The sequence below is a fragment of the Gossypium hirsutum genome, chromosome A08 (assembly GCF_007990345.1).
Source record: "Gossypium hirsutum isolate 1008001.06 chromosome A08, Gossypium_hirsutum_v2.1, whole genome shotgun sequence".
NCBI classification, from domain to species: Eukaryota; Viridiplantae; Streptophyta; class Magnoliopsida; order Malvales; family Malvaceae; genus Gossypium; species Gossypium hirsutum.
Window position 1 is genome coordinate 5,819,381 of NC_053431.1, and position 144,179 is coordinate 5,963,559.

The window sequence follows — 144,179 nt, forward strand, 5'->3', positions numbered from 1 at the left end:
CTCACCTTGTCGTATTCGTTATTGTTTTGTCAAGCATTGACACTAAACACCAAAAGGAAAATTTTTCTAAATAAGGCAATATTTCGCGTTTGGAAACTCGAGAAAACGTGCCCTAACGTGCTGGGTTTCGATTTCTCGTTTGACTAAATAGCCAAATATCCTCTTAAAGCTTCAAAGTATGGTTTCATTAAACTATAAGGTGATCTTGGTTTCGATGGTTTAGAGTATCATGTCCTAACGTGCTGGATGTGATATTCCTTCGGAACAAGAGAATCTTATGTTTCAATTCACGATATCAGATTTTCTTTTAAGGATCGTATTCTTTAAAAAAACTCTTCAAATTTTCAATTTTCGACACTAAGACACTAATTAATCAACTAGGTACCAATTTTGGGCGTATCGAGGGTGCTAATCCTTCCTCGTGCGTAACCGGCTCCCGAACTCATTTTTCTGAATTTCGTAGACCAAAATCGTTGTTTTAATAAAATTAAATCATTTATTAAAAACAACCACTTTTTGAGGTGACCCGATCACACCTCGTCAAAAAAGGATTGGTGGCGACTCCCGTTTTCATTCTTTTTTTAAATCCAAGTCGACCCCGTTTTCATCAAAAAAATGGTGTCAACAGTTTGATTAATGGAAGATGTGAGAATTTTGTGGTAAAAGGCTTTACTGATGCAGATTCAACAGGAGATGCAAATGATAAACATTCAACTTCAAGTTATTGTTTCAATACTGGTTCAATTGTGATATCTTGGTGTAGCAAGAAGCAGAATGTGGTTTCTCTATCTAGCAATAAAGCTGAATATGTGGCAACAACCATGGTTGTTCAAGAATACATGTAGTTAAGGATTTTGATGGGCGATATGTTGTGCAAAGTTGAGTATGTTGTACAAATCCAGTGTGATAATGAAAGTGTTGTTAAACTTGCTTCTAATCCTATCTTTCATGCTCGAACAAAGCATATAGAAGTTTGTCATCACTACATTTGAGAAAAAGTGTTGAATTAAGAAATTGAGCTGCAAGGGATCTCTACAAATAAGCAAGTGACAAACATTTTCACAAAAGCACTGAGAAAGCCTAAGTTTGAAGAGTTTAGAGCTGCACTTGGAGTTGTTGATTGTAAGCATGCACCAAGGGGGAGTTGTTGATTTTTTTACTAAGTCAAATAATTTAGTTTCATATTTTATGGAATTTGTTTTGAGTAGTTTCATTTTGTAGGGACAATATTTGAGTAGTTGGACTTTTTAGGGGCAGGTAGTTAGTATTTTTAACTTATAAATTTACTGTGTTTTGCTATATTTTTTACAAAGTTCAGGAACAATTCATCAGTCTTTCTCTAGTTTATTCCATTTTGTAGCAGTATTTTTTTTTCTTTTTATTTCAAAGCTATAAGATAATTTTCCTAAGTTTAATATGACTTGTTAAAATACAATCTAACTGTCGATTGAGCCTTCCTTAATAATTGGCTTGATGAATTGTTAAAAATTTTCAAATAACATAATTAAAATTTTAAACAATTTCGATCAAAATATATTAAGTAAATAAAGCAAGTTATAATGACCTGCAAAATGTTACTCAATTTATAACTAACGTTGCATCTAGTAATTGTAATCCGCAAAAGTAATATATATGAATAATCTATGATTTTTTTTTTAAAACCAAACAATAAATTTGTTACCTCCATAACCAAAATCAAATCAATAAAAGCAAAATTGAACATACGTTATGATTAGATATGCTCATGAGTTAGGTTAGGCTGAATTTTGGTCGAGTCTAAGTATAATATTAATATATTTTATTTTTTCCTAAGCTTGGCTCGACTCGAAATATGGATTTAAAATTTTGCCCAAACCCACCTATTTTTGCAAAAGACTAATCCAAGCTCATTTTAGGCCCATCCATATTATTTTATTTTAATATTTAATTATTTTATATATTTTTTATTTATTGAATTTTTTTATATAGTCATCTTAATATTATTTTAATGTTTACATTAGAGTAGTATTATAAATTTAGTATAAGTTTACTTTTTTAATGTGTTCTAAATCACATAATATAAACTATTTTAAACTTAAAAATGGGTTGGTCCGGATCAGGCTCGGGTTTTAAGCCTTGAATGTTCAAGTTCGAGACAGACTTAATTTATTTTTACTCAATCTCATTCTTCATGCCTAATATTTTTGTCCAAATCCTCTCAAATTTTGAACAAACCTTCAGATCTGAACAAGTCTAATTGTGACTCAAATATATTTTCCTAGCTTTTTTTTCTTAATCATAATAACTTATCTATAAATTCATATAAGAATATGGATATGGAATATTTTTTTGAAAACATACATTTTATTTAATTTATATGAAAAATCTTTTCTTGATTTGGAAGTTAATGGGTGAAGTAAAGAAATAGAAAATAAAATACTGTTCTGATTTTTTATTTTTTTTATTTTTTTATTTTGCATTCCAACCAAACTTTAAAATTTATAATTTTTAAACTTAATATTAGTGTTTATTGTTTAACCTTTCAATCTCATTCTTTCTTGTAGTTAATTGATATTTTTATGATTTTAATTATTGCAAAATAAATAAAATCTTCAATATTTAAAAATTAATTCAATTAATATGTAATGCAAACCATCCCTAGGGACTCTCCATGTAAGAATTAGAAGTTAGAACCTACTCCTTCTATTTCTGGAATTCAACAAAACCAACTAACAATCAAGATCCAACTTCTTATCAACCAACAGTCTTCATTCACTTTCTTTTATACATGTATATATACAAATATTTTAACATTAATAGTTTAAAATAACTTTATATATATAATAACATTAATATTTTAATATCCTAACCAAAAAATTCATGATGTTTATAAGTTTTCGATTCAATTTAATATATTTATCGTATTGATCCAGAATTTTTTTTTATTATAATATATTTATTTAATATCACTTTAAATGTGAAATTGTCATGTATCTCCATATTGTTGGTCGTCGGTGTTACATTACATTTTTTAAATTTAAGTATTTGTTACGTCAAAAAATTTCAGATATCAATTAAATACAAATAACCGTTTTTATTTCAAATATAAAAAAATTTAAATTCCAAAATTACATCTCACTTATAATGTTTTAGTGTTCCAAGCTCTATTAATTCTTTGTATTGTTTTGGTAATTTATCGTTGTATGGTTACAAACTATTTATAGAAATGCTTAAAAAATAAGAAAAGTAATGTTGTACAGCCAATTTTGGGACCCAACAGAAACCCCCACAACCCAATTAAACTCATTAACCCAAAACCTAGCCCAAAACCTACCAAATAAAATCGACAAGCCCAATGCAAACCCAAACTACCCACTACACACGAAACCTACACAAACCCCAATCTAACCCTAAAATTTAGGGTTTCAAAATTTGAAACCCTAAATCGCTTATCCCACTGCCCCAGTCACATCTCCTGCAAATGGCCTTTGCTCCACCGCCTCTTCACCTGCAAGCATTAAACGAGAGTGGACAGAAAGCAAATGGCAAAAATGGCTATTTAAAGCCAAATCTAAAACCTTTGTACATTCGGCACAAAAGAGAAATGAAAAAGGAAGCATTTTGATTGTAAAACAAAAAATCAGTGATTCAAAAAACACAAAGCAGCCAATCGAAGAAAAAACTAAATCGGGAAACAAATACCAAGAACCAGATACCTAAAGAACTAAGGTGATTACATCCTGTGCGTTTTTTGATTCGTTTCTTTTTCTTTTCCATTTTTCAAATGTTCTATTTGCATATATATATACCTATATTATAAACACTTAAAACAAAGAAAAAATAACATAAAAAGGGAGAAAATTTTACCATTTTCGAAACTCCGGCCACCGTGCACGGTGGCCGGCGATGGTGGCGCACGGCATTCCGGCGACCGGCCGGTGACCGGCCCCCTGGCCGAAAATCGCCCCTCTCCCCTCTCTCTCCCCTTTTTTTCTCTCCTCAGCAGCTAAAATGAAGTTTTTTTAGTTCAGGCTTTTATAGCCTACCAAAACGGCACCGTTTTGGTGCCCAGTTTAAAACGCAGAAACGACGCCGTTTCAGGCAATGACCCGAGGACCCGACCCACCTATGCCCAGGGTCCGCGTGTTTTTGGACTGAGGGGTTATTTGCGCTCTCAGTCCTTCCGCTTTTCCAAGGCTTCACAATTGAGTCTTATTTAATTTTAATTTGGCTCTAAAATTTACTTCGTTTTCAATTTGGTACCTTTGCGAACTGTGCCGTTTTGGTAGATCGGGATATTTACTCCTTTGGTCCCTCCTGGTTGCTCGCGTGTTCAAATTAATCCCCTTTTTCCTTCATTTATTTGAAATTCGCCTCAAAATTCCACGGTTAATTCAATCTCATCCTTTTTTTGCTTTTCCTCATTTTTCTAATTTAATTTTAATATTATTTATAATATCATATTTCATTATTGTTGTATTTTTATTATCATCATTAGCATATTTTATTATTATTTAGACATTTTTAGTTTTAATTAATACTTACATATATTTTATATATATTCATATAGTTGTTTTATTATTATTCCTAATATGTGTTTTATGTATGCATATTCAAATATTCTATTATGTACATTTTGTTATATCTATTTTTACCTCTATATTATTAATATTTATTATATATCTTCAATATATATACGTATACATTTATATATTATTGTTATTATTAGTTTTGATATTATTGTTTTGTTAATACATTCGTGTCATATGTACATACTTTTAATATATATTTTTATATATTATACTTCATATTATGCCCATGTAAATTAATATTATATCGTGTATATCATTTTATTATAGTTTTATATATTGTAAATATCATATTATGTTTTACCATGCAGATACATTTTAATATCTCATATATATATTTATATATATACATGTATATTATGTATATATTCCTTTTAATACTACGCATATATTTTATTTCTATTATTACGTATATATCTCAATGCATCTATGTATATATCCGCACATTGTTTCATATTATTATTATTTATGTTATCGCTATTATTATCGTCTACGTTGCCTTCGCCATTTTTATTTTGCCATGTTTTATTCATTTTTATTTATTTACTCATGTATTCGATCGTTTTATTTTCCTCATGCATTTGTTTATATTTACATATTACTAACATTTCTATTTATTCATCACTTATAACTGCTCATGTTATTGTTTTTTTACTATCACACCTATCATTATGTTATTATACATATTAATACCCTAATTTGCTTTATATTTTACTATAAATCACGTTTTTACTCAATATATTCAAACAATTCTTTCATTAAAGCAATATCCTGTATTAGGTAATTCGAGATAATCGTGCCCTAACTTACTGGGTTTCGACTTTTCTCATTTAACCTAAATAACGGAATATATTCTTTTTAAATCATTATACGAGTTTTGAAAATGCTTATTCTCGAAGATGCGAAGTGTTGTGCCCTAACTTACTGGGTATGACATTTTGTCATCTCGAAATAAGAATTTGTTTTGGAATAAAGGTAATATTCGGTGTTTGAAAATTCGAGAAAACGTGCCCTAACTTACTGGGTTTCGATTTCTCTCGTTCACTCTAAATAATCGAATACCCTTTAAAATACACAGATTTTACAAAAGGCAAGCTCGCTCTCGAAAATTCAAGATGTTGTGTCCTAACTCACTGGATATGACATTTCATATTTGAGACGAGAAGATCTTTAATATTTAAGCATTTTCTTTATAAAGAGGGATCGTATTTCAAAAATCTTCCAAGTTTTCAATCTTCGACACTAAGACACTAATTAATCAACGAGGTACCAATTTTGGGCGTATCGAGGGTGCTAATCCTTCCTCGTGCGTAACCGACTCTCGAACCTGTTTTCTTGATTTGCGTAGACCAAAGTTGTTTTTTTAAAATCAAGTTATTTATTAAAAAACAACCACTGTAATGAGGTGACCCGATCACACCTAGTCAAAAGGATCGGTGGCGACTCCCGTTTTTTATATCTTCATTTTCAAAATCCAAGTCGATTCCCGTTTTACAAAAAAATGGTTATGACAAATGTATTAGAGTTCTTTTCTTGTATTGCCTAATTACTTATTAGCTCACTAAGTAACTTTTAAAGGTGTGATTATATAGTCTAAGAAAGAGGCAGATAATATTCTAATAATGGGAAATAAGTAGCTACCTATTAAACAAATCTGAATTATCATTAGAGGCGTTCATAAGTCGAGTCGGGTTAGGCCTAATTAAAATTTTAATTCCGTTTGTTGGGCTCGAGTTCAGCCCTAAAAATGGGCCTAAAATTTTTTCCAAATCTAACCCAGATAAAAATGTTAAAATTTAGGCCCGACACGTATTACGTTTTTATATCATTTTTATTTAAATTTTAATATATATAATACATCAAAAATACTAAAAACATTAAAATAAATATTTCTCAACAAATTGAAAATAAATTTTAAAGATAAGTGCAACTTAACAAGTAAATGCCTCTAAAATAGTAACAAAATTAACAATAAAATAAGAGTTATACAATAACAACATAATAGTAGCAACATAATAGTAAAATTGTAGCAAAATAGTGAAAAAAAAAACAAGAAAATAGAAAAAAGCAAAAAAACTGAATTTTTTCATATTCGGGCCGGGTCGAGCTCGGGCCAAAAAATCCTTACTCAAGGCCTGACCCGTTTTCTAAACGGGTCATTTTTTTGTCCAAGCCTATTTTTCAGGCTTATATTTTTACCCAAACTCTCTTACTTTTCAAGTAGGCAGGCAAACTCATCTCATGAGCAGGTCTAATTATTATTGGTGTTTGATAGTTTTTTTTCCAAGTTATAATAGTTTTAGTAAAATCAATTAAGTATTGAATTAGATAATTAATTAATTCTGATTAACTAATTTTTTTAATTAAAATAAATCTAAAAAAAACTTATATATATGTTTTTTAGAGTAGAATTCAAAAATAAAATTTTGGGAATTCTCAAAACTTTCAATCTTATCCTTGAGCTAAAGAAATGCATGGTTAATGGTTTAACACCCAAACCCTCTAAATAGTTTGCCTCTTTGTTATAAATATATACATGGGCTTAATTCCTTCTATTCTTTGATAACAACATTTAAAAATAATTTATATTTATATATTCTTATAATTACATTTTTGTTATAAATAAATATTTTGGGTACAATATGGGTTTCTACAAGGACCTCTCTATATATTTTTCTTCGTATCAAGACAAAATGAGATTTTTGGAGTTTTTTTTCTCTTTTACTTCTCGATCACCAGAGGCATCTCTTGACTTTTTTTTTCACTCTGAGAGTCCTACATATTTTTTCTTCCACAACTCCATTTACGATTCCACCCTATGAAGATGAACCGTTCAAATTTAAATATAATTTTATTATCAAAATAAAAATATAAACTAATTCATATTGAAAATAATTTTATCAAAATCTTGTTTCAAACAAATTAAACAAATAATCCGACCCTCAAATAAATCTTATGATGTAAGAATTAGGGTTTAGAGTGAGCACTTAATTATAATGGGTAATGATTAATGGCTTAACACCCAAGCCTTGGATAGCTTGGGCCATTGTTATAATTTTAGGCTCAACTCCTCTTCATGTTGGTTATAATCATTATCATTTTTTTTATTCTTTTTTCTTTTTGGTGTCAATATTTAGCCTTAATTTTTTTAAGTTGTAATTGCAATCATAATTATAATCAATATATTTATATAATTATAATAAGTCTAGATTAAAATAAATATAAATAGGGTTCACCCACTTAAATTAAAATAAAGATATATATTGAGAATTTACATATGATGATATTTAAATTTGCGTGCTAAAATTTCAACTTTAATTAATAATTTATGTGAATAAAAATGTTCTAGAAAAGAAAAGAAAAAGTTAGATATGATTGTTCATTTACGTAGGTTTTAAGTATATATAAATCTTAAAATTATGATCAATTTTAATTTAATGTAAAACATAATACTTTGATTCGGTACAATTGTATACGTAATATTTTTAATATTTTTTCATGAGAAATAATTATATCTAATCCAAAGGTAAATAATTGTATTAATTTGAATTTTAAATGACTAATATTTAATTAAAATAATTTTTTAAAAATAATTGAGTTTTATATCGATTGACACCATTTTACTTGAAGAAAACTAAATTCAACTATCTTCCACATTAAATTAAAATTTTATTACATATTATTGAATAAAAATTAAAATTTTAAACATATAATTAAATTAAACCAAAATTTATGAGTCATATTAAACATTAGATAACACATGTAATGTTGAAATTTATTTTTATACGATGTTGACCTGAACTACTATCTTAATAATAAAAATAAATTTAATTATAAAATATATAAATATTAATATAAAATAATATTAATATTTTGTTATTGTTGAAAAAATCAAATAAAATAAATCATTTTTTTTTAAATCAGAAGAATTCTTAGTTACCGAGGGATTCAATCTATAAACATTTAACATTTGTACCAAAACAATCTCCTAAAATTATTAAAGGGTTAATATAACTTTCAGTCCTTAAATTTATTAATTAGATTCATTTTGATACTTGTATTTTCTTTTGGTACACTTTAAACCTGAATTTGACAACTGAACCCCATATTGGTAAAAAAAATGTAAAAGGCTGAAGAAATCAAAATTTGATGAAATCTAAGTTAAGGAACTAAATGGACCTAACTGAAAAGTTTAAGGACTAAAATGAAAAATAACCCATTATAAAATAAGAGGGTCGAAAGCCAACGTAAAATGGAACATAGATTAACAATGTTCATTATCGGTCAATCGAAACCCGCCTTTGGTCTCTCAACTCTCTTAAATCAAACCCAACAAAACCCAAGCTTTAATCTCCTTTTTTCCCCCTTTTTTAACAGCAAAATTAAATAGAAAATTTCCTTCCTTTTTTTTCCCTATTGCTGCCAAGTCTTCAACAATTCAGCTTTCTCGTATTCATGAAAACCAAGTTCTCTCTTGTACAAGGTAACTAAAATCTTCTCTTAATCTTCACCCATTTCCATGTCTTTTTTTTAGTGGTTTTTAGCTTTGCTTTTTATTTACGGTAACTGGAAAACAGTGAAGTGAGAAAAAAAAGTAGTGCTTTTTTTTTGTAAATTAGGAAAAAAAAAAGGTTGACAATCGAGGTTTATAGATGTTAACAATAAAAACCCATTTTTCCAGGTTGATTTTGGGACGTGGGTTTTAACGTTCAAGTTCATCCAAAAAGGTTAGCCATATGTTTTCTCTTTAACCAAAATAAAAATCGCTCTTTTGCTTGCTTATTTACTTTAATGTACTATTCGCCTTTTTTTGGGGGGGGGGGGGCTGATTATATGTTTGGTCAAATTGAGTTACATGTTAAATTTCACTGTACAATGGTGGTTGATTCCATTTTTCTGTATCTATTTGTTTCATTGAAATTGTTTGACATGTTTTTGTATTGACAAACTATGTTTCATTGTGGTAGTTTAGATTCTGGTTTTATGTGCTTTTTTCACTGTTCAATTGGCACGTTAACATATGCCTTATCATCATGTCGTTAACCACAAGGTTTTTTTTAGGTTCTTGTTGTTGGTATTTATCTGTTTTAATTATAGTAAATGAAAAAAATATGCTGGAATTTGATTTTCTTATGATAGATTTAACCATTGTATAGATTTTGATTATATTTACATTGTTGATGACCTTAGTTTGCACATGCGCGCTTGTGCATCTTTGTTTCCTTTTGATGAGTGCTTGTCTTTGTCGATTGAATTCATGAAGTTTTTCGACCAGTTTCGTGTTAGGCTGGACAACAAAATCATCTTAGACCCTTTTGCGAAATGCATATCGAATCAAACATATTACCTTCTGTGTTTAGGCACTCTTTTTGCGAGACTGGCTAAAAAACCTGCCTGGGTGAAACTTCTTTTTTCATTACTTCTACATTTAGTTGAAAAATGGGACTATATCGAACTCCATTTCTCAATTTTTTAGTATTCAGTAACCAACACGGGACCCTAAGGATGCCATGCTGAACAATCACAAGCACATTAGGCTATATAATGGTTCTAGTGCCTGGTGTGCAGTTGAATTCTAGGGGGTCACAGATAGATCTCGAGTATAAGAAAAATGGTAGAATTTTCCGCACATTGAATGCTGGTAATTACAAATTTTCATGTGCAAAAGGATTCCTCCGTTTTCTTCTGTTCATTCTTTATCTTGAATTGCAGTGGATACTTTTGAGAAATTGTACTTAAGCCTTTAAGTTCGAGGAAATTGTATTTAGCAGTTGCATGTAGGACTAGCAGTAGAAATTGATGCTTTCTATAATTCTATTTCAAAATATTGAACAGTTCTCATACACAATGATAGTATTTTTTTTTATTCGATTTATATAAGGGTGGTGTACCTATGTTTTATATTTAGGACCATCTTGAAGCTTATTATGGCTAAGAAGACGGTTTTATGCAGTCTTAACTCCATTTTAGTTTTTTTTCTTTCCAGTTTCATTGTTTTTACTCGCTTATTGTGCAGATGGATACTACTGTTTCTGATAACGACATAGAGGGCATTAAAGATGAATCTGCTGAACAATTACATGCTTCATGTTCCTTTTTGGATGAAATTTTTGGAGATCCACAGGTGATTCCTCGTGTTGGAGATCAATACCAAGCAGAAATTCCACCTCTAGTTGGCGAATGTAGCAGTTTACAGGTTGTAAAGGAACCAATTGGCACAAAAGTCGTTACGAGTGTGCCAAACCCTTTCCCAATGGGGTTGCCTATCCCTCTTATATGGACAAAGACTAAAGTTGAAAGCATAAATGGTGCGGTTGACTTTGAAAACAGTGGAGAGAGCCACATTACATTAAGCCATTGGTGTGCAGAACATAAAGTCGAAAGTTTAGGTTCCGTGTCGGGTAATGGGAACGACACGAGAGAGTATTTAAAGCATAAACCTACAACCAAAACTAAGATGGTTGTTGATTTATTCTCTCCAATGGAGCCAAAATCTAAGCTGAATCAGGTGGATGGTGATCTCTATCCGCTTCCAGGCTCTTCTAGTGAAGTGTGGAAGGATATCGAACTCAACAGTTTTCTTCTCGGGTTATACATCTTCGGGAAAAATCTTATCCTTGTGAAAAACTTTGTTGAGAGTAAAGGGATGGGAGAGATATTGTCTTTCTATTATGGAAAATTCTACAAGTCGGATGGATATTGTAGATGGTCAGACTGCCGAAAATTAAGAGGCAGACGGTGTGTTCATGGACAAAAGCTGTTCACTGGATGGAGGCAACAGGAATTGTTGTCACGATTGTCTTCTCACATTTCAGAAGGATGTCGAGATATGTTGCTTGAGGTGCATTTCTGACTTTTTTTACACACTCATTTGATCTTTCTAAATAATTAGACATTTATTTATGCTGTTATTCTTGTCTACCTTTCAAGAACCTCTATCGGTTTTCGTTTGAGCTCCCGGTTTTTGTTATCGAGTCTACTTATAGTTGAATCTCTCAGTTCATTGCGGAACTATTGCACCTAATTTTGCAGTTATATTTGGTCTATATTTGTGAGAGAAATGTTTGTGCATGATGTTTTATGAACTATGATTATTGTAGGTTTCTAAGACATTTGGCGAGGGAAAAGTATCCTTCAAAGAATACGTATTCACTATAAAGAATACAGTTGGCATTACTATGCTCGTAGAAGCTGTAGGTATTGGTAAAGGAAAGCAAGATCTCACTGGCAATGCCATGGAACCCATAAAAGCCAATCACGTTGTTTCTTTTCGTCCAGAAATACCAGTGGGCAAAGCATGTTCTACTCTTACATCTGTGGACATTATCAACTTTCTAACCGGAGATTTTAGGTTGAGCAAAGCTAGATGTAGCGATCTTTTCTGGGAAGCTGTTTGGCCTCGCCTTTTAGCTCGAGGTTGGCATTCTGAACAGCCTAAGGATCAGGTTTTTTCTGGTTCAAAGAATTCTCTGGTGTTTCTTATGCCTGGTGTTAAGAAGTTCTCAAGGAGACTAGTGAAAGGCCACCACTATTTTGATTCCGTCAGTGATGTTCTTAATAAAGTTGCATCAGAACCAGGGCTTCTTGAGCTTGAAATTGAGCTGCCTAAAGACGGCAGAGAGGAAAACGAAAATAAGTGGGAGCCTGCAATAAAACAAGATCCTGGTTTTATATCGAACAAACATGGTCGTTACCTCAAGCCACGAAATACTGGTTGCAATCGAGATCTAATGAAGTTTATGATTGTAGATACTAGTTTGGTCCGAGGGACTGAACGGTCCAAGGTTAGAGAGCTGAGAAGCTTACTTCCCGAAGTTGCTGCCAACTTATCCACCACCTCTAGTCTTTACAGTGATTCTGAGGAGGATACATCTGATGACTCGGAATATGAATACGAAGAAAATAGCATTTCTCATGCTGCAGAGGCCATGGCTGATGAGGGAGAATGTGCAGAAATATCAGATTGTGTAAATAGTAATTCGAATATTGCAATTCCCCATACCTCTGATATGAGCATTGTGTCAGTGAAAAACCATGAAAGCCACCATGCAAGTCTGCTTGATGACGACTGGAAAATGGTTACGAAAGAGCAAGGTTTAACCGATTACGCCAATGGAGAATCAAGTTGTAGTGTTGAAAATGTTTCTGCTAACAGGATGTTAAATGAAGACAATTTGCACTATCGGTCTAACTCACCCAATGATTCCGAAAATATGGTTTTTCAAACAGGATCAGTAAACTTGTCTCCTGCTGGTTCTTTGTCCAAAGGCAGTCCTGATGATCGAAAGGAAGGCATTGTCGCTGAAAACCGCTTGCATAGAGAAGAATCTCCAACGAAATCTCAGTTGCATACATTGATAGACTTGAATGTTGGTCAAGTTTCAATGGATTTCGAAACGGAGGGCCCCTTCGTCACGGAGACCACGCAAAATAGTGAGAATTTGTTTGCACATACGTCATTCAATCAGTCCGAAGTTACCATGCAACCTGATAAAGTTGCAGAGGTGAATCAGCAGCCAGTAGTGCACAATCGAAGGCAAAGTACCAGGAACCGGCCATTAACCACTAAAGCATTAGAGGCTCTTGAATGTGGGTTCTTAAGTCCCAAGAGGAAGCGAACGGCAGCGGAGACTCCACAGATTAACTCACAAAGAATTCGCAGTAGGCCGGTTGTGAATGCCACTTTTAGGAAGGAAAAGGCGGTGGAGACTCCACAGAATAGCTCGGAAAGTGTTCGCAGTAGGCCTGTTGTGAGTGCCATTTTCAGAAATGGTGCAGTGGGAAAAGAATAGCCAGTTGGTCTTTCAATTTGGTAACAACTCTTCTTTTCTGTTCATGCTTTGTTGATTAATCCTTAGAAAATTAAGGTTGTGGCTTTTCTTATGATAGATTAATTTTTTTTTTAATTTATTGAATGATTTTGGGATTATTGATTTTGTGGGAGATTTCTAACATCGCAAGTAATAATTTTAAGAGGATAATTAATACAAATCCTTGAAAAAAATTAGGATTGATTATAAATTTAGCATTTTATTTAAAAATGGTTGTTGATGTGTGATTATTGTAAATTTTGTGTTTGAGAAATAGTTGTTGGCTTTATTCGAGCGGATTAGATGTATTTGTTCTAAATATTTAACATTGGTTCATATGACTTTTTATAATTTTTTTTTTAAAAAAATGAACTCACAATCCAAAATTCTTATTTCCACCCCGCGCCGGTCCAATCTCGAATCCAAGCACAATACATGGAGAGAAATCAGCTGCCTTTTACATAAACAGCAATAGAGGAAGTAACATGAAGACTGTTGATAGTATAAAGAAAAAAATAATTTTATATTTATATAATTAAATTTAAATATAATAATTATTATAATTTTTTAAAATGTAAATTATTAAAATAATTTTTTTGTTTATCTTAAGTTACTTTAGTCACTAAATTGTTAATCGTCGTTAACATTATAATGGTAAGTTGATGTGGTATGTTAAATCATCATTTCAAATAAAAAGTTTATGTAAATGTATACAATATTCTTTTTTTTTAAATTTAATTTTGTTCTTTTATATTCTTTTAACTGTTATTTATTTATTTTTTATTCTCTTCTGCTTCTCCTTTTATTTTCTTCCTTTTTTCAATTTTTAAAGTAGTTTTCTATATTTTTCATTTGTTAAAGTTAGCCTCTATACTTTTTTTTTAAACAATTTAATTTTTTTAGAGTGAGGCGAGTTTGTGTACTAATTTTAACAAATAGAAAATATAAAAAAAACAATGTTAAAATAAAAGAAGAAAACAGAGGAGAAACAAATGATAATAAAAAATACAAAAAAAAGGAAATTTAAAATAACATAAAAGAAAATAATAAATTACTTAAAATGAAAAAAAATATAAAGACCAATTATAAAATTTCACCTAAAATTTTTGTTTGAAATGATGATTTAAAGTATCACGTCAGCTTATCGTTACACTGTTAATGACAATTAACAGCTCAGTGACTAAAATATTACAACGCGATAACGTAAGTAATTAAAATATAACCTGAAACAAACAAAAATGACTACTTTAATAATTTACCTTTTTTTTAAAAGAATTAATTTTGATATATCAAGTTTGGACTTAAATGAAAGTTTTAAAATCAAAGCTTTCATCCAGTCCAACCAGACCAACATTTTGGGATTTTACAAAATTTTTAATTTTATAATAAATTATATTAATACATTTTTATATTTAATTATAAAAATTTATAAAATAATTATCAAATTATATATATTAACAATTTAACTATACAAAATTACAAAATAGTTACATAATTATTAATTTTTTTCTGATTTCCTAATTATTATGAATTTGAGTATTTTCATTTTTATTTTAGTGATAAAAAAATAAAATAAAATAATTGATTATGATTTTTATAAATTTTTATAATTAGATGAGGATAATAGTAATGAAAGAGAATTCCTTGAAAGCCCAAATCCGATGAGCAGGGGTAAAATCGTGATAAAGCTTGCCCCTTCTTATCCGTCTAAAAACCCTAACCCTAATTTAAAGAATTGTCTATTTATACACGCCTCCGCTAAGTCCAACCCCGCAGCCAAAAGCCGATGCCATGAATTCGCTTTTATCTTGGTTCGAATCTTTACATTCACCAATTTCATAGTTTTGATATATATTTTTTTCTTTTGAGCTTTGATTTCTTCCTCTCTTTTTTGAAGGCGATGATGTTGAAAACTACCTATTTTATGAATGGTTATTTAGCCATTTTTTTGTGATTAAAAATCACCAATGGATCCTTCTGAGCCTTCTCTCATATTTGTTAATTAAGAAATATTATTGATTGGTTAAAGTGGAGGAACTCCGTTCAGAGCCGCCATTGAGATGATGATATTTTGGTTCTGAAAAAAACATAAATGTTGACTAGAAAATCAGACTACAATTATCTGATCATTTTTGGCTCTCTTTTCTCTTTATTTTCCCATCAATTTTTCTTTAGTTCATAAGAAATCATATTTTTATTAAGTAATACTAGAAATTGAGTTTTGTTTTATTCCTAAATTTCAGAATCGGGGATACCAAATTTTTGGAATTCTTTCGACTGTAATTACTCTTTTTCTTTAATAATTGAAATTAGAATAATTATTTAATTTATTTTGAACAAGTCATTGCTTAAAATCCAATGGATAAATGATTTATAATTTTTTTTTTTTAAAAATTAACATAATTTACTCTAGTGAAATCTAAAGTTTGGCACTCTAATTTACAAAAAAAAAATTAATATTTTATATTTTTTAATAATTTTGTTGTCGGTGACATACATGTATATTATTTTAACAATCAATTAATTTTTTAAATGGCAATTCATTATATTAATTTTGAGTAAATTTGAGGGTTAAAAAATTTAAGTTGAAAGTATAATTGATTCATTTTTCAAATAGAAGGCGAATAAAATTATTACGATTATTCTAAAACGTTATATAATCTTAAAAATATTCCATTTATTTGAATTGAAGAATCAAATAGTTAATTTACACACCTCATATCTAAAAATCTCAAAACCTCTAGTTTGCCATTAAAGCAAAACCACATTAGCAATATTTGACCTTTTTTTATTTTTGTTGATTGTGATTAGTATGAGTACGGTTGTGACATTATCTATTTATTTATGAGTTGAAAAAAAATTATAAATAATTTTAAATATTATGATAAAAAAATAAGTAAAATCTATAATCAAATTAATAAAAAAAATTCTACTTAGCATGTAACTTTGAACTGTGATGTTCGATCCATTTTGAAAATATAAATGATCTAACTTAAATTAGTAAAATAACTTAAAATATCTTAAAAATTAGCTATTTTCAAAAATAAAATTATTGAAGAATAATTGATTGTTTTTATTTATTTAAAATTACTTTTTGAAAATACTTATAAAAAATTTACTTGGAAAATTTCGCAAAAAATGGAGAAATTATTCGTAAAAAAAACTAATATGGAATTTTTTGTTTAAAAATTAAAATTTAGTAGAATAATAAATCTAATTCTACCAATTCTTTTAGCTTTTGACTGATTACACCGCCGAACCAACCCGATCCGGTCTCGATTATCATCCATGGATCCTTAAAAGAAATGATGAATCCTTAAAAAGGAGATAAAAAAACTGGAAAACACAATTGAACAAGGACATGATATATAACAGGAATCAATCAAATTCAGATTTGGCTCCAATTTTATAGAAAGACTTGATTAAAATAAGAGTCATAGCCTAGTAATGAGATTTTTTTTTTTTTTAAAAAGTCAGTCCAAAATTTGTCCTCTAAATGTCACATGGAGCCTAGCAACCGAGATATTTTTAGGTGAAAAAGTAGGAAAACATGGACGCCAACACGAGTACGTTCGGTTTTATTTGGAAGAACATATCTCCATGCTCATTTGAATTTGCATCACATAAAAGGTGTCGTGCCAGACATGGATACTCTAATAAAAATGAAAAATCAGAGCACCATAGCCATCGATCCATAGGCAGCTTCCCAATTAATGCGACTGCCCATATTATTCAACCTGAAACGAAAGCAACGGATACCATGTAATTTAACAGAGGCTAACAAATAGATCCAGAGCAGTAAAGCTACAAACATGAACATTCCAACAGAAGTGACATGCCTCATACTCAGGATTACTAGCTTTTCCCACTTGAGAGTGTAAACGAGACGTGTGTATGTAAACTATTAGAACTCGGTCTGAAAGAAAACTCAGAATTAGGCTTGGTCATTGAGGTTACCAAATTCTATTACACACATACCAGCACCTGACACACGTACCCAAGTCCAAGCAACATAGGACCAAACTAATTGAATAAACTGATTTTCAATTCGAAACCAGCTAAACCAAACCGAATTATAATGGTTTCGGTCGGTTAAATTAGTTTAAACTGATTAATGTTCACCCTAAGAATTACTGAAACTATAAGCCCTCCCAAGTCAAACACCTACACACATACCAGCACCTGACACCTGTACCCAAGTCCAAGCAACATAGGACCAAACTAACCCAATAAACTGATTTTCAATTCCAAACCACCTAAATCAAACCGAATTATAATTGTTTCGGTCGGCTAAATTAGTTACCCTAAGAATTATTGAAACTACAATGCCTCCCAAGTCCAACTACATCTCTTGGACACAATTTGCCGAGACATTTATGGCTACTTCCTCATTGCTTTTGGAAAGCATTTTTGAAAAGTTCTGTGAAAAAGTGAATATGAAAAGTGTGGTTTAAAATTTAAGTATTTAATATTATAGTCAAAAAAATACTTTTGAAAAATAAAATATCCATTTTAGACATGATACCGTGAAGTAAAACTATGCATTCAAATAATGTTCAAATTTGTTAATATTATGATATTTTAGTAAGAATATAAAAATAATTTATTGTAACTCATTAATATTTTAATATATGAAGTATAAATTTTAAATATTTGTAAGCAATGAATATTAATTATTTGTAATGTTTAATTTGAATATATAACCTATATTTTAAAAACAATTAAAATATAGCGATTATAAAATTAAATATATAATGTTATGTATTTGAAATAAATTTCAATAGGAAAATAATTATATACCCAATATAAATATTAAATAAAATATATTAGATTATAAATAAGGGATAAAAATGTCATTTTGGCTCCAAAACTGCTTTTCCAAAAGCAACAGCTAAAAAAAATTGCACTTTTGACTTCAAAAGTTGTCTGTTGAGCATTGCTTATGGCTCCAAAAACACTTTCAAAAAGCAATGAGAAACAAAGCCTTAGAATAAAACAATCCATTCAATAGAACAACAATGGCCAGTGGAAGTGATTTTACCTATCAGCAGCAAGATGGCCAACTTGAAGATAATAGAATGATCTCTCCCACAAACAACAACACTTACCACATTCTGAATTTTCGAACCATTAGAAAGACATGTTTACGGTACATAAATATCTGACTGCAACAAAAAAATAAGAATGGTTAGAAGCAAATGTGGTATACCAGAGCAGAAAATGAAGGTAATCAAATAAACAACAAAGAGTGCCCCTACCTCTAGAGGGAAAAACGAAAAAGAAATTTTATTCCGGTAACCTCATTTGGACCTCTACCATAGAATTTGGCACCAAACATCTTTTTCATATATTCTTTCAACTCATCTTGATTAATCATATGTGTATACCATGACATGTACTATGGTGGTTTACCTGCACCAATAGAAATAAAAGATGTAAAACTGAAAGATAACAAAATCAGAATGGATAAGGGCAAGCTATGTTCCTCCGACTCTTAATCTTTCTTGAAGTACCCATATCCAATGCCATGTTTAACAAATATTCAGACATTGGTATGCAAATATGACACCATTGTCTAATGGGTATGCAAATATAACAGAAGCATACCCATATCCAACATGTAACAGAGTTCGACTAACATAAAGGGCAAGGGAAAGAAGGGGAAAGAATATTGCCTCAATGTTGCAATTTTGTTTTTAAAGCAGACAAGAGAGGCAAACTTGAGATTGTGAACTACAGTGTTCTGCTTTATGATGCTTGAACTGATAAAATAGAAGTCCTTGTGGCAAAAGGGTAAGCAATTGCTGCTGCATATCCTAGTATTTTTCTCTAAGTAAAATTGTATTAACAAAGTAATTAGTGAGGTGACCCAAAACTCCCTCCGAGGAACATTAATGCCAAAACAATGGCGAACTCTACTATTAGAATTCTACCGATCTATGCTTCAACCTATAGTGGGATTTCTCTATAAAAAAATTTATTCAACCATAATTCTTTTGGAGTGTGGTCACCTATTTTTACAAATTGGAAGAATATCAAATATAAGCCCTACAAATCACATCTTCAATACCATCTTGAGAAGATAATTAATAGAGCATGTTCCATGTCAAAATGCAATTGAAGCTTGTGAAAGAATATACAAAAAATCCCAGATTTATCTTGCATCACGTACGTGTAAAATGGGTGTTAGAAAGCAGGCACTGGTCAGCTTCTAAATATAATTGTTATGCATTGCAGCAGGCAAAACTGAACATTCCATTTCTTTTCTCCTCAAGGACTTCGTCACCAAGGATAAACCATAAAAAGGAAAATTCCTTCCTAGTATAAATCATGCTCATTAACCACTTTCTCTTTCTTAGTGGATAACGGCTTCCATTGCAAGGCGTATCAAACGTAGCAGCCCCTCTATGTCTTGGAAGCTAAAATCAAGAGCCTTTTTCACAGAATATATAACCTCTCCCTTCTCATCCCCTGACAAAATTGATTTAGAATGTGCAAAAGCAATTCGTGATTTCCTCGAAGCTTCCATGGCATAATTTACATCCTGTGCCTGCAACTCATATCACATTTGATTTTGGTCATGATGGAACCCTCATATAAGATATACAAGCCAGAAAAGCATAGAATGACAATCTACGATCATTAGAGAGAGACAAAAGACAATTCATTAAAGAATCTTTTGTGCACAAAGTTTTAAAACACATGTCCAATTTCAACATACATAAACCGGTAGTCTTTGGTTCAAGGTATAGGGGAAGAAAGGGTTTGTAAGAATGTGACAAAAGCTTTTGGGCATTAGACCAAAAAGAAGAACTATTATGAGGAAAAGGTTTGCATTTGTTGGGGAGGGGATGTTCAGTAATGCTTTCAAGTGCATACCATTATAAACACATGAGTTGCACTTTCAAAATCACATACAAGCAAAACTACACTTACAAAATTGAGGAACCGCACAAAGTTAGGATGGTTTCGAGCAGAAATAACATGATTTGCAGCAGCCTGGGGAGGGCTAACACCTTTTGAAAAAGCAACCTTGTCTGCTGTTGTTGGGTGGTTTAAATTATCAACATCAGAGGCAGAAGAAGAAGGAGACTCGCCTGATATCAAAACATCCATCAATATCAAGAAAAGAAGTTATATTAGCTGTCAATTTGTCTCATTCAGTGAAACTTTAACATTTACAAATAAATTTAATGTCCATAAATTAACATACAGAAGGGAAAAAAAAAGATGAAAAGGGTCTAGGGAGATAGAAGTACGATGAGCAGAATTGAAAATATCTTTTGATATGTATATATTCCGACAGGGCCAGCCTAAAATAATAACATCTTAAATGTCAAATAGCAACTAGACATTCTCTCTTCGGGAACTCCCACCCCACCACCCCCCAAAAAAAAAAAAACGAAATTCATGGGAAGTAAGCTGAATATTTATGCAGTGCAATCAATTTCTGCTTTGCTACTAAAAACTTAACCTTCTCAGTTTGAGGTATTTTCATAAATTAAACAACAAGATTCCAGAATAAATATGCAAGGCTGCTGCTCCTTGATCACTAAGTACAGAAGAGCCAGAAACAACAATTACAAGTTTATGGGCTAGACAGAGAAGCATCAAGGAATGCAGCCAGTACAATCACTGGGTTCTTTGAATTACCAGGAGGAACCATTTGTAAAGCTGTCTGCAACTCATGTCGATCTCTACTTGCATTGGCATGAGAAGTATAGATGACTCTCATATATGCCACCTCTGTACACTTGTAGGCCAAAGAAGCAGCAGCCATTTTGTTTAATCTCTCATATTCATGGGCACAAAACCTGAAATATCAATTAGTAACCACACAAAAGTAAAAGAAGGTGCCACAAAAAATAAATCATCCCAAAACCAAATGCAATAACAGAAGATTCCACGTTGCAAGAAACTTTTTTAGCTAAAAGAAGATCAAGTTCAAACGAAGTGTTAAAAGAAAGAGAAAATGGACTATAACACCTAAATTTTAACTTACTCGAAGAGTTTTGCAGTGCTACTATATATTTGCATAGACTGAACCATCTCTCCACGCTTAGTACCCTCATTATTGCAAGATTCTAGTAGAGAAGCACAATAAAGAAACTTCAATGCTGCCTGGAAGTAAAGTCCGATGCTCTCCACATTTGATACAGAGTTCTAAGAGAATTTTCAAAAATCAGAAAGGATAAAATCAAGCTTAATAGATGCTAGGCCAAAATAAAAATGCAACAAATAATTTACAAGGAAACAACAAGGTAAAACCTTGACACGGTCAGCCATATGCTTTAAATCTTTAGCCTCCTTCAAAGCATTGGTAGCTGCCTGGTTTGAGGAGTCCTTTCTCATTGGACTAGGGGCATTAATGCCCCTGATCCTATGTCCAGTATGCCTTGAACTACAGTGCTGAGCCCCATTTTGACGATCAGCCTCCTTTATTTGTTTTTGTACCTTCAAAGCATCATCACTTTGAGATCCATCAGCTCTATTTCCCTTTTGGGACCCATTAGGGTGGGGGCAATGAGTCAGTATCTCATTTTGAGTTCCTCCGGAGGGTGGTAATGATGGTGAGTTCCCTCTCCCAGAAGCAATTTCTGCACGATCAGATTTGTCAGAATGGAATCTTTTCATATGCTTTTTAACATTGCCATCCTGCATGATACTCTTCTTCAGAGTGCACATTACATCTTGACCTCCAGTTTCATCAGGTTTAGCATCTGACTGACCAACATTTCTTTGATTTTCTCTTTTACTACTCTCACTGTATAGTTTTCCCATAGATTCTTTGTTATCATCAACAGATCTATTCTCACTTCCATTAGACTTAACTCCAAGCCTCTCCTGAAAATTATTTCTGCCATTCTTAGGTTTTACCTTACATAAAGGTGTACGACCTTGCATTTCATCCACATAATCAGATTTAAATTTCTGACTCCTATCCTTTGACCATAAGGACCCCTTGCCAGACTTTCTTGGCTGAGAGACATTGTCGTCACCATGTTTGTCATTCTGATTTTCTTCATCAAGGTGTTCATCTGCAGTTGTTAGTTCAATGTCATATTTAACCTCTTGGCCTAAATAATCAACGCTACCATTCATAAATTGCACTTTTCTGATATTAGAAGATTCAATCGAAGCCTTAGCTCTACTGCCACATAACTGACCACCATTCTTATCTTCTGTACCACATAAGCCACGTTGGGACAGAGTGCTATCTAGTTCTTGCCCACTATGGTGATTCTTTGAATGTATTTTTTTTTTCTCCAGCTTACCATTGTTTTTACTTGCAGAGGTATCCTTCTCCCCAGTCGTAGATAACCTGACCTTCTTTTCCTGCCTGTACTCATTTTTGCTGAACTCTTCTTTGGCACACACCATTCCATCCTGGAGGTGGTTCCCCATAATTTGATGGGAACCTGAATATAATTGATTATTAATACATTCATCAGCTTTTCTCTTCCTTGAAACTTCCCCACCTTCAAAATTTACCAGATCCACTGGTCCACCAGCCGAGGAAACCTGAACTTTGTGCTTTGGTCTTTTACCAGAGACCTGTTGTCTGTCCTCCGTATCCAACTTTGGAGCATTATAAGAAGAAAGTTGACTGGGTTTAGGTTGATCCTTTTCTGTAGATGCAGTTGGCAGATCATTACTCGTGCTAAGATCCCCCTTACCAGCATGCTCATACATTGAATTTTCATCAACAAGATGCAAACTTTTAGACTTAATTTTCTTGGACGCCCTCAAAGAATCTTGATCAGAGATCCTTTTTCCTTTCATCTTTGAAGTTCTGGCATCACCTAATCGCATGCATTTTATAAAAACATGTTATATAATTTAGAAAAGCAACTCTAACTTTACAATAAATATCTATTTAAAAAGAATACCTCCACCAGATCCATGTTCTGACACTTTATGCTTCTTTTTCTGCTTACTTTTGTGTTTCTTGACAGGCATGTCGCATTTTCTAGGATCACATAAACTAGATTCACTTATCACGAGAGGTTTAGTTATATCAGTTGAACTCCCGGATAGAACTGATGCCTGGATGTTCTTCTTCATAGGAGTTGGCCCATCCTTGTCCATTGCATTTGATATTTCTTTTAAACCATGTTTCTTCCTTCCAGAAGGAGGCATGGCATGTGAACCAGAACATTGTTGGTTTTGTTCAGGCTGTAAGGTATCAGCTGATTTTAGTCTGGACATAGTACTGTCAAGATTATTTTGCAAATTAGTTTGACTCGCTACAGCATGAACTTGATGCGATGTCAAAACAGATTTTGTAGTTTCCTCCTCATCAACACTGCAGTGGTTCATTGCAGGCCTAAACAATTACAACACAAACAATATTAGAGAGAGAATCCATCACAAAGTTAACCACCAAAACCATTTCATGTTCACTCCAACACCATATTAACAATACATTTTTTTTTGAACAACATATTAACAATACATATGTATGAAAAAACTAGGAGTCTAAACTCTGAACCATTATATTTATAAAAATTTAGAGGGGTGATAAAGAACCTACAGCCAGTTAAGCATGCTGCATACCCACTTCTCAGGTAAATCAGAAGGATTTAAGCCTATTGGAAGAAGGCGCCACTTCAGGCACTTGTCACAAGAAACCCAATTTTCATTTATCAATACAGGAGCTGCAGTTCCAAGGGAAGCCCCAACAGTGTTCACACTGCCAGAGTTAGAAGCACCATCCAATGTTGCTCCAGGGAATGATTTGCTTGCCAGTAAATCCTCTCTTTTCTTACCACTTCGTCTGCCATTATGTGAACTATTAATGGCTAATGTGTTTTTTCCAATCATATCATCTTCCTTCAGTTGATCTTTAGAACGAATTTCTAAAGAACTTGTTAGGTTCTCTTCATGTTCTGATCCTCCAACATCTCCAAAAAAATCTCTATCCCTATCTTCAGCCTTTTGAAAAGGTCTTTCTAATTTTTGGTCTCCCGAGTCCTTTTTGTTTGTATTATTGTTCACATGAGCAGTCTGCTTATTTTTCAGCATCAAAGAAGAACCAACCCTCAAGCTGTCTTTTGGTACCTCGGCAGCTAGACTGCCTTGACCAAGACTGCTTTTTGATTTATTTTTTCCACCAGAGAAGGTTTGCTCCTTGGCAGAAGGCAACTTCAGATTGTGTTGCTCCTGCAATGTAGCTTTCAGGTTGCTCTTCTTCCTAAAAGGATCTACCGCTTCACTATTTAGAGCTTTGCTACCTTTTGGAACATTAGACTCAGCTTTAACAAAATTATAAGTGTTTTCTGCTTTAATATACTCATATTTTCTCGTGCAACCTGAATTATCATCTAGAACACTTGTCTTTTGTTCCTCCAGAACCTTTTGAGCTGAACTAACCCTTGGATTCTCCCAACCAATATCTTGGGTAAGTATAGGCTCCACCGACTCCTCCACAGCTACATGATGTACACCTTTATTTCTTGCTATGCTATTATCTTTTACCTTGCCAACAGCAGAATATGGATTAGATAAAAGAGGAAGCTCTAATGTTCTTGAAACAAGCTCCTCACAAGCCAATGCATCAGTATCTACTTCCTTCTTTGACATGATACCATTGCCATTCTTTATTTCCCTTTTACTGCCAACCTTCCTTTCCACCAGAAAATCCTTTTTCTCCACTGAGTCTGAATTAGCTTTCTCATCTCCCAATAATATTTCATCACCCTTTCCAGAATTAGATATATTCTCTTTTAAGATTTTTTCCTCCACAATCAAGTTAAGTAGATGATCAGAGAGAGGAGACAATAGTGCTTCCCCAGGTACTGGGAAGGAAGTCATCAACTGCTCACATTCAGAATAAAAGAAAATATTTCAATCACTTTAGGTATATCAAATGTAAGAAAATACAATATCAAAGATGAAGAAAAACATTCCTTTAATGAGAAGAATAATAAATATTAAATGGAGGATTTACCTGAAGAATATTGGTTGGAGATTCAAATATGGGCTCTTGAGTTCCCCCATACATCCCTTCACTTTCAGAAGGGCTCTCATCTAAGGAGGAAGATGGTGAGACATCAAGGCCAAGACCACTGTAGATTGCAGCATTTTTTTGTGTCAACAAGTTGTCTGAACCCATTTTGATTCGTAGCTTCAATGTTTTCTGGTCTGGCAGATTGGAAACTTTCTTGTCCGCATATTCACACCTAGCAGCAACCTCATGAGCATGAGTAGATGTTAAGCTGACCTCTTGCTTAATTGAATCATTCGCATATGATGCCTTTAAAGCAGGGAGGGTTCCAAAATTTGTAGGATGACGACCATCCTATATAACAAAACAAACAAAGTGCTCACTTTAACTTGGACTTCTCAAATCAACCAACATCCTGCAAAAGATTCCTCCCTTATACAAATTGAACCATACTTTCAAGTGAGGAAAAGAGATTAAAGAAACTTTTACCTCCAACTGTATCGTGTTAGGAAATCTAGGTGCATTGCAATTCTGAACGTTCGGTGAACTTGTCGGATGATACCGGCCAGGAGAACGTTGATAAGTAGGTAAGAATGATCCATATCCACCAAATTTTGCCCCTGCACAAATGCCAAGAATCCAAAATCCGGAATTCATCAATTACAAACCATGAATTCCAACGTATTGACTCTTGACATAAAGAACAATGGTTCTCTTTTTCTTCCAGCTTACCCAGGTTTTCTGCAGATACTCCACCTTCAAAATCCTTTTGAAAATGTCCAAGAATATGTTGAATTTTCTCATCCTTAAAAAACATTACAGGAGCCACACATCACTAAAAAGATCATAAACACATGGAGAGAAACTAAGAACAAACATCAAAAAAGTTATAAGAGAGAGGTCTATATACATATAATCCTACACCAGTACACTAGCTCTTAGAAGCTAATCCTCTAAAAGCATTTATACTACAATGAGATCTATAAGCTAACTAAGGAGCTTGAATCTTACTCTCCTAACTTCCAATTAAGAAATTCCCATAATTTACCATAATAAAACATCACCAACCTTACATTGAAGCGAACATTCAAGAAATGCCACTTGAATTTTACTCTGCTAACCTATGTTGCTCAGACTCATCAATTGCCTTAAAGCTTAAGATACATGATTCACCATAAAAGGGTACAAGAGAAAGATACAGATGTGAGGAGTCGTTTTACATTTACTTTAATATAATATATACATTTACACAAATATAATTTGCATGAATTATTTGTTTGATTTTGATAGTTAATTTCAATTTAGGTGAATATTATAATGGATGAAGACCATATTGATATGTTGTCTATTTTTTTAGGTATGATTGTTGAAAGGGAAAACTGGTTAGACTAATATTCTCGTTTGAGCCATTTATTTTTAACTGAGCCTTAGCCTTAACCTTAATGATTAAAGAATCGGACACATACCCCGCACCCTTGTCCATGTTGTAGGTGAAGATGGTCATAGGAGCCAAGGGGGGCCAAAATTTTTTGAAAATTTTAATTAGGCCCCAAAAATATTTAAAAGTTCTCATTAAGCCTTCCAAAAGTTCTAAAAATTTTAACTAGACCCCTTCAGTTTTTTTTTTTTTGTAAATTCTCATTAAGCCTCTAAAATTTTGAAAGTTTTAATTATGCTCATCAAAATTTTTGAAAATTCTCAATTAATCCCCCAAAACTTAGTGGCAAGATCTGAGAGTGCCATGTGGTGTCATGCCAACACATGTGTGACTCCCATTTTGGTGAGTCTGAGCTATAGAGCTGCTAACTTCCAATAACGAATGTTAATTTCAAAATTACCATAATTAAGCATCACCAACCTTACATGGAAAAAAGTTACAAGCAATTCTTTCCCCATTAAACATGTGTCCAACTCACATCCAACAATTCAAAAACCCTAAAACCATTCATACACTACTACCAAAAACAAAAAGAATTATTTATGATCATGCAAGACACATTGCATAAAAAAATTATCTTCCCTTAATTAGATGCTTTATTATGATTATCATCTAAAAGAATTAATAAGACAAGGAGACTATATAAGGTAACTAATGCACATGAACCTTACTCTCTAACTTCCAATTACAAAATCCCCAAGGTTATATTCAACATTACCACAATAAAACATCACCAACCTTACATCAAAACAAAAGTGAAAAGAATGTCACTTGAATCTCACTTAGCTAACTTCCAATTATGAATACTACATTCAAGATTACCATAATTATACAAGGAAGCAAAGTTATGAGCATTGAACCCAGTGTTTGCTCCTGCAAAAGGTGTGTGAGTTGTAACAAAAAAAAATCATGTGCATTGCCTTCTCCAGTAAACATGTGTCTAACTCGCATCTAACAACTCGAAAACCATAAAATTATGAATACACCACTACATACACAATAAAAAAAACCCTTCATTTATGACCACGTTACACATGTAGTAGAAAACAATTCTATTCACCTAATTAAACCTCTCAAAAGCTAAATTCTTTAGATACGTACATCATAAACCACACAAAACTAGCAATATCGGAATAAAAAATTAAAAGCCAATCATAACTTATACAGAAAGTAACACAAACGGTAAAAACATTTAAACTGAAATTATAATATAAATGAAGAAATAAAAACGAGTCAAAACAATATAAATGAACATTGAATTTTTTTAAAAAAATATAAGCCAGCTTTTTGCAGATCAGAGGAAATAAGAACCAAGTTTTCTTACAATGTAAGAGAGAGAAGATAGATCATTCTTGGGGCCGAATGTGCCATCATAAGCATCGTCATTGTCATTATTTGACAAAGCCTCTCCTTCTTCAAGCTCAGTCTCTTCCATTTCTCTTGCACCAAAACCTAATCCTAGCCCCTTCCTCGTATCGTTACACCATAACGAAATCATTCAAAAAAAAGAGAAACATTTTTCTTAAGAAAAAAAGGAGAGTAAATCTGACCTGAATTATCAAATTCTCAAACGTAGTTTTCTATTATTCGAATCCCACGAGTCTTTTTCCCTACCATTTTGAACAACTCCCTAAAAACCACCATGAGGAAAGGGGCTCTTCTACCCTAATTTCCATAAAAAAATATAAACAAAAAACTCGATCACAAATTCAAACGCCTAATCAAAATTTTAGAATGGTTCAATTTCCGAAAAGAATATTAAAGCGATTTAAACTCAAGGATCTCCTCGAATTTTATTGTTTTGTAGTGAAATTTTTTGGTTCTTTTTTTTCGATTCGATCTCTTTTAGCTGGAATCAATAAGCACATAAGAAAATGAGAGAGAGAAAGAGAAACTCTCTCTGGTTTTGGTGCCAAAGCAGCCGCCTTTTATTTACTTGTTTATTTATTTTTATTTCTCCTCTCTCCTTCTTCGTCGTTTTTTGTTTTGATCATTTCTAAGTCTTTTTACTTTTCGAGGTGTATATTTTAGGTTTTTTATTTGAATATTAAAAAAATTTTATTGTGGTGGTTGATCTTGAAATCCGATTAAATTTGGTTAATTGGATTAAGAAGTGATAGATATAATTATTTAAATAATAAAATTCAACCAATTAATTAAAAGTTGTAAAAAAAATCGAAATCATCTCTTCAAATTTTAAAAAAATTGGTTGTCACAGCTTAATAATTAAGGGTGTTCAAATTTCAGTTAAAATTAAATTAATTAATTAAATTGACTTAATTTAATTAATTAATTTAATTTAGTCGGAGGTCGATTAATGATTATTTGAAAGTTGTTCAAAATCAAATAATTAACTAAATTAATCGAACTTAATAATTAATAATACAAATTATATGTAGTATTAATTCGGTTAATACGAATTCTCCCACTCAACAAAAAAAATCTTAAACTTGTTTAAATTTCTTTTCTCATAAAATGAGTGTTTTAAGGTTTCACCCATGGATATGTTAACTTATTCAAAATTTTATTTTTATTATTTTGGAATTTTTTTAAGATTTATGAAATTAATATTAATATTTTTTATAGTCTTAACAACAAAGAGATTGAGTTATTTATCTCGAATAATTTAAACTTTCTAAAGTTAGATAGATATATCCCGAATAATTTAAGGCATAATGATATTGAAATTACTTGTCATTTTGCTTGAAAAGATGGAACACATACATTTTTGGAAGTTGTCATTTTAATAACTAGTCTTCCAATCAACGGGCAAGTGATAATTAGAGATAATAAAATGGATGCAAAGTCAAGTGTTACTGATTTGTTGTATGTTGCATCATCTTAGAATGAGAAAAATTAGACGAGAATTGGGTGAAATGTACATTATTAGAAAGACTTGTCAAATTGGTCCTGCACTACATGCAAATATAGAGTAGATTGATCGATATGCTAGAGTTTGAATGCATTAGATCAAGATAATCAATTCCATTCTAGTAGTAAATCAGAGCAATTAACTCTAGGTTCCACTCTGGTGCAAACTTCCGTCGGTACTGACCATATCACTACGTACCTATCGAAATATGGTGTACCGATTGGTACAAAAAATATAAAATTAAATTTTTTATTATTTATTTTGAATTAAATGAATTGTGAATTTTGCAATATGCGTGGTATAGGATGATCTTATTGTTTAATTTATGCAATAATTTTTTTTAGCTTATTTATTTTAGTTTGCTTAATGGTGGATTGTATTTGTAGAGCTTATTAAAGAATATTTTCATGTAATTCATGAGTATTTTATATTTAATATTTAATCTCATTATTTATTTGTACATATGTTTTATACACATATATAAAATATTTTTTTAAAAATAGTTAAAAATCTAAAACAATACATTGAAATATATTAACACTTGTATGTATTAATACCAGTAGAAAAATGGTACATCCACTAGTACAGTACTAGCTACCTTGCTTTAGAAGATAAGAGGAATGCTACTTCCATATAAGTCTAGCAACAAGGTCCATGCCATGCATCTTCCTCTACTAGAATCTTTCAATATAGCCAATACATTCAACTATGGGTCAATAACTCTAGTGTGTAGGGCACTTTGTAGGGTGACTCAACATAAGATAGATAAAAGTAAGCAATTGTTGTATAATTCTACAAACTAGGGCTAGATACAAACATCGTGGTTTGCTTTCATTATTTCTTAGTCATAGGAGTTCCTTATTATTCAAAGGTAAAATTATAACCGTATTGAATATCTTAAAATGTATCAAATGATCAATATTTTTAATTTTTCATTGTATTTAACATTTAAACAGATTTTGGGGTCACTTAAATCATATCAATTATAGAAAGGACCTTACTTGAATGTGATAGGAAATTGATCAACTACTTGATCAAGATGTATGTGATGTTATTTTCATATTCAATATAAGAGATTATTTCTATGAATGGATATAGTTATATTTATTGGAAATGTTTGTAATTTCTTTAGATATTGTACCTGGACAAGGCACTTATTATCATTCTACGAAGGACAACATATGCATACTCTACATTGTGAAAGTTGCAAGTGCCCATCACTTGTTCCAACAATAAGGAGTGGTAGCAACTTGATAAGGAGAAATGATAGTTTGAGTTAGTGCAAGAAATTTGAATGATCAAGAAAACCTCGATCAGCTTTATAAAATAGATTTGAAGGGTAAGAAGCATCGATGCACAAAGCGTTCACAGTGTGTTGTGCTCTAGGGCCAGTGAACTCGGTATTTCATTTATAGGAACATTATCCAGGATATTAATTTCCATCCCAATAAGGTATGAATGCAATGGTTTGTGCAAATGGGTCTATTGCGGTTATATGAGGTTTTGGTCGACTAGCGCAACTTCTTCAGCCAAAGCTAGAGCCACCATACAACAATTCGAGCTGGAGCCATATGTCAAATCTACCTTCCAGGGCCTTGCGGCCCCTTCTGCCCTTTTGACATTTTATCTAATTGGGTATTTATTTCATGTTGGTGATGGATCCAATCATACTAACACTCTTCCTTCATCACTTATGACACTAGTGATGGAAAATATACTTATAAGTTTAGAATTTACGTAGCTTTTCGATCTGACGAGTCCCTACACACTTCAACTCCTTTGTATATTGCATCATTATTCTCTAACAAGTCAATCAGGCGTGCAATTTAGTATCTTCTTATTGATGCATGAAATGAATCATGGTGATGACAATGATCCTCCAATCTAGGCACCAATGCAGTGGAATCCTGGAACCAAAAACTACTGGTATACAGATCTCTTTCACCACAACAACTTCACTATGTTATTTTGAATCCATTGATGTAATGTTAATTTTGTCGCATTTAGTTTTGGGTCTACTTATTTAGTTATCAAATTAGTGAGCTATAATTTTGTGAGACAAGGTCAGAATGATTTCGGGTTCCCCTATTTTGAATTTGGAAAATCATAAAAAATTGGATAAAAATAATTAGAGGCTTAAATTTATATGTTTAGAATCCTGAATAAGTCTATTTTCAAGATAAACAAACGAGGACATCATTCGAATCTTGTACGAGAAGATAATTAATTTTTAGTGAAGAAGGGTCAGAACTGTCAGACAGCAGAACAAGGGAGACTTCAATGAATAAACTTTATTTATTGGCCCAACCAAAAATTATGAAATTTTTATGGTAAGAAGACATATGAGTCTAGTTTTGGGAAAATTTATGGATCTTAATTTCGAGTTCTGTAACTCAAGATAAAAATAATTTAGTGACTATGACACAGATGGACAGCTTGAATCACTACAGCAAAACTGACTTTTAGCGGCGTTTTTTTAGACCTTTAGCGGCGTTTTTCTAAGCGCCACTAAAAACGTCTCTATTTCCGACGCCTCTAAAGTTTGCGGCGTTTATTTGAAAAAAACGCCGCTAAAAGCCATGACCTTTAGCGGCGCTTTTCCCACAAACGCCGCTAAAGGCCATGACCTTTAGAGGCACTTTTTCTAAAAACGCCGCTAAAGGCCATGACCTTTAGCGGCACTTTTCTCAAAAACGCCGCTAAAAGTCATGAAATTCAAAAAAAATTATAAAATATTATAAAAGTCATGAAAAATATAAAAAATTTAAAATTCATTATCAAAATATTGAATGATATAAATATAAAAATTTTCTATTAAAATTTTAACTGTAAAACTAAATACAAAAATTAATGAATTTAAATTTAGAATTTAAAATAATAAATTAATAACACAATTAAAATCCAAAAGTTAGAACTCAAGTTATCTTAAATATTAAAATAAAAATAAAAATTTAGAATCAAAACTAAAATAAATAATAAAAACTAGATTAATTATAAAAATATCAATAAAATAAGACATTATAATGAAGTTACTTAAATGAAATAAGGAAATGCATTAGATTTGGCGACCTTTTCTCTCCACCCTTTCTGACGAGCTCTTATTTCCCACATTGCTGTTAATTTCATTTGAGCCGACAGTGCTTCTTCAGCTTTCTCCCTTACTTCTTCGCACGTGTCCATACCCGAATTGCATTTGTCCGCTTCCTTTTGATATTGTGATGCTAACTTCTTAGCCTCGAGTAAAAAAAACATTTATGTAAAAAATTATAACAATTAAGCATTAGTGACATACAATTAACGATTAAAATAAAATAAAACATATATGTAACAAATAAATTGTTGGTCAGAAAAAGTTGTAAAAAATGAAAAAAGGCATTTGCAATCAATCTTAAAATTAGAGGTGATCTAAAAGGCATAGAAAATCAAATGTAAAATTTCTTTGTATTAAGTTACTTTGTCCCATTTTCCAATAAATACATCCATCCATGACAAAGAAACAGGAAACTGACCTGTAAAGGAAGCATTGCTCAGTCATGCATTAATTAAAGATAGAACCATAAAATTAGCTTAATTCTGCTGGGCAAAATTGCCAAAGATCAGATAATTAACATTTCCAAATACCCGATTGCCATCTTTAATAAAAATGGAAACTTGAAACTTTGCAGGGCAAGTAGCATAGAGAATGCTAATACAAAGCAACAAACATAATAGAAAGAAAGGCTAACAACAGCTTGCCATGCATGTAAGCATTCATAAAACAGGCATGAGTTTCAACTTTCAATAAATAGCTGCATAACTACCAAGCAAAACCCCATAGCCAAGGAAATGTATAAAAAAACATGACAACTGGGACAAGTGGCTTTGGCAAAAAAAGAAAAAAAGAAAATGCAAAACAAAGGAACTAATAGCATAACAAGGGACAAAGAATTGATTGACGCTACTATCATCTAAAAATTCAAAATGAAAGACATAAATGTAGGAGTTCGACATTAAAGGACATAAATGCCAATGTTAAAGAAGCTGGACCACAGGTTAAACCAGTTGGTTTGATTGTTTCTTATTTTATTTTTTATGTTTAAACATTAATTTAATGTAAAATAAATAGTTAATATAATTAATAGTCAACAATAATATGCATTTACCTTAATGGCATGGTCTTTAATTTAAGCAAAAAGGGAAAAAAAATAATTAGTTTTTTACCTGTTCAATAAATAATGGCATGGTCTGTTTCATATTTTGTATATACTATATGGTATTACAGTGTTCTAGCCTCTAAAACCCTCCACTATATAAACATAATAAGGACAAAAAAAAAAACGCAAGAAAAAGATAAAAACCTTTTGTAATGTAATTCCAGCAGCTTCTCGTCTCTTTCCCGTTGCTTTTTCAGCTCAACCTCTGCCTTCATTTTTGCTGCTGCTTCAGCAGCTAAGATTTGAGCTTCAATCTTTGCCTTTTCTGTGAAGGTTCAATCATCATCTATAAGATCTCAGGGCACACTATTGCCTCACAAATACTTAACCAACTTAAAACTACTACTACTAATAGAAACTGGTCCCTGTATGCACCAGAAGGAATAATATTCCTAATCACTCAAAACATATCTCCAATTACCATTAAATATAGATATATATCAAGCCAACCAAACAAATCATTTCATTTCTCTCATTCAAAGATAACCTAAAGATACTAGCACATCAAACATGAAAGAAAGCGAAACTGTGGAAAGCGATTCGGCCAGGTTTTTCAGCATCTAGAGTTTCTGTCAATGTTGGAGAAGAGATAAATATTCGAGTAATTCATGCTTATAGTAATTCATGCTAATATGAAGTTTGATTGATAAAAAATGTTTATGCAGTTTTTAGCATTTGCACTCTATCAATCCATTACTGCTGAGATCTGATTACTAAGTCAGCCATACTTATCTCTCTTGTTTGTAAAATATGCTTATAAATATATATATCTTTCTTTTCTGAATGATGAACTCAAAAGAGATTAAAACTATTGCAGCTTCTAACATTGTATACTTTTCTTAAGATCCAAGTGATTCATGATTCTAGCTATTAGGATATAATTGAAACCATGGTTTTTTGCAGGCAATAGTAATATATAAATTATCAAAAACTTTACAGTAGCGTGATCTATCTTTAGCTCATTGCAAATCTAATTATCTTTATTATATTTTGAAAGCCAGGTCGACTGAAGGCAAACAAAAAGCTTTTCTTTATATATATTTGATGTATAACGGAGATCCTATAATGTCTTAAAAAATGAAACTATGTCATCCCATATTGTCACTCGGTCTCACCACCACCATTGATCTTGATGAGCTTAAACCTCCTCATTAGTCTCCATATATTAAGTTCATTGGACATATAAAATCAGTACCTCTGGGAGTCTCTCAGCTGCTGCAGCTTCCTGATCCACATGCAAGATGAGAAAGGCCAAAAATCAATAAGTAATACAGAGCAAATAAGGAAAATATTGTATATTTTCTCAGTTTCTTGCCACTTGCCAAGAAGAAACATGAGGTCTCTCACCAGGGAAAGTAATTTCTTTAAAAGTGCATTCTCATTTCTCAATTGCTCCACTTTTTCTTCCAGAAATCTTGTATGCTCCTTCAAAACAAGATCGCAGCCTTAGTATAGGAAAACAGTTACATCTGTGGAAATTAAAATCGTAAGAACTAAGTTCCCGTTTCAGCTCTACTAATAAAACAGGAAAAAGAAAGGAAGAATTGTAATTTTCGACTAGTATGCTTGCATATATATACATGCTGCCTTCTAGATATGACTGTATGGAACAACTTGGCTAAGTTTGGGGTTGTATTCTAGATTCTACTACTACTGCGCACACATACGCACCTGAGACCTGGCTCGAGATTTTGCAGCTGAAATTCTGTTTTTGATCTTATTCTTCCTCTTCTTTTGCTCAGCCTCTTCAATGGCTTCTTGTATTTTGTTCCTCCCTCTCTTGTAAACAGGTAAATCATTCATTATGAGCAACTCTCCACTTCCTGATGGTGCATCTGCAGCCAAAACCTGCATTCGAGACCTATATGGGAACCCTAATGGATTAATTAAACACCCTCCATTTCTGATAATCTTATTCTGATCATTTAGACGACAAGAAGAAGATCCAGTTTCTTTCACGACATTATGAATCCCTATTTCCTGCTGCTGTGGTACACTATTGCAGGTTGCATTAGGAATTTGCTGCTTTCTTGCGGCTGTTCATCGTCTGGTTTCTCAACTTTGACATCACTCATTTCTCTCATTCAACTATAAGCATGAATTACTCGAATATTTACCTCTTCTCCAACATTGACAGAAACTCTAGATGCTGAAAAACCTGGCCGAATCGATTTCCCTAATACCTGAAAAAATTTGAATTTTTTTTAAATATAAGGGCTTTACTTAAACGAAGAACTATTAAAAAAAACTTAGGGATTTTGGGGGAAATTTAGGGATTAGGGGAAATGTAGAGAATTGGGGAAATCTTTTTTGGGGTTTTGCTGGAAATGGCTAAACATTTGAGATATCTGTTTTGGGATTTTGGGGAAAATGGCTAAGTGTCGGGCATGACACAAGAAGATGAAATTTAAGAAAAAAAGACGACGTCGTTTTCATAGTATTTTTTGTGGCGTTTTTTTAATCTCTTAATTTTCATATTTATTTTTATTTGTTATAATAGTGTTTTTTGTGGCGTTTTTTAAAAAAATGCCACTAATCTTTTAATTTTCATATTTATTTTTATTTGTTATAATAGTATTTTTTGTGGCGTTTTTTTAAAAATGCACTAATCTCTTAATTTTCATATTTATTTTTATTTGTTATAATTTGGAAGCCATAATAATTAATTAATGATAGTCAATATTTAATAATATATATATAAAGTTTATCTATTATCTCTTAAATAATTTAAACTATAATTATAATTTTAATATATTAAGATTAATATTATTTCTTTTACAATTATATAAGAAATCATTTAATATATAAATTAAATAATACTAATTAATCTAAATCCTAAACCTCTAACCTTTACCCCTAAATCTTAAATCATAAATCCTAAACCCCAAACCCATAACCCATATCTCTTAACACTTAAAACTTAAACCCTTAACACATAACCCCTAAACTTTAAACCCTAACACATAATCCATAAACCTTAAAATATTAACTCATAAACCATAAACCCCTAACCCCTAACCCCAATCCCATTAACGCCTAACCCTTATTCCCTTAACGCCTAACCCCTATCCCCTTAAAACCTATTTTGGTGTAATGTATCTCTTTTACAATTATATAAGAAATCATTTAATATATAAATTAAAAAATACTAATTAATCTAAACCCTAAACCTCTTAACCCCTATCCCATAAACACTAAACTCTAAACCCTTAACCCCAAGCCCTTACACCTTAAACTCTAACCCTAACCATTAAGCCCTAATTAATCATAATCTCTAAACCCATAATTCATCATAAACCTTCAAATACTAGTTAACTCTTAAACCTTAAACCCTAAACCATATATCTTAAATCATAGTTAACTCATAAACCTTAAACCCTAAACCATATATCTTAAACCATAAACTATAAACTATAATGATAATTAATTCGATATTTTAAATTCAATACTATCTCTTTTACGATTATATAAGAAAATATTTAATATATTGTATAACCATAAATTTTAATAATTATTGTTTTAGGGGTTATAGATTAGTGTTTATGATTTTTTTGGGTTTAGGGGTTATATGACTTTTAGCGGCATTTTTCCAAAAGCGCCGATAATGCTCTGGTTTTTAGCGGCGTTTTGCCAAAAGCGCCGCTAATGCTCTGTTTTTCGCGGCGTTTTTGACTAAAACGCCGCTATTGCTCTGGTTTTTGTGGCGTTTTTGGTAAAACGCCGCTATTGCTATGTGTTTTACAATTTTTGCGGCGTTTTTTGATAAAATGCCTTTAAAAACGCCGCTAAAGCCCTATTTTCCTGTAGTGAATATTCACATAAGTAGATAGTGAAAATTATGGATAATGTTACCTATAAGTGTGTTGTTTATACTAAATATGTGGATGGAGAGGAGGAGGAGGAAAATATACAAAAATATATGAATGAGTCGTGTATAAATTGATCACATGCCTGATTATAATCGATAAGTGTTGGATTAGAAATGATATAATGTTTTATTTGGTATATTTATTATGAAATTATGATTACCATTATCATACAAAAATTGAACTTGTGAGTTTATATGGATAAATTTTAGTGATTATTTGTTAATTTTATGAATTTCATGATGTGTTATTTCATATGTGTTGATGATAAAATCGTGAATAATGTAAAAGCATGAAAATTGAATAAATGATCAAATTGAGCATTTCAGTTCAGTGACAAGATGAATTGAAGGAAAAGACCATGGTTGGACCATGGCAACAAGTGATAAGTGATAGCTTCGGCTACACTTATCTGATCAAGGAAAAGTGAAAGTGATAAGTGATAGCTTCGGCTACACTTATCAAATCAATGACAAATGACAAGTGAAAAGTGGTAGCTTCAGCTACCTGATCAGTGAAAAGTGGTAGCTTCTGCTACCTGATCAGTGAAAAGTGGTAGTTCCGGCTACCTGATCAGTGAAAAGTGGTAGTTCCGGCTACCTGATCAGTGAAAAGTGGTAGCTCCGGCAACCTGATCTGTGAAAATGGTAGCTCCGGCTACCTGATTAGTGAATAGTGGTAGCTTCGGCTATAAGTGACAAGTGACAAGTGATTTCCGTATAAGACCATATCTGGGATATGGCATCGGTGTAATATATGCTACTGTATAAGACCATATCTGGGATATGTCATCAGTGAGATATGTGATTCGTGTAAGACCATAGCTGGGCTATGACATCGATATATGAAGATGTGTAAGACCATAGTTGAACTATGACATCGAGTAAACGAAGTACTCAATTTTGTAAGACGTTCACTAATTTGACAAAGTTTGGTAAGTGTTACATGGAATTATGTGATATTGGAAGTACGAGTTGATAAGATATGAGTATCGAACTTGGTTGATAAATGAATTTATTTTGTGATTATATAATTGTTCATCTTGAATGTACTGTCCATATGTATTGATAATTCAAACGTATTAATGAATAAAGTTCCAACATGGAATAAATTGAACACGAGACAAATAATTATGAAATTGAACTCGGAATTCATGAAAATGATGGTTATTGATATATGGAGACATGAGACATTGGTATATGAATATGGAAAATATTTGATAAATGTGTTTATTCATAATTATGGAATTATATACCTCATGTGTACTATTTGCATAAAGATGATATTTCAAATACTCTGGTTATTTAAGCTTAAATATGAAACAGTATGAAATCAAGATAAGTTGTTATAAAAATATATTTAGATTACAGAGATATGGCGATATATGTTGTATGATTACATAACGTGAAATTGTGTATATATATGAGAAACTTAATGAGAAATGAGCCCATACACGTTTCTTGTTATTTATATGAAGTGTACGACTGACAAGGGTGATGAAGTTATAAACAGAGAGTTACACGGGTTGAAAACACGGGCGTGTGACTCTCCAAAGTGTGAAAATTTTCTAAGTGTTGCAAAAGTTTCATATGTTTACGGTTTGGTCCCGAACCACCCTGAATGTATGTTTTGGGCCCCATAGGCCCATATAAAGGACGTTAAACATATGTATGAAAGTTTTTAATTTAGAAGAAATTTTATGGCTGATTTTTACATGATTGATCATATTAAGTTCGGTAATGCCTCGTACCCTATTCTAGGCTCGGAATACTGGTAGGGGGTGTTACACATTCACTTTGACATTAAGAACACTCATAATGTCAATTTCATGTCAAAACTGAAGTGGTACATGACAATTGGGCACCCTTCCATCTAACGAATCTCCAATTTAAATATATTACTAACTTTGAAGTTACTAAAACCTTAAAATGGACTTCAAGTTAAACCAAAACAAATGGTGCACGTGGCAAACATTGTAATAACCCGAATTTTACGGTTATCAGAAAAGTGTATTTTCAAGTCTCCGTTACTAAAAAATGGATCCGTAAATATTTATCAAAAATATTTAAAAATTTAATTGAGTGGTTAATTAGAGTTTAATTAAGTGAATTTAGCTTAATTAAGGATAATTGGATAAAAGGATTAAATTGAATAATGTGTGAAAGTTTAATTGTAGATTAAAAGAAAATAAAAAGGACCAAAATGAAAATTATGCCATTTAGCATAAGTGAGACGACATATAAAGTAAAAATCTAAGATTTTTACTTAGATTTTAATTATAATATATATATTTATTAGTAATAAATGATATTAAATTAATTTATTATAATTATATTATAAGATATTTATATGATAAATAAATTAGTATAAAGACAAATGTATAGTAAATAAAATAAACAAGTGTGTGGATAAAAATACATACATTTGTAATACATGTATTAGATATTAAAAAAATATTTATTATTTTATAAAAGATATTTATTAATTAAATAATTATATTATAAGATTTTATATCATAAATATATTAAATAATGACAAATGTATAGTTATAAATAAATACAAATATGCTAATAATATACACATGAATAAATAAATAATACTTATTATTTAAGTATAAATACATATGTGTGTGTATATATATAAAAGGGAAATAAAGAAAAAAAAGAGGATAAAAATGAAGAAACAAAGCAAACGAAACAGAGAGAAGGGGAAGGAAAGAAAAAAAAAGAGAAAAGAAAGAAGAAAAGAGAAAATTTAAGGTGTGAAGCTTGAAAATTTAATAGGTAAGTCAATTTAGCCCTTTTTACTTAATTTTGATGTTTTAGAAGCTTTGGAATAAGATTTTGATGAAATTAAGTTGATATTTTGAAAGTTATTAGATTTCTAGATAATGTTCATGTTGAGTAAAATGATGAAATAAGGGTTAAATTGATAGAAATTCAAGTTAGAAATGAAATAAGGATTGAATTGTAAAGTAATTCATAAGTTTTATGTTGAAGGGCTAATTTGAGGAAATTTCGAAACTAGTTAAATAGGCTGAAAATTTAGTAGTTAAATTTGAGTTGGGATGGAACTTGAATAGAAATAGAGTATGAATTAAGTTAGTAAAGTGAATGAATTAGTTAGGACCTAATTGTGAAAATGTTTGGAATTAAAATCTAGTGCTGAAATTATGATTTCCAAAAGTTGTAAAGTAGTTTAAAGTGATAGAATAAAGTGTTAATTGAGAAAAATCAGCTCAATTGAGAGGCTAATTGAGTAGGGACGAAATTGTTATTTATTAAAGCTTAAGGGAAAAATGGCAATAAACAGCTTGCACTAAAACAATATTGGACAGCAGCAGTAGACTAACTTTGAAAAATCACCATAAATTGTAGAAATCGAATTAGAATATGATCAAAGTATGAAATTAAAGCTTATTGAGTCTAGTTTCTCATGGTAGAAATAGTGTAAGTAATGGATTTCTAAATAATGAGATATAATGAATTTTATGAGATAATGTCAGAATGAATTCGGGTTCCCTTGTTCTGACTTTGGAAATTCATCAAAATTTGGATAAAAATAATCATGGGCTTAAATTTATATATTTAGAATTCTTAATGAGTCTATTTTCAATATAAATAAACAGGAATATCATTCTAATTCCGTACGAGAAGATAATTAATTTTTAGTGAAGAAGGGTCAGAACTATCAAACAGCAGAATAGGGGTAACTTTAAAGAATAAACTGTACTTATTGGCTAAACCAAAAATTCTGAAAATTTTATGATAAGAATATATATGAGTCTAGTTTTAGGGAAAATTATTGGATCTTAATTTTGAGTTCTATAGCTCAGATATAAATAATTTAGTGACTATGACACAAATGGACAACTTGAATATTCATAAAAGTAAATAATAAAAATTATAGATGATGTTACTTACAAGTGTGTTATATACATTAAGGATGTAGAATGGAGAGGAGGAGGAGGAAAATATATATGAATTTGAATATCCAGCTAGCATGGCTAATTTGCATGTTTTAGGCTTAAGGACTAAATTGGATAAAAGTAAAACTTCAGGGGGTAATTTTGTAAAAATGTCAAAAATGACCAAATTGAAGGGAATGAATTGTTTTATTATCTAAATTAATAAATTGAATGAAATTGTCAATTTAAGATCGAGTGAAAATCGGGAAAATGGTAAATTACCAAAATGCCCCTAAATCTTGATATTTCTGCAATTTCGCTAGGTAAGTTCATGTAACTTGAATTATATTCTTAAATGCTTGAGATTGTATGTTATTGATGTGAATATGATTTGAATGTTCGTTGTATGAAAATTAATGAAACATTGATATATTTGATAAAATAGGAAGAAATCCCGGTTGAATGAAAGAAAAATTCGATAGATCTCTAAAAAGGAATTGACGGTAAAAAAGGATCTAGCCCGGACGGGTGATCCTATCCTGATATAGCCCTCCCGAAGAATATGTGGAAAATGGATTTAGCCCGGACGGGTAATCCGAATTAGGTTCTGAATTTAGCCTGGACTGGTAATTCAGATCCAAGCTCGTTAGAGTAATTGCCGTTGCAGGAGATTTAGCCTGGACTGGTAATCCCACTGTAAGGATGAGGTTCGCGGGAGTGTGCTCTCTGAAATGAAATGTGTAAGACCATGGTTGAAAGATACCATGGCAACCTGATATAAAATGTGTAAGACCATGGTTGAAAGATACCATGGCAACGTGACATGAAATGAATAAGACCATGGTTGAAAGATACCATGGCAACATGATGGGAAAATGAATAAAACCATGGTTGAAAGATGCCATGGCAACATGACAGAAAACGAGCAAAACCATAGTTGAAAGATATTATGGCATCATGACGAAGATAAATAAGATCGTGGAAGAGAGACTCCAAGATATCTATTGAACAACTAATATTCAGGTAATATGTACCAGATGACAAATGGTTATATGAATTGGTTATACAAAATGGTTGTGTGAAATGTTTACAGGAATTGGTCATATGGAAATATATGTACAAAATAGTTGTATGAAATAATTAAGAAGATAGATAAATGAAATAAGTATAGGTACAAGGAATTTAATTTATGTTAAGTTTAATACGAACTATTACCGAAATAAATATACATAAGATATAAGGAAATGATGGTGCATGAAATATTGATATAACGAAATGAATGATATATGCTTATGAAGAAACTGTAAGAGAATAATTATTTTGTGACATGTACATATATAATTATCTTTGATATGTTGATACTAGAAAATTATGTAAGTTGAGACTATTATTAAACTCAAGTGTGATATGTTGAGAAAATAGGTATATCAATGTTGAATTTATATGAAATATGTGCAACTATACTAACAATGTTGTTGTTTGACGCTTAGACAAGTGCCAAGCTATTGATTGAATGGTAACATGTTTAATTATAAGGAGCATTGAAATGGTAAGTACTGAGATGAAAATATAATTTAAGATTTTGCGAATTTTTTTTTTATGATCCTAATTTTATTCCGGTTGGTTTCTAATGTATGTTTTGGGCTTCGAAGGCCCAATAAAAAGACGTTATGATTATTTTCAAAATATGAATAATAAATGACTCAGAATTATCTGAAAATGTTCAGTAAACCCTGGTAATGCCTCGTACCCTATTCCGGCAATGGATACGGGTAGGGGTGTTACAAACATCATCCCTTGCTAAATGCTTTCTAGGTGTTGGTAGCATCTGTGTCTTTCAGCTAATTAAGATACTAAATTGACATTACCAAATGAAGGGATTTATCAAGCTAACAGAGGTCAAGTTAATAACACTAGATGAGAATTGCGTTATAAGAAATAACCCATTTTTCCTAAATCATAAAAAAATGAACCCATCTTTCTAAACCCCAAATTTTGAGTGGAGGAATTGTAACGGCACAAAAATTTCAGTGATATCAGAATAGTGATTTGAGATCACTAAATCCGACATGTGAGTTTAGATATTAGTAAGTAAAAGTTAAGTGTGGTTTTAGAAATAATTTTGAATTAGTGAAATTATGAATTAAAAGAAATTTGTAGATTAAAAGAGATAAAAACGAAGATCGAGACCTCAAATTCATGAACTGAGCCATAAATATTTTTAGAAATATTTATGGAGTGTTAGTAAGTTAGTATTAAAGTTTCGTTAAGAAATTTTAAGGTTTTGGTAGTCAATTGGGTAAAAAGGACTAAATTGAATTAAGTGTAAAATTTTGAAATGTGACTAAATAGCTCTAGTAATAATTAAAGGAGAACTAAATAGGCAATTAAACACCTATTTTTGGGCTGGACGTATGAGTGTGCAGGAAAAATAAAAACCAAATGTGAACAAGGGGCAAAATTGGAAATAGAGTAAAAATTAAATTGTAAAATATGATATATTAGGTAAAATCTAGAGTTTTCTTCATTTTTCTTTATCCTCTCCAGAAAAAACACCATTGAAGGGTTCTTTTAAGCTGGTCTCTCATTTTTTTACTACATGTAAGCTCAATTCTTGATTATTTCTTGTAAATTTTGTGTTTTCGAGACTTTTACAACTAGGTCCACTTGTTTAATTCATTAGTTTTTGAATTCATGGGTAATTTTGAAAGTTTCCATGAATAAGCTCTGAAATTTTATAATGATTTATCATGGAATTAAGGTTTTAATTTCATTATATGATGATTTTATGAAGAGATTTGCATAAAAATTTATTTTAGGACCTAATTGTGAAAATTGTTGGAATTAGGGTTTTGTGTTGAATCTTGGAATGTCAAAGATTGTGAAGTAGTTTTTAGAGTTTAGATAAAATGATATTTGAAAGGAGTTAGTTTAATTTATGAATGAATTGAGCAGGGACCAAATTGTAAAAATTGAACAATTTGGGGTAATTGTGTAATTTTAAAAATTAAGGGCATAAATTGTGAAATAGAATGGAATTTAAATAGATGCTAATGAAGGAATGATTTTACAATTATAGATCAAGAAAACGAAGTGAATCGTGGAAAGGAGAAAATTTAAGAATAGTCCCTGAATTTCTATGACTTTTGCAAATTAGCCCAGGTAAGTTCATATGGCAAAAATTTCAATGTTTGATATGAAAATCTTATGATTGTTAAAGTATTTTATTGTAGATGTAAACTATCAAATAATAGTAATTAATAAATCATGTATGACTAAAAAAAACAAATTAATTGGAACAATGGTTTTGAGTGCTTTCATTTTATAACCATAATGAATTGAAGGAAAAGATGTGATATGTACTTCCGTATAAGACCATAGCTAGGCTATGGCATCGGTACAATGTGATAATGTGATTTCGTATAAGACCATATCTGGGATATGGCATCGGTATGATATGTGATCCGTATAAGACCATGACAGGGCTATGGCTTCGGTGTGTGATGTGTGACAATGAGAAAGTCCATAGTTTACTATGGCAATGTGATAATAAAGCACTCAATTCCATTAATGTTCCCTAATTTGACAATGGAAATAAATAAGAAATTGTAGCGACGTAAATTTTTTTTGCTTTCGGTCGCTAGTTGAGTCAATTTATTGAAAATTTGAAAATCGACTTTACATTTAAAAAAAAAAGGGAGTCACCACCAATCTTTTTTCCTAGGTGTGATCGGACACCTAATAAATCCTTTTCTTTTAAAAGAAAATTCATTTTTTAAATAAAAAGAAGGCCGAATTTAAGTTTACGTCAAAAACCAAAGTAAAGTTGGGTTCGGGAGTCGATTACGTGCGAGGAAGGTATTATCACCCTCGCAACACCCAAAATTGGTATCTTTATTAAACAGGTGTTGTCTTGATTTTCAAAAATACGAATTCAATTTGACATTTAATCGTGATCCGATTGAAAAATGAGAATTTTTAGTTTTCGATTTTTTTAGAAGGGTGTCCACTTTTAACACGAGCTGACGAATTTCACCCAACATAGCGATGAAATCGATGACTTAATGTTAAATCGGTTCGTTGCCTTATTTATTGAAATTAGTAAAAAACATGAATAAAAATCTTTAAAGTAGTGAACAGCAAAATGATATAAAATGGGCGGGAAACAAAAAATAAAAGAGTTAGAAATACATCGAAGCAAATAATAAATATGACAATAATATTAAAAATAATGTCAATATATACGATATTAAACATGATAATAATAGTATTAAACACGAAATAGAGACGAACATATATATAAACATATAATAATAATAAGTGAAGTGACGTAAACATAATATTAAAAATACTAATAGTGCTATATATATTAAAGTATATACGTAATACTAGGAATGAGCAGTGTATACATAATAATACTAAATATATATATACATAATATATATAAAGTGAACATATACAATATATATTAGAAATACTAATAACATAAAAATATATATATTAATAATACTACATAAATATGTACATATATATTAAAATAAATACATAATAATATTAAAATAAAATAATAAGTGACAATAGTGGAAATAGTAAGTATAATAATAAATATAACGATATATGAAAATAATACTATATATGAAAAGTATATATATACCCATATAATAAAATATATGTACTAATATTAATAATAAATATAATAGGGATAAAATAGATATAATAATATATACATAATATGGTATTAAATATATATATATATAACATAGTATTCAAGAATATGTACATGAGATGATATAAAAATATATACATGGAATAGTAAAAGAAATATATAACAAATAACATTAAAAATATATATAAAATATATACAATATATACATATATTTAGAAATGATAATAATATATAAAAAAAACTATTCATACGCTACATAAATACGTACATATATATATAAATAATAATGGTGTTAGAAATATATAATATAATATTAGAAATATACATACAATAGTATAAAAGATATATAACTAATAATATTAAAATATATACATAATAATATATAAAAATATATATATAATATAATATTAAAATATTTACATAATATATACATATTAAAAATAAAAAACGACTAATAATAATGCTACATAAATATATACATACATAATAAAACATATAGTAATAATAATAATGATGATGATGATATAAATAATGGTAAATAAAATAATATTAAATAATATTAAAAGTAATCAATTCAATAATAAGATAATGAAAATAAACAAAAAGGACTAAAATCGAACTAAAAATAGAGTTTGAGGGAAAATCTGAAATAAAAAAGAAGAGAAAATGACCTATTTCAACACGTACAAATAGTGGAGGGACTAAAAACGAAATAAACCCCTCCAACACAAAACACGCAGTAGCATTGAAGACCAGATTGGAAAGTATAACAAACTATAGGGCCAAATTAAAATACAAAGAAAATTTGATTGTAAAAGCTTGAAAAAGAGGAAGGGCTAAATGCGCAAATAGCCCTTCTGTAATAAAAACACGCGGATCCTAGCGGGTCAAAGTCGGATTGGGTCGGGCAGAGTGAAATGAAGTCGTTTTGGGGCTTATGGGTGCCGACCAAAACAACATCGTTTTGTAACATCTATATAAGTTAAAGTTTTTGTTTTTGAAATCATTTGTTATCTGTTTCTAAAAAAAAACTAAAACTTTTTCTTTGTTTTCTCTGCAGGTCTAGGTTCCGACGAGGTCCCTGGTCGATCGCCACCGCCGATTGCTGCCGCCAGCCACTACGGTGGCTGGAAAGTCGAAAAGGTGTATTTTTTTTGTTTTTTGTTTTTTTTATATTTTTAATATATGTATATGTGGGAAAATGGACCCAAAAAAAAGAATAAATTAAAAAAATCACCTTAAGTTTTGGTTGTCCAATTTGGTGTTGTTCTGGTGTTTTTTTGATTTTCTTCGGATCACTGCTTGTATGTGTGTTAAAATTATTTTTGCATTGATGAAAAAATGGCCAAACAGATCCAGCCGAACCAGCCAAATGATCTCGGTCTTTGGCTTTTTAAAAGGTCGTTTACATTATTCTTTATTACTTTCTGTCCTTTCTCTATTTAATATTTGCAGGTAGATGGGCGGTGCTGACACAAGCTGTGGAGCAGGTGGTGGCAGACGTCGGCGGTGGATGGGACAAGGGCAGAACTAGGTGCGACGCACCTAGGGTTTCTTTTGTTATTTTTTTTATTTGTTAGTTGGGCTAAATAGGCTAGGGTTAGGCATTGTGTAACACCCCTAACCCGTATCCGCTGCCAGAATAGGGTTTCGGAGCATTACTACCATTTGCAGATCACTTAAAAAAATTAAAATACTTACCGATTCAATGCATCATATAAAATAAATATATTACCATTCAATCAACAGTTTGGCACTTGTATAAGCATCAAACAACAATATTGTTAGTATACTTGCACATATCTCATATAAATTCAACATTGATATATCTATTTTCTCGACATGTCGCACTTGAGTTTAATAATAGTCTCAATTACATAATTTCCTTGTATCAACATATCAAAGATAATCATATATGTACATGTCATGAAACATATCATGCTCTTACCGTTTCTTCACAAGCATATATCATTCATTTCATTATATCAATATTTTATGCTTCATCATTTCCATATATTTTATGTATATTTATTCTGGTAATAGCTTATATCGAACTTAACATAAATTATATTCCATGTACTTATACTTATTTCGTTTATCCATTTTCATAATTATTTCATACAACACTTTTGTGCATATATTTCCATATGACCAGTTCTTGTAAACATTTCACACAACCATTTCATATAACCATTCGTCATCTGATACATTTTACCTGAATATCAATTGTTCAACAGATGTTATAGCATCTCCTATCCACGGTCTTATTTATCTTTGACGTAATGCCATAGTGTCTTTCAACTATGGTCTTACTCATTTTCTGTCATGTTGCCATGGTATCTTTCAACCAAGGTCTTATTCTTTTCATGTCACGTTGCCATGGTATCTCTCAACCATGGTCTTACACATCTCATATCAGGTTGCCATGGTATCTTTCAACCATGGTCTTACACATTTCATATCAGGTTGCCATGGTATCTTTCAACCATGGTCTTACACACAGGTTGCCATGGTATCTTTCAACCATGGTCTTACACATTTCATATCAGGTTGCCATGGTATCTTTCAACCATGGTCTTACACACAGGTTGCCATGGTATCTTTCAACCATGGTCTTACACATTTCATATCAGAGAGCACACTCCCGCGAACCTCATCCTTACAGTGGGATTACCAGTCCAGGATAAATCCCCTGTAATATAAACTCATAGAGTATTGTCGGGATTACCAGTCTAGCCTAAATCCCCTGCAACGACAATTACTCTAATGAGCTTGGATCTGAATTACCAGTCCAGGCTAAATTCAGACCTTAATTCGGATTACCCGTCCGGGCTAAATCCGTTTTACACATATTCTTCGGGAGGGCTATATCAGGATAGGATCACCCGTCCGGGCTAGATCCTTTTTACCGTCAATTCCTTTTCAGAGATCCATCAAATTTTTCTTTCATTCAATCGGGATTTCTTCTCCTTTTATCAAATTTATCAATGTTTCATAAATTGTCATACAATGAATATTCAAATCATATTCACATAAATAACATACAATCTCAAGCATTTAAGAATATAATTCAAGTTACACGAACTTACCTCATTGCTTGTTTGTGTTTATAATTTCATTAATCTGATATCTTTTCTTTTCCACGATCAAGTCTCATATTTGAGTCGTCCGGATCTTTATAAATAAATTTGATCATCATTTTCATTCATTTCATATTCTAATGCATTTAATTAACGCTCTAGGCAAAATTACTATTTTGCCCCTAAACTTTTAATTAATGACGATTTCATCCTTAGGGTCAGGAAAATAAAATTCTTTCAATTTAATCCTTATTTCCAGCTATTATTCTCATATATATTGATAACAATCCATGAATTCTATAAAATATCAGAATTTTTCATAATTTCAACACTTTTCAATTTAATCCCTAAAACATGTTTTCCCTCGATCTTGAACTAAATTAATAATTTCATTAAATTTTGTAATTTAAATAATAAAATAATCCATTTCATGCAATTTGGTCATTTCTGACATGTTTACAAAATTGCCCATAAAGTTTTACTTTTATTCAATTTAGTCCCTGAGCCTAAAATATGCAAATTAGCCATGCTAGATGACTATTCATACATATTTTTTCTCCTCCTCCTCTCCATTCCACATCCTTAATGTAGATAACACACTTGTAAGTAACATTATCCATAATTTTTATTATTTACTTTTATGAATATTCAAGCTGTCTATCTGCATCACAGTCACTAAATTATTTATATCTGGATCTATAGAACTCAAAATTAATATCCGATAATTTTTTCTGAATCTAGACTCATATATATTCTTACCATAAAAATTTCAGAATTTTTGGTTTAGCCAATAATTACAGTTTATTCTTTAAAGTTACCCCTGTTCTACTGTCTGACAGTTCTGACCCCTCTTCACCAAAAATTAATTATCTCCTCATACAGGATTCAAATGATGTTCTTGTTTGTTTATATTAAAAATAGACTCATTCAGGATTTTAGAAATATAAATTTAAGCCCCTAATTATTTTTATTCAATTTTTTATGATTTTTCAAAGTCAGAACAGGGGAACCCGAATTCATTCTGACCTTATCTCACAAAATTCATTATATCTCAGAATTTAAAAATCCATTGCTTACACTATTTCTTCTATGAGAAACTATACTCAATAAGATTTAATTCCATATTTTTTTCATCTTCTAATTCGATTTCTACAATTTATGGTGATATTTCAAAGTTAGTCTACTGCTGCTATCCAAACTGTTTTTGTGCAAGCTATTAATTACCATGTTATAACACCCTTATTTTCTTTTTCTACACCATTTCTCATCACTTTCTCTTATTTTCTCTTCACTAACATATCAAAAACATAGGACCTTATGTAAGAAAACTCTACTATAACATTATTTCCATGCTTTGTCAATAATAACAAACTTAAAAACATATTGAAATCTTGATATACTTACCTTGTTCTATTGATACTAATCTTTAACTTAATTTTCTCTCTCCTCCAGTTTTTATTTCTTGAATCCAACTTGATATTCTAACTCCCCATGCTCTCCTTAACATTTTTGTCTCTTGGTAGCTATGGAAATTCATTTGATTTTTGAGTGAAAATGGTGAATTTTTGGTAAAAGGACCAAATTGTAAAGAAAGCAAAACTTTCTTTCTTCCTCTCTTTCTCTCACGTTAGTGCATGGGAAAATATGGATGAGAATTTCTCATCTTTCTTTCTTTATATACTAATAAAATAATAATAAAATATCTTATTAAAGTATTAATAAAATAATATTTATCTAATTAAATAATTATAAAATATTAAAATATCTCTAGCATCATTATTACTTTCTAGATTTCTCTCTCTTCCAATTGACTATTTTGCCCTTCATTATCTTTTAAATTCCATCCTTGAGTCATCATTTAATTTGGTAAAATTGCAATTTAGTCCCTCATAGTTCTTCATCTATTCAATTTGGTCCTAATTCATCCATTTTCCTTAGTTTCTAGATCATTCCACTCTTAAATTATTTACACTATTGGTCCTTCAACTTTTTCATATTTACACTTTAACCCCTCAAATTATGAATATTTACTCTTGTGCAACAAAACTTTTCTCACTTTTACAATTTAGTCCTTTCTTGAATTAATATATCATAATATACTTCTCAATATTGACATAACTCAAAATTTCCCTTTTTGTCACTTTATTTCCTTATTTTACTATATCAAGGATAATATCTTACTGTAAAAATTTTCAGGGTATTACACATTGGGTTTTTTTGGGTTGTTAGGTTTAAATTGGGCTGATTAGTTTTGGGTTTGGGGTTTGTTTAGTTGGTTGGGTTTTATTGGGTTGATGTAATTGGCTATTAATGGGATTTTGATGTAAACGGGCCAAAATTGGCCTACAACAGAAATGGGCCCAAAAGAATTAAGTTCGTGAATTGCATCATGAAAATTATTCAAATGAGTTTATTAATGAAGTTGTGATTTGCAGGATGAAATAGTTTAACTAATTCATATATAATTGTGTACAGTGTTCAATAAGATTTGTGTTATTATGCCTATGAGCTTACTAAGCTTCTATAAGCTTACTTGTGTATGTGATTTGTTTTGTAGATTGACTTATATACATATGGAGGATCGAATCTACATCAAGGGTCACACTATCCAGATTTACTCCAGTAGATTTTGTTAAACAACTTTTTGGTCTATATGGCATGTATAGGAGTTGATTTGATAATGAAATTGTGTGAATGATTAAGTATGCAAAGCATGTTGAATGTGATGTTTTATGTTTGAAAATGAAATATACATGTTTTGGTTTAAAATAAATGATTAGATGGATTCTATTAGTGTATAGTTGTGTTTAAGTATAGGAAATGGATAAATGAATGTTATTTGATCAACATTTTATAAGTCAATGTTTTGGGCATGATTTGATATGTGAAAACAGCTTAAAAATGGTGAAAAATGAGGTTTTCACACGGCCAAGTCACATGGGCGTGTGCCCAGGCCGTATGGAAAAGTCAGAATCTGCCCATGAGTAGGCCACACGGGTGTGTCCCAGGCCACACGGGCATGTGCCCCTATCTTCAAGGAAAAAATTTCTAAATTTGTCATTTTAGTTCCGAATCACTTCTAAAACATAGTGGGCCCCGTAGACCCATATTAAGGACTTTAAGATGAAATTTGATAAGAATTGATCTGGAATGTAAAGCTTATGACTCGGTTTTGTATAAATGTTAGTATATAAGTCCGGTAATGCTTCGTAGCCCTATTCCAGTGACGGCTTGGGGTTAGGAGGTGTTATAGGAATGGTGTGTATTTTTTATTTGGTTATTTTCATGGGATAAATATGTAAATTTAACCTTAAATCTTATATATTAGTGTTTAAATTTATATTTAAGGATTAAGAAAATTTGTTAGGATTTTGAGTTTAAATATTTTTGTTGCGTAAGAGAGGAAGAAGTGGCAAGTCACATATTTATGGTATTCCTGATTAAACGAATCCTAACAAAATATTCAAGTAACTCGACACCTGTGAGTGTTGAGGTCTATTTTTTAAATCATCAATTATTCTTATCATCCATTAGTGCACTTATTAGGAAAATCTTAGAACGTTAAATATCTCGACACCTGTGGGTGTCAAGTTTAGACCAAAAACATTAAACCTTAGAAAGAGAAACCTAATCTTAAATCCTAACCCTAATTTAAAGCCCTAAACTTGACACTTAATGATGCCAAAGTTTAATCTTCTTTTTAGAGATTCCTTTGACATGGATTCTCAAGAGGAGCAACAATTTTATAAGACATGACATGGAACTAGATACTTGTGGGCGTTGAGTTCAGTGCATAGTACATCGTCAATCATGTTTTCGAGTTTAACAACATCTTTTCTTTATAAATATGCATGAATTTTTATCCATTTGTTAATACCCCTAAACCAATTATCACTCTAAACCTTACCCCATTTACCTTAAATAAACCATTCGATAAAGTCTCATTACAATTAGTTTTCTTCAACTTGTTCAAGTTTTAGATGCAAAAAAAACACAACATATATGATTGAGTGTACAAAAAGGTTAATCATTAATATGGTACGTGTATTTAGGGACGAAGCCAATAATTCCAAAATTAGGCCAAAATAAAATTTTAAAGTTTTGGGGTACAGATAAATATTTTGTTTAAAAATTACTTAAAAGATAAATATTAAGGGCTACACTCTTGCATGTATTACTTATATCACCTTTATCATGTTTAAATATACTAATATATCATCTTTTTTGCATAGTGTCCGTCATCATCAAATATTTAATGTTCATGGGTATTTATAGCTCTTAAATTTTATTCTACTATAAGAGTTATTAACAATTTTACAAATTAAATTGTGGAATTAGTGATGAATAAAAATTGAATTGATTTAATTGAAAACTAATGATAAAAATTTAATTTTATTAAAATGATTTTTAAATAAATTTATATCCGGTTTACGATTCATGTTTCGAGTTTCTGACATTCACTCTTAATAATATTATATTCAAAATTCAAAATAAAATAAAATTCAAAGTTTTAACCTCTTATTAAGAGAAATACATGCTTTATTAATTAATTACTACTTTTAATATTTGGTTTATATTTCAATTGATTAATCAAGTTGGATCAATTGCTAAGACAAACTAAACTTTGACAATGCCAAATATCCCACATCACCAAGTACAACAAAAGCTTAGGCTTTATACTAAGTCACTCTTAAACAGTCACGTGCCGAGCTAAGTAACAAGAGCTTATAACCCAAGGTGGGGGCATGAAGGTGGCTTGGGAAGAGAGAAAATCGAACAACCAGTTAGCTTGGGAAGGGGTTTAGTGGGCCTTTGTTGGCTCAGCCATGTGAGGGGGGTGAAATTTCAGAGCAGCAAACGACTCCTGGCGGATTAAACTGAGTCAATAGTCAATACCCCTTCTAGCACCGTTGGCTCGCTCTTTCTCTATCACCTCCAACCTTTTTCTTTAAAACACCATTATTTATTTTTTCTTTCTTAGTCCTAGAAAAGAAAAAAAATATAACCTAAATATTGTATAATTTGATTTTTTTCAGTTTTATTTTATTTGGGACATTAAATTTTTTGTATAATTTGATTTTTTTTTTCAGTTTTATTTTATTTGGGACATTAAATTTTTTGTATAATTTGATTTTTTTTTTCAGTTTTATTTTATTTGGGACATTAAATTTTAGTTTTAAAAGAATGGAGAAAGATAAAAAAAATATTGTTTTAGATTTTTGGATTTTTTTTATTTTAGATACATTTTCAATTAAATCTAGGTGATAAATTTTTTTTTATCTTTTTAAGTGAAAGGAGAGTCACAAAGAAAAGTAAAGTTAAAAAAAAAATCAAATTATACAAAGTTAATTTTTTTAAAACTTAAATTAAATCGACATTGTAGACCCAATTTTCAGCCCGGCCTAAACCACCAGGAACCTAAAACCAAATACAAGCCAATTAAAGCCCAAATACCTACATTTAAGTCCAAATCACACCCCAAATCAAACACCTAAAACAAAATTACAAACCAAGCCCAATTACATAAACCCCAACAGCCCAAAAAAATAATAAAAACAAAAACAAAAACACCATCAGCCGTCACAACCCAGGGCAGTCTCCAGGCACCGCACGTCTCGCGCTTCCTCCGCGTCATGCGCTGCTCCACCATGCCACATCAGTGATGCACTCACGCACGTACCTGCAAACAAGCTAAAGAGGTTGTAAAAACCGGCTATAAAGCCAAACCGAACCAAGTGTAAGGGGGGGTCTTTTTTTTGGAGAAAAATAGCAGAATACACACAAAAGAGGAATCAATAAAAAAATCAAACTCAAAATTCTAAAGGTTTCTTTACTTCTTCTTTGGGTCTTTTTTTTTGCTTTATATTTACGTTTCTTTTTTCTTTCTTATTTATTTATTGGGTTTTATGCAAATATATTTGAAACAAGAATTAAAGAGAAGGTTTACCTGGGTCTTAGTGATTTAGAACCCGAATGCCGGAGAAATGTGAAGGTTCGGGCAGGGGATTTCATCCATGGCTATAACAGTGGCCTTCTTTCTCGCCGAATTTGGCTCGTGTAGAGAGATTTCTCTCTGTTTTTAAAAATGAATAAAGAGGGTGATGCTTTAAATTTTTGGGTGTACTAAAAGTTTTTTTAAGGTTAAAATAAAAGGAAACAAATAAGTTTCAGTGGGTAAGGAAACAAAACAGCATTGGGGAATGGAATTAGTGCGCCTTTTGGCCTGGGTCCACGCGCATTGTACCTTCCAATGGGTAATTTCCGCAATCAGGCCCCTCCTTTGCGTTAGTCTTCAATCGGGCCATGTTAAGTTTCTTAAATTATTTTAATTTATCCCTGTAACCTACGCACTATTTCAATTTGGCCCTCCCCTTTAGTGCAGTATTTTAAGATTTGGGGCATTTTCAATTTCAGACCTCGAACATTTATGCGCATTTAATTTTAGCCCAAAATTCTGTTTTAATAATTTGTTTTACTTATAAATTATCCCCTGGATTTTGTTTTTTCCTCTCAATTAAATTTCAGTTATTTCTTTAGAATAATCATGTTTCAACATATTATTTTGATTTCATACTTTTGTGATTTTTTTTTCATGTGCGTACCTGTTTATATGGAATACCTTTATATATTATTATTACTACTATATATATTATTTATATTAAGCTTTTCCTGTGTATATATTACTTTATATATTATTTACTTTTAATCTTTTATACATATTTTTTTTTTGGAATTTCATTTACGTTACATATTTTTTTTCCTTATTTTTTTTATTTTGATACAATTCAAGCTTTCATTCAAATTATTTACTTTATAATATTTATTTTAAAAATTCATTTGTACATTACCATTTGATATATTATTTCTTTTATTTTTTTCCCTATTTTTTTAAAATTCCTATATTTATTACCTATTTAGAATTTTCTTAAAGTTTATATAGTTATATTTCCAAATTTTCCTTTCCTATTATTTATTTTATTTTATTTAAAAAAACTTGTTATATTTTATTTGGGTGATTTATTTGAAACTTCTTTTAAAATTGGTTTCTTATGCATTGACTCTTGGACATAAATGGTGGTATTTTTATAATATATGATGTGCTGTTATTGCATGTATTCTAAGTTGTTTCTTTGCATTTCCCTATTATTTTAGATTATTCATGAGATGTTATTGCCATGTGTTTTATTCCTTATGTTATCAAGTTTTTTTTATAAAAATACATTTCATTTATTTATTACATTTCATTTGAAATTTTAAATAAGGCAAGTTCAGTATTTGAAGAATTCAAAGGATCGTGCCCTAACGTACTGGGTTTCGCTTTCTTTGTTTGTTTTGAATATTCGAATATCCTTTTAAAGCTAAAACGCACATTTTAAAGGCAATATCACATTTGAGGGTCGAAAATGTTGCGTCCTAACGTACTGGATGTAATGTTTTACCTCAAGATGAGATAGTCTTTAATACACATTTGACTTGCCTAAATGTTTTAAAAGCCAATAAAAGGAGGATCGCATTTTGAACTCTATTTAAATTTTTAATTTTCGGCATTTAAGACACTAATTAATTGATTAAGTACCAATTTTAGGCGTGTCGAGGGTGCTAACCCTTCCTCGTACGTAACCGACTCCTGAACCTGTTTTCTTAAAATTCGTAGACCAAAATGTTTTATAAGGTGGCCCAATTACACCTCAAAAAGGATTAGTGGCGACTCCCAATTTTCGTTTTCAAAAGTCGATTCCCGTTTTTCAAAAAATGGTTTCGACAGCTTGGCGACTCCACTGGGGACCAATAAGAGAGTCGAGCTGTAAATTGATTATTTTCTGTCTTTTTGTTGAAATTTAGAAATTTAGTTTTCCTAAAAATACACGATCATCGCTTTGTATTTTCTGTGCCATTGTTGAGTTTGTTTTTTTCCGTTGAATTTCTTTATATACTCTCGTATCATATCGCATGACCGTTGTGGTCACACCTTTTAAGTGGGAGTGAGAAACTATGCTTTCGTGAGGTTTTCACCTCCGCATGGGCTAGGGGATCGCTTCCGGAATACATCTGTACTTATGTCTTCGTGAGGTTTTCATCTCCGCATGGACATAAGGAAATGTATTCCCCTGAACCAAACTTGATCCATATGAACCTATAATGGGTGAGGATCGAGGAATCTGCTAGTTCAAGTACTTTTACTCTAGAACTAAACCACATATAGTGAGCTGTAGGAACCCGCCTTAGGTAGAATTACAGCTAGCCTTAGTGGTTGCCCAAATAGGCGTTTGATAATTTCTTGATTACTTTGATTTATATTCTTATGCATGATTCTGACTTGTGTTTTTCCTTCTTTCTTTAATAGTGATTGCATAACATTTTCATCATAAAAGGGAGGTGTCGATATACGGTTCGGTTACTAATAGAAAGTTTTGCCATGAAGAACGAATTCTTTGATAAAGTGAAAGACAACGCGTTTGTCCAAAGATGGTCGGAGAATGCACAGTTAGAAAAAGGTGACAGTTTGACAGAGGGGTACACGTCGGAGTTATGGGACTTTACCCGTATTAGTGTGGTTCAGAATGATCTTCAAGAGTTGAAAGAATTATGGAGTCACTGGGATGAGGAGATGAAGCAACTACTCTACTGTAATTATAGTGATATTCCTTATCTCATCGATGTTAAGGTAGATAGGTATTTGTTCCGCGCCATGGCTCAATTTTGGAATTCCGCCTATAGTTATTTTACTTTTGGAAAGGTGGATCTAGCACCTACTGTCGAGGAATATACAGCCTTGCTTCGTTGTCCGAGGTTTCAAGTTGATAAGATTTATTCTAGAGCTGTCAATACCCCAACCTTTGTAAAGAGGTTGATGAATATCACTGGGATGAGTGAGCAGTGGGTTGCAGCTCGAGTCTAGCAGAAAGGCAGTGGAAAGTGCATCCATTGGGAGAATTTGAGAGAGTTGATCCTGACACACCTTGATATGAAGAAAAGAGTTGATGTTTTCGCCTTGAGCGTTTATGGTTTTTTTTATTTTCCCTAAGGCTTTAAGGCATGTAGATGAAGCAGTTGCCGATCTATTTGACGGATTTGGTAAATGAGTCACTCCTGTTCCTGCAATCTTGGCTGAGACTTTCAGATCTTTGAGTGCATGTCGGAGGGCAGGTGAAGGAAGATTTATTGGGTGTGCACAACTCTTGTTAGTATGGTTTCATAGTCACTTTTGGAGGGTAGAAAAGGCCTCTTACCGACCTTTTCTTGAAGATTACTCACCTTTGAAGGAGTAGTAACCATATCGAGAAGAGATGACATAACAGAGGAAAAATGGATGGCGATACTTCAAAATCTCCAAGAGGAGGATATCGAATGGAAGGCCCCTTGGATGGTTTCTGATGAGATTCTCTACCGATGTGAGAGTTATGATTGGGTCCCTTTGTTGGGGATTTGGAGAGCCGTTCGATACGCCCCTCTGCTTGTATTGAGGTAATATAGATCGAGACAATTTATACCAGTGACGCATGGGCTAGCTCAGAGTGGGTTTTCGTATAGGGAGAAAGACTCCAAGAAAAAGAGCTGCGAGAGTTATAATGCCTGGAACCAAACCTACCGGATAAAGGGAGTTGCTATGAATCCAATGGTGACTCTTGAATATAATGAATGGTGGAGTAGAAGGGTTAACGACAATATCCCGAGGCCAAATTTAGAAGAAGCTCGACCGATAGAGGAATATCTGCGAGTGGTCCCCTCCGAATTGGAAATCATAAAGCAAGACTTCGAAAAGAAAACCTCAGAGTTAGAAAGGAAAATAGAGAAGTTGGAGGAGGAAAAAGTATACTTAAAGTTGGATGTTGATGTTCAAAAATCCGAGGCTGATAATTTGAGAAAGAGAAAGAGAGAGGTTGAGGAGGACCTGGACAGTATGAAGACTGATTACAAGCAGCTGCATAAGTCAATGAGAAATGCTGGCTTGGATAAAACGTCTAAACAGTGGAGGCAAGAAATCCAAGAGGAAAAGGCTAGGGCTGATTGGTGGGAAAGAAAGTTCCACGATGCTCAGGCTCGAGAAGTCGCTTGTAAAAAGAGTTTAGACGATAGCCAGAATGAAAAACAGATGTTAAGAGCTCGGGTGGCAGAGTTAGAAACGACACTACAGCAACATCGGAGTCGTGACTCAGTGATTGAATTAAGGGCTAGCCTAAGTAAGATCGAGAATTTGAAGGGGAAAGTAGAAGAACTTGATACTACACTTCAGAACTGTGAATATCAAATTGAATTGTTGGAAGCAAATAATGACTCACCGATCTCAGGATCAGGTCTGAGATAGGGATTACTTAATGGGCGAAGCTATAGCTCAGATACGAGAGGTGGCTGATCATTTACAGACTTTGGCGGTCCAAGCAGATGTGCTAGGAGTTAAATATGAGTTACAGTCAGATCGGGGGCGAGAGTTAGCCTACCTTCTTAAGAAAGTAAAAGATTTGGGTGTTAGGGCAAGACCGTATATGTAATTCATTTTATATAAAAGATTTTGTTTTTCAGTAAAGTTTTCTAAATGAAATTGAATGCGAATCGATCTCTTCTTTTTGCATTCATGTCATGCATTTGCATTGCATTACATCGCATAACATCATATACACAAAAGAACCTTATTAATTAGTGGTCATTTATCTAGTTACCCTGGAACACCGGTACTACACACGAAGGAAAACAAAGGATATGGATCAGAGGTTTGAGCAAATGCAAAAGGAGATGCAAGAGCAACTGCAAGCTCAGATGCAAGAGCAGCTGGCTAAAATCCAGTAGGAAATGAGAGACCAAATGCTGGAGTCCCAGAGAAACATGCTAGAATCACAAAACAACATGATAAGCCAGCTGACACAGCTGTTTAAAGGAGGGTCTGACAAAGGAAAAGGCCCTATGGTTGACACGGGAAATGACAATGAGGATTTCGCTTTTCCTACAAGTTTTGCACCAGTGAACATGCAAACATAACCACCAAGGGTGTCTGTTAATGTCCAACCTCTTTATCAAACTGGTACCTCGGCACCAATAAACTTCCCAGCAGGATCGAGCACCAACCCTGGAGATAATCTGGCAAACCCCCCGGTCCCTAACTTTGACAACGCAGCAGAGGTAGAAAAGACAAAGGCTGAGGTCCCAAAACAATTTGAGGATCGATGCAAATGGTTGGAGGAAAAGTTCAAGGAGTTAGAGAATGCTGATCATTACTGCGGAATCGATGCAAAGGAACTGAGTTTGGTCCCGGACTTAGTACTTCCCCCAAAGTTTAAAATGCCGGAGTTTGAAAGATATAACGGAACCAGCTGCCCTGAGGCTCACATTACGATGTTTTGTCAAAGGATGACGGGGTATGTCAACAACGATCAACTGTTGATCCATTGTTTTCAAGACAGTTTGAGTGGGGCTGCAGCGAAATGGTACAATCAATTGAGTAGGTGTAACACCCCAAGCCTAAGTCCGATCGCCGGTTTAGGCTATAAGGTATTATTGAGCTAAACATTTAATTTTTCATTCACAAAATTAACAATAAAAGCAGAAATTTAGCTGAATACATACTGAACCTTGAGTTATAAATGTCATTTTCATATAGCCAAAATATTTACAATTACAAAACATATTCGTCAACAGCCTAATCTATACATGCCATATCGAGTCCAAAATATAACTGTACCAAAAAGATCGATAGTATGAAGAACTGCTGACGATCCCCGAGTCGGCGGCCAGAGTCAACAATCTATAAAACAGAGAAATAAGAATTTGAGTAAGCTTTCGAGGCTTAGTAAGTTTTAAGCAATTTATACTATTAAAGCTTGTCATTAAAATTGAACATTGAGAATCACAAAACTTGTATTCTAATTGTAATTCACTTGACCAAATATACACCAGCACATTAGTTACAAAACCCATTGGCCGAATATATATGTATATATACACAAGAAATTTCTTGCACATATTTTACTATTTACAAAGATTATACTAATACCTTTAATTACATTCTTTCATATGATGACTTACAATAACCAATTATATTGTTTTCTTATCCTCAAATACCGAATTCATTCACACACACATATATATATCGTTCTTTGATATTAGTAAATCACTTAGAAATCAATTCAAATATGAGTACATAACACGAACCTTAACGTGTAAAATATATAATACTTATGCAACGATGTTTACCACTGACATTCGAAGTCGCAATCTTACTTAACTTACTGGCATCGATTTTGTCAAATCTTAAAGCTCGGAATACATTACTAACATAAGCCTGCGGGTCTTTAACCCAGATATTTTTCCAGTACGTAGCCTGCAGACCTCAAGTTCGGATATATTTCTAGCATATAGCCTGCAGATCTCATGTCCGGATATTTTTCCAGCATATGGCCTCGGACCTCATGTCCGGATATTTTTCCAGCATATAGCCTGCGGACCTCATGGCCGAATATTTTTCCAATCTCATATATATTTGATCATATTTTAACACATCTCAGTCATCTTATCACTTAATAATCGTATATTACATTCGAATATAAACTCGATACGCACATCATCATTCACATTTCAGCTCAATGGTTATATCTCATATCACTCATTCTCTTCACCATTTAATCTTAAATTCAAAGTGACCATCAAACTATAAGTCATATACATGCATTATCTATTATACATCTTAATTCAAGTGCAAGCCAAAGATCACAATTTACCTACTATACTCTTATAATGGCATCGTCAATTATATACTAAAGGAAACTACTTAAGACTTACCTTGGATATTTTAAACAGTTGCGGGTAATCTACTCGACTGCTTTCTCCTTTCCCTTATCTGATTTAGACCCTCTTAGCTCTTGAGCTTGATTCAAACAAATAGATCTATTTAATTTCTTATCAATTTAACAATTCGATTTAATACATGTATATCGTGCCATTAAGTACAAATGATTTTATTAACTAGCTATTTAAACGTCATACATATGCTCTACTCATGCATAATCGAAAATATTACTAGCGTATTACCTTGCATTTTCGAATTACATAACCATCACTTAATTTCATAAAAAAAATACACATATTATTTCAGATTAACACAAGAATCAAATGCATCACTCAAAATGCCAAAGTCCGACTAAGTCTACCATTATAGCATTATCAAGTTTATGTATTTGGTAATTCACATTCAAACACATTCGGCATTATGTATCTGATCAAATGTTTCATTTAACGCTAAACTCAACTTATAACCTTCCCTAATTAAAACATTCAACACTGACTAGACATGCTTACATGCCTAAGCCGAATATCATTTTAGACATTTGAGAAATCATTTCTCAATTCATCTTATTAGTGTTACCTCACTCAAAACATTTACACCAATCCATTATAATTAAAACCCTTGTTCAAAATAATATTCACTATAATACTATGGCCGAAACTCCCAAATAACTAACATAGTCTCTTAGATTCAATATAATCACGAATATATATATATACAACCTAAATTCCTCTCTTAACACATAATTTACTATCTTGGAATTCATTTCCTAACTAAATTAACTTACTCCAAAGCCGAATGCTACTTAAGCATTAAGCTCATGTTCTTTTCATTATTAAGCAATTTTCATAACTCAACTAACATCCATTTTCAATTTAACATCAACATTAAAAAAAATTTAACACAAAAATTCATAGCCGAATGTTGTTTATTTTAAGCTACCATTATATAATTACTTATCACTTCATACCATATTATCAAAATTGAACTAATTATACTTATATAAGTACTGTCAAAGCCGAAACCTATGCATAGCATTATCAAGATTTATACCCTTAAAATCATTTACAAGGCCGAATTTGTTCAAGTAACTCAACAAGTCCAAGTTCATCTATTTCATATATAAATACTAACAATTAAGTATTAACTAGTTCAAACTTCATTTAACCATAAAACAACAATCTATCCCCTTCAATTTCTCCCATGGCCGAATGCTCAAGACACCACACAACTCAAAATTTTGTCATGGGTTAAGTAAAGAACTTAATAACTAACTCAAAATATGCTAAAAATCCAAGAATTAACATGAATTACTTACCTTATTTAAAGTTCAAGATCACTGAATGGTTTGTTCTTTTCCTTCTTTAAAATCGGCTAGGAAGAAACAAGGATGAATACTTTGTTTTCTTTACCCATTTTCTACCTTTAATTATTATTATTCTATAATTTAAAGCCATTTAATTAAAAATAATGCTAATAGAAAATTCATATATTTTATACTAACTAACAACATGGCCTGCCACTATCAAAAATGGGTAATTTGACATGCAAAACCATTCTTTTCAATACATACATTATTAGACCACCTTTAACAATTACCTATCATCTTTCACATTTTTCTCACATAAGTCCCATTTAATAATTTCATATACAAATGACAAAATTAAAGCATGAAACTTTCACATATGCATGTACACATATAATAAGCATAGAATATAACAATTAATTATTTTTGTGACTCGATTTTGTGGTCCCAAAACCACTTTCCGACTAGGGTCAAATTAGGGATGTCACAGTAGGACCTAAGTCAAGTCGTGAAAGGACCTAGCTCAGGCCTTCATGAAGCAGTATGGCCATATAACGGATATAGCACCTGACCGGATCACACTCCAGAATATGGAGAAGAAGCCAAGAGAAAGCTTCTGGCAGTATGCTCAGAGATTGAGAGAGGTCGCTACACAGGTCCAACCACCATTGCCAGAAAAAGAAACAACCATGCTCTTCATCAATACATTGAAGGCGCCTTTCATTACTCACATGTTAGGTAATGCAACAAAGAGTTTCACGGACATAGTAATGTTTGGCAAAATGATAGAAAATGCCATAAGATCGGGTAAGATAGAAGTTGGGGAGAACACGAGAAGGTCAGCCCCGAAGAAAAGAGAGAATGAAGTAGGTAATGTGAGCTCAGGCTACGCAAAACCTGCCACTGTTAATCAGTCAAGGGCGATAATCACAGGCCAGCAGGCCTCACCAAGGCGGGAGCCTAACACGAGACAGAATACAGAGAAATTTCAATTCACTCCCATACCAGTGACATATAGGGAGTTGTACAAAAGTCTGTTTGATGCACATATAGTGGCTCCTTTCCACTTAGAGCCGTTGCAGCCCCCATACCCTAAGTGGTACGACGTAAATACTCAGTGTGAATACCACACAGGGATTACGGGGCACTCGATAGAAAACTGTACCTCGTTTAAAAGGTACGTGGAAAGGCTTATCAAAGCAGGTGTTGTAAAATTCGATGATACACCTGGTACGGGAAATCCGTTGCCCAGTCATACTGATAAAGGGGTAAACGCGATAATTGAGAATATGGGGAGGAAAGTTAAGCTAAATTTCGCGGAGGTGAGAACCCCATTGAAGCTAGTTTAGAAGGAAATGCAGAAGAGAGGTTTGGCCCTGCAGGGGTTGGGGGATAAAATCTAATATACACAAAACTACTATGAGTTCCATCATGAGAAAGATCACGAGATCTAGAATTGTATTGAGTTCAGGGCCCTAGTACAGGGTCTAATGGATAATAAGGAATTGGAGTTCCTCGAGTCTGTTGAAGAGGGGGATGTATGCTCTCTAGGAGGAGAGTCAAGTGAAGAAGGTTGCAGAGCCAGCTGTCCAGTGATAATTATTTCGAAGCCCAGAATTAGTGAAGTAGAAGCAAGAGTTACACCAAGAGTTATAATCCGGAAGCCAACAGCTTCCCCTTATAAAGATAGCCATAGGGTGCCTTGGAATTATAATTGTAGTATAGCAGTTTCAGAGAAGGAAGATTCGATTAGCACGCCAAACACAGAAGGTGAACCAGCAAAAGGGAAACCCGTCATACTCAAGAAAGAAGTAGAGAGATCAGAACCACTGGTTAATGAGCCAGTAATGGAAAATGAAACCAAGGAGTTCTTGAAGTTCCTAGGATACAGCGAGTATAGTGTTGTGGAACAACTACACCAACAACCGGATCGCATATCGATATTGGCTCTCCTGTTAAATTCGAAGGTCCACCGCAACGTATTGATGAAAGTGTTGAACGAAACCAATGTTGCGGATGACATTTTGGTTAACAAATTGGATCGTCTCGTCGGCAACATAAGCGTTAACAATTTCATCTCCTTCAGCGATGATGAGATACCACCAGGGGGCAGAGGGTCTATTAAGGCTCTGCATGTCATTACACGTTGCAAGGGGTATACGCTACTCGGAGTACTAGTTGATAATGGGTCCGCATTGAACGTATTGCCTTGGGCTACGTTAAACCGTTTACCTATAGACAGTTCTCATATGAAGACGTGTCAGAACATAGTAAGAGCATTTGATGGCACAGAAAGGAAAGTAATGGGAAGGATAGAGGTACCTCTTCAGATTGGCCCAAACACGTGCGAGGTAGATTTTCTTGTGATGGATATTAAGCCTTCCTATAACTGTCTATTAGGAAGACCTTGGATTTACTCAGCTGGGGCAGTGCCATCCTCGCTGCACCAGAAGCTAAAGATGATTACTGAGGGACAGCTAATAACAATAAATGCGGAGAAGGAAATTATTGCGTCAGTTACCAGTGATGCACCCTACATAGAGAATGATAACGAAGCATTTGAATGTTCATTTCGATCATCAGAGTTTGTAAACGCAACGTTTATAGCTGAAGGAAGCAGGATTCCGATACCTAAGATATTAGGGGCTACGAAAATGAGCCTGCAGCTGATAGTTGGGAAAGGGTCGTTACCTGGCAGAGGACTCGGGAGGCACCTCCGTGGATAAGTTAGAGTGTCAATCTTGGTTGGCAAGTGGGATCACTTCGGTTTGGGATTCAGGCCAGATGCAAGCCAAGTGAAGAAGGAGTTTGAAAGGAAACAAGAACAGCGGAGAGCAAGATTGAGTAGGACAGAAGTCAGGTGGGAATCGATGAACTTCCCCCACATTTCCCAAACATTTGTATCTGAAGGGTTTATTCATTCTATACATTATAAGGTGAAAGAAGGAATGGCTGAAGATGCGATAGGAATTTGGAGCATCAATGCCACATTTGAAGAGGAAGCAATGGAAAGGAATTTATCAAGCATTTGCCTGTATGAGCCTAGGAGTGTTTTGGATAACTGGACTGATGAAGAAATTCCTGTAATCTTTAGAGCTAACATAGAGTAATATTCAAAACCTACCTGTTGTCTTCTAGCCTAGGGACAATAAGAATCTTTTGTGAAATAGGCTCATGTTCAAACATTATTATTTTCAATAAAAAATGCATTTTCATATATCGGTTCGAGCAATTATTCTTTTTTCCTTTTCATTTCATACACAATCATACCATACAAAGGAATTATCCATTTCGTTTTCTTTGGGTATTCTCTTATACTCATAATAGGCCATCGGATGTCCACGTCATGAGAAATACTGATGCGAGCTCGAAATTTCCTTTGGAGTGAGACATGTGCTTTAAGGGACTTCAAGATTTTGAAGAGGATGAGGATTGTGGTTTACCTCCCGATTTGTTAAGGATAATGGAGCGAGAAGAGGAACAGATCCTGCCACACAAAGAGACTACTGAGATTGTGGCCCTAGAAGAGGGGAAGGAAGTTAAAATTGGCACTTGCGTTAACGAGAAAACAAGACAGAGCCTCATTGAGCTGTTGTAAGAATTCAAAGACGTCTTTGCATGGTCATACCAGGATATGCCTGGTCTAAGTACTGATATCGCAGTACACCGTGTCCTTACAAAAAAGGAGTGCAAGCCAGTTCAGCAGAAGTTCAGAAGGATGAGACCCGATGTAGCAATGAAAATAAAGAAAGAAGTCAAGAAGCAGTTTAATGCTGAATTCCTACAGGTGGTTAATTATTCAGAGTGGGTTGACAAAGTCATCCCTGTCCCTAAGAAAGATGGGAAAGTGCGGATGTGTGTAGATTACAGAGATTTAAACAAGGTCAGCCCAAAGGATAACTTTCCATTGCCTCACATAGACACTCTAGTGGATAATACAACAGGCTATTCACTGTTCTCCTTCATGGATGGGTTCTCCGGGTACAATCAGATCAAGATGCATCCTAAGGACATAGAAAAAACCACATTCATAACTTTATGGGGAACGTTTTGCTACAAGGTGATGCCCTTCGGGTTGAAAAATACAGGAGTCACATACCAAAGAGCCATGGTAACCTTGTTCCATGACATGATGCACAAGAAAATTGAGGTCTACATTGACGACATGATTGCAAAATCCTGAACTGAAGAGAAGCATGTACGAGTGTTTAGAAAATTGTTCCTCAGGTTGAGAAAATTCCAATTAAAGCTCAATCCGTCAAAATACACCTTCGGAGCTAGGTCCGAAAAGTTACTCGGCTTCGTAGTCAGTGAGAAGGGAATAGAAGTTGACCTTGATAAAATCAAGGCTATACAGGAGCTGCCTCCGCCACGAACTCAGAAAGAAGTCCGAGGTTTCCTAGGGAGACTAAACTACATCGCACTATTTATTTCGCAACTGACTGAGAAGTGTGACCCCATATTCCATCTTCTTAAAAAGCACAATCCTGGGGTATGGGATGATAAATGCCAAAAAAACCTTTGAAAAGGTTAAACAATATTTGTCCAGTCCCCCAGTGCTAACACCACCAAGCCCTGGTAGACCATTGATACTGTACTTAACAGTATTTGATAATTCAATGGGGTGTGTGCTCGGTCAACACGATGAGACTGGGAGAAAAAAAAGAGTGATATATTACCTCAGTGAATGTGAAATGAGGTATCTGCCAATTGAGAAGCTATGCTGTTCTTTGGTTTGGACAACACGAAGGTTGAGGCAATACATGTTGTACCATACAACTTGGCTAATTTCAAAGCTAGACCCTCTTAAATACATGATGGAGTCAACCACTTTAAATGGAAGGATGGCCCGATGGTAGATTCTGCTCTCCGAATTTGACATAGTCTATGTAAACCAAAAAGCTATGAAGGAGAGTGTAATAGTAGACTTCCTAGCCAATAGAGCTTTGGAGGACTATGAACCTTTGAATTTCAATTTCCCCAATGAAGATCTAATGTATGTAGCAATCGCTGAAGGAAACGTGCCTGAAGATTATTCTTGGAAATTAAATTTTGACGGAGCATCAAATGCCGTTGGAAATAGAGTTGGGGCGGTAATGATATCCCCAAATGGAGATCATTATCCATTCACTTACAAGCTGGATTTTGACTGCACCAACAATATGGCAGAATACGAGGCATGTATCATGGGAATTCGGGCAGCTATAGACAGCGAAATCAAAGTATTAGAAGTGTATGGAGATTCTGCATTGGTAATTTATAAGCTTAAAGGCGAGTAGGAAACGAGAGATCCCAAATTGATTAGTTACCGAAAGTTAATCTTGGAGTTAATTGAAGAGTTTGATGATATTACCTTTCATTACCTCCCGCGAGACAAGAATCAGATGGCTGACGCCTTGGCCATACTAGCTTCCATGATCAAAGTAAATGAACAAGAGGTTATGAAGCCAATTCAGATGAGTATTTGTGAGGCTCCAGCTCACTGCTGTAATGTCGATGAAGAAGAAGAGAGAGATGATCATCCTTGGTATCATGATATCTTACAATATGTGAAGAGCCGTGCGTACCCAGATCAAGCAACCGAAAATGATAAAAGAACATTAAGGAGGTTAGCCAGTGACTATGTCCTAGACAGTGAGGTCCTATATAAGAAGAGAAAGGATCAGGTGTTGTTAAGATGTGTTGACGCTGTTGAGACAAAGAAAATTCTAGAGGAAGTCCATGATGGTGTCTGTGGGACACATGCCAATGGTTTCACAATGGCTCGACAAATCATGAGATTCGAATATTACTGGTCTATAATGGAAGGAGATTGCATCAATTACGCTAAGAAGTGCCATAAGTGTCAAATTTATGGAGACAAGATTCATGTGCCTCATTCACCCCTCTATGTTATGACTTCCCTATGACCATTCTCAATGTGGGGCATGGACGTCATTGGGCCAATTTCGCCAAAGGCTTCCAACGGATATCGATTCATTTTTATGGTTATTGACTACTTTACCAAATGGGTAGAGGCTGTTTCGTACGCCAATATCACAAAGTCGGCGGTCAGCAAGTTCCTGAAGAAGGAGATCGTATGTCGTTATGGTATGCCAGAAAGAATCGTATCTGACAATGCATTGAATCTGAACAATAGCGCAATAGCAGAAGTTTGCAGTCAGTTCAACATTAAACATCACATGTATGTAGCAATCGCTGAAGGAAACGTGCCTGAAGATTATTCTTGGAAATTAAATTTTGACGGAGTATCAAATGCCGTTGGAAATAGAGTTGGGGCGGTAATGATATCCCCAAATGGAGATCATTATCCATTCACTTACAAGCTGGATTTTGACTGCACCAATAATATGGCAGAATACGAGGCATGTATCATGGGAATTCAGGCAGCTATAGACAGCGAAATCAAAGTATTAGAAGTGCATGGAGATTCTGCATTAGTAATTTATCAGCTTAAAGGCGAGTAGGAAACGAGAGATCCTAAATTGATTAGTTACCGAAAATTAATCTTGGAGTTAATTGAAGAGTTTGATGATATTACCTTTCATTACCTCCCGCGAGACAAGAATCAGATGGCTGACGCCTTGGCCATACTAGCTTCCATGATCAAAGTAAATGAACAGGAGGTTATGAAGCCAATTCAGATGAGTATTTGTGAGGCTCCAGCTCACTGCTGTAATGTCGATGAAGAAGAAGAGAGAGATGATCATCCTTGGTATCATGATATCTTACAATATGTGAAGAGCCGTGCGTACCCAGATCAAGCAACCGAAAATGATAAAAGAACATTGAGGAGGTTAGCCAGTGACTATGTCCTAGACAGTGAGGTCCTATATAAGAAGAGAAAGGATCAGGTGTTGTTAAGATGTGTTGACGCTGTTGAGACAAAGAAAATTCTAGAGGAAGTCCATGATGGTGTCTAGGGACACATGCCAATGGTTTCACAATGGCTCGACAAATCATGAGATTCGAATATTACTGGTCTACAATGGAAGGAGATTGCATCAATTACGCTAAGAAGTGCCATAAGTGTCAAATTTATGGAGACAAGATCCATGTGCCTCCTTCACCCCTCCATGTTATGACTTCCCTATGACCATTCTCAATGTGGGGCATGGACGTCATTGGGCCAATTTCGCCAAAAGCTTCCAACGGATATCGATTCATTTTTGTGGTCATTGACTACTTTACCAAATGGGTAGAGGCTGCTTCGTACACCAATATCACAAAGTCGGAGGTCAGCAAGTTCCTGAAGAAGGAGATCGTATGTCATTATGGTATGCCAGAAAGAATCGTATCTGACAATGCGTTGAATCTGAACAATAGCGCAATAACAGAAGTCTGCAGTCAGTTCAACATTAAACATCACAACTCATCACCATACCGCCCGAAAATGAATGGGGCGGTTGAGGCAGCTAATAAGAATATCAAGAAGATTGTGGGGAAGATGGTGGAGACTTACAAAGATTGGCATGAAAAGCTCCCATTTGCCCTTTATGCTTATCGGACATCTGTCAGAACTTCTACTGGGGCAACACCTTTCTCATTGGTTTATGGGATAGAGGCAGTTTTACCTATTGAGGTCGAAATCCCTTCTCTTCAAGTTTTATCAGAGCTGAAGTTAGACGAAGCAGAATGGATCCAATCTCGTTACGATTAACTAAACTTGATTGAATAGAAGAGGCTGAAGGCTATTTGTCATGGTCAAATGTACCAGAGGAGAATAATGCGAGCCTACAACAAAAAAGTTCGCCCAGGGTGTTCCATGAGGGGGACTTAGTATTGAAAAAGATTCTCCCTATGCAAAAATATTTCAGGGGGAAATGGATGCCAAATTGGGAAGGACCTTATGTGGTAAAAAAGGCTTTCTCTAGAGGGGCATTGATACTAGCAAAGATGGATAGCAAGAGCTTGCCTAACCCGATAAATTTGGATTCTGTCAAAAGATATTTTACTTGAAGCAGTTGAGGTGAAAACCCGTAAAGAGCGCCAAAAAAAAGGAGAGGCCAAAGTGAAAACCCGTAAAAGGGCGCCTTGAGACCAAAGGGGTTTTGAATTGAAAACCCGCAAAGGGCAATTCAACTTTCGATCCAAACTGGGGCAAGCGGCAGTCTCACTACACTTGAATTGACAAAGAGGAGATAAGCTACATCTTGGGGCATCAACAAAATGTTATAGATCCCTTGAGCGCGTGCCAAGTTTAAAAAAGTCATCGAGGAGTTCGTGTAGAGAAGCTCAAACTGCGAAATCTGGGGCACCTATTCTGTTCCCTTTCATCCGTTTTTGTATCTCAAACAATGTCTGCTTTCTTTGTTGATACATCTTTCGCAAATTTTGACTCGAATAAATTTCAGTTCTACCTATCATTATAATCTTTTTCGAGTATTTTTATTGAAATAATGATTAATGAACTAATAATGCTCTCAAAAGAAGGTTTTGCATATTACTCTGAAAGGTTTCTAAACAATACGAAAACCTGAAACATGACAATTATTTAGAACTCACCGAGCTTAAAAGGGCTAGAAACGTGTGAAAAATAAGGGATTAACCGCATCTTCAGGTCCTTTTCTACCGAGCTGAGCAAGAAGGCATATGTCAGGGATGTTACCTTAGTAAACAACGAGCGATGACAGCCCAAAATTAAAATGGATCATTCTCATGACATTTTGCATGTTGTGCATTTAACATCCATAATACATGTAGTTAGGAGAATTTGATTCATATTAATCATGGCATCCTAATCATCTAGCATAAGCATATCACTCTCCTACAGATGGATTCCCCAGCGGACAATGTAGCAGGATTGTAGATATCATAAGCCTTATCTTCACTGAGCAGGAGTGGAGCATGCTAAATACCAGATCTTATCTTCACTGAGCAGGGGTGAAGCAGATCAAATTTTAGATAATTTTATCTCCACGTACCGGCGATGGAGCAGGTTCCAATCATCAACTTTATCTTCACTGAGCAGGAGTGGAGCAGGCTAAATATACCAGATCTTATCTTTATTGAGCAGGAGTGAAGCAGATCGAATTTTGGAGAATCTTATCTCCACGTACCGGCGATGGAACAGATTTCAATCATCAGCTTTATCTTTACTGAGCAGGAGTGGAGTAGGCTAAATATACTAGATCTTATCTTCGTTGAGCAAGAGCGGATCAGATAAAGTTCCAACAAATCGTATCTTCATGAAATAGCTATGAGACATTTGGAAGCAATAGGATGCAGTGGGTTGTGATAAAGTTACACCAAGAAGCGCCAAAGGAAGTCAAGATTTGGCAAGACCGGGCAAAATTTATAACAGCCTAATTTTTAGTAGTATCGAGAATAGAGATTTGAGATCACTAAATCTGATGGGTGAGTTGAAAATTTAATAAATTAATACCTATGAGTCAAATGTGAATATAAAAGCATTTTTGAATTAGTAAATTTGGTGATTTAAAAGAATTAATTAGGTAAATTGGGTCGAGAATAAGGTATCGAGACCTCGACTTTATAAATCGAGCCATAAATATTTTTAGAAATATTTATGGAGTGTTGGTGAGGTAGTAATAAAATTTAGTCAGAAAATTTTGACGTTTGGGTGGTTAATTAAATAAAAAAGGACTAAATTGAAAAGGGTGTAAAAGTTGCTAAAATGATTAAATAGCTCAATTTTCAAATGAGAAAGACCTAAAGTGCAAATAAGCCCAAAGGAGATATTTTGGGAGGCAATAGCTGAGAAAAATCAGGAAATGGGTGAAATAGGGCAAAATTGGAAAATTGACAAAATTGGCTAAATAAAAATGGGACTAAATTGGGATATCTAGAATTCTCTTCATTTCTCTTCTTATTCATCAGCTGAAAAACAGCCATGGAGGAGGGTTCAAGCTGGTTTTCATACTCTAGCTTCATGTAAGTTTAATTCTTGCTTTCTCCTTGACATTTTTATGTTTTTGGACTTTTACAATTGGGTCCAACTTACTATTTCATTAGTTTGTGATTCCATGTCTAATTTTTGAAGTTGTTATGGATGAGTGCTGGAAGTATATGATGATTTGGCATGGAATTAGAACTTTAAATTGTTTATATTCTGATTTTATTGAAAGAATTGAATAGAAAGTGAATGTTTGGGACCTAATTGTAAAAGAGTTTGAAGTTAGAGTTTTATGTGGAAATTCTGAATCTCAATAGTTATGAAATAACTTATAATGTCAAGAAAATGTATTAATTGAGAAAATTATCTTAATTTAGGGGTTAATTGAATAAGGACTGAATTGTATGAATTGTAAAATTTGGGGTAAAATGGAAATCAACATTTTGCACTAAAACTGTTTTGGGCAACAGCAGTAGTTTAACTTTGAAAAATCACAAAAAAATGTAGAAATCGAATTAGAGGATGAATAAAATATGAAATTAAAGCTTATTAAGTCTAGTTCCTTATAAAAGAAATTATGTAAGCAATGGAATTGTAAATCATGAGATACAATAACTTTTGTGAGACAAGGTCAGAATGATTTCGGGTTCCCTTGTTCTGAATTTGGAAAATCATCAAAAATTGGATAAAAATAATTAGAGGCTTAAATTTATATGTTTAGAATCTTGAATGAGTCTATTTTCAAGAGAAACAAACGAGGACATCATTCGAATCTTGTACGAGAAGATAATTAATTTTTAGTGAAGAAGGGTCGGAACTGTCAGACAGCAGAACAGGGGAGACTTCAATGAATAAACTGTATTAATTGGCCTAGCCAAAAATTATGAAATTTTTATGGTAAGAATAAATATGAGTCTAGTTTCTGGAAAAATTCATGTATCTTAATTTGGAGTTCTGTGGCTCAAGATAAAAATAATTTAGTGACTATGACACAGATGGACAGCTTGAATATTCACATAAGTAGATAGTGAAAATTATGGATAATGTTACCTACAAGTGTGTTGTTTATACTAAGGATGTGGATGGAGAGGAGGAGGAGGAAAATATACAAAAATATATGAATGACTCGTGTATAAATTGATCACATGCCCGATTATAATCGATAAGTGTTGGATTAGAAATGATATAATGTTTTATTTGGTATATTTATTATGAAATTATGATTATCGTTATAATACAAAAATTGAACTTGTGAGTTTATATGGATAAATTTTAGTGATTATTTGTTAATTTTATGAATTTCATAATGTGTTATTTCATATGTGTTGATGATAAAATCGTGAATAATGTAAAAGCATGAAAATTGAATAAATGATCAAATTGAGCATTTCAGTTCAGTGACAAGATGAATTGAAGGAAAAGACCATGGTTGGACCATGGCAACAAGTGATAAGTGATAGCTTCGGCTACACTTATCTGATCAAGGAAAAGTGAAAGTGATAAGTGATAGCTTCGGCTACACTTATCTGATCAATGACAAATGACAAGTGAAAAGTGGTAGCTTCAGCTACCTGATCAGTGAAAAGTGGTAACTTCTGCTACCTGATCACCGGCTACCTGATCAGTGAAAAGTGGTAGCTCCGGCTACCTGATCAGTGAAAAATGGTAGCTCCGGCTACCTGATCAGTGAATAGTGGTAGTTTCGGCTACAAGTGACAAGTGACAAGTGATTTCCGTATAAGACCATATTCCGTATAAGACTATATCTAGGATATGGCATCGGTGTGATATATGCTACTGTATAAGACCATATCTGGGATATGGCATCAGTGAGATATGTGATTCGTGTAAGACCATAGCTGGGCTATGGCATCGATATATGAATATGTGTAAGACCATAGCTGGACTATGGCATCATTATGTGAAAATGTGTAAGACCATAGTTGAACTATGGCATCGAAAAAATGAAGTACTCAATTTCGTAAGACGTTCACTAATTTGACAAAGTTTGGTAAGTGTTACATGGAATTATGTGATACAAGGAAGTACGAGTTGATAAGATACGAGTATAGAACTTCGTTGATAAATGAATTCATTTGTGATTATTTAATTATTCATCTTGAATGTACTGTCCATATGTATTGATAATTCAAATGTTTTAATGAATAAAATTCCGATATGGGATAAATTGAACACGAGACAAATAATTATAAAATTGAACTCGGAATTCATGAAAATGACGGTTATTGATATATGGAGACATGAGACATTGATATATGAATATGGAAAATGTTTGATAAATGTGTTTATTCATAATTATAGAATTATATACCTCATGTGTACTATTTGCATAAAGATGATATTTCAAATACTTTGGTTATTTAAGATTAAATAGGAAATAGTCTGAAATCAAGATAAGTTGTTATGAAAATATATTTAGATTACAGAGATATGGCTGATATATGTTGTATGATTACATAACATGAAATTGTGTATATATATGAGAAATTGAATGAGAATTAGGCCCAAACACGTATCTTGTTATTTATATGAAGTGTACGACTGACAAGGGTGATGAAGTTATAAATAGAGAATTACACGGGTTGAAAACACGAGCGTGTGACTCTCCAAAGTGTGAAAATTTTCTAAGTGTTGCAAAAGTTTCATATGTTTACGGTTTGGTCCCGAACTATCCTGAATGTATGTTTTGGGCCCCGTAGGCCCATATAAGGGACGTTAAACATATGTATGAAAGTTTTTAATTTAGAAAAAAAATTTATGGCTGATTTTTTTTACATGATTGATCATATTAAGTTTGGTAATGCCTCGTACCCTATTCTAGGCTCAGAATACGGGTAGGGGTGTTACAAAATTGGCCCATTTAGAGTCTTTGCTCCATTCTCGTTACACGACAATGAGCAAAGAGGGGTAGCTGTAGACCCAATTTTCAGCCCGGCCTAAGGAACCCAAAACCAAATACAAGCCAATTAAAGCCCAAATACCTACATTTAAGTCCAAATCACATCTCAAATCAAACACCTAAAACAAAATTATAGACCAAGCCCAATTACATAAACCCCAACAGCCCAAAAAAATAATAAAAACAAAAACAAAAACACCATCAGCCGTCACAACCCAGGGCAGTCTCCAGGCACCGCACGTCTCGCGCTTCCTCCGCGTCATGCGCTGCTCCACCATGCCACATCAGTGATGCACTCATGCACGTACCTGCAAATAGGGGTGAGTATTCGATCGAGTCGAGTCGAATCGAGTCAAAAAATTTCGAGTTAGTCGAGTTGACGAATCCTATTTTTGCAACCGAATTCAATTTGAAATTTTTTCAAATCGAGTCAAATCGAGTGAAAAAATTTCGAGTCGAGTTGAGTCGAGTTAAAGAATCCTATTATTTATACTCAATATTACGTTTATATGGACCGGTTATTTAACTAGTAAACGAATTACAATATTATTTAACTACATAAACAATATAATTTACTAAATAATTACATGTAAAGAACTATTTTAGGCATGTAAAGAACTATTTTAGGTATGCAAAATAACTATATATAACGTTCTAAGATGATCATTGTAGCCAAAATTTGAGTCAACTACATAAGCTATTACACCATACGCATAATTATATTTACATAGTGCATAATTATGCATCAAGAACTATCTTATATACAAGATAGCAAAATGATATACCAAAAGCATGATATAGGGATACTTGTCACTACTACACAAAATATGATATAACAAAATGATACACCAAAAGTATAATATAGATCGTCATGGTGTGACGCTCCAAGACTCGAATTCAACAAAATAAATTCAAGCTTCGTACACAACAAAATCCAAAGTTTAACCAATTGTTTTGACCAAATCAAAGCAAATTCAAGGTTGAAGTTTTCATAAGGTTTAACAAAATATCTATTCCAAAAAGTTAAAATCAAACTATCTTCAAGCTTCATCTTCTTCAAACACTGTAGATAGTACCGACAATTCTGTAACAAAAATAAAAATGTATTCTTAAACTATGAAAATCTTTACTAGAAAAATTAAAAATAAACATTCAATTTTGTGAGTTGTAGTTAAGTATGTTACCATCTTCATGTTTCGATAACTTTGACAATTATAATAAATATCAAAAGAGAAAAATGTTAGTTAAATTGTGAGAATATTTATAAAAATAAATAAAATAAGCAATTAACCTTTTGGATTAAAGTTAGTAACTTACCATCATCTATATTTTGAAGTTCCTCCACATACTCCTCAAGGTTGATAGGATCTTTTGACCTTCGAAGCCAATCTTGTGTGCAAACCAAAGCTTCAACCATAGAAGGAGTCAAAGAACTTCTAAAATTATCTAGTACACGTCCACTCGTGCTAAAAGCACTTTCTGATGCAACAGTTGAGATAGGAACGGATAACACATCTCGAGCCATTTGCTCAACAATTGGGAATCTTGGACTATTAACTTTCCACCATAATAACAAATCAAATGAATCTGAATTATTTTCACAATCTTCTCCCAAATATCTATCCAACTCCGATTTACTTTCCAAGCCAACACGTTGTTTTTTCTTCATATCTTGTTGCATGACTAAGCCTATCTTCGGTTTTACTTGATCTATTTCATTTTCACTTGAACTTGGAGCTCTAGTAGGAAAATTACTTTCAACTTCAACGTTCATGTGATGATTTCCCTCAATAATTGCAGAATATTCATCAAACAAATAATGCAATTCTCTATTGACCATCCTTATAATGTCATCTGCAATAGTAGGAAAAAGCAAGTTGACTCCAAATGCAAGAAAATCAATTTTGTGTCTTGGGTCAAAGATAACTGCTAGATAAATAAGCAAGTTCATCACTTTTGAATCACCCCAGTACTTCTTGTACTTGTCATTCATTTTTGAAGCCATAGACATTATGTCTAAATCCCCACAATGTTTCCACCCATCAAGAAGACAATGCACATCTGTGACTACTTCAAAAAAAGTATTAGAGGTGACATGTAATGATCCAGACACCTTCAATGTAAGTTCATGAAAAGGCTCAAGCACTTTTGTAACTCTTCGAACATTTTCCCAATCATCACATGTGGGGACTCCATATCCAGCACTAAGGTAAAGAAAAAAGTTATGATCATCATGAACATAAGCTTTAAACACACATTCATATTTTTCAGCCACATTTAACATCATATAAGTTGAATTCCATCTAGTAGGCACATCTAGACATAAATGAGCCTTAGTACCTACCATTTCTTCTTTTGCCCGATGGTTGAATTTAAATAACCTTGATGGTGATGCTCTAATATATCTCACAGCTCCTCTGACTCGGTCCACAGATATAGAAACGTCCTTAACCCCTTCTTGAACAATGATATTAATAATGTGTGCCACACATCTCATATGTATATATTTACCATTCGCAACACAAGCTTTTCGATGAACCAACTTCTTTCTCAAATAATCAACAGCAACATTGTTAGAAGATGCATTATCAACAATAATTGCAAAGACCTTCTCAACCCCCCAATCCCGAAGACATTTCTCAAGGGCTTGACCAATGCTCTCACCTCTATGAGCAGAAATTGGGCAAAAGTTTATAATTCTCTTTTGTAACTTCCACTCATCATCTATCCAATGAGCTGTTAGAACCATGTAGGATATCCTTTGCAATGACGTCCAAGTGTCTGTCGTCAAACAAATTCTACTTGTCTCTTTTTGAAAAGATTGCTTTAATGTATTCTTCATGGAATTAAATAAATCAAGACAACCTTTTCTAATTGTCCAACGAGATGGAAGATGAAACCTTGGGCATGCTATAGAAATAAAGAACTTAAAACCCCCCTTCCACAAAATTAAAAGGCAATTCATCCGTAATGATCATATTAATCAATGCATTTCTAATATCATCTTGATTAAACACCCAAGTTGTCAAATCTACATTTTCTTGGCTAGATTTTGTAAATGCAAGTTCTGCTTGTTTAAGATCAGAGGTATTACCTCGGGTTTTTTTTGAGCAAGTCTTCAAATGGTTATTTAAATTGGCGGTAGAAGCCCCAGTTTCCATTGTGTAAGTGACATCGCAATAATTACACTTTGCCATATTCTCCCCATCTTCTGTTGAGTATTTGCTGAAATGTTGCCAACAAGGTGCCCTTGGTTTGGTCTTTCTTCGAGTATTTCCCTTCTTTGTTATGCGAACAACTTTAGTAGGAGAAGTAGGTGTAGCTTCTTGTAATGCTTTTTTGCTTTGGGACTTTTGGGATGATATTGAGTCATTCATCTACAAAAATAAATATAATCAATTAAAATTACAAAATAGTCAAAGGTCATAATTCCATCAAAGTTTTATACTAATAGATATGTTCCACACAAATATCCATCAACAATTCAAATTAAAGCGTTCAAAATTAACTCAAAACAAAAACAATGGAGTAACTTCAAAATTAACTCAAAATAAAAACAATGGAGTAACTTACTTATAAAATATACTAATTTAACTTATTGAATATATTAATGAAACATATAATTGAGCAAACGTAACAAAATTTTTTAAAAAATGAGAATAAAAAGCCAAAATTTTAAAACTCTTATTTAAAGAGTTGTGGTTCACATAAATAAAAAAAATAAAGTCTACAATAAATAAATATAAAGTAAATCAAAAGTCAAAAATGAAAGAAGTTATAAGTCCATAACACTTCTTTTGAGAGATTGGAGTGAGATTTCCAGTCATTTCAACTAATATTTATAATGTATAGAGATTAACAAATTATTTTAGCCTACAAATCATTCACATCCACATGTTTAAGAATAGAAATTGAATGAACTAAAATTCCATCACGTTTGTCACATATTGTTTAAATAAAAGTAATAAACATAACATTATGAGGCATTAACAAGTTAAAGCTCTGTTTTTTTGTTCTTTTGCAAAATTAATTTAATTTTAATTGGCTTTTATAATATATATATCTATATATATGTATAATATAATATATGCATGGCTTAAATGAAGCTAAATGGAATATATGCATAATGCATTAATATATATATATGCGCATGACTTAAATGAAGCAAAACATTATATATATGCATTAATATTAAATGAAGCTAAACAGTATACATATGCATTAATATATATATGCTTGGCTTAACTCAAGCTAAACCTGCTAATTATGATATATATATGCAATTATGCATGACTTAAATGAAGTTAAATGGAATATATATGCATTATGCGCATGACTTAAATGAAGCAAAACATTATATATATGCCTTAATATTAAATGAAGCTAAACAGTATACATATGCATTAATATATATATGCTTGGCTTAACTCAAGCTAAATCTGCTAATTATGGTATATATATGCAATTATGCATGACTTAAATGAAGTTAAATGGAATATATATGCATTATGCGCATGACTTAAATAAAGCAAAATTTTATATATATGCCTTAATATTAAATGAAGCTAAACAGTATACATATGCATTAATATATATATGCTTGGCTTAACTCAAGCTAAACCTGCTAATTATGGTATATATATATGCAATTATGCATGACTTAAATGAAGCAAAACATTATATATATGCATTAATATTAAATGAAGCTAAACAGTATACATATGCATTAAGATATATATGCTTGACTTAAATGAAGTTAAACCTGCTAATAATGGTATATATATGCATGACTTAAATGAAACTAAACCTGTTAATAATGGTTAATTTAATTGACCTGGAATAATACAAGACAGGCAGTTTAGTTTGATTAGTAAAAACATGGAAAAATACAAGACAGGCAAAAACATGGAAACTCAGAAACATAGACACTTTGATTAGTAAAGACTAAAACCAGACCCTTAAATCATACAAGGCAGCAGGCGAGGTTATTACTTTGATTAGTAAAAACTAAAACCAGACCCACTACCTCAGGCTCAGGACCCTTTCGACGTTGCACAAAAGCCATTACTTTACGTTCAACTAGCAGTGGAATAGTTATGTATGTTTTTGATTTTCTATTTACTCTTTCTTGCTGTAAGGAGCAAGAAGAAGATTCAAAAAGAAAACAATAATTGTTTTTAGAATGTAAAGGTGAAAACTAGAAACACTCACTCACAGACTTACTCACATGCACAAAGCTAAAAAAGAATACAATCTCACCTTAAACAACTGACGTTGGTTGTGGCTTGTGGAACCTTGTTTGTGGCTTGTGGAACTGTGGTCGTGGCCTCGTGGGACAAAGCATGAAATCAGATTCTCAGAAAAGAGTAAACAAATGGAAGGGGGGACGTTAGGTGTGGGGAAGGAATGAAAATATTTGAGTAAAGAAGAAAGGAAAAATTGGGGGAGGGGTGGGAATTTGGAACGAGGAAAAATTGGGGGAGGGGGTGGGAATTTGGAACGGCAGAAAGAAACTAAGCTTAAGCTTAACTGCTTAAGTTATGAAAAAAAAATTAAATTTAAAAATTAAAACTTATCACAGGTAGTTTTGTCATTTCTTATTCAGGTTTTCGGATAACTCGAATTTGTATTTTATATCCGAGTTAAACCGAAAAATTTGAATTTTTTTTCGAGTCGATCTGAATAACTCGAACTATTTAATTCAAAATTTAAATTTTTTATCGAATTTTTCATCGAATTTTTCGAATCGAGTCGGATTTTACTCACCCCTACTTGCAAACAAGCTAAAGAGGTTGTATGAATTTTTCGAATCGAGTCGGATTTTACTCACCCCTACTTGCAAACAAGCTAAAGAGGTTGTAAAAATCGGCTATAAAGCCAAATCGAACCAAGTGTAAGGGTTTTTTTTTGGAGAAAAATAGCAGAATACACACAAAAGAGGAATCAATAAAAAAATCAAACTCAAAATTCTAAAGGTTACTTTACTTCTTCTTCTTTGGGTCTTTTTTTTGCTTTATATTTCGTTTCTTTTTTCTTTCTTATTTATTTATTGGGTTTTATGAAAATATATTTGAAACAAGAATTAAAGAGAAGGTTTACCTGGGTCTTAGTGATTTAGAACCCGAATGCCGAGGAAATGTGAAGGTTCGGGCAGGAGATTTCGTCCATGGCTATAACGGTGGCCTTCTCTCTGTTTTTAAAAATGAATAAAGAGGGTGATGCTTTAAATTTTTGGGTGTTCTAAAAATTTTTTTAAGGTTAAAATAAAAGGAAACAAATAAGTTTCAGTGGGTAAGGAAACAAATCAGCATTGGGGAATGGAATTAGTGCGCCTTTTGGCCTGGGTCCACGCGCATTATACCTTCCAATGGGTAATTTGCGCAATTAGGCCCCTCATTTGCGTTAGTTTTCAATCGGGCCATGTTAAGTTTCTTAAATTATTTTAATTTATCCCTGTAACCTGCGCGCTATTTCAATTTGGCCCTCCCCTTTAGTGCAGTATTTTAAGATTTGGGGCATTTTCAATTTTAGACCTCGAACATTTATGCGCATTTAATTTTAGCCCAAAATTCTCTTTTAATAATTTGTTTTACTTATAAATTATCCCCTGGATTTTGTTTTTTTCCTCTTAATTAAATTTCAGTTATTTCTTTAGAATAATCATGTTTCAACATATTATTTTGATTTCATACTTTTGTGATTTTTTTTTTTTCATGTGCGTACCTATTTATATGGAATACCTTTATATATTATTATTACTACTATATGTATTATTTATATTAAGCTTTTCCTGTGTATATATTACTTTGTATATTATTTACTTTTAATCTTTTATGCATATTTTTTTTTTTGGAATTTCATTTACGCTACATATATTTTTTTCCTTATTTTTTTTATTTTGATACAATTCAAGCTTTCATTCAAAATATTTACTTTATAATATTTATTTTAAAAATTCATTTGTACATTACCATTTGATATATTATTTCTTTTATTTTTTTCCCTATTTTTTTAAAATTCCTATATTTATTACCTATTTAAAATTTTCTTATAGTTTATATAGTTATATTTCCAAATTTTCCTTTCCTATTATTTATTTTAAAAAAAACTTGTTATATTTTATTTGGGTGATTTATTTGAAACTTCTTTTAAAATTGGTTTCTTATGCATTGACCCTTGGACATAAATGGTGATATTTTTATAATATATGATGTGCTGTTATTGCATGTATTCTAAGTTGTTCCTTTGCATTTCCCTATTATTTTAGATTATTCATGAGATGTTATTGCCACGTGTTTTATTCCTTATGTTATCAGCTTTTTTTATAAAAATACATTTCATTTATTTATTACATTTCATTTGAAATTTTAAACAAGGAAATGTTCAGTATTTGAAGAATTTAAAGGATCGTGCCCTAACGTACTAGGTTTCGCTTTCTTTGTTTGTTTTGAATATTCGAATATCCTTTTAAAGCTAAAACGCACGTTTTAAAGGCAAGATCACATTTGAGGGTCGAAAATGTTGTGACCTAACGTACTGGATGTAATGTTTTATCTCAAGATGAGATAGTCTTTAATACACATTTGACTTGCCTAAATGTTTTAAAAGTCAATAAAAGGAGGATCGCATTTTGAACTCTGTCCAAATTTTTAATTTTCGGCATTTAAGAAACTTATTAATTGATTAAGTACCAATTTTGGGCGTGTCGAGGGTGCTAACCCTTCCTCGTACGTAACCGACTCCTGAACCCGTTTTCTTAAAATTCGTGGACCAAAATGTTTTATAAGGTGGCCCAATTACACCTCAAAAAGGATTGGTGGCGACTCCCAATTTTCGTTTTCAAAAGTCGATTCCCGTTTTTCAAAAAATGGTTTCGACAGACATAATATAAAAATGTTGAGGGTTAAAGTTGTTTATCATGCCAATTTTAAAAGTTGATAGGTCATTTATTCCATCAATAATTTAATAACTACCTACCAAAAAAGATAAAATCGAATAATTAGGTGACTAATTTTTAACTTTTTATACTTGGTGATCAAAAAACAAATTTACCAATAATTGGGTGACTATAAGTGTAGCTTATCTTTTATTTTATGCCAATGAAGCTTTTTGAAGATAAAAGTACCGAAGTCTTTGTACTAAGAGTTAGATTACATTTTGCCCCATTTGCTAAAAAATAGGCAAATTAGTCTTGTACATTAAATTAAAGAGCAAATTAATCCTTCTGTTAAAATTACATCCATTTTTATTGTTAAAAATTAGTTTCTGTACATCAACCTGAGGTGAATATGGCACGGCATGTGTAATTGTTCGGTTGTTCTGTCGGCCATGCAGGTTTTTAACAGTAGAAATTGATGAAACTTTTAACAGAAATGACTAATTTGCTTTTTGATCTAACATACAATGACTAATTTGTCAATTTTTTTAATAAATGGGGAGAAATGCAATCTAAAATTTGTCAATTTTTTAATAAATGGGGAGAATGCAATCTAACTCCTAAAAGAACCGAACATCTACCAAACTGGAAAGGATGACAAGAAAACCCTCCGTAAAATTACTTGCAAAATTAAGATTACATGCATAAATAAGATTAAAAAACTTGTAAAAGGACAAGACTAAAAAATTTCAAAAAATAAAGATTTATTAAACAATGAAAAACAAATAAAACAATATAAAAAACTTAAGATAACACGGGTTCAAACCGACTCGTGAAATCATTTATTATTCTGAAATACTCTCAAAACATAAACTGGCGAAAGAACTATTTTAATAATAAATAAGAAAGACTGAAACAAGAAAAATAGAAAATAATGTTAATAAAATATTAGGATGCCCTTCTCTCAAAAACCGTGTGACGCATAATGATTGATCATAACTGTTTTTTTCGCAAATACTTTAAAAGCTAAATAATGCATCCATCACCCTTTGAATTAGTTAAACCTAAGTCATAGACTCTTGGGTTTGGAAAGACCTTCTTAGAAGAAGAAACATTTACATGCAATGTAAGGATGTTTAAATCTGGGAAGGTAGAAACTGCTGGATCAATATAAACCCCAACCTCCCTCTTGTTGACACTATTAAACCACCTGCCTCAGCCATTAATGTTCATTCTTGCACAGTCCCACACATCAACAGTTGGGACCAAAAGAAATCTCTAAACTTTCTTAATCATGATCGGGACTATGACCTTCTCAATAGGACCCTTTCAATCTAGGGGGAGAAGACAAAATTGTATGGAAATATGATATTAATGGTTGCTTCTCCATGAAGAGTGCCTATGCCCATCAGATGCAACCACACTTGCAGTTGCACCTTTGCACAAAGCATGGACTAATCTATGGAAGCTTAAACTCCTGCACAAGTTGCCACCCAACTAAGGAGCTTCTTTCAAGGCGCCTTTCCAACGATGATAACCACTGTTCTTTTTGCAAAGAAAGCAAGGAGTCCATTGAACACCTTTTCCTTGAATGTAGTTTCGCTCGGGTTGTCTAGTTTGGTTCTTTTCTTTTCCTCCGGTCTGACTTTCTTCGTATTTCTTCTTTGCCATCATGGTTTCATTAGTGGCTCAACTCAAACAACATTCACTCTCTTAATTCAAGGATATTTTAAACTTGTATGGCTTACACCCTATACATAATTTGAAATTTAATAAATGAACTCATCTTCAAAATGGCTGATCCTTCTACAATAAGAGTAATCATAAGGATCCAAAATCTCCATAATTCTATAATGAATGCCTTCCCCTTTGAAAATTTGCAAAGGCATCAGTCAAGAATTCGAAGATCGGATCCTTTTGAAAATCCCCTTTCCAAACGGACTCTCTCTTCGCATTGTCCATTGCAGAGGAGTGCAAAAAAAAAAAAAAAAAACACGGAAAAGCCAAAATGAACCAAACCCAGAAAACCAAAAAATTTAGTTTATTCAGTTTTTAGGTTTAATTAGTTTGTACGGTACATTTTAAACTGAATAAATATATTAAGGCCATAACCCCATAACCCATTACATACTCAAACCCAAGTTTAAACCTTAAGCAAATATCCATTAAAACTTAATACTTTTATAAGCCCAATTTCATTAATATTAAAACCCAATTGATAACTTAAAATTTTTTATGATATTCATTTTAATTTTTATCATTTAATATATAAAAAACCAAAATTTATATATACAAGTTAAGAATAGTAGAAGACATGAAATTGCATGTTGGTCATGTGAGAAATAAAATATTTCTTGAGTTCATTAAAAATTATTTGATTTAATTTTTAATATTTTTATAATGAATTTGAAATAAATATAAAATTAAAAATAATACGATATACTAGATTGAAGAAAAAAAGACAATTATGTGAAAAAATTAAAGGAAATAAAATTATAACTACTTCAATTAGAATTTTATCCATCCAAAAACTAAAAAATAGAACTGAATCAAACTGATAATTTTTTGTTCGATTCATTTAATTTTACTTCCTAAATCGATTTGGTTTATTCGGTTTACATGTATAATTTGATTTATTTAATTTTTTAGATAAAAAATTTTAACTGACCGAATGCAGACCCTAATCTATTGCAGGTGATAGCATGGCTAACAGATTTTCCATTATTCAAGACCATAAATTCTCATAGTTTCTATCCACTCAAAGCTACAAAATTGCTTGCAAAAACCAGGTCGGACTTCTCACTCTCCATTCTATCCTTATTTCACTAAATATCATAATATTTCTGTCTATAGGCTTCTCGGAGGTGACAAAAAATGGTCGAATATCATACGTGGGCATACAAAAGTAGAAAGGAAGCTCCAAGCAGCGTTTGGTGACATCAAGGATCTCCTCCAATTCGTCCCCATACAAGATGAGCCAATGGACAACAACCATTTATCCTGAAAACCGAACGATGGGCTACAGCCTACACCTACATGTGCTTCAAAGGCGTTTGTTGGTTTTTATGATCTTAACCCTTATTGTTTTATACAAAAAAAAGAGGTAATCTTTAATTTTAAAATTTTAAATTTACTTTAATTTAAAATAATTAGTTTTGAAGATAAAAAAGGTGAAGATTAAAAAAAAAAAATCTTTTTTGGTTATTTAATCTCAGGTCCTTGGAGCATTATTTAAAATAAAAATTATTGACAAAAACTAACACGTATCAATAATTAACATTGTTAGTTAAATGTACGGCATTGATAAATGACAATAAAGTTTGGTACCAAAATTATTTTTTTGAAAGTTTAGGTATCACATTAGAAGAGTTGACAAAGCCCAAATACCAAATATGATATTATCCAATAAAAACCAATAGTAAAAGTCCCATAGAGGTCCTTGTAATGGGAGTTTGATTACATTTTGATCCATTTATTCAAAAAATGGCAAACTAATCTCTATATGTTAGGTTAAAGACTAAACCGGTTCTTTTTGTTAAAAATTTCATCCATTTCTGTTATTAAAAATTGATGTAGCTGACGGAATAATCAGAAAGTTACATTTGACGTGCCACGTGTACCTCATGTTGATATACATGAATTGATTTTTAACAGTTGAAATTGATAAAATTTTTAATAGAATGACCAACTTGGACTTTGATCTAATGTGCAGGGTTAATTTACCCAGTTTTTCGTAAAAATGATAAAATGCAATCTGATTCCTAAATATAAAGGCATGCGTGATAAATTACCAATAACTAACATATAATGGAAATTGCTCCACAAATTTTGAACTTTATTATTTTAACCAAATTCCCATTATTTTACAATTTTTTTCAAAAACAATATTTGTTTTTCACTCACGCGTCATAATCTATTTATTTATATTATTAATAAAAATATTTACTTAGTTAATGTTACAGGTTAATCATGTACCAATTCGTTTAAAAAATGACTAATATACTATTTTATTAAATGATTACTATTACTATTTTGATGACCTTTTTGTCATTTCATACATTTATATAGTTTTTAAATAAAAAAATTAAAACTAACCTATTTAAGAATTGAATATGTGTTTAATAGATTTATAAATAAATTATTTATCACTACACTTATAATAATTCTAAAATAAATTTTAAAAAATATTAAATTTTAACATAAAATGTTTTCTCTCATCAAGTTTTGGTCACATGGACATACGTGTGTATAAATAATGTCACTAATTGCATTAGTATCATAAGCCAACCTCATATTTAATTATTTAAAAAAATAAAATTTAAATATTGAATTTTCTTTTCACTAACTTGTTAACTTTTTAACGTCTTATAGAAAAATAACAATATCATGATAAACAATTAGAGTGCATTTAATATTCTTAATATGATATATTTACCTCTTTGAAATATCTTTTATTTATAAGTTAATTTATTTATTTATTTTAATTTCGTACGTATTGCATATATGTTGTTAATCAACTTGACACTAACTCATAATTGATGATAATAAAATGCACAATTGTATCGTATTTAATATTATTTATTACATGTGTTTATATGATTAATTTTTTATATAATATTAGGGGTAGAGGATGAGAGCAGTACGGTTCCATCCTTTTTTAAATAAATATCTACCTTTTAAGGGTGAGATTAAATAAATTAAATAATAATCATCATAAAAAAAAAGATGATGTAACAAGTTGTGAAATGTAACGAAGCAGGACTGACGTCAGCACTAACCAGCCAGAAGTTGAACAAGGCTCGAACAAAATCTAAGGGTTACAACGGTAATTTAAGTTATTACAAGTGTCGGTTACCTGCTTTTGTTTGGCCAAATTTCATGCGAAAGTCCCTGTACTATGCGCATCTTAGCAGATTTAGTCTCATTATTATAATTTGATCCTTTTTAATTATTTTATTTTTTGAAATATGTATTTTCAATATTGAGGTTAATTTTTTTCCTTAATTATGTTAGATAAATTGATATGTTTTTTTAAACATGTGATGACGTAATACATATACTTAGCAATTTTATATAGTTGAACAAATTTTTTGCACATTTAAATAAAATATAATAACTGTCAAATTATACGAAAAAAAAGTCTGTCTGTATGGCGCATCACATCATGATATATTTAAGAAAAAAATTGATCCAATGTCAAATTACTTGAAGGAATTCACACAAAAAACTAGATTTTGAACAACAAAACATTTAGAAATGATAAAATTATAGTAGAAAGATTAATATATAAAATAATACATAAATCAGGGACCATTAATGGGAATTTACCTTTTTGTTTTTAAATGTCCGAACCACTGTTCCGAAAATGTTTACCAATTTTTGCAGGTGCGCTTTATTTGGCGGGTACGAAATAAATAATAAATAATATATAGATAAAATAATCAAACAAGGCTAAAATTAAAAAAAGAAAAACTTCGAAAATCAAACCGTACGGTATTTTTGAGAGAGCGAAAGAAACAAAGCTCCCACATAGTGAAAAGGAATCTCTTTTCTATCTTCTTCTTCTTCTTCTTAGCAAATTTCAGCTCTCGATTGAGCTCTTTTCGATCTTTCTAGAACATTCCATTTATCTCCGTGGAACCTTCCATTTTCTTTTTTTGTTTGATTTTTTTTTCCGGCGAAGTCGGTAAGGTTATTATTGTTCTACGGACCCCCCTCGCCCCCACCCACACAATCAAATCCCGTTTCGATGGAGTTGTACGGTCGTAACCCGACTCGTAATGGGTCTCAATCCGGTTATCAACCCGAATGGAGCCCCGCTGGGCCCGAAACTGGACTGGAAGGTATTTTTTTTCGTTCATTTCAATGTGTATGGATTTTTTCTTTTCCTTTTTCTACTCGCATTGTGACGACGTTTCTCTGGTAAACCTTGTTTTAGGGTTTTTTTATTAATAATGCGGAGAGCGAATTAGGGTTTTATTCGTGTTTCTTTGTTGTGGTACAGAATCGATGTGGCAATTGTCGGTGAGGGGCGTCGAATCGTACCCGGAACGGCTCGGGGTGACTGATTGCGTTTACTACATGCGAACGGGGTTTTGTGGTTACGGTAATAGCTGCCGTTACAATCATCCCCGCAACCGTGCCGCGGTAAAATTTTCAATCATTAGTTTATTTAGTTTTGTATGCAATGTTTGGTTCAGCATTGAAATGTTATTGATTAATTTGTCTGAGAATTTTACTGTGTAACTGAGTGAACTTAGTATTAAGAACAATGGAAGTGAACAATGCGGTTTAATCATGGTACATTTTGATAATAATAGTGCATAACTGAAGCAACCTTCCCTGCTATGATCTATGTATACCGCAATATCGAAAGAAAACTCTTATATGGTAGTTATTATTGTCATGCCCAAATTGGTTGTAATCTTTTGTTGAGGAAACCTGTAAAATTAAAATGGTCGGCGTGTGCTTGGTGCTCTGGCATGTACTATGGAGCTCAAATCGGTCATTACTCCATAATTTGAGGGAGCATCTACATAAAAGAAGAGGAAAATGTAGAGAGTCACCCTTGCTTGCCTTTATGGAGGCTATCACCTTATACAGAAGGCATATAAGTAGCAGGTAGTTACTAAAATATCCTTAAGTCCTTATGGGTATAACAATCATTACTGATTATGTTTTCCTGATAATTTCATTCATATAATATATATTTGTTGCTTATCATGTGAAGGGGCTTTTATGCAAATGCCTTTTTTAATGCATTGTTTCCCTTTAAATAGAAACAGGAAACTACAATTTAGAAGTTATGCTTGACATCCTCTGTTCCGAGTTTAAATGATTCGAGTGACTTGCAACTTAAGTCTGTTTCTTTACCGACTTCCCTAACACTGGTCATTCTGTTGGCTCATGTCTTACACTCTATTTCATACCAAACTATCAGATGCCAAGCAAGTTGGTAGATGTTATTTCAGTATATTTTGAGCAAAAGATTTCTTTTTTTATTATGTGGTAAGAGAATCAAGTGAAGTATACCTTGGAATTGTTTTTCTTGGACCTACCTCAAATTAACAGTTGAAACTCAGGTGTTCTTTATTTATTGCAAAGGAAATAGAATAACATGATTCAAATAAGTTATTTGCTACCTTCATTTATAGTTAAAAATGAATTGAGGATAGTCCTTGATAGAATTGGACTATGTAAGAGAATTTACTTCGGTCATCTGGCCTGTTGTTTTAAACTGAGGCAGGAATTATCTCGTTTTCAGCTTTAAGTTTTTTTCAAGAGTTGAATCCCTTATTTTTATTTGGTTCTGATGCCATTTAGGTTGAGGCTGCAGTAAGAGCAACAGGGGAGTACCCTGAACGACCAGGGGAACCTGTATGTCAGGTAGAAGAGTAAATTAGTTTTTGAAAAATGCAAAATTGTTTTTCTGTGAGTCAACTCTGCTAATTAAAGCTGCAAAGACCTCTCTTTTTAACTTGTTTCTTTTCCTTTTTCTCTTTTTGCACGTGCAGTTTTATTTAAAAACCGGAACCTGTAAATTTGGTGCATCCTGTAAGTTCCATCATCCAAAAGATGGAGGTGGATCCTTTAGCCATGTTTCATTGAACATGCATGGATACCCATTACGACCGGTTTGTATAGTCTCTTTTCTTGCTTTTTCCTCAGTTCTTATTCATATGTTTTTAGGATTCTTAAAACAACTAGGCATCAATTTGATGCACGTCCATTATCAGGGTGAGAAAGAATGCTCCTACTATTTGAAAACGGGGCAGTGCAAATTTGGTATTACTTGTAAATTCCATCATCCTCAACCATCTGGAACATCAATGTCAGCATCTGCACCTCAATTTTATCAGCCGGTGCAGTATGGGGGGGCATCTACCAATGTGAGAGTGGCAAGGCCTCCACCTTTACCTGGTTCATACGTTCAAGGGGGAGCTTATGGTCCTGTACTGTTTTCCCCAGGAGTGGTTCCTATTCCGGGTTGGAGTCACTACTTGGTAGGGTGATCAGCAAGTTGCATTAAAAGATATATCAAGACTATATGCGATTCCTGAATCTTTTTTGGCTTACTTGGTGCAGGCACCTGTAAGCCCAGTGCTCTCTCCTGGTGCACAACCTGCTGCTGGAGCAACTTCTCTCTATGGACTAACGCACCTATCTTCTTCAACACCTTCACTTGCAGGTCCTTATTCCTCATTGCCCTCTTCTACTGGCCTTTCAAGGAGTAACCAGAAGGAACATACATTTCCAGAGAGACCCGGTGAACCTGAATGCCAATACTATTTGAGGACTGGGGACTGTAAATTTGGATCATCTTGTAGGTATCATCATCCTAGAGACAGGGTTGTGCCACAAACAAATTGCGTCCTCAGCCCAATGGGACTTCCTTTACGTCCAGTATGAACATTCTCATTACTTCTTATTATATTGTTTTCTTCTGTTATGATAATTACTCTCATTTAGAGCGGGCATTTAAGAGATCATGACTTAAAGATCTTGCATCATAAATTGGGTTTGGTTAGGCTAATATGTTTTAAGTACCTGTATTATCTTTGATTGTCCTGTTAGTCCAAACTTCCCTATTATCTGCTATGCAGTTAGAAGTTTTTGTTCCTTGGGGAGGAAATAAAGAGACGGCCCTTCAGCCCTAGCCCCTCTTAATTAATTTTACAATTTTCTTTAAGAGAACTTCTACCCCAGTAAAATATAGACTAGGTGTGCTTCATTTAGTGCAGGATTGAGAGGCTTCAGTAATGGTCATCTTTAATGGATTTGAGATTTCTTCATGCACTATCGACTGCTTTATTTCTTACATCCTGCCAAGAATCTATTGTTGAAGGTTTATGCTGGCCTCAAAACTTAGGAATCGAACTATTTCTTTCTAGATGGTTTAGGTTGGTCAAAGCTTCATAATGAATATCGCGTTCAGAGCAGTTTAGTAGAAGAAATGACTATTATTTACAATTGTTGGTAAGTTTGATGATTGATGATATTAGATTTGGTCTTTAGAGATGGTGTATGATGGAGCATTTTTGTCAGGGCTTCTCAAGGCTATGTTACTTTGACTATTCATTTTCCTTGAAGTGTGGTGTCCAACACTCTTTTGCTACACATAGTTGGAAATTGTATAGGGATAAAATCCTCCAAATATATTGGAAAAATATTGAGCATATCCATGTTAGACGCATAGCCATATCTGACACTCATCCCAGAGTCTGAGTAATATAGTCTCAGGGTTTCTAATATTCTTGTTGTCAGAAGAGATGATTAGGAAGATTCCACCAATTTATGGTGGAGATTAGTATGTTTTTTTGTTTCAATTGGAGAAGCTAGGCAACTTAACTCCATCAAGGTTCCCTATGTTTTAAACTACACATAGTTAAGGTTTTATTACTGTTATTTTTAATTTCACTCATGTTTTTGGCTAGATAGACTTGCGGTTGAGTTAATAGCTGCCTTTAGCTTTACATACTAAGGTTCTTAATCCAATGCTTCCTAATCAAGTGCTGCCTTTGATTGGGCACCCTCACAGCCACTCTCTTCAACTTGGCCTGATGAGACAAAATTATGCTATGTGAGGGTGTGATTAAATGGTTTTTACCCACTTTTTCATTTACATTTCTCGTAATGTGAGTCTTGATTAGCTAGGGCTGATCAAGTATGGACTATGGAGTGAATAGTAATTCATCAACTTGTAATTTATAGTTTTAGTAACATATGCTTCGGTCATTCACTTTTGCAGGTGATGTTTGTTATCTAGTCCTGAAAGAAGTTTTATGTTTATAGCTCTTCTTGAGTTATGCTATTAAGCAATTCTAGCATGATTATATACTTATTGAGTCAAATTGTAGCGTTTTAATGGATGTAAAGCAATAACAATGCTATTCTGCATTAACATTTGCTAGTTCTGGTTATAGCTATTGCATCCCTTGAATTTCAGATCGATCAAGACTTTAGTGATCATATATCTTGTAATTCTATTATAATAGCAATTATGTACTATCTTGTGCTTTAGTAACTCTACTCTGTAATACTGGGAATGATGTTTTTGACACATTACATTTTGCTTCTTAAATTGCATACAGGATTTTGTCCCTTGCAACTTTTCTCATTTTTTTAGAAAATATTTTAATTTGATTTTTTTTTATTTCCTGTAAACAGGGGGTGCAGCCTTGTGCTTTCTACTTGCAGAATGGGCACTGCAAGTTTGGGTCCACATGCAAATTTGATCATCCGGTGGGAACAATGAGATTTAGTCCATAGCAGCGTTTCTCATTGATACACCAGTTGCTCCGTGTTCTACTGGGTCTTTACTGGCTACATTGGCCTATCCTGTTCCCCTTTCAGATTTTCAGCTTTCAAGCACGAGACAGGATTGTGAGGTTTGTCACTCAAATCGATGCAAAATGCTAGAGCCATTTTTCATTTTCTTGCCGATGTGATTTCACCATCCTTGATATATTTTCTGTTGATAGAGATCTCAGTATATTATAGTCAATTGTGCAAAGTTATATTTCTCAGAAGCAAGGGTTGTCAACAAATCTGCCTTACCACACAATCGGACCACTATTTTATGCCTCTCTTGTCTTTATTTACTGTCAAATATAATCTGGAATAAGCTTTTGTAGCAAACAGTGTATGAACTCCTATCTACCGCTCTCTTCCAAATAAATCGAAGCAGAGAGCCGTTATATCAGGTTAGCCTCTGACTGTACTTTCAACTTGATGTTTTATATGCTTTGTTCATTTGCAATGAGGAATTGAAGAATGATTTCCACTTCCCTGTATGTCTTAAATCTTCTCCATGCCTTTTTATCACTTGATTTTACAGATTTCCCTGCTGCTTATTTCTGTTTAGGCAGAATTAGCAATTTATGCATTTGTGCCGTGTGTCGTCCTCGTGTCACTTTCCTGTCACAATCGAGTTTTTGGTATTATATGTTTTATATAAATTTTGACACGTTAATAAAGCATTTTTTCTGTGTTTTTTCGACTCTTAGTTTCTTTTTTTTTTTGCATTGCTCATGTCCAGCATTCATATCAGATGCTCATGTCTAACGATGGTATCTGATGTATATCCGGACATAATTATGGGGCATGATTCTTAAAGGACCTTTCAAAATAATGGGAAAATTTGCAAAGAAATGAGCACACCTTTGTTGGATACATGTATGTATCCTTGCATGCTAAGGAGATGATACTAAACGGCAAAGATTCTTTTTGGCATTGTACTTGTTTAGTTGGTGACCCAATTTTTTGGGCTTTTTTTTATGGTCACCCAAATAAAAATACTTGCAATTTGATCTAATGAGTCATTAGAGAAATTTTCATTTTAATCACCTAACTGTTAAATTTATAATTGTTAATTATATAATTGAGGCTGACTGTGCACGACATCATTTTTGGCAAATTTTTTTATCTCATGTTACTGTACATCTTCTTTCTCACTTTTTTTTATGAAAATAACTCAAATAATTTAATTAAGTATTAAAATGACCCTTTTTTAATTAAACACGAAAATGATATTAAATTTACAGTAAAAGTTGGTGGAGTCAAATTATATGGTGTCACTAATTTGTCATGTCAGTAAAGAGCATAAAAAATTAATTTTTTAATGGAGTTATAGAAATATTGTAATTTTTGAAAAAAGGGGACTTAAAAACAATTTTTTATTTTTTGGTGGAGCCAAAGACTTGAGACGCTTCTGATTTTTTATTACTTTTTTTAACTTGTCTTTTTTTTTTAAGTTTTATACTTTTTCTTATTTTATTTTTTTGTTATTAATTTAAAAAAATTTGAAATGTATATTTGAAATGTTTTATAATATATATTTTTTAAAGTTTTAAATATTATTTTTAAATTATTTTTTTAAATTTTAAATGTATATTTTTGAAATTATTTCTTATAAATTTTAAAAATATATATTTGAAATCATTTTTTAAAATATTAAATATTATTTTTAAATACTGAATATATTTTTAATAATATTTAAACATTTAAAATTTTATAAATTTTTTTAAAAAGGTTTAAATATCTTTAAAAATAATTAAAAAATTATAATTTAAAAAATTCTGAAAAAATGAGGTATTTTATAAATAATTTTCTAATTTTTAGTGGAACTAATTTAAATGGCGCCACAGAATCTATGCTGATACCTTGCTTTTGATTTTCTTTAATTTGTTTTTTTTTACTTTTTTTTAACTTTTGTCTTTTTCTTTAATTTTTTTAAAGTTTTATATTTTTTCTTATTCTATTTTGTTTATTTATTATTATTAATTTAAAAAAAATTAAAATTATATTTGAAATGTTTTATAATATATATATTTTAAAATTTTAAATATTATTTTTTAAAAATTAAATATAGTTTTTAATAATATGAAATATTTAAACATTTAAAAGATATGATCTTTCAAATTTATTATTTGTTTTTATTTTTTAATAATATAAAACATTTAAAATTTTTAATAAAAAATTAAAAATGGTTAAATATATTAAAAAATAATTAAATAATAATAATTTAAAAAATTCTATGTAAAAATTGATATTTTTAAAGATATTTAAACCTTTTTAATTTTTTATAAAAATTTTATTTAAAAATTTTAATGTTTAAATATTATTAAAAAATATATTTAATATTTAAAAAATAATATTTAAAATTTAGAAAAATTAATTTCAAAAATACATTTTTAAAATTTATAATAAATAATTTAAAAATATATATTTAAAATTTTAAAAAATAATTTTAAAATAATATTTAAAATTTTAAAAAATAATATTTAAAATTTTAAAAAATATATATTATAAAACATTTCAAATATACATTTCAAATTTTTTTAAAATTAATAACAAAAAATAAATAAATAAAATAAAATAAGAAAAAATATAAAACTTAAAAAAAGAAAAAAGTTAAAGAAAAAGACAAAAGTAGAAAAATCAGAAGCAGCGTGTCAGGTCTGGTGGTGCCATTTAAATTAGTTCCACCAGAAAATAAAAATTATTTTGAAGTCCCCTATTTTTCTAGAAATTATAGTATTTTCCTTGTATTTATACAAGTGGCGCCATTTTACATGGTTACACTAAAAAATTAATTTTTTATGCTCCCTATTGACGTGGCAAGTTGGTGGCGTAATATAATTTGGCTCCACCAACTTTTAGTGTAGATTTAGGGTCATTTTCATGTTTAATTAAAAAAGTGAGTCATTTTGATACTTAATTAAATTATTTGGGTTATTTTGATAAAAAAGCCTCTTTCCCTTCACACCACACTACCCGTACTTTCACCCTTCTTATTTTTCCTTTGCTTTTAAGTTTCCAACTTGTTCCAATAAATAAAGAGAAAAAAAATTCCAATTTCTAAGGATTGTAGTAAGATATGGAAATTAAATAAAAAACCCAGTATTAAAAAAAAGACAACCCAAATCAACAACAATACTAAATGAACATTCTTTATCCAAAAAACCAAGACTTAACTTTAATTGCTAAAAAAGAGCTCAGCTGTTGTTTATCCATTAATATGAAGAAAACCAACAATTGATCTAAAATCAAACTATATGTTAAAAAAAAATTAAACAGATCTAAGAAAATTCAGATCAAAACCACCAAAAACCTTTTTCTTCCCATTGGATATATGGAAAAAAAAATGATATTATAACTGAACTTCAAAAGAGAGGATCAAGGTCAACAATGGCAACACAGGGATGTAGCGTAAACTCAAAAACTAAAACAACCCCATCAAGAGATAAAACAACACTCTTACTTTTAGCCTAGAGTATGTGTATGTACATATATACACAGTATTCAAATTATGAATCTGGCCATCTATTTTAGACAAAAGACAAAAGTCAAATATAAAATAACAGTTAGTTAGATCATGAAAATTTTAATACAAAAATAAAATATTAGTTAGCTTTCTGTTGAAAGCAGGTTTTCATACGTGAATAGTGGCGACTACTTTAAAACAAAAAGGGAGATTCTTGCCTGTTTATTCTTTTTTTTCAGTTTCTTCTCTTCGATTTTGTAATGAATTTCTCGATAAAAATGTGACATTCCAATGCTCCAAACTCTGTACCATCGATCACCTTCCTCTTCCTGTCAGCTTTGGTATCCTCCTCTTCTTTGGTAGCATCACTTAAAAGCTTGTAACAATGAGGCTTTTAGGTGCTTAGAACTGGGCAGTCTCTGAATTTTGACACAACATAACATGAACCATAAAAGATAGATTTAAAAAAAAAATAGATGGTGCGGTGGCTGGAAGCAAAGTGCAAAGAAAGAAGAAGAATGTCAGCGGGAAGGGTGGTGTGGAGGGGAAGAAGATGATGAAGAGTGGAAGAGGAGATAAAAAATTGGTCAAAAATGATGTGGCGTGTATAGTTTGCTGCCTTTAGGGATTTAACGTTTGAGTGACAAATGAAAAAATTTTCTAACAACAATGATCAACTTGCAAGTATTTTTATTTGAATAACTAAAATGAAAGCGCTAAAAAAGTTGGTGATCAACTAAGTAGTTTATCTTATCAACTAAGTAGTTTATCTTACTTTTTATTTGTTATAAATGTTCTTGAATGACATATAAATTTTGTAACAACCCCAAACCCAACTTAGGCGTTCAGACCAAGTCCAAAGAGTTATATTGACATTAGAGAAATCCATTTTTATAACACAAATAAAGAAACCATTCGACAAATTATAAAAGTTATAAAGGTCAGCCAATAATCCAATAACCTTAAAGTCATATTACTAGAGAATGCTGAAATTACTAATAATAATAATAATAAAGGGTGATAAAGGAAGTTGACCGAGCTCCCGCCATGCCGACCCGATCAAGATTGTGCATTACCTAAAATTTAGTCAATAACAAAATGAGTTGAAAACTCAGCATATAATCATAATAGGTTCATCTAAAAGCATAATCACATAGTAAATTATTGAATCTCATATGTCAATCAGAAATAAAGAATAGTTAGTGCAGATTTAAAGTATTAGTTATGCATTAGAACGATTCCAGTTCATATACGGTACAAATCAGGAACAGATGCAATTATTCCTACCCCTACAACTACATACCATCTTCGATAGTACAAACACACCATTAAAGGCATTTAATACCCATCCAACCTTACACACCGGAAGTGTCAATCTGACACGTTCAGTGAGGTGCAAATTAGCTGCCAGATCGAAATATGATAAAATGCCAAATTCACATAAAATCGTGGCTTTGGCTATTGAATCAGAACAGATCACTTCCTCCTTTACAAAATTCCCATCCCATACAGTGCAGATTACAGATATCAAGAACATATGCTCAGTTATTCAGACTCAATTCATAATTAAGTGATATTTATCAATATCATCGACAGTCTTCATAATACGTATACATTTATATAACCAACACCTCAGTCTCAAAACATCAAATAGCACTCATACAATCTAATTAGATCATAAATACATTGTGGAAGGCCAATGTTCGTGTTAGACGACGCTTACGACCTCAGAGACAAGTTTTAGAGTTTTTCCCACAAACCACAAGGCTTGACACACGCCCGTGTGCCCACTCGTGTGTCTCACACGGCTCGGCATACGCTCGTGTCATCTGCTCGTGTGGTCCTAAGTCGTAAATAATGAGTTACATGGCCTGGACACACGCCTGTGTCCCTAACTCATGTGTTCCTTATGTTGTACTTAGTGAGTAACAGGGCCTTGACACACGCCCATGTCTTTGGCCCGTGTGAACTTTGTACTAATATAACCACACACGGCCTGGACACATACCTTTGTGGCTCGTATTTGGTGAACAGTATGTTACATGACCTAACACACGGCCGTGTGGCATTGATAGTCATATTTTTTGGCATTCAAAATTTATAAAAACTTAGGTTTTTGGTACGCACTTGAAGTGATTTCTAAGTAGGAACAAGTTATAGGATCCTCGAAGCCTAAAACGATCATCCAATAACTCAATCAACTAAATTTATCGACAATGATGCACAATTATGCGCAGAACACTTATGTCAAAAGTTTCGACACAAAACCTTCAACGAATTCAACACTTACTAAAAGACCAACAACAATTACTCGAATTGACTTGCCGAGATTCGTTACTTCTAACACCTACTCCTAAAATAAGGAAACCAAAATCATTTAACTAAGAGAATTTATCTATTAGCGCAAAACTATCTCAACGACACGAAACCGTCGTTTCTTAGAACTTTTGACAGAATTACACAATTAACTTTCAGTTGATATCACAGAAACGTACTTACCCAACCCAAACATCAGATCAGAAGAAGTCCAACAATCGATAACAGAAATGTCCAAGAGATATTGTAGCGACGTAAAAATTTTGCTTGGTCTCTAATTGAGGTGACTTATTGGAAATTTGAAAACCGACTTTCGGTTTTTATTAAAAAATGGAGTAGCCACCAATCTTTTTTCTAGGTGTGATGGGACACCTAATAAATTTATTTTTTATACAAAAAGAAGGCCGAGTTTAGGTCTACGTCAAAAGCCAGAGAAGAAATAGGGTTCGGGAGTCGGTTACGCACGAGGAAGGTATTAGCACCCTCGCGACGCCCAAAATTGGTATATTGTAAAACATGCATTGTCTTGATTCTAAAAAATACGAGTTCAATTTAAATTTTAATCGTGATCCGGCCAAAACACGAGAATTTTTTATAATTTCGATCTCTTTTGAGAAGGACGTTCCCTTTTTTACACGAGCCGATGATATTCACCCAACATAGCGATAAAATCAACGACTTAATGTTAAATCGGCACGTTACCTTATTTATTGAAATTAATTTAAAGACATGAATGAAAATATTTCTAGATAAAACAAATAAAAGTAAAAGAAAACTAAAATTGATGTTGCACTATGGCATGAACTACTAATGCTAAACTCGGAACAGACAAATATTAATAAAAAGTTAAGAATATACGAAACAGATAATATATAGAACATTAACAATATACATGCAATAGTAATAGTATAAAACTATAATAATGCATATGGTATTAAACATGATAGTAATAGCATTAAACACGAAATAAAATCATGAATATATATAAACATATAATAATAAATGAAGTGACGTAAACATAATATTAAAAATACTAATAGTGCTATATATATATAAATTAAAGTATGTGTAATGATAAGAGTGAAAGGTGTATACATAGTAATACTAAAATACATACGTAATATATACCTACATAATATATAAAATGAACATATACAAGATACATTATAAATACTAATAACATAAAAAATATATACATTAATAATACTACACAAATATATACATATATTTTAAAATAAATACATAATAATATTAGAATAAAATAATAAGTGTAATAATAAATATAAGGATATATGAAAATAATACTATTTATAAAAATATATATACGTATAATAAAATACATATACTAATATTAATAATAAATATAATAGGAATAAAAATAAATAAAATAATAGTAAATATATGATGTGGTATTAAAAAGATATATATATATATGTAATAGTATTCAAGAAGATATGAAAAATAAAAATATACAAATAATATGGTATTAGAGGTATATACATAACATATATAAAAATGCAATATTTAAAGATACATACACACAATATATATAAAAATGTTAAAATATTTACATAGTATATACATATTAAAAATAATGCTAAAAGACAACTCTTAATATTACTACATAACTACATACATATATATTAAAGATATATACACAAAATAGAACACATACTAACATTGATAAGAACATATACAAGAAATAGTATAAAACGTATAACTAATAATACTAAAGATATATACATAACATATATAAAAACATATACGATACACATATATATTAGAAACGACAATAATGTTAAAAAAACTATTAATAGTATTACATGAATATACATAGATATATGTATATTAAAGATATATGCATACATAATTAACATATACTATTATTAATAATAATAAGAATAATATAAATAATAGTAAATATAATAATATTAAGTAACATTAAAAATAATTAATTTAATAATAAAGATATGAAAATAACCTGAAAGGACTAAAATTGGATGAAGGACAGAATTCTGGGGCGAATTTGAAATAAAGAGAAAGAGAACGGGACCAAATTAAACGCGCAAAAAATAGGGGAGGGACCAAAAGCACAATAAACCCATTTGCCCCAAAACGCGCAGTATTATGGGGACTAAATCAAAAATCGAAGTAAACTATTGGGCCAAATTGAAAATAACAACAAATTTGATTGTAAAATCATAAATTGCGGAAGGGTCAAGAGCGCAATTAGCCCTTATGCTATAAAAACACGCGGATCCTAGCGGGTCGGGTCGAGTCGGTCCGACCCGGGGCCAAAACGACGTCGTTTTCTTTTAAACGGGGGGGGACCAAAACGCACCGTTTTGGTCCTTATAAAAGACAAATTTTTTTTAAAAAAAATCATTTGAACGGGGGAAAGAAAAAAAAGAGGGAGAGGGGGAGGGAAGAGATTTTCGGCCATTGGCTGGTCATCGGTCTGATCGCCGGACCGTCGCCGGCGCTGGTGCTGGCCACTGTGCGTGGTGGCAGGAAAATGTAATTTTTCTTTTTATTTTTTTAATTATTTGTTTTATATTTTTTTATGTTTTAATATATATATGTGGAAAAATGAAACCAAAACAGAATTTAAAATGAAAAAAAAATAATCACCTTAGGCTTTTCACACTTTTGATTCTTCGATCTTTGGTATTCGGTTTGCTTAGATGCTATTCTTGTATTTAAACTGATTGAATTGCTATTTTTACTCTGAAATCGAATGTTTTTTCTTATTTTTGTGTTTGAACTGCCAAACCCAAAACATAATTTAGATTTTCCTTTTTATAGCCTTTTACAATGCCCTTAATCTTATTGTTGCGTGTTTATTTGACTTTGCAAGTAGGTTGATGGCCGGTGGAGGTGACCATGGGGCAGATGGCGCCAGGGGATGGTGTTGCAGCAGGTAGGTGGTGGCAGAGGCAAGTGGGGGGAGGCAAGTGGGGAGCTAGGGTTTCTGGATTGGGCTTGGTTGTTGGGCTAGGTTGATTTAGGTTAGTATTGGGCTGAGGGCGTAAAATGGGTCTGTTAGGTAGGTTTGGGTAGTTTTTGATTTAGTTTGGGTTTTGATGTAATGGGTTTAGTTATTGTAATTGGGTAGTGGGTCTGGTTGTAACTGGGTTTTGGGTTATTTGTATTCAGGCCCGGGCAATTTGGGCTTCTACAGCTGCCCATCTTTGCTCATTGTCGTGCAACGGGAATAGAGCAAAGACTCTCAAAGAAGACAAAACTTGCCCGGTCCTGCTGGGTCTTGACTTGCTTTGGAGCTCCTCTTTTCCAAATAGTCTCGTTCTAATCCACCATATATTGTAGCTTCAATCTATTCAAATGTAACTTCAAGGATATGAGATTTGTGGCTTCGATCTGCTTCACTGTAACTTCAGCAAGATAAGATCTACAGCTTCAATCTGCTCTTCTATCGCTTTAGTGAGATAAGGTTTTGGGTCTTCTCTTCTGCCACTTCAGAAAGGCAAGATCTGATATCCTCGATCAGCTCCACTGCAACTTCAGATATACAAAATCTGGTGTTTCCAATCAGCTCCAATCTTTATTCTTTACTCGGCACGTGATCCTGATCTCAACTCATTTCTCGCAATATGAATTGACTCTTTAAAAACAGACATTAAAAACAGAAATTGAAAATAGCTCAGCGCGTGAGCCAATGCTCAACTCACCCTTCGCAATATGAGTTGTTTTTGAAACTTAATCTAAAAAGTAGATTTTGAAAATACCTCGCCATGTGACCCGATGCTCAACTCACTTCTCACAATATGAGTTGATTTTTTTTTGAAAAAAAAGAAACTGAAATACCTCAGTATGTGAGCTGGGGCTCAACTCACCTCTCGTAATATGAGTTGATTTTTTTGAAAAGCAGAAATTGAAAAGAAGAAATTGAAAATTCCTCAGCGTGCCATGAGGCTCAACTCATCTCTCGCAATATGAGTTAATTTTTGACAAACAGAAGTTGAAATTACCTCAGCGTGTCCTAAGGCTCAACTCACCTCTCGCAATATGAGTTGATTTTTTTTGAAAGATAGAAATTGAAAATACCTCAACGTGTCTTGAGGCTCAACTCACCTCTAGCAATATGAATTGATTTTTGAAAAACATAAATTGAAAAACAGAATTTGAAAATACCTCAGCGTGTCCTGAGGCTCAACTCACCTCTCGCAATATGAGTTGATTTTTGACAAATAGAAATTGAAAATACCTCAGCGTGGCCTGATGCTCAACTCACCTCTCGCAATATGAGTTGATTTTTTTGAAAAACAGGAATTAAAAATACCACAGCGTGACCTGAGGCTCAACTCACCTCTCGCAATATGAGTAGATTGATTTTTTTTTGAGTGACAGAAATAGAAAATACCTCAATGTTTCTTGAGGCTCAACTCATTTCTTGCAATATGAGTTTAATTTTGAAAACAGAAATAAAAACATCAAAATACCAAAACCTGTCATCTGGTGGAACTCATGTGTCTTTTCCTTTGATTCAGTACAGCTATCATCACATCCTCTTGCTCTACTGGAGTATCTGTATATGTCATGCATGATGTTATCATGATATGCACATGTTTGTCTTAAATGCCTTTATGCCTACATGATTTTGCTATGCGCTTCAGGCATGTTTGTCGTATGTCCTTTTTCGTCACGATTTTTGTGATGATCTGTATTCATTATTTCGGCTATTGATTTTTTCTTTAGGCCCTGTACCAATCCTCAAGCTTCACGAGTAATCTATGTTTCTCAGATATCACTCTTTTGCCCCTAGTTGAACTTTGTCCTTGCTTTGAGGCTCTTGTACTTATCAAATTCTTATCCGGGTAATGCTTAACATTTCTTTTGTTTAGAGTATGTCATTTCACTGTTTATCATGTAAATGAGCCACATAATGAGATGCATGAAAATGGTCAGGTAGGGACAAAAGGATACCTCACATTTATTCATTTCAAATACAGCAAACAAAGAAAGTTAACCAATGATAGTGAAAAAGTGTCATAAAGAGAAAAGGGATTGCATTCAACGGGTACGAATGCTTTAGATATTCAACGCATGAACTCTTCCCCGTTCTTCAGTAAAGAATCTTTTCGAGCATGACTTCTTGCGTAGATGATTTCGAGCTGTTGAAAATGCTTCAAATACTGTAGTCTTGCTGTTTGACCCACTATTCAACCGCCTTGCTCTTTAAGCCCGGGTTTGCCTTATTAGAATGCCCTTTTGGGTTTTCATCCTAATCTTTTGTGTTAATCAAGACGCCTTTTTCGGGTTTTCACCTTGATATATATATTTTAGGCATAATATTTCTTCACAGTATTTGAATTCACTGGATTAGGTAACTCCTTCCCATCCATCTCAGTGAGAATCAAAGCTCCACCTGAGAATGCATTCTTTACGACATATGGTCCTTCCCAATTTGGTGCCCATTTTCTTCGAAAGTTTTTTTGTATTGGGAGAATCTTTCTCAGCATGAGTTCTCCTTCGTGGAATGCTCTTGGCTGTACTTTCTTGTCATGGGCCACGATCATTCTCTTCTGGTACATCTATCCGTGACAAATTGCCTTTAAACGTTTTTCTTCGATGAGGTTTAACTGGTCATATCGAGCTCGAATCCATTCTGCTTCCTCTAATTTCGACTCCATTAAGATTCGTAGAGTAGGGATCTCAACTTCGATAGGTAACACAGTTTCCATTCCATAGACCAGAGAGAAAAGAGTTGCTCCCATAGATGTCCGCACAGATGTGCGATATGCATACAAAGCAAATGGTAGCTTCTCGTGCTAGCCTTTATATGTCTCGATCATTTTCCCAATAATCTTCTTAATATTTTTGTTGGCCGCTTCAACAGCTCCGTTCATTTTCGGACGATAGGGTGAGGAGTTATGATGCTTTATTTGAAATTGCTCACACACTTCCTTCATCATCTTATTGTTCAGATTCAAGGCGTTATCTGAAATGATTCTTTCAGCCAAACCATATCGACAGATGATTTCCTTTTTTAAAAACCTGCAAACTGCAGTTTTCGTCACATTGGCAAACGAAGTGGCTTCTATCTATTTTGTGAAGTAATCAATAACCACAAAAATGAACCGGTGTCCATTAGAAGCTTTTGGGGAAATTGACCCTATAACATCCATGCCCCACATAGAAAAAGGCCACGGAGAAGTCATGACATGAAGGGGCGAAGGGGCTGCATGGATTTTATCGCCGTAAATTTGGCATTTGTGGCATTTTCTTGTAAAACTAATGTAGTCGCTTTCCATCGTCAACTAGTAGTAACCAAGTCTCATAATCTTCCTGGCCATAGTGAAACAATTGGCATGTGTCCCACAGGTTCCCTCATGGACATCTTCAAGTATTTTTTTGGCTTCAATAGCATCTACGCATCTCAAGAGCATTTGATCTTTTCCTCTTTTGTACAGAATGTCCCTATCAAGAACAAATTCTACTGCCATTCTTCTGATTGTTTTTTTATCGTTTTCATTTGCTTGTTCGGGATACTTTTGATTCTTGACATATTTTAAGATATCATGGAACCATGGCCGTCCATCTGGCTCTTTTTCAACACTGAAACAATGTGTAGGGACTTCATATATGCTCATTTGAAGAGGCATTATTTATATTTCTCTGTTTGCTTTAAACATTGAAGCCAAAGTAGCCAGGGCATCAGCCAATTGGTTTTCTTCTCGTAGGAAGTAATTAAAAGTTATTTATTTGAATTCTTTGATTAGTCCTGCTACTAGATTGTTGTATTTAGCTAGTTTCGAATCTCTCACTTCCCAATCCTCACGAATTTGGTATATCACCAACGCTGAGTCCCTGTACACCTCTAAGATTTCAACGTTTCATTCAATAGCTGCACGAAGTCCCATGATACAGGCCTCATATTCCGCTATGTTATTGGTATAGAAAAATTTAGCCTGGCAATGAATGGATAATGGTTCCCTTCTGGTGATACTAAGACTGCTCAAATCCTATGCCCCAATGTATTCGATGCACCATCAAAGCTCATCTTCCATGACTTCTCTTTTGATGACTCGCACTCTTTTTCTGTAATGCACATCAAATCTTCATCTAGGAAATTAAATCTCAATGGGTCGTATTCCTCCATTGTTCGAGTGGCTAAGAAATCAGCTATTACATTCCCTTTTATTGACTTTTGGCTCACATAGACGATGTCGTAGTCTGATAGTAGGATTTGCCATCGTGTCATTCTTCCTGAGAGTGCAGGTGATTCCATCATGTACTTTATTGGGTCCAGGTTTAAAATTAACCATGTTGTATGATACAACATATATTGTCTGAGCCTTTGAACTACCCAGACCAAAGCGCAACAGAATTTTTCAATTGATGAGTACTTTGCCTCATACTCTGTGAACTTTTTGCTGAGATAGTAAATCGCCTTTTCTCTTTTCCCTGACTCATCATGTTGCCCCAGTACGCAACCCATTGAATTTTCGAACATAGTCAGATACAATATTAAAGGTCTCTTAGAGTTGGCAGTACTAGCACCGGGGGACTAGAAAAATACTGTTTTACCTTGTCAAAAGCCACTCGGCACTTTTCGTTCCATTCTCCCGGATTATATTTTCGAATGAGTCAAAAAATTGGGTCACACTGGTTGGTAAGTTGAGCAATTAACCGAGCGATATAGTTCAACCTCCCTAAAAATCCTCTGACTTCTTTTTGCGTGCGCGGAGGTGATAGTTCTTGTATGGTTTTTATCTTATCTGGATCAATTTCAATGCCTCTTTCGCTGACTATGAAGCCTAGCAATTTTCTCGAGGTAGCCCCAAACGTACATTTGGCTGGATTAAGCTTCAGCTAGAATTTTTTCAGTCTTTCGAACAACTTCCTGAGGTTCCCAACATGCTCTCTTTCTCCCTTGGATTTTTCGATCATATCATCGATGTAGACTTCTATTTCTTTGTGCATCATGTCATGAAACAATATCACCATGGCCCTCTGATATGTTGCCCCAGCGTTATTTAATCTGAACGGCATTAACTCATAACAGAATGTTCCCCACATCGTTACGAAAGTAGTTTTTTCCATATCCTCAGGAGCCATTTTTATCTGATTATAACTCGAGAATCCATCCAAGAACGAAAACAATGAATGTTTGGCTGTATTATCTACCAACGTATCAATGTGTGGCAAAGGAAAATTATCTTTAGGACTTGCTCGATTCAAATTGCGATAATCCATACACATTCGTACTTTGCTATCTTTATTTGGTACTGGGACTATGTTAGCTACCCATTGTGGGTATTTGGAGACTTGTAGGAAACTAGCATTGAATTGTTTCTTGACTTCTTTTATCTTTAACAGTATTTCAAGTCTCATTCGTCTTAATTTCTGTTGAATGGGTTTGCATTCTGGTTTCAGTAGGAGTCTATGGACCACTATATCCTCATCCAATCCTGTCATGTCCTGATACGACCATGCAAATACATCTTTGTACTCATGAAGCAAAGCGATCAAATCATGTTTGGTGTTATCTGAAATGGAGGTTCCAATCTTCACTTTTTGCCTCTTTTCTCCATTTCCCAAGTTTACTATCTCAACAGATTCTTGATGAGGTAAAATCTGTTTATCTTCTTGTTCTACCATTCTTAGTAAGTCAGGAGATGAGACATAGTCTTCAACATTTTCCTCAGCTTCAAACTCTCCTAAACAAATAGCTTTCTCGAAATCGATTTCAAGATTTGTAACGGGTTTGTTCATATCGTTGATATCCGAGCACCTGAAAGTTGAATGGAAAAGAAAACTATAGAGGAGCATCAAAGTATTGGGACCAACAAACATAATGGCATGATGTGAGATATATATAATGACAAGCTGTGAGAAGAGGAAAAAGTATGAAGTTAATGAGAATGTAAAGACCATGACAAAATGTATCTTCATTAATGTTCATTTAAATGATGAAGAGCAAAACATAAGCTCTTACAAAAGAATCCCTACTATTACTTAGGGGCACACAAAAATAATAGTGTTAACATTGAGCATTACTCTGGAGAAGACTTAGAAACTACAAGGAGATCCACAGCAGTCTAATTGTTCAAAATAAATCCAGGAGGACAAGGGCGTATCATTGAAACATCTTTAATTGCGTCATTTCCTTTGTCAATGACATTTATATTGATATTCTGAAGACCCCTTTCAATTGATAATAGTGTACTTCGTGGATTATCCTGTCCGGGGTATATCATTCCTGCAGATGTAAATGTTTTTGACAAAAGAGGGTACGTTATGGGCTCTCATTCTAATTCTCGGCCCAAGGTTCTTGCGATCCTTCTTTCTTGATCTTTCTTCCATTATTTTCTTCTTTGATGTACATCTGGTTGGAACCCTAAACCGTATCGAGCTTTGTGATGTACTGGCTTTAAAGCCCTGACTATTCCTTGCAGGTACCTTCCCAAACTTTTCCTTGCTCGGGTTCCTCTTCCCACAGTTATCTTGATTCCCATCCTGGTATTTCTCGATAGTTTTGGCACGGGAATTCTGTTTCTCTCAGCGACGAATATGGCATTGACAAATTCAAGGGATCGGAAGGAACATTCTATAGCATCTTTACTCACTTTAATGTATGGTGCGTCAGTAGAAATAGATGCTACAATGTCTTCTTCTTCCTCGACAGTAACCAAACAGCCATCCATGATAAATTTTACCTTTTGATGGAGGGATGATGGGACCGCTCCAGCGGAATGGATCCAGGGTCTTCCCAAAAGGCAGTTATATGAGGGTGTAATGTCCATGACTTGGAACTCGACATCATAGATGTAGGGACCCACTTCTAGAGGGATCTCAATCTTCCCCATGACTTCACGTCTTGTCCCATTGAATGCCCTTACTGTGGAATGACAGGGCCTTAAATAGGACAGATCTATCAGAATTCTAGAAAGCGTGGCTAAGGGCATGACGTTGAGTGCCGACCCATTATCGATGAGCATGTTCGGTATTATGTAACCCTTGCAGCGGGTTGTGATATGCAATACTTTCACAGAGCCTCTACCATTAACTGGTATTTCATCTTCACTAAAAGAAATGAAATTGTCCGCGTTCAAATTATTCACCCACCTATCAAGTTTCTCAACAGATATGTTGTTTGCTACATAAGCTTGATTTAACACCTTCAGCAAAGTGTTCCGGTTTGGCTCTGAATTTAACAGTAGAGATAAAACCGAGATTTGTGCTGGTTGCTTATTCAATTGTTCCACCATATTGTATTCACTGTGCTTGATAAATTTCAAGAACTCTTGTGTTTTTTCCTCATCCACAGGCTTTTTAGTTTCTTGCACGGGTGGAACTTCTTGCTCGACTTCGGCCTCATACATCACTGCCTTTCCTTTTAGTTTCAAATCACTATTCTTCTTCACTGGTTCGACCTCTTTTGAATAACATCTTCCACTAGTGAAATGACCTACTTCCCCAACACTTCCAATCACGGCTTTGGGTTTTTCATCTCTAGGTGTGACGATATTGACGTCGTATTTCCATGGTACTACTTTATTGTCCATGTAGGGGAAAGGAGATGGTACTTCGATTATCACTTTTGGTTTCACCAACTCCTTCTTCGTGTCATAATAGATTATTAATGGTCGGTCGGCGCTATATGGGAAACCTGACAATTGATTGTCAGAGGCGCATATTTCTCCTCTATCGGCCTCTTCGCCTTTATAAAAAATCTCAATCTCCTTATTATCCATCATATTTTACAGTAATCTCCTGAACTCCTCGTAGGACTGAATGTCGTGCCCTTCAATACCATGGAATTCGCAAAAACTGACTTTTTGCATTTCTTCCTTCGATAACTCTGTTGAGATGACAGAGCAACCCTTTTTCAACTAGTACCTCCCAGATTTTCTGCAAAGGTGTTCTTATTTCAAAAACCCATCTTCTACTTTGCCATTTGTCCTCCTCTCCCGCTGCGCTCACATTCCCTTCAGTGTGGTTTGAGAATGGGTTTTCGACCGTACCACCAATACCATCAAATCGCAGAATGCCTGCATCGATGAGTCCTTGAACTTTTCTTTTGAAGGCAAGGTAGTTTTCCGTAGAGTGCCCCTAGTTCCCGGCATGGTATGCACAAATAGGGTTTGGATCGTACCATTTCGGGTATGGAGGCTTAAGGGGTGCCATGTAATGGGGAGATATTAATTTCTTCTCCAAGAGTTTTAGGTACAGTTCCCATACGACACATGAATAGGAGTAAATTACGGTTTCTCAAGATTAGGTCTTACTGGCCTTTGTTCATTTCTGGGTTGGCTTTGAGCGGGTACATTGCTTTATAGGAATGTAGCGATGGGTCTTTGGTTGTTCGTAGCATATACGGGGTAGGAAGGAGGTGGTGCTGGGTAGTAAGGGTTTTGAGGAGGATAATAGAAATTCGGAGGTAGATAATTTCGAGGTCGGGGTTGGTTTGGATATGAGTTTGGAGTGTAATGGCTTCCAGCTCCCACCATATGAGTTTCTGACTCTCTTTTCTTTACGAGTGCTGCCCTTCTTGAACTGTCAGAACCTTTCATCCTTCCACTCTTTATGGCATTTTCAATAAGTTCCATTGATATTACAATATCCGCAAAGTCCTTTGTGGCACTTCCTACCAACTTGTCATAGAATGACGCTTTCAACGTGTTGATGAAAAGGACTGTTATCTCAGTCTTAGTCAGTAGAGGCTCCACTTGGGCCGAGATATCTCTCCACCTTTGCACATACTGTCTAAAAGTTTCTGCTGGTTTCTTTTCCATCATTTGTAGAGTCATTCGATCAGGCACCATATTCGATACATGCTTGTATTGCTCACAGAATGCTGATGCCAAGTCCTTCTAGGATCGGATCTTTTCCCTACTAAGCTGGTTGTACCACTGAAGAGTCGATCCTACTAGACTATCCTGAAAACAATGTATGAGTAGCTTATCTTCATTCACATAACCGGTCATCTTCCGGAAAAACATGATGAGATGCGCTTTTGGGCATCTTGTCCCATCGTACTTTTCAAAATCCGGTATCTTAAACTTTGGAGGCAAAACCAAATCAGGTACCAAATTGAGCTCTTTAGCGCTCAGTGCAGAGAAGACTTCAGTGCCCTCTATCCCCTTGAGCCTTTCCTCTAGGCTTCTATATTTCTCCTTTGCATCGTGATCATCTAATTTCAACATGGCTATCTCTGCTGGATTGTCCAAATCTGGAACGAGTGGATCAGCAGGACTAGCCCCCAGGTTTGATACGAATATTCCTTGCCCCAGATTAGTAGGTGGCGCAGGTCGTTGCTCCAGGCCTGTAGGTTCCTATTGAGCGTACCCTCTTTGTGTTGCGTGGGCGTGCGGTGGAGTAAATCCTGGAGGATGGGGCGGATCCTGATCTAGGTTAACTCTTGACTGTGGTTCCACAACGTCAGGGTTCATAGGTCCCTTTCCTTTTACCAGAGCCGACATCATTTCCATCATCTTGGCCATTTGATCCTTCTGTTCGAGCAATTCTTCTCGAGATCTCACCATTAAGTCTCTTGTCTCTTGCTGCGACTTGGCCAACTGCTCCTGTAATTCCCTTTGGATTCTTTCCATCCTTTCAATCCTTTCATTGAATTTAGCCTCCATTACTCTAGCTTGTCGACGTGTCCTATATAAATGACGTGGTTCCAGTCTTGTGGTATTACAACTGCGAATTGTATGTTTTAACCTTAGCGAATGATTATGGGATACGCAATGAATGAATGAATGAATGAATGCATAAATGTCAAATGAATGTTAGTCATGCATGAATATGCAAGAATTTAGTGCTGATTTCAAGACGACCCTATTTAGGCATTTCATTTATCAAAAGAGTCCATTACAAAATATTTTGCCATTTTCGATTCAGCCATTACACAAACTTCCTAGCTATATTGCCATATTTCTTTACTCGTGCTAAGAATTCTGATATGTTTGATCTTCGACTTGGAGGGAATTGGCAAATGAGAATTTCAGCTTCTTCCGATAATTGTACCACGTGCATGGCTACCCCACGAACTTCATTGATCAAATAGCTAAGTTGCATTTCTTTTTCTTAGAGGCCCTCTTCGTAAGCACGAATGTCTCTATCATACTGACTATTCTTTTCTTCCAAAGCCTCCAAGAGAGTATCTAGCTGTTGTTGACGATCTTGCAGCAGATCTTCTAACTCTCGTATCCTCTCTTTTAGTTATTGACATTTAGATTGACTAGTCATTACCTCGGCAGACACAGCTTCATATTCGGCGTTCTTCTTCCTTAGCTCCATCATAGCCCGCGCAGCCTTTTCTTCTTCTTTCTTCGCTTTCTCTTTCCAGAATTCCATCCCTCCTTTGATGTTGCTAATTTGCCCCTTCCATTCTGCTGACGATTTGCCCAACCCACTGTTTTTTATTGTGCCTCTTAACTTTTTATTTTCCAGATTGAGGTCCCTTAAGTCATTTCTTACGACTTCAGCTTCTTTTTTCACTTTCTTGGTTCTGAATCTTTCAATCTGAACGTCGATCTTCAGTTGGTAGTTTTCTTCTTGAAAAACACTAAGGTCCCGAGACATTTTGGCCTTTTCTGGTTCAAATTCTTGTCTTGCCATTTCTAGCTCAGATGGCACTTCTTCTGAGAAAGGATTCCGGATGGTGTAATTTGTCGACGAGACGTGCTGACTATTCACTCGTTGCTTTCTCCACATGACATAATCTTGGGTGAGAGTGTCAGCGTATAGAGCTAACTCCATGAGATGAATTCTCTTCCAAGAATTCGCGGTATCTCGGACCCTCTTTATATATCCCTCACCCTCAAAAACAAACTCAGACTGTGCTAATCCTCCTGTGGAGGTTATGAATTGTCGTGAATAAAATTACCTTTTGACCATTAACGGAGCGTATCCAATTCCTCCCCATAACCCGAGTAGTGGCACCCAATCTTGATTTCCAACCTTGTATAACAGAACCGATGGGTGAATCTACGGTGCTCTCCATGTTACATCTTTAGCTCGAAGGTTCTGAAAAACTAAAACCCAATGCTCTTCAGTGACATCCTTTGGCCATTCTCTCTCACGATAGGCTTCCAACGGGGCGAAGGTTTTTGAAAACATGTGGTACGGTGTGTGCTCAACTTTCCAAAAATGGCTCAAAATCCAGACATTGAGTAGCTGCGCGCATCCGATAAAATGTCCTTCCCCTTTCCTCCTACAACTACTTAGGGATCTGAGGGTCTCGGCCAAAATAGTTGGGATAGGGTTGATTCCTTGTTTTAACTTTTCAAAGAAGTCCACCACCGCAACTTCTATGTGTCCAAGGACCTTAGGGAAGACGATCAATCCGTAAACGGCCAAAGTGAAAAGATTCACTCTCTTCAACATATCGGGATGGCTTAAAACCAAATCTCGCAAGGAAAACCACGGGATACAGACGACTTCCTTCTTCTTCTTTATTTGTTTTTCGGCCCATGTATCGGTCATATCTGTCAATTTCACTATTTTTTTCTTGAAGGTAATCGGCTTAGGTTCTTTCACATATATCTTATAGAGTTGTACATTATCGACACGAAGCAAAGCAGCATACTCTTCTATAGTCGGGGTCATGTCTTCCTGATTGAAAGTAAAACAGTTGTAGGTCAGGTCCCAAAATCTGATCATGGCTTGAATCAAACGCTCGTCTATATTGATAGTGATCAGGTGGGCTATATCTCCGTACCTTTCAGTGAAGATACCCTTAGTGTCTGAGTCCCACTGATTCAAAACCCGAACCGAATCTTGAAGGTTATTCTGGCGAACATTCACAGTTATGTGCTCGAGCAGATTGGTAATACATCCCTCCACTATACTATCCCCTTTTTCTTTCTGAGTTTTTAGAGACCAGTCCCGAACCACGGCATTATTCTCGGTTGTCTGTATAATTGACTCTTCCATTAGAAACTCATTTTTTGGCAACCGATCTCTAGTCAACACCTTCCTAATATGTTGCCTATAATGCGTGATGAAAAATAAAAATAAATACAAACAACCTTGGTTAGTAATCACAACAAATATAAATTACGGAAAATCTAAATAAAAAGTATAAATGTCAAAGAGATAAAAGGTAAGAGGCGTTTCTCCCATGTACTTATTTTGGTGACTGTTAACGGACAGAGGTTCGGCATGGCTCTAATTAGGTGGCTCATACGGTTCACTATATGCGGTTTTGGTTCTAGACAGGTACTCGAATTGTTCGCACTATCGTCTACTAAGACTAGTACGAAGCCTCGGTCGTAGCCTATCACAGGCTCACGAATTCAATTCGAGGGATTACATTTACTTATACTTATGCGGAGGGACAAGTTAACTCACGAAAGCATAAGTCATATGTAACTCGAAAGTATTCACTAGCCTGTGTGGAGGGACGAGTTAATTCACGAAGGCATAGCGTTTACTTTCACTTAAACGGACGGAGCCCGGGTAGAGAGCTCATGTTATGCAAAAATGCAAGTGCACGGTGTGTGAGGAGAAACTTACAAACCTTTACGTTTTATTTAAAAACTAAACCAAAACTAAAACCATAAAAATTTAAAGCTGAAAAACAACCAGATAAAACAAGTTAGAAGAATATATACAACACGATGCAAATGCATGATTTTTCAAAAACACAATTTTGGGATCACGACTAAATATTAATTTGAACACGGAATTTTGAAAATTTTGACAACACACGTTTAATTCGACTCGACTCTCAAAAATGTAGTCCCCAGTGGAGTCGCCAGCTGTAGCGACGTAAAAATTTTGCTTGGTCGCTAATTGAGGTGACTTATTGGAAATTTGAAAACTGACTTTTCGTTTTTATTAAAAAAGGGAGTCGCCACCGATCTTTTTTCTAGGTGTGATCGGACACCTAATAAATTTATTTTTTAAACAAAAAGAAGGCCGAGTTTAAGTCTACATCAAAAGCCAGAGAAGAAATAGGGTTCGGGAGTCGGTTACGCACGAGGAAGGTATTAGCACCCTCGCGACGCCCAAAATTGGTATCTTGTAAAACATGCGTTGTCTTGATTCTCAAAAATAAGAGTTCAATATAAATTTTAATCGTGATCCGGCCAAAACACGAGAATTTTTTATAATTTCGATCTCTTTTGAGAAGGACGTTCCCTTTTTTACACGAGCCGATGATATTCACCCAACATAGCGATAAAATCAACGACTTAATGTTAAATCGGCACGTTGCCTTATTTATTGAAATTAATTTAAAGACATGAATGAAAATATTTCTAGATAAAACAAATAAAAGTAAAAGAAAACTAAAATTGATGTTGCACTATGGCATGAACTACTAATGCTAAACTCGGAACAGACAAATATTAATAAAAAAGTTAAGAATATACGAAACAGATAATATATAGAACATTAACAATATACATGCAATAGTAATAGTATAAAACTATAATAATGCATATGGTATTAAACATGATAGTAATAGCATTAAACACGAAATAAAATCATGAATATATATAAACATATAATAATAAATGAAGTGACGTAAACATAATATTAAAAATACTAATAGTGCTATATATATATAAATTAAAGTATGTGTAATGATAAGAGTGAAAGGTGTATACATAGTAATACTAAAATACATACGTAATATATACCTACATAATATATAAAATGAACATATACAAGATACATTATAAATACTAATAACATAAAAAATATATACATTAATAATACTACACAAATATATACATATATTTTAAAATAAATACATAATAATATTAGAATAAAATAATAAGTGTAATAATAAATATAAGGATATATGAAAATAATACTATTTATAAAAATATATATATACGTATAATAAAATACATATACTAATATTAATAATAAATATAATAGGAATAAAAATAAATAAAATAATAGTATATATATGATGTAGTATTAAAAAGATATATATATGTAATAGTATTCAAGAAGATATGAAAAATAAAAATATACAAATAATATGGTATTAGAGGTATATACATAACATATATAAAAATGCAATATTTAAAGATACATACACACAATATATATAAAAATGTTAAAATATTTACATAGTATATACATATTAAAAATAATGCTAAAAGACAACTCTTAATATTACTACATAACTACATACATATATATTAAAGATATATACACAAAATAGAACACATACTAACATTGATAAGAACATATACAAGAAATAGTATAAAACGTATAACTAATAATACTAAAGATATATACATAACATATATAAAAACATATACGATACACATATATATTAGAAACGACAATAATGTTAAAAAAACTATTAATAGTATTACATGAATATACATAGATATATGTATATTAAAGATATATGCATACATAATTAACATATACTATTATTAATAATAATAAGAATAATATAAATAATAGTAAATATAATAATATTAAGTAACATTAAAAATAATTAATTTAATAATAAAGATATGAAAATAACCTGAAAGGACTAAAATTGGATGAAGGACAGAATTCTGGGGCGAATTTGAAATAAAGAGAACGGGACCAAATTAAACGTGCAAAAAATAGGGGAGGGACCAAAAGCACAATAAACCCATTTGCCCCAAAACGCGCAGTATTATGGGGACTAAATCAAAAATCGAAGTAAACTATTGGGCCAAATTGAAAATAACAACAAATTTGATTGTAAAATCATAAAATGCGGAAGGGCCAAGAGCGCAATTAGCCCTTCTGCTATAAAAACACGCGGATCCTAGCGGGTCGGGTCGGTCCGACCCGGGGCCAAAACGACGTCGTTTTCTTTTAAATGGGGGAGGGACCAAAACGCACTGTTTTGGTCCTTATAAAAGATAAAAAATTTTTAAAAAAATCATTTGAACGGGGGAAAGAAAAAAAAAGAGGGAGAGAAAAGGGAGAGGGGAAGGGAAGAGATTTCCGGCCATGGGCCGGTCACCGGTCAGATCGCCTGACCGTCGCCGTCGCCGGCGCCGACCCCGGCCACTATGCGCTGTGGCCGGAAAAGGTAATTTTTCTTTTTCTTTTTTTTTTTAAATTATTTGTTTTATATTTTTTATGTTTTAATATATATATATGTGGAAAATGAAACCAAAACAGAATTTAAAATGAAAAAAAATAATCACCTTAGGCTTTTCACACTTTTGATTCTTCGATCTTTGGTATTCGGTTTGCTTAGATGCTATTCTTGTATTTAAACTGATTGAATTGCTATTTTTACTCTGAAATTGAATGTTTTTTCTTATTTTTGTGTTTGAACTGCCGAACCCAAAACAGAATTTAGATTTTCCTTTTTATAGCCTTTTACAATGCCCTCAATCTTATTGTTGCGTGTTCACTTGACTTTGCAGGTAGGTTGATGGCCGGTGGAGGTGACCATGGGGCAGGTGGCGCCAGGGGATGGTGTTGCAGCAGGTAGGTGGTGGCAGAGGCAAGTAGGGGGAGGCAAGTGGGGAGCTAGGGTTTCGTGATTGGGCTTGGTTGTTGGGCTAGGTTGATTTAGGTTAGTATTGGGCTGAGGGTGTAAAATTAGTCTGTTGGGTAGGTTTGGGTAGTTTTTGATTTAGTTTGGGTTTTGATGTAATGGGTTTAGTTATTATAATTGGGTAGTGGGTCTGGTTGTAACTGGGTTTTGGGTTATTTGTATTCGGGCCCGGGCAATTTGGGCTTCTACAGATATAAAAAAAATGAAGAAGAGAAAGAAAAAGGAAAAAAGAAAGAACTCAAAGGAGTAAAGAAAAAGAACGTTTTATATACACTAGAACCCGAACACAAGACCAAACAAAATAGAAAAGCTTAACTATTGAACTAGCAGGGTCATTCTTGTCATAGATTTATACAGAGTTAAATTTAAGTCAACTGTTTAAAAGCAATGATTGATAATTAACTAGCAAAACTTCTAAAATAAGACTCGAATTTCTGACCACAAACTCATAAGCAGAATATTTAACCACAGATACAAAGACTTAATTATTGTAAAATCTTACAAATAAGCATTCAAAATTTGGGGTGTTACAAATTTATATATATATTTGGAGGATGAATATGAAAGAGTATGATTATTTAAATATAATTTTTTTATAACATATAAATATCACATAAATATATGTTTTTGATATTTAAGTATAAAAAATATTTAATAATGATATTTTTAAAATAATATTTTAAGAAAACTAAAATAGTAATGTAATTTAATAATTTTTAAATAATATTTTGTTTGATAATAATAAAAACAATAGTTTTAAATGTCTATAATCTGTATAAAAGTAGTTTTGAAAATTTTTTGTACTTATCAATATAGCTTTTATTCCTCATTATATTAGTAAATATCATTTCTCATATTGGATTCTTATCATATCTGTTTTTTTTATATAATACCTAGAATTATTCATAGTCTCTCGTCAACTTTTAAATAGGAGGATAATGTGCTTCAACGCAATTAAACCCACGTCCTCATTTATTGGTAATAAAATTGATGCCAATTGAGCTAAAACTCAATTGACTAGTAAATATGATTTTTAAATATACATTTTTTTATTTTTCTAAGATTTATCATATTTATAAATAATAATTTTATTTTTACTAAAATAATTGGTTAAAAAGATTACTTGATAAAAAGATTTATGTACTTATAAGTAAAAATTATGATTAATTTTATTAAATAAATTTATATAATAAATAATAAATTTGATATTAAATTACTTTGTATTTAAATGATCATGTTTCAATTGACCGAAAAATTTAAAGGAAAAAAAATGATATTACTTTAGTGTTAAATTGCAATTTTTAGTTATTTATTTATTAATTTTATATTTCATATATAAATTTTTATGGTTAAAGTGTAAATTTACCATCATATTATAGGTGAATATTGAAATTTATCGCTATACTTTGCTTTCGTTGATATTTACATTATATTTTAAAAACACGAGTAAATTTTTTATTCAAACTTTAATGTGATTTAATTTTATTACTAAGCTTTAAATTTAATTAATTTTTTTAAACAAATTTAATTTTTAAATTAAAATTTATCACTTTAAAACATATTAATTTTGTAAAAATAATTAATAAAAAAATTATTTCAAATATTTTATTAGAATAGTTAACAATAATTTAACTTATAAATGTTAAAAATTAAAAAATTAAATTACAATTTCTAGTTAATGAAATAATCTTGAAAAAATAAAAATACATGTATCATAAAAGAAAAAATAAGTTTACTTTTATAAAATAATAATTTTAGTTATTTTTAATATTATATTAATTAGTGAATATTAAAGTAACATATAAAAAGAATTATTATTAAATTTTTCTTCAAATTATTTTATAAATCTAATCTAATCTATTTTATTTTTGAATTTATTAATTACTTTGTACAAGCCCAATTTTGGACCCAAAACCCCTAAACCCACTAAGCCACAACCCAAACCAACTTAAACCTACCCAAAACCCAAATAACCTAGCCCAATACATTAAAGAAAAATAAATGAAAACCTAAAACCCTAGCCGTCAGCACATGCTCCCCACCCCATCCACCACCGACGCCAGCAAGTGGCCTCTGCTCCACCACCGTTTGCCTGCAGCAATAAAGGAAGAAGAGACAGATTAGTCAAATAGGGCAAGTTGTAGAAAAAACGCCTATAAAAGGCTGAATCCAAAAACCATTGGGGGGTCGACCTTTGGTGTAATGAAAAAATAATCTTAGGTTTTAAAACACAAGCAAAGAAGCTAAAAACTCTAGCAATATCAAAAAGCAAAGAAAAACAGTTCAAACACAGGAGCAAAGTTTGAAATCTAAGGTGATAGTTTTATTATTTTCGTGTTCTTGTTTCTTTTTTTCTTTTACTTTTCTTTCTATTTTTGAATCTAGTCCCCACATATATATGCATATATTAAAGACATAAAAATACAAAAAAATAAATAAAAAAATAGATACCTTTCGAAATTCACGCGGTGGCCTGCGACGGCAGTTAACGGTGACCCTGCGACGGTCCGGCGACCCTTCCTGGCCGGATTCTGGCTTTGGCCAGAGAGAACAGAGAACCCCTCCCCTCTTTTTTTTTTTCTGAGGCAAAGAAAAATGAATTGTTTATAAATTTTTTTTGCTTTTATAACACTAAGGAAATGACGTCGTTTTCATTGGCCTCCCTAGACGCCAAAACGACGTCGTTTTGGGGAGGCCGACCCGATCCGACCCGCCCCAACAACAGGATCCGTGTGTTTTTTAAGCGGAGTGGTTATTTGTGCTGTTGGCCCCTCCGCTTTTTTGTGATTTCGCGATTAAGTTTTTTTAATTTTAATTTCACCCTTAAACTTATCCTGGTTTCAATTTGGGCCCCTATTAGGACGATGGCGCTTGGGAGGGGGCGGGGATTATTTCATTTTTGGACCCCGTGTGTTATTCGTGCTTTCAAATCAGTCCCTTCCTCCTTTATTTATTTCTGGATTGGCCTCGAATTCTTGTTTTAAATTCAATTTAGTCCCTAGCTTAGTTATTTAACACCTTTATTATTAAATTAGTTAATTTCATTATTTTCTTTCATTATTATTTATTATATTTTTAGTATCATGTTTTTACTACTTTATTATTATTGCACTATTGTTATTATTTTCCTTCTTATTACCATTTAAATTATATTCTCTTTCTATTTATTTATTCATATTTTTTAATATCATCATTACTATTATTGCTATTATATTTTAATATGTATTCATTGTATCTAATTTTATTTATTTATTTAAATTTATGTTATTACTTTATTTTATGTATTATATTTATATTTACATTTACGCATGAATATTACTATATTACTATTGCTATTTTTTATATATATTATTTTCATTTGCATCTTACTTATTATCATTTTGCATCTTTATTATTATTATTATTATTATGATTATTATTATTATTATTATTATTATTATTATTACTACTATTACTATTATCTTAGCATTGAACCCATAAATTTCATATCGTTATCATTATATTATATATATATATTTTAGGTATATATTGTTATTGTACCTTTTATTATTACTACTATTGTTTATTATTATTATCATCATTATATTTTCCTTTTTATTACTATTACTACATTATTTCTACTTTTACAACTATTATTATTATCATTACTATTACATTATTAGCTTATTATTTCTTTATTATTATTATTATCCTTATATTTTTTTTATCTTTTGTCAATATATTTATTATTTTTCTTTTACTATTTTATATTTTATTTATTTATTTATAGGTTTACTATTAAGTTTCCTTTTTACTTATTCTTATTATTCTTATTTATTTTTATCCTTATCATTTTTATTATTTTTATCTATTATTTTGCTCTTAAGTTACATAGCTTGTTTATTTCTTTCATTTTTTTCATTTATACTACTCATTTATTATTATGCTTGTTAACATCATGATTTACTCCTTTTCGTTCTTACAAATTTACGCTATATCATCCTTTATCCGACAAAAATAATCCTTTCATAAAAAAGTAAATATTTCGTATTTGGTAATTCGAGATAATCGTGCCCTAACTTACTGGGCTTCGATTTTTTCTCATTTAACCTAAATAACGGAATACTTTTTCAAATCACTATACGAGTTTTGAAAAATGCTTATTCTCGAATATGCGAAGTGTTGTGCCCTAACTTACCGGGTATGACATTTTGTCATCTCGAAATAAGAATTTTGTTTCGAAATAAAGGCAATATTCGGTGTTTGAGAATTCGAGAAAACGTGCCCTAACTTACTGGGTTTCGACTTCTCTCGTTTATTCTAAATAATCGAATACCCTTTTAATAAAATACACAGATTTTATAAAAGGCAAGTTCGCTCTCGAAAATTCAAGATGTCGTGTCCTAACTTACTGGATGTGACATTTCATATTTTGAGACGAGAAGGTCTTTAACACTTGAGCTTTTTATAAAGAAGGATCGTATTTTAAAATTCTTTCAAGTTTTTAAATTTTCGACATTAAGACACTAATTAATCAACTAGGTACCAATTTGGGCGTATCGAGGGTGCTAATCCTTCCTCATGCGTAACCGAATCCCGAACCTATTTTATTGATTTGCGTAGACCAAAATTGTTGTTTAAACAAATCAAACTATTTATTAAAAACAACAACTTTTATGAGGTGACCTGATCACACCTCGTCAAAAAGGATCGGTAGCGACTCCCAGTTTTTCATTTTCATTTTCAAAATCCAAGTCGATTCCTGTTTTTTTAAAAAAATGGTTACGACAGCTTGGCGACTCCACTGGGGACAAAATAAGAAAGTCAAGCCACAAGTTGATTAACTTTTGTCTTTTTGTCGAGAATTGAAAATTTGATTTTGATATACGATCCTTTCATTGTATTTCACCCGTTTTCTGTACGGTTTTCATCATTTTATTCCCATTTTCTTTAATCGCTTCAAGTTTTTATGCATATATCCTCGCACATTGCATTGCATGACCGTTGTGGTCACACCCTTTAAGTGGGAGTGAGAAACTATTCCTTCGTGAGGTTTACACCTCCGTGCAAGATAGCGGATCGCTTTCGGGATACATCCGTACCTATGTCTTCGTGAGATTTTCGTCTCCGTGCAGCCATAGGGAAATGTATTCCCCTGAACTGAACTCGGTCCATATGAACCTATAATGGGTGAGGATCGAGGAATCTGCTGGTTCAGGTACCCTTACTCTAGAACCAAACCACATATAGAGAGACCTAGGAGCTTACCCTAGGTAGAGCCATTCCGAACCCCTAGGGGTTACCCAAATTGCTTTATTTGTTATTTATTTATCCTGTACTAACGTGTTTTGTTTTTGTTTTGTTTACAATTGCATTGTATTACATCATCATAGGAAGGAGGTGTTGATTCATATTTGATTGCTAAATAGAACAGTTTGTCATAAGAGAACGAATTTTTTGATAAAGTGGATTATAACACGGTTGTCTAAATATGGTCCAAGTAAACACAATGAAAGAAGGCTGATAGTCCGTGAAGAAATACAAGAATTTGCTTCATTGCTTGAGGATGCAAGCCAACAAAGATTATTCAAGAGTCGTTACGTCTTAAAGGAGCTAACGAGTATCATAGGGATAAGTGATCAATGAGTCGCGGCCTGGATCAAGAAAAAAAGGAGTTAATATAGACATCTCTTGGGAAATTTGTAAGACTCGACCATAAGATCCGGATATGAATAGGAAGTTAGGTGTCTTCACTTGGAATATGATAGAAAGGCCATATATGTAGTCCATTTTATGTAAAGGAATTTGTTTTCTAGAAAAGTTGTTCTAATGAAATTGAATTCAGAATCAATGCCTTCCTTTCTTTTGCATTCATTTCATACATCTGCATTGCATTGCATTATTTGCATTATACTTTCCCTAAAAGAACCGACAAAGGTCAAACGATTAGGCATCTTTACGGTACACGAAAAAGGATAAAAGATATGGATCAGAGATTAGAAAGGATAGAACAAATGCAAAGGGAGATGCAAGAACAATTACAAGCGCAGATGCAAGAGCAACTGGCTAAAATACAGCAAGATATGAGGGACCATATGTTGGAGTCCCAGAAAAGCATGATGGACCAATTAACTCGTCTATTGGCTGGCGGATTAGAAAAAGGGAAAAATCCTTTGATCAATGCAGAAGAAGATAATGAAGATCCTACCTACCCTCCGGGTTTTGCCCCAGCAGACATTCAGACACAACCTGACATGTACCCAAGAAGGCCATCGGTCACAATTAGGCCCAAGGCCGGTGCTTTGGCACCGATGAATTATCAGGCCGGCTCGGGCTCTAATCCAGGGGACAATCCAACCAACCCTGTGGTCCTTAATCTGGATGAAGTAATAAAAGCAGAAAAGACAAGGGTAGAACTTCCGAGAGAGCTTGAAGAAAGGTGTAGATGATTGGAAGAAAAATTTAAAGAAATGGAAAGCACCGACTATCGTGGTGGAATCGACGCTAAGGAATTAAGTTTGGTTCCAGACCTGGTATTCCCTTCCAAGTTCAAAATTCCAGAATTTGAGAAATACAACGGGACTAGCTGTCCCGAAGCTCACATCACTATGTTCTGCAGACGAATGGCAGGCCATGTCAACAATGACCAGCTATTAATTCACTGCTTCCAAGAAAGTCTGGTTGGGCCGCTTCTAGATGGTACAACCAGCTGAGTCGCGCCCAGATTAGTTCATAGAAAGATTTAGCACAAGCCTTCATGAAGCAGTACGGTCATGTGACAGACATAGCCCCTGATAGAATCACTTTACAGAATATGGAGAAGAAGCATAATGAGAGCTTTAGGCAATACGCCCAGCGATGGAGAGAAGTGGCCACACAGGTCCAACCCCCTCTGTTGGAAAAGGAAACCACTATGCTCTTCATCAATACCCTGAAGGCACCTTTATTAACCACATGCTGGGTAGCGCAACCAAGAGTTTTTCGGGCATAGTAATGTCTGGAGAAATGATAGAAAATGCCATAAGATGTGGGAAAATAGAGGCTGGGGAAAATGCTAAGAGGACAACGCCGAGAAAGAAAGAGCACGAGGTGAATAATGTAAGCTCATATTCGAAGTCGATCACCGTAAGCCAACCAAGGTCGACAACTACTAGACAACAGGGCCCACCCTGACAAGAGCCCAACACAAAATAAAATAGGGAGAAACTTCAATTTACGCCCATTCCAATGACGTACAATGAGTTATACCAGAGTTTATTTGATGCACATGTCGTGTCTCCCTTCTATCTAAAGCCAATGCAACCTCCATACCCCAAATGGTATGACGCAAATGCCCAATGTGAATACCATACGGGAGCCACAGGACACTCGATAGAAAACTGTACCACTTTCAAGAAATTGGTTGAGAGACTCATCAATATGGGGGTTGTGAAATTTGATGATACATCCAGTACAGAGAATCCATTACCTAACCATGGGGATAAGGGAATAAATGCGATAATCCAGAATTCGGGGAAGGAAATTAAGATGAATGTTGCAGAAGTGAATACCCCGTTGAAAGAAGTATGGAAGAAAATGGTGGAAAGAGGTTTGATGGCACAGAATTCGGGGGTCAGGCCTCGAGAAGTGAAGAATTATTGTGAGTTTCACGATCAAGAGGATCATGAGATTCAGAAATGCAGCCAATTCAGGGCTTTAGTACAAGGATTGATGGATAATAAGGAGCTGGAATTCTTTGAATATTTCGGGAACCTGGAAGAAGCAGATGTATGTGCCTCCGAAGAGGGTTCGACGAAGGATGTTTACAAAATCAACCACCCAGTGGTTATCATATCACGTCCGAGAATGAATGAAGCCGGGGCACGAGTTGCGCCAAAGGTCGTGATCCAAAAGCCAGTTGCTTTTCCTTATAAAGATAGCAAAAGGGTACCGTGGAACTATAGCTGCAATGTGGCATTCCCGGGAGAGGAGACCCCGATTAATGCATCAGAGGAAGTTCAAGATGAAGGTTTTTATACGCGCAGCGGAAGGCGTTATACCCTAAATACAAAAGTCGAGCAGGTTAAAGAAAAATCATTAGCAATTAAGCAAAAGAAAGAGAAGCCGGCGGGGCTTGAACCAACTGTTAATGAATCAGTGACTGAAAAAAAAGCCAAGGAATTCTTAAAATTCCTAAAGCACAGCGAATATAGTGTCGTAGAACAGTTGCACAAACAGCCAGCGCGTATATCGATACTGGCCTTACTTTTAAGTTCCGAAACCCATCGCAACGCATTGATGAAGGTGCTGAATGAAACTTATGTTGCTAACGATATCTCTGTAAACAAACTGGACTGCTTAGTCAACAATATAAGTGCCGACAACTTCATATTCTTCAATGACGATGAGGTACCGCCAGGGGGCCGAGGATCAACTAAAGCTTTGCACATCAAGACTCGCTGTAAAGGGTACACGTTACCGGGGGTATTGATTGACAATGGGTCTGCACTGAATATCCTACCCCTATCTACGCTGAGTAGGTTGCCAGTGGATAGTTCCCATATGAAGACATACCAAAATGTAGTGAGAGCATTTGATGGCACGAAAGGAAGGTAATGGGGAGAATTGAAGTACCCCTCTTAATCGGGCCAAGCACATACGAGGTAGATTTCTTGGTCATGGACATTAAGCCTTCGTATAATTGCCTATTGGGGAGACCGTGGATACACTCGGCGGGGGCAGTCCCTTCATCGCTGCATCAAAAGTTGAAATTAGTGACCGAAGGTCGGTTAGTAACAATCAATGCTGAAGAGGACATCATCGCGGTAATAACCAGTGATGCCCCATATCTAGAGGCAAATGATGAAGCAATCGAGTGCTCTTTTCGATCTTTGGAGTTTGTGAACGCGACGTTCATCACCGAAGGAAATAAGATTCCAATACCCAGGTTATCTGAGACTACAAGAATGGGACTGCGGCTAACTATTGGAAAAGGGGCTCTACCCGGAAGAGGACTCGGGAAATACCTCCAGGAAAGGATTAATGTACCAATGTTGAAGGACAAACAATACCGTTTTGGTTTAGGGTTTAAGCCGGACATGAAACAAAGAAAGAAGGAACTTGAGAAGAAGCAAGAAAGAAGGAGAGCGCGATTGAGCGGGGGAGAAATCGAATGGGAACCAATGATCTTCCCTCATATATTGAAGACTTTTGTGTCTGGAGGGGTCATTCACTCCGAGCAGAAGACGTCGGGAAAGGAAATCTTAGAAGGAATGATGGAGAGTTTGGACATCAACGCCACATATGAAGAAGGGACGGGGGTAGAGAATTTGTCAGGCATTCGCCCCTATGAGCTGGGAAGTGTTCTGAATAATTAGACTGCGGAAGAGATTCCTGTAGTCTTTAGAACTAACTCAGAGTAATGTCCGAAACACACTTATTGCTCTAGGCCTAGGAGTAACAAGTGTCATTTTGTGAAATAGGCTTATGTTCGAAATCGTTATTTCAATGAAATGCATCATTTTGACTTATTCCGTGCAAATATTCTTTTATTCTTTCATTCATGATCATACCAAACATATCATTGTTCTTAGATTCTCTTGTTCTTTGCATCTCCATTCACACCTACAATAGGTTTCCAGATATCAATGATGCGAGTGACGTTGCTACTAATTCAGAATCTCCTTTTGAGCGGGATATGTGTCTGGAGGGATCCCAAGACTTTGAGGATGACGGAGACTGTAACTTATCCCCTGATTTGTTAAAGATGGTAGAACACGAGGAGAAACAGATTCTACCCTACAAAGAGACCGTAGAAGTCGTGAACTTGGGAGACGAACTAGAAAGGAGAGAAGTAAAGATCGGAACTTGCATCACCACAGAGACAAAGCGGGACCTTATTGAGTTACTTCAAGAGTTCAAGGATGTCTTTGCATGGTCATATCAGGATATGCCTGGGCTAAGTACTGACATTGTGGTACACAGGCTCCCCATCAAAGAAGAATGCAAGCCAGTTCAGCAAAAGCTTTGAAGGATGCGGCCCGATGTTCTGTTGAAGATAAAAGAGGAGGTCAAGAAGCAATTTGATGCTGGTTTCTTACAAGTAGTTAAGTACTCGGAATAGGTAGCCAACATCGTCCCCGTCCCTAGAAAAGATGGAAAGGTACGGGTGTGTGTAGACTACAGAGACTTAAACAAGGCCAGCCCGAAAGATAATTTCCCGTTGCCTCATATCGACACCTTAGTGGACAACACGGCAGGTTACTCACTCTTCTCCTTCATGGATGGTTTCTCGGGGTACAATCAGATCAAGATGCATCTTGAAGACATGAATAAAACCACATTTGTGACCATGTGGGGAACCTTCTGCTATAAAGTAATGCCGTTCGGATTGAAAAATGCGGGAGCAACATATCAGAGAGCCATGGTAACCCTATTTCATGATATGATGCATAAAGAAATTGAAGTCTATGTCGACGACATGATCACCAAATATCGGACTGAAGAAGAGCATGTGCAAGTCTTGAGGAAATTATTTTTGGGGTTGAAAAAATTCCAGTTGAAACTCAATCCCGCAAAATGTACCTTCGGAGCCAGGTCAGGTAAACTGCTAGGATTCGTGGTCAGTGGAAAAGGGATTGAGATTGACCTAGATAAAGTCAAAGCCATACAAGAGTTACCTCCACCACGTACTCAGAAGGAAGTTCGAGGATTCCTAGGAAGACTAAATTACATCGCTCGGTTTATTTCACAACTAACCGAAAAATGTGACCCCATATTCCGTCTTCTTAAGAAACACAACCCTAGTGGTTGGGACGAGGAATGCCAGAATACTTTCGAAAAAGTTAAGTAATATTTGTCTAATGCCCCAGTGTTGACACCACCTAATCCAGATAAGCCACAGATACTGTATTTGACGGTATTTGAAAATTCTATGGGATGCGTGCTTGGCCAACACGATGAATCGGGAAGGAAAGAAAGAGCGATATATTACCTCAGTAAAAAGTTTACTGAGTGTGAGACGAGATACTCGTTCATTGAAAAGTTGTGCTGTGCCTTGATCTGGACAACCCGAAGACTGAGACAATACATGTTGTACCATACAACTTGGCTGATCTCTAAAATGGATCCTCTGAAATACTTGATGGAGTCAATTGCCTTGAACGGGAGAATGGCCCGATGGCAAATTCTACTTTTTGAATTCGATATAGTTTATATGAACCAGAGGGCCGTAAAAGGGAGTGCAATAGCAAATTTCTTAGCCAGCAGAGCCCTAGAGGACTACGAGCCGTTGAACTTTGATTTCCCAAATGAAGATCTAATGTGCATAGCAGCCGCGGAAGAAGAGCCTCAAGAAAGTCACCCTTGGAAGTTAAACTTTGACGGAGCATCAAATGCTGTGGGTAACGGAATTGGGGCAGTTCTGGTGTCCCCGAACGGAGATCATTATCCATTCACTAGTAAATTGAATTTTGATTGCACGAACAATATGGCAGAATACGAAGCATGCATCATGGGAATACGTGTGGCCATAGAACGTATAATCAAGGTGTTAGAGGTATATGGAGATTCTGCCCTAGTGATTTATCAACTCAAAGGGGAATGGGAGACAAGAGACCCCAAATTGATCAATTACCGGAGGTTGATCCTTGATTTAATTAAAGAGTTTGATGATATTGTCTTCTACTACCTCCCACGAGAAGAAAATCAGATGGCTGACGCCCTAGCAACTTTAGCTTCTATGATTAAGGTGAACCAACCAGAGGATGTGAAACCAATCCAAATGAGCATTTACGAGGCCCCGGCTCATTGTTACAACCTCGAAGAAGAAGAGGAAAATGATGATCGCCCTTGGTACCACGATATCCTACGATATGTGAAGAATCGTGAGTACCCCGACCAAGCTACCGAGAACGACAAAAGAACGTTGAGAAGACTGGCCAGTGACTATGTCTTAGACGGGGAGATCCTATACAAAAGAAGAAAGGATTAGGTACTGTTAAGATGTGTAGACGCTATTGAGGCTAAGAAAATCTTGGAGGAAGTCCATGAGGGCATCTGCGGGACACACGCTAATAGTTTTACAATGGCTAGGCAAATTATGAGGTTCGGTTATTATTGGTCCACCATTGAAGAAGACTGTATTAACTAAGCCAAAAGATGTTATAAGTGCCAAATCTATGGAGACAAGATTAACGTACCTCCCTCACCTCTGCATGTCATGACTTCGCCATGGCCTTTCTCGATGTGGGGCATGGATATGATCGGGCCAATTTAGCCAAAAGCTTCAAATGGGCATCGTTTCATCTTTGTGGTCATCGATTATTTCACCAAATTGGTGGAGGCCGCTTCATATGCCAATGTCACTAAATCAGCAGTTAGCAAGTTCCTGAAAAAGAAAATCATCTGTCAATATGGAATACCGAAAAGGATCATATCCGATAACGCATTGAATTTGAACAACAGCACGATAGCGGATGTCTGTAGTCAGTTCAAGATCAGACACCACAACTCGTCACCGTATCGCCCGAAGATGAATGGTGCAGTCGAAACAGCCAATAAAAACATTAAGAAGATTGTAGGAAAGATGACAGAAACTTATAAAGATTGGCATGAGAAACTACCATTCGCCCTTTATGCTTATCGAACGTCTATCAGAACTTCTACTGGGGCAACGCCTTTCTCATTAGTCTATGGAATGGAGGCAGTTTTATCTATCGAGGTCGAGATTCCTTCCCTCAGAGTTTTGTCAGAAGTAAAGATGGATGAAGCAGAATGGATCCAGTCCCGATACGATCAGTTGAATTTGACCGAAGAAAAGAGGCTACGGGCTATTCGCCATGGTCAGATGTACCAAAAACGAATGATACGAGCTTACAACAAAAAGGTTCGTCCCAGAGAGTTCCACGAGGGAGACCTAGTACTGAAAAAGATCCTGCCCATACAAAAAGACTTCAGAGGAAAATGGATGCCGAATTGGGAAGGGCCTTATGTGGTGAAGAAAGCATTTTCTGGCGGAGCATTGATATTGGCTGAAATGGATGGTAAGACCTTATCCAATCCCGTGAATTCGGATTCGGTTAAGAAATACTTCGCCTAAAAAAAAAGGAGAGGCCAGGGTGAAAACTCGCAAAGAGCACCTTGAGACCAAAGGGATTTTGAATTGAAAACCCGTAAAGGGCGATTCAAATTTTGATCAAATGTGGGGCATGCGATGGTTTTATGGTACCTAAATTAACAAGGAGGAGAGATGTTACATCTTGGGGCATCTGCAAAAGTACTCTAGATCCCCTAAACACATATTGGGTAAAAAAAAAAAGGAGTCCTCAAGAAGTCAGTACAGAGAAACTCACGCTGCGATATCTGGGGCACCTATTCCCTTTTATTCATTTTGTATTCCAGCAATGTTTGTTGACTGCGATTAATCTATTCCCTTCAAATGTTGTTCCCGATAAATTTCAGTTTTGTCATTGTTATGATCTTTTTCAAGCATTTTGCATTGAAATGATGATTAATGGACTAAAGCCATTTTCGCAAGAAAGAATTCTGTATATTACTCTAAAAGTTTCTAAATAGTACAGGAACCTAAAGCAGGACTATTATTTAGAACTAACCAAACTCAAAGATTGGAAGCATATGAGAAGAAAGAGTATAAATTGGGACCACATCTTCGGGTTTTCTGTTCAAAATCTGAACTGAACAAGAAGACAGAGTACCATTTCAGTGAAAGAACCTTGATGAACAAAGAGCAATGGCAACAAAAGGGATTCACGCTCACAACATGTTGCACCCATACATTCATAGATCATTCACAACGCATCTAATTAGGAGCATTTGATTCACTTTGATCATAGCATCCTAATTCTTTGGCATAAGCATAAATACATGGAACTGATTCTACAGGTCATGTCCCTAGAATCAGTGAATTCACCAAGCCTTAAACCCCTAAGCAGTAGGATAACAGGTTTAATTTACAGACCTTAACCCCCTAAGCAATAGGGTAATAGGTTAAAAATTACGGATTTCGTCTCCCTGAAGTTGTAGTGGAACAGATCAAATCCAGCGAATCCTGCCTTCCTGAAGTCTCAGTGGAGCAGACTGAAGTTACAAGTCTCATCTCCTTGAAGTCGCAATAGAGCAGACTAAATGTACAGACCTTAAACCCCTAAGCAGTAGGGTAATAGGCTGAAAATTACAGATTTCGTCTCCCTGAAGTTGCAGTGGAACAGATCAAATCTAGTGAATCCTGTCTTCCTGAAGTCTCAGCGAAGCAGACCGAAGTTACAAATCTCATCTCCTTGGAGTCGCAGTGGAGCAGACTAAATTTACAGACTTTAAACCCCTAAGCAGTAGGGTAACAGGTTGAATTCAAAAGGCTTTAACCCCCTAAGTAGTAGGGTGACAAGCCGAATTTGTAGATCTTATCACCCTAAGCAGTAGAGAAACAAATCAAAGAAGGTGGACCTTAACCCCCTAAGCAGTAGGGTGATAGGCTGAAAATCACAGATCTTGCTTCCCTAAGGTTGCAGTGGAGCAGATCAAATACATCGAATCTTGCCTCCTCGAATGCTGTGAGGCAGATTCAAACCACCAAGCTTTAACCCCCTAAGCAGTAGGGTAACAAGCTGAAGTTTATAGATATTATCGCCCTAAGCAGTAAGGAAACAGATCGAAGGCGACGAGCTTTAACTCCCTAAGCAGTAGGGTAACAAGCTGATGTTCATAAGATCTTAAACCCCTAAGCAGTAGGGTAACAGACCAAATTGTAGATCTTATTTCCCTAAGCCGTAGTGGAGCAGATCGAAGATTGATAAACCTTAACCCCCTAAACAGTAGGGTAACTGGTTAAATTTACAGATCTAAACCCCTAAGCGGTTAGGAAACAGATCAATGATGACAAGCCTTAACCCCCTAAGCAGTAGGGTAACATGCTGAAAATCAAATGTCTTCTCCCTGAAACAGCAGTGGAATTGATCGAAGCCACAACAGATCTCCTTGAAGTTTCAATAGAGTAGATTGAAGTCACATGTCTTAGCTCCATAGAGTTGCAGTGGAGCAGATCAAAACAAACCCTACCTTCTTGAAGTTACAGTAGAGCAATGAAGCGGAGCGAATCAACAAGATTGGAATAAAGCTACCTAGAGAAAAGGAGCGCTAAACAAGTCCAGACATAGTGAGACCAGGCAAAATTGGTCTTTCTTAAGTCTTTGCTCTGTTCTCGTTACACGACAACAAGCAAAGAGGGGCAGCTGTACAAGCCCAATTTTGGGCCCAAAACCCCTAAACCCACTAAGCCACAACCCAAACCAACTTAAACCTACCCAAAACCCAAATAACCTAGCCCAATACATTAAAGAAAAATAAATGAAAACTTAAAACCCTAGCAGTCAGCACATGCTCCCCACCCCATCCACCACCGACGCCTGCAAGTGGCCTCTGCTCCACCACCGTTTGCCTGCAGCAATAAAGGAAGAAGAGATAGATTAGTCAAATAGGGCAAGTTGTAGAAAAAACGCCTATAAAATGCTGAATCCAAAAACCATTGGGGGGTCGGCCTTTGGTGTAATGAAAAAATAATCTTAGGTTTTAAAACACAAGCAAAGAAGCTAAAAACTCTAGCAATATCAAAAAGCAAAGAAAAACAGTTCAAACACAGGAGCAAAGTTTGAAATCTAAGGTGATAGTTTTATTATTTTCGTGTTCTTGTTTCTTTTTTTTCTTTTTCTTTTCTTTCTATTTTTGAATCTAGTCCCCACATATATATGCATATATTAAAGACATAAAAAATACAAAAAAATAAATAAAAAAATAGATACCTTTCGAAATTCACGCGGTGGCCGGCGACGGCGGTTAACGGTGACCCTGCGACGGTCCGGCGACCCTTCCTGGCCGGATTCTGGCTTTGGCCAGAGAGAACAGAGAACCCCTCCCCTCTTTTTTTTTCTGAGGCAAAGAAAAATGAATTGTTTATAAAATTTTTTTGCTTTTATAACACTAAGGAAACGGCGTCGTTTTCATTGGCCTCCCCAGACGTCAAAACGACGTCGTTTTGGGGAGGCCGACCCGATCCGACCCGCCCCAACAATAGGATCCGGGTGTTTTTTAAGCGGAGGGGTTATTTGCGCTGTTGGCCCCTCCGCTTTTTTGTGATTTCGCGATTAAGTTTTTTTAATTTTAATTTCACCCTTAAACTTATCCCGGTTTCAATTTGGGCCCCTATTAGGACGACGTCGCTTGGGGGGGCGGGGATTATTTCATTTTTGGACCCCGTGTGTTATTCGTGCTTTCAAATCAGTCCCTTCCTCCTTTATTTATTTTCGGATTGGCCCCGAATTCTTATTTTAAATTCAATTTAGTCCCTAGCTTAGTTATTTAACACCTTTATTATTAAATTAGTTAATTTCATTATTTTCTTTCATTATTATTTATTATATTTTTACTATCATGTTTTTACTACTTTATTATTATTGCACTATTGTTATTATTTTCCTTCTTATTACCATTTAAATTATATTCTCTTTCTATTTATTTATTCATATTTTTTATATCATCATTACTATTATTGCTATTATATTTTAATATGTATTCATTGTATCTAATTTTATTTATTTATTTAAATTTATGTTATTACTTTATTTTATGTATTATATTTATATTTACATTTACGCATGAATATTACTATTTTACTATTGCTATTTTTTATATATATTATTTTCATTTGCATCTTACTTATTATCATTTTGCATCTTTATTATTATTATTATTATTATTATTATTATTACTATTATCTTAGCATTGAACCCATAAATTTCATATCGTTATCATTATATTATATATATATATATTAGGTATATATTGTTATTGTACCTTTTATTATTACTACTATTGTTTATTATTATTATCATCATTATATTTTCCTTTTTATTACTATTACTACATTATTTCTACTTTTACAACTATTATTATTATCATTACTATTACATTATTAGCCTATTATTTCTTTATTATTATTATTATCCTTATATTTTTTTTATCTTTTGTCAATATATTTATTATTTTTCTTTTATTATTTTATATTTTATTTATTTATTTATAGGTTTACTATTAAGTTTCCTTTTTACTTATTCTTATTATTCTTGTTTATTTTTATCCTTATCATTTTTATTATTTTTATCTATTATTTTCCTCTTAAGTTACATAGCTTGTTTATTTCTTTCATTTTTGTCATTTATACTACTCATTTATTATTATGCTTGTTAAAACCATGATTTACTCCTTTTCGTTCTTACAAATTTGCGTTATATCATCCTTTATCCGACAAAAATAATCCTTTCATAAAAAAGTAAATATTTTGTATTTGGTAATTCGAGATAATCGTGCCCTAACTTACTGGGCTTCGATTTTTTCTCATTTAACCTAAATAACAGAATACTTTTTCAAATCACTATACGAGTTTTGAAAAATGCTTATTCTCAAAGATGCGAAGTGTTGTGCCCTAACTTACCGGGTATGACATTTTGTCATCTCGAAATAAGAATTTTGTTTCGAAATAAAGGCAATATTCGGTGTTTGAGAATTCGAGAAAACGTGCCCTAACTTACTAGGTTTTGACTTCTCTCGTTTATTCTAAATAATCGAATACCCTTTTAATAAAATACACAGATTTTATAAAAGGCAAGCTCGCTCTCGAAAATTCAAGATGTCGTGTCCTAACTTACTGGATGTGACATTTCATATTTTGAGACGAGAAGGTCTTTAACACTTGAGCTTTTTATAAAGAAGGATCGTATTTTAAAATTCTTTCAAGTTTTTAAATTTTCGACACTAAGACACTAATTAATCAACTAGGTACCAATTTTGAGCGTATCGAGGGTGCTAATCCTTCCTCGTGCGTAACCGACTCCCGAACCTGTTTTCTTGATTTGCGTAGACCAAAATTGTTGTTTAAATAAATCAAACTATTTATTAAAAACAACCACTTTTATGAGGTGACCCGATCACACCTCGTCAAAAAGGATCGGTGGCGACTCGCAGTTTTTCGTTTTCATTTTCAAAATCCAAGTCGATTCCCGTTTTTTCAAAAAAATGGTTACGACATACTTTACCACAAATTAATTTATTTTGCTTTTATTAATGTTTGTTAATGTGGCTTCGATATTACTGCATAGGCATTACCTTTGTTTTATATTTTTTTCCCTAAAATACGTGGATCTAATTTTAGAAAATAAATTTTTTCTATATATGTTTAAAATTAACTATAATCCATCCCTGACCTTTAAATAGGAGGATAAACACATTTCAATAGCTTGAACTCACATTTTCTAACATTGACAACAGTACCAATGTCAATTAAACTAAAACTCAGTCAGTAAAAAATAACATTTATTTTATTATTTCTTTAATCTATAAAAAATAGAAATTACTAAAAATACACATTCAAAATGAGCTTCGATTAAAATTTGTCTAGGTTGATTATGCATCGTAATTACTAAAATAAATTCTTATATATATTTAAATTTAAACATGTTTTATTATTTTAGAATATGTGTCATTATTCTATTGGTTGTTAGTTCAAAATTTAATAATATCAGTCAAGTACCAAGAAAAAAGGGCTTAATTCATGATTTGGTTCCTAAAGTATACACGTATTTCTACTTTGACATCTAAACTTTTTTTCTCCCAATTTGGTACATAAAGTACACTTAAATTCTCAATTTGGTACCTAAATTATGACTGTTATATCTTTTTAGTCCATTTTTTGACAGATGTTAAAAAAGTAGTTATAGCCAATCACAAAGTGCCGCATGACATCTTTATGTAAAAAATAAATATTTTCATTTATTATATGTATATACAAATTAAAAAATATAAAAATAAATTTATAAAAAAATTCTGAAATATATATAAATCTAGAAAAACATATAAATTATAAAAAATTGTATAAAAATACAGTTTGCCAAAAACAAAAACGATAATTGAAAAAATTAGTTAAAATTAATAATATCATTACAAAAATGTAAGAAAATCGTAAAAAAATAAAAAAGGTTTAAATATATTTTTTTTATAAAATTGTAACAAGGTATTTAAATTTCAAGGTTTTTTTTTTGCAATTACTTGAAATTTAAATACTTTTTAAAAATTTTATAATATTTTTCAATTTTTATATATTATTTGAACTTTTTAAAATTCAAAATTATATATTTTAGAATTTTATAAAAAATTATTTTTAAACTTTTAAAATTTGTTTATATTATATATATATTTTCATTTTTAATCAATAAACCGAACATTATTGTACAAGGCCGTTTGACCCCAGACCCAAACCTAACAGAAGCCCAAACCCAACAGAAGCCCAACCCAAACACAAAACAGAAAAAAAAAAAGAGAGAACTAAAAACCCTAGCCTAATCAGCTGCTGCCGCCCCTGACCCCTGTCCCATCCACCACCGACGTCTGCAGCACCGCCCTCGTCAAATCCACCATCCTCCAAGTTGCACCCCTGCAAGCATTAAACGAGAGTAGACAGAAAGCAAGTAGCATGTAAACGGCTATTTAAAGCCAAATCTAAAAACATTGTACGGTCGGCATTTTTTTTCTTTAACAGATACAAGCATTTAGCAGTCATTTTATCAACAAGTATTAGATTCAAATACGAGCATAAAATCGCAGCAAAGAAAAACATCAAAGGGGGTTCAAGGATTTCAAAACAAGGTTTATCTATTTTCTTTTTTTTTCGGACCTATTTATACATATCTTTCTTTGTTTTATATTGTAAAAAATAACATATACATACATATTCATAAACTAAAAAATACAGCAAAAAATATAAATATTATACCTGAGGCGATTTCCGGCCACCGTGTACAGTGGCCGGCGAGGCGGAACGCACGGCAGTGGTTGAGGCCCAGACCCCCTAATCGGAGTTCAGAGGGAGAGAGCAGAGAGGAGCTCTCAAAATTTTTTTTAAAAAAAGTGGTGTGAAATGAAAATTTTAAAAAAAATTTAACTTTTATAAACGTTCAGAAACGACGCCGTTTTAGGCCTTGCTCCCACAGGCCAAAACGACACCGTTTGGCATATGACCCTATGACCTGTCCGACCCGACCCAGGAACCACTAGGATCCGCGTGTTTTCGCTAATTGGGCTATTTACACCCATAGTCCTTCCATATTTTTTATTCTTTTAATTTAATCCTTTTGTTATTCTTCTTTTGTTTTTAAATTTGACCACATAAATCTTCTCAATTTTCATCTCGGTCCTTAACACATGTGCGCCGGATGACGGACACGTGTCCAGAGGCTGGAATTTTTGCCTGATAGTCCTCAAACCTTGCGCATATTTTCAATTTTACCCCGTTCTTTTATTTTATTATAGTTTTCACTTCTACTTTCATTTTTATTCCAATTTAACCCCTAATCAGTTTGATTTTAATCCCTTTTTTATTTTTATTTATATATTCATTTTATTATTAATTCATTTATTTCATTTAGGTATTTAATTTGCCATTGTTATTTTTTTATATTTTATTATTTTTACTTAATACTTATATATATATATATGCTATATAGTATTATTAATAGTTTTTAATATTATTTTATTAATGTATTTGTATTTCACCTATATATTTAATATACATGTATTATGCTCCATATTACGCATATATATATATCAATATTATATTTTGTATATTTTTCTTTTAAACACTATATATATATATATTATGTATATATTTTTTAATATATCTATATATGTACTATGCACATACTTTTGTCATGTATTCTTAATGTGTATGAATATATATATATGTAATATCATTAATAGTTGTTTTCTAACATTATTATCATTTATAATATATGTGTATCGTATATATATATATCTTTTTTAATATTCTATTTTTCTATATGTTATGTATATATCTTTAGCAACATATTATACTTTTATTTTTTATATTATCTTACGTATATATTTTTAACTATTATGTACATACTATTACTATATCTATTTATGTAGTTATTCTTACTATTATTATTGTTCTCAGCACCTATACTACGTATACATTCTTAATACTATATTATATTTCTTAATTTCATATCATGCACATGTTATAATTATTTTTACCTCTATTATACTCGTTATTAATATTTACATATATACTCCGTTATACATGTATATATATATGTATATTTTATATATAGAGTATTATTTTTATATATCATTATATTTATTATTATACTTGTTGTTTTCACTATTGTTGCTTATTATATTATATTATTTTGATACTATCATTACTATTACTATATTTTTTACCTATTATTTTTTTAAACATACTTATTTTCTTTTTTTTCCTCACTCACATTATATTTTATTTATTTATAGATGCACATATATATTAATCTTCATATACCATTCTAAAAAGTACTCATTATTTGTATTATTACTATTAATATTACTATTATCATTACTATACTGTCATTTCTTTAGTTTTACATAGCGATTGTTTATTTATTACTCGTTCCTTTTAATTTCGAATACCTCTTAGCTTATTCATGATTTCATTTTATTCGTTTTATTCATTCATTTTATTTTTGCTCTCATCATCATTATCGCTCACATTCGTGTTTATGTTTATTCTGTTATGTCTGTCAATACCAATTTTTTAGTTATGCATTCTTTATTATCTCGTTTCATTATGAATTTTCGTTTCTTCCAACCCCATATTAACTCTTTCATAAAGGCAATATTTTGTACTTGGAAATTCGAGAAAATCGTGCCCTAACTTATTGGGTTTCGATTTTTCTCATTTAACCTAGATAACAAAATATTCCTTTAAACTTTAATACGGATTTTTGAATAAAACTGCTTACTCTCGGAGATATGAAGTGTTGTGCCCTAACTTACCGGGTATGACATCTTATTACCTCGAGATAATATTTTGGTAAATAAAGGCAATGCTCGGTATTTGGAAGTTCGAGGAAAAGGGCCCTAACTTACTGGGTTTCGATTTTTCTTGTTCATCCTAACTAATCGAATATCCTTTTAAAAAGGAAGTTAAAATACATTTTAAATAAAAGGCGAGCTCAGTCTCAAAGTTCGAGATGTCGTGTCTTAACTTATTAGGCATGATATTTTATTACTTCGAGATAAGAGAGTCCTTAACATCCGTTTTAATTTCTTCAACCATTTTTAAGTTAGCATTAATACAAAGAGGGATTGTATTTTAAATTCTTTCAAGTTTTCAAATTTTCGACAGTAAGACACTAATCAATCAACTAGGTACCAATTTTTGGGCGTATCGAGGGTGCTAATCCTTCCTCGTGCGTAACTGACTCCCGAACTCATTTTCTGATTTTCGTAGACCAAAAATTATCATTTTAGTAAATCTTAACTTTTATTAAAATGATTAATTTAAGGTGATCCGATCACACCTCATCAAAAGGATTGGTGGCGACTCCCATTCTTCGTTTTTTAAATCCAAGTCGATCCCCGTTTTCCAAAAAATAGTTACGACAATTATAATAAAAAAGTTTAACTATTTAAGCCTTCATTTGTATCCAAATCAACTAAAAAAAAGCTCAAAACTCTGTTTCCGAAATACCTTCTATAATTAATTGAATATATACCTAGACTTGCATCGCACTTTATTGTATTGTATTTATAACCCTGGAACTAAAAAACAAAAAGATTCATACCCCTTCTCTCTCTATATACGAGCTTAATGCAAAGAAACAAATAGAAGCTGTTTCCACTGTTGTACAAAACAAAAATATATAATCTGGTCTAAACTTCACCATTGGTAAGCTAAAAGAAACAGCTTCACCACAATGGCAAACATCCACCACGATCATCGCTTCTCTCTTGTTTTTGGCCTTCTTGGTACGTAATGTTCATAGATTTCTCTTCCTACTATCTAAGGTGAAGTTAGGAAATTTTGGTTGAAGGATTGGGATAAGACTATAATTTGATGACGGTCAAACTTTGAAATTTTATGCTAAAAAGATTAAATTGTATTACAAAATAATACGAGGATCTAAAATTACAATAAATCCACTTTATTCACGAGATTTGTCTCGGTAATATCAATTCGCAGCACGATATTATGCTCGTTATTTCATTGGTGATAAATACAAATGCGATCGAAAACATGATGTTGAATTAATTATTTTTGTGCAGAAAATATTTTGTTTTAGGTTTTTTGTTTGAATGTTTAACAACATTGCTTTTCATTTTTCTTTGGGTCCATCGATCAAAGACCAACATTTTATAGGATTTTCAATCAATCCCATATTCAGTAGCACTTTTCAGTGCCATGTTGTTGCTCTACTATGCTTTCCTCAAGGAACATGTTGCATCCATGCTCATCACCATTAATTCCATTGGTTGCTTCATTGAATCCCTCTATCTCTTCTTTTACATGATCTATGCAACCAAAAGTGCTAGGGTACGTTTATTTTATTTTGGATGCACTGTGAATTAATCATAATATGTAACCTATTAATATAGCTCAATTTTTAACTTAGATAATTTAAAATTATATATTTATTTTTAATATTTTTAAAATGGACGAATTTAAATAAGAGAATTCAATTTAATTTTTATGATATTCAATTCGATTTTTAATAAACCAAAATACTCTTATTAACTTACTTATTATAAGCCATATATGACATATCCATACAATTAATATTTTGCAGATATACACAACCAAGCTTCTCATATGTTTCAACATTGGAGCATTAGGGTTAATCATAATGATCACATTCATATTTTCAAAGGGGCTCCCTTAGAGTTTCCATTGTGGGATGAATATGTGCTGTCTTCTCACTTTGTGTCTATGCTGCTCCACTTAGTATAATTGTAAGTCTAATCACAACAGTTATTTTTAATCATCTAATAATTTCCATTTTATGTTTGAATTTCAGAGGTTGGCTATAAGAACAAGGAGTGTGGATTACATGCCGTTCTCATTGTCATTCTTCTAGACACTATGTGCCGTAACTTGGTTCCTTTATGGCTTTTCATCGACAGATTACTATGTAGCGGTAAGATAAAATGAAAGTTCTTTTATGACTTTTTATTTTTATTGAAAGATTATTATGGGGTAAGATTAAATAGAACTCTAGTAGTAAATGCATTACATTCTTAATAACAGAACTCAAGTTTAAATCATAGAAATATATTATTGAAAATGATAACTATAAATCTTTAAAATATTAATTTTCATATAACGTAAAATGGATATGAAAAATACCTTAATTGAAAAAGCAGAAAGCAAAGTAAGGGCAACACCTCATCAAGTGGATAAATACAGTAGAGTCCAATAGGAATTGCTAACACATGCTTAGCAAGAGCATCGCGACTTTATTATGCTTTAGCCATAAAGTATATTGCTTTTTCGCTTTGATTTTTAAAGTTTTTTTCTTTTTGCTCACTTCAATTCCTAACATTATTCAACATTCACAATTCAATCCCAAAATGTTATCTGTTGCGCGGAAGCGTGTGAAAGAGTAAAATTATTGTACTGAAAAAATCACACTAAGTTCAATTCCCAGGAAAGAGAGGTGGATCACGAGGATCGCTTACATACCAGATCTTTCCTAGCCAGAATATCCCTCTATCGTAATTTAATAGCACAATAAATCACTACAATGACACTTGCAAAATATGCAGAACAAAAATAAAGAACACTAGAATTTTAACGAGGTTCAGCAAATTTTGCCTACGTCCTCGGGCACTACCAAATATATTTCACTCCAAAAATACAAGTGAAAGTTTACAAATAGGGAGAGAGAACAATTGCCTTAAGTAGAGAATGGCAAGTGTGGGATGAAGAAAGTAAGAAATGGTTAGGCCTATTTATAGTTGAGGTTCAAGGATCAACTTGCAATGTCCCTATACAATTAGGGACCAAAATTGCAATTATCCCATGCCAACTTTTAACCCAACTTGCCAACCAATTTTACTTTCTACTTTCGGTGCCCACCCTTTTTGACTTTTCAAACAATGGGTGGGTTCCAATAATCTCCACCTTGAAGATTTGATTAGGATAATCTTATCTTCACACAATTCTTTCTGCCTTTGACAACAATACTTGATAGTGCCTTCTTCAACTGTTAAACTTGCAGGATATTAATCAAGTTCAAACAATGTTCGAACTTGGTTGCTGTTACCACCTTGGTCATCATATCTGCGGGATTATTTGCAGTCTTGATCTTCTGAAGACAAATTTTCCCCTCTTCAATAATTTCCCGCACAAAATGGAATCGTACGTCGATATGTTTTGTACGTGCATGATAGACTTGATTCTTTGCTAAATGAATAGCACTTTGACTATCACAATACACGTTAATATGCTCCTGAACCAACCCCAAGGTTTTAGCCATACCTTGTAACCAAATAGCCTCCTTTACAGCCTCTGTTACAGCCATGTACTTGGCTTCTGTGGTTGACAATGCAACTGTAGACTGTAGTGTAGACTTCCAACTTATTGGTCCTCCAGCAAGTGTAAACACATAACCGGTGGTTGATCTTCGCTTGTCCAAATCACCGGCATAGTCAGAATCAACGTACCCAA

At 33.2% G+C, this 144,179-nt stretch overlaps 4 protein-coding genes, 2 long non-coding RNA genes, 2 other non-coding genes and 1 pseudogene across 21 annotated transcripts; 5 read left to right on the forward strand and 4 right to left on the reverse strand.

Annotated features, from left to right (window-relative positions):
* Nucleotides 1-8,822: 8,822 nt before the first annotated feature.
* LOC107949730 (uncharacterized) lies at nucleotides 8,823-13,585 on the forward strand. The gene is made up of 4 exons (XM_016884484.2): nucleotides 8,823-9,051; nucleotides 9,250-9,295; nucleotides 10,585-11,409; nucleotides 11,669-13,585. Exons 3-4 carry the CDS (start codon nucleotides 10,585-10,587, stop codon nucleotides 13,358-13,360), a joined length of 2,517 nt encoding a protein of 838 aa, XP_016739973.1. The 5' UTR covers nucleotides 8,823-9,051; nucleotides 9,250-9,295; the 3' UTR covers nucleotides 13,361-13,585.
* Nucleotides 13,586-15,269: 1,684 nt separating this feature from the next.
* On the forward strand, nucleotides 15,270-15,366 carry LOC121205462 (small nucleolar RNA R41). Its single transcript, XR_005900539.1, has one exon. It is a non-coding gene; the product is annotated as a small nucleolar RNA R41 (small nucleolar RNA).
* A 65-nt stretch (nucleotides 15,367-15,431) lies between these two features.
* LOC121205466 (small nucleolar RNA Z155) lies at nucleotides 15,432-15,510 on the forward strand. Its single transcript, XR_005900543.1, has one exon. It is a non-coding gene; the product is annotated as a small nucleolar RNA Z155 (small nucleolar RNA).
* Nucleotides 15,511-16,747: 1,237 nt separating this feature from the next.
* Nucleotides 16,748-28,692, reverse strand: LOC107949744 (cysteine-tryptophan domain-containing zinc finger protein 3). Of its 7 annotated transcripts, none has more exons than XM_016884514.2 (15): nucleotides 28,314-28,689; nucleotides 28,088-28,221; nucleotides 26,058-26,130; nucleotides 25,815-25,945; nucleotides 25,329-25,679; nucleotides 23,913-25,195; nucleotides 23,269-23,705; nucleotides 21,647-23,181; nucleotides 21,381-21,541; nucleotides 21,032-21,192; nucleotides 20,315-20,475; nucleotides 19,551-19,928; nucleotides 18,637-18,790; nucleotides 18,420-18,543; nucleotides 16,748-17,115 (listed from the first exon to the last, which is right to left on the reverse strand). In XM_016884514.2, the coding sequence occupies exons 2-12, from the start codon at nucleotides 28,196-28,198 to the stop codon at nucleotides 19,734-19,736; spliced, it is 4,599 nt and encodes a 1,532-aa protein (XP_016740003.1). In that variant the 5' UTR covers nucleotides 28,199-28,221; nucleotides 28,314-28,689; the 3' UTR covers nucleotides 16,748-17,115; nucleotides 18,420-18,543; nucleotides 18,637-18,790; nucleotides 19,551-19,733. The 7 variants fall into 7 exon arrangements, with proteins under 7 accessions (XP_016740003.1, XP_016739999.1, XP_040931663.1 ...); XM_016884510.2 differs by having other exon boundaries at nucleotides 28,088-28,228; XM_041075729.1 differs by adding an exon at nucleotides 17,218-17,294 and having other exon boundaries at nucleotides 28,088-28,689.
* Nucleotides 28,693-32,599: 3,907 nt separating this feature from the next.
* On the reverse strand, nucleotides 32,600-36,207 carry LOC107948282 (protein ABSCISIC ACID-INSENSITIVE 5-like). 8 transcript variants are annotated; one of them, XR_005900057.1, is made up of 5 exons: nucleotides 35,500-36,207; nucleotides 35,176-35,297; nucleotides 35,024-35,053; nucleotides 33,973-34,093; nucleotides 32,600-32,869 (listed from the first exon to the last, which is right to left on the reverse strand). XR_005900057.1 is itself a non-coding variant. In XM_041075733.1 (4 exons), exons 1-3 carry the CDS (start codon nucleotides 35,680-35,682, stop codon nucleotides 35,037-35,039), a joined length of 303 nt encoding a protein of 100 aa, XP_040931667.1. In that variant the 5' UTR covers nucleotides 35,683-36,206; the 3' UTR covers nucleotides 32,600-34,093; nucleotides 35,024-35,036. The 8 variants fall into 8 exon arrangements, 3 of the variants coding, with proteins under 3 accessions (XP_040931667.1, XP_016738262.2, XP_040931666.1); XR_001697315.2 differs by having other exon boundaries at nucleotides 35,176-35,253; nucleotides 35,500-36,206; XR_005900054.1 differs by having other exon boundaries at nucleotides 32,600-32,863; nucleotides 35,176-35,253; nucleotides 35,500-36,205.
* An 18,475-nt stretch (nucleotides 36,208-54,682) lies between these two features.
* Nucleotides 54,683-55,763, reverse strand: LOC107949797 (uncharacterized). Its single transcript, XR_001697897.2, has 2 exons — nucleotides 55,295-55,763; nucleotides 54,683-55,027 (listed from the first exon to the last, which is right to left on the reverse strand). It is a non-coding gene; the product is annotated as an uncharacterized lncRNA (long non-coding RNA).
* Nucleotides 55,764-64,918: 9,155 nt separating this feature from the next.
* LOC107887193 (uncharacterized) lies at nucleotides 64,919-66,538 on the forward strand. Its single transcript, XM_016811392.1, has 2 exons — nucleotides 64,919-66,138; nucleotides 66,208-66,538. The coding sequence occupies exons 1-2, from the start codon at nucleotides 64,919-64,921 to the stop codon at nucleotides 66,536-66,538; spliced, it is 1,551 nt and encodes a 516-aa protein (XP_016666881.1).
* Nucleotides 66,539-89,527: 22,989 nt separating this feature from the next.
* LOC107949830 (zinc finger CCCH domain-containing protein 32-like) lies at nucleotides 89,528-94,867 on the forward strand (annotated as a pseudogene).
* Nucleotides 94,868-137,828: 42,961 nt separating this feature from the next.
* Nucleotides 137,829-138,592, reverse strand: LOC121204919 (uncharacterized). Its single transcript, XR_005900058.1, has 2 exons — nucleotides 138,447-138,592; nucleotides 137,829-138,107 (listed from the first exon to the last, which is right to left on the reverse strand). It is a non-coding gene; the product is annotated as an uncharacterized lncRNA (long non-coding RNA).
* Nucleotides 138,593-144,179: the final 5,587 nt, after the last annotated feature.

What these genes read in the sequence shown, in the direction of transcription:
- LOC107948282 (XM_016882773.2), bottom strand. Translation starts at nt 35,682, where the DNA reads ATGCAGGTTTTGGCTGCAGATGCACCATCAGGAAGTGGAGAGTTGCTC. An exon ending in TAAAGAAATTACTTTCCCTG is followed by an intron (nt 35,054 to 35,175) that starts GTGAGAGACCTC and finishes CATGTGGATCAG; the next exon opens with GAAGCTGCAGCAGCTGAGAG. An exon ending in CAGCTGAGAGACTCCCAGAG is followed by an intron (nt 34,094 to 35,023) that starts GTACTGATTTTA and finishes GAACCTTCACAG; the next exon opens with AAAAGGCAAAGATTGAAGCT.
- LOC107949730 (XM_016884484.2), top strand. Translation starts at nt 10,585, where the DNA reads ATGGATACTACTGTTTCTGATAACGACATAGAGGGCATTAAAGATGAA. An exon ending in GTCGAGATATGTTGCTTGAG is followed by an intron (nt 11,410 to 11,668) that starts GTGCATTTCTGA and finishes TGATTATTGTAG; the next exon opens with GTTTCTAAGACATTTGGCGA.
- LOC107949744 (XM_016884498.2), bottom strand. Translation starts at nt 28,261, where the DNA reads ATGATTTCGTTATGGTGTAACGATACGAGGAAGGGGCTAGGATTAGGT. An exon ending in CTAACACGATACAGTTGGAG is followed by an intron (nt 25,680 to 25,814) that starts GTAAAAGTTTCT and finishes TTTGTTATATAG; the next exon opens with GATGGTCGTCATCCTACAAA. An exon ending in ATATGGCTGACCGTGTCAAG is followed by an intron (nt 21,542 to 21,646) that starts GTTTTACCTTGT and finishes AAATTCTCTTAG; the next exon opens with AACTCTGTATCAAATGTGGA.
- LOC107887193 (XM_016811392.1), top strand. Translation starts at nt 64,919, where the DNA reads ATGGATAATAAGGAATTGGAGTTCCTCGAGTCTGTTGAAGAGGGGGAT. An exon ending in CCTGGCAGAGGACTCGGGAG is followed by an intron (nt 66,139 to 66,207) that starts GCACCTCCGTGG and finishes TTTGGGATTCAG; the next exon opens with GCCAGATGCAAGCCAAGTGA.